General features: G+C 48.4%; 1 protein-coding gene across 2 annotated transcripts; it reads right to left on the bottom strand.

Annotated features, from left to right (window-relative positions):
• Positions 1-54,875: 54,875 nt before the first annotated feature.
• LCLAT1 (lysocardiolipin acyltransferase 1) lies at positions 54,876-110,945 on the bottom strand. Of its 2 annotated transcripts, none has more exons than XM_072139979.1 (6): positions 110,728-110,945; positions 103,539-103,707; positions 101,238-101,436; positions 96,305-96,451; positions 83,552-83,668; positions 54,876-61,126 (listed from the first exon to the last, which is right to left on the bottom strand). In XM_072139979.1, the coding sequence occupies exons 2-6, from the start codon at positions 103,701-103,703 to the stop codon at positions 60,627-60,629; spliced, it is 1,128 nt and encodes a 375-aa protein (XP_071996080.1). In that variant the 5' UTR covers positions 103,704-103,707; positions 110,728-110,945; the 3' UTR covers positions 54,876-60,626. The 2 variants fall into 2 exon arrangements, with proteins under 2 accessions (XP_071996080.1, XP_071996079.1); XM_072139978.1 differs by having other exon boundaries at positions 110,759-110,945.
• Positions 110,946-144,179: the final 33,234 nt, after the last annotated feature.

Raw genomic sequence — 144,179 nt, 5'->3', positions numbered from 1 at the left:
AGGCTGGTGGTGGTGGTGTCATGGATCCATCCTGCCTTGTATCAGCGGCTCAGGCTGGTGGTGGTGGTGTCATGGATCCATCCTGCCTTGTATCAGCGGCTCAGGCTGGTGGTGGTGGTGTCATGGATCCATCCTGCCTTGTATCAGCGGGTCAGGCTGGTGGTGGTGGTGTCATGGATCCATCCTGCCTTGTATCAGCGGGTCAGGCTGGTGGTGGTGGTGTCATGGATCCATCCTGCCTTGTATCAGCGGGTCAGGCTGGTGGTGGTGGTGTCATGGATCCATCCTGCCTTGTATCAGCGGGTCAGGCTGGTGGTGGTGGTGTCATGGATCCATCCTGCCTTGTATCAGCGGGTCAGGCTGGTGGTGCTGGTGTCATGGATCCATCCTGCCTTGTATCAGCGGCTCAGGCTGGTGGTGGTGGTGTCATGGATCCATCCTGCCTTGTATCAGCGGCTCAGGCTGGTGCTGGTGGTGTCATGGATCCATCCTGCCTTGTATCAGCGGCTCAGGCTGGTGGTGGTGGTGTCATGGATCCATCCTGCCTTGTATCAGCGGCTCAGGCTGGTGGTGGTGGTGTCATGGATCCATCCTGCCTTGTATCAGCGGCTCAGGCTGGTGGTGCTGGTGTCATGGATCCATCCTGCCTTGTATCAGCGGCTCAGGCTGGTGGTGGTGGTGTCATGGATCCATCCTGCCTTGTATCAGCGGGTCAGGCTGGTGGTGGTGGTGTCATGGATCCATCCTGCCTTGTATCAGCGGCTCAGGCTGGTGGTGGTGGTGTCATGGATCCATCCTGCCTTGTATCAGCGACTCAGGCTGGTGGTGCTGGTGTCATGGATCCATCCTGCCTTGTATCAGCGGCTCAGGCTGGTGGTGGTGGTGTCATGGATCCATCCTGCCTTGTATCAGCGGGTCAGGCTGGTGGTGGTGGTGTCATGGATCCATCCTGCCTTGTATCAGCGGCTCAGGCTGGTGGTGGTGGTGTCATGGATCCATCCTGCCTTGTATCAGCGGGTCAGGCTGGTGGTGGTTGTGTCATGGATCCATCCTGCCTTGTATCAGCGGGTCAGGCTGGTGGTGGTGGTGTCATGGATCCATCCTGCCTTGTATCAGCGGGTCAGGCTGGTGGTGGTGGTGTCATGGATCCATCCTGCCTTGTATCAGCGGGTCAGGCTGGTGGTGGTGGTGTCATGGATCCATCCTGCCTTGTATCAGCGGCTCAGGCTGGTGGTGGTGGTGTCATGGATCCATCCTGCCTTGTATCAGCAGCTCAGGCTGGTGGTGCTGGTGTCATGGATCCATCCTGCCTTGTATCAGCGGGTCAGGCTGGTGGTGGTGGTGTCATGGATCCATCCTGCCTTGTATCAGCGGGTCAGGCTGGTGGTGCTGGTGTCATGGATCCATCCTGCCTTGTATCAGCGGGTCAGGCTGGTGGTGGTGGTGTCATGGATCCATCCTGCCTTGTATCAGCGGCTCAGGCTGGTGGTGGTGGTGTCATGGATCCATCCTGCCTTGTATCAGCGGTTCAGGCTGGTGGTGGTGGTGTCATGGATCCATCCTGCCTTGTATCAGCGGGTCAGGCTGGTGGTGGTGGTGTCATGGATCCATCCTGCCTTGTATCAGCGGGTCAGGCTGGTGGTGGTGGTGTCATGGATCCATCCTGCCTTGTATCAGCGGGTCAGGCTGGTGGTGCTGGTGTCATGGATCCATCCTGCCTTGTATCAGCGGCTCAGGCTGGTGGTGCTGGTGTCATGGATCCATCCTGCCTTGTATCAGCGGGTCAGGCTGGTGGTGGTGGTGTCATGGATCCATCCTGCCTTGTATCAGCGGCTCAGGCTGGTGGTGGTGGTGTCATGGATCCATCCTGCCTTGTATCAGCGGCTCAGGCAGGTGGTGGTGGGGTCATGGATCCATCCTGCCTTGTATCAGCGGGTCAGGCTGGTGGTGGTGGTGTCATGGATCCATCCTGCCTTGTATCAGCGGCTCAGGCTGGTGGTGGTGGTGTCATGGATCCATCCTGCCTTGTATCAGCGGGTCAGGCTGGTGGTGGTGGTGTCATGGATCCATCCTGCCTTGTATCAGCGGCTCAGGCTGGTGGTGGTGGTGTCATGGATCCATCCTGCCTTGTATCAGCGGGTCAGGCTGGTGGTGGTGGTGTCATGGATCCATCCTGTATCAGCGGGTCAGGCTGGTGCTGGTGGTGTCATGGTGTCTTTGGGCCCCTTGGTACAATGCCACAGCCTACCTGAGTATTGTTGCTGACCATGTCCATCCCTTTATGAGCACAATGTACCCTGTAACATCTGATGGCTACTTTCAGCAGGATAATGCGCCATGTCATAAAGCTGGAAGCATCTCAGACTGGTTTCTTGAACATGACAATGAGGTCACTGGACACAAATGGCCTCCACAGTCACCAGATCTCAATCCAATAGAGCATCTTTGGGATGTGGTGGAACGGGAGATTCGCATCATGGATGTGCAGCCGACAAATCTGCGGCAACTGTGTGATGCCATCATGTCACTATGGAGCAAAATCTCTGAGGAGCTTCCAGCACCTTGTTGTATCTATGCCACGAAGAATTGAGGCAGTTCTGAAGGCAAAAGGGGGTCCAACCCGTTACTAGCATGGTGGACCTAATAAAGTGGCTGGTGAGTGTATACTACATTAGAATAACAGATTAACCCTTAGGCTGCCGCCACATTTCCTCCCTCAGATAACAATCTGCAGATGATACCTCCTAAGGGTTGGTGTGTTATCCCTGTGGTTGGGGGATGTGACGGCTCGTGTGATCCCCTCCTGTCACCTCTGATACTGCGTCGGCACGAGACATCATTATGCAGATTCCTTTGTATTTCGGGTGACACTTAGCGGAGTTGGCAGATCCCAGGAACATTGTGACCCCCCTGTAATAAGAAGCCACAACACAACGAGATGAGAGATGATTAATCGCCAGACAGTAACACAAATGGAATATATTAGGACAGAGCTGACAGGAGCGACAGCGCAGAACGGGCCCTGACGTCTGGCGGGGCCCCCAGGAATACACAATCACAAGATGAGGGACGTCTATGGGAGCAGCACGGAGGGGATACAATGTGATACAAATCATATACAGCTCTGCTACATCTACCATCACACTACAAGGATGATGATAGAGCCCAGGGAACCTGTCAGCAGATGTGACCATGAAATTGCAGCAGGTGTTATGTATTATCCCTGGAGAGATGTGTAATCAGACCTTTGTGTATGTTGTTAGTAACAGCAGAACTGTGATGTATGGATTTATATTCCAGTATTGTACAGGTGATGTGTCCTCGCACTGCTGTGCTCTGTGCTCTCTGTATCCACTATTAGGTATTGTCCCTGGATATATTTGTATTCAGACACTTGTGTATGTTGTTAGTAGCAGCAGGACTGTCATTTATATTCTGGGATTGAAGTGTATCTTCACACTGCTGTGTTCTGTGCTCTCTGCATTATACTGTCTGTGTCACAGTATCTCCCCTCAACTGCTGTGTGACTCACCCAGAATCGTGCTACAGTTTTTATTTAATGCAGAGGGTCACAGATAAGCTCAATGCACAAGTCACAGCAGTGTGAGGACAACCCCCACCCCATGTATTAGGAGAAGCTACAATCCTGAAATATAAATCCTTATTTCACAGAGCACAGCAGTGTGAGGTCTGATTACACATCTCTCCAGGGACAATACATAACACTGGCTGCAGGGAGCACAGAGCACAGCAGTGTGAGGTCTGATTACACATCTCTCCAGGAACAATACATAACACTGGCTGCAGAGAGCACAGAGCACAGCAGTGTGAGGTCTGATTACACATCTCTCCAGGGACAATACATAACACTGGCTGCAGGGAGCACAGAGCACAGCAGTGTGAGGTCTGATTACACATCTCTCCAGGAACAATACATAACACTGGCTGCAGAGAGCACAGAGCACAGCAGTGTGAGGTCTGATTACACATCTCTCCAGGGACAATACATAACACTGGCTGCAGGGAGCACAGAGCACAGCAGTGTGAGGTCTGATTACACATCTCTCGATGGACAATACATAACACTGGCTGCAGAGAGCACAGAGCACAGCAGTGTGAGGTCTGATTACACATCTCTCCAGGGACAATACATAACACTGGCTGCAGAGAGCACAGAGCACAGCAGTGTGAGGTCTGATTACACATCTCTCTAGGGACAATACATAACACTGGCTGCAGAGAGCACAGAGCACAGCAGTGTGAGGTCTGATTACACATCTCTCGATGGACAATACATAACACTGGCTGCAGAGAGCACAGAGCACAAGAGTGTGAGGTCTGATTACACATCTCTTCAGGGACAATACATAACACTGGCTGCAGAGAGCACAGAGCACAGCAGTGTGAGGTCTGATTACACATCTCTCCAGGGACAATACATAACACTGGCTGCAAAGAGCACAGAGCACAGCAGTGTGAGGTCTGATTACACATCTCTCCAGGGACATTACATAACACTGGCTGCAGAGAGCACAGAGCACAGCAGTGTGAGGTCTGATTACACATCTCTCCAGGGACAATACATAACACTGGCTGCAGAGAGCACAGAGCACAGCAGTGTGAGGTCTGATTACACATCTCTCCAGGGACAATACATAACACTGGCTGCAGAGAGCACAGAGCACAGCAGTGTGAGGTCTGATTACACATCTCTCCAGGGACAATACATAACACTGGCTGCAGAGAGCACAGAGCACAGCAGTGTGAGGTCTGATTACACATCTCTCCAGGGACAATACATAACACTGGCTGCAGAGAGCACAGAGCACAGCAGTGTGAGGTCTGATTACAGATCTCTCCAGGGACAATGCATAACACTGGCTGCAGAGAGCACAGAGCACAGCAGTGTGAGGTCTGATTACACATCTCTCCAGGGACAATACATAACACTGGCTGCAGAGAGCACAGAGCACAGCAGTGTGAGGACTGATTACACATCTCTCCAAGGACAATACATAACACTGGGTGCAGAGAGCACAGAGCACAGTAGTGTGAGGTCTGATTACACATCTCTCCAGGGACAATACATAACACTGGCTGCAGAGAGCACAGAACACAGCAGTGTGAGGTCTGATTACACATCTCTCCAGGGACAATACATAACACTGGCTGCAGAGAGCACAGAGCACAGCAGTGTGAGGAAACATCAGCACCCTTTACTCATGCCAATGCTATAAAGATACCAGCTAAATCTACATACTATTACACTGTACGGCGCCACACAATGCCTAATACTGACATACAGTGCTCATATAATGCCAGTCATTGTATTATCATACATAATGGCTACTTCTGCTGCCCGGGTGTCAGTGTCCACTGTCCGTCTTCCATTCTATTCCTGATCCCCGAGTCTCAGTGTGCAGAGCTCCATGATGCTGTAGGGGGGGATAATCCGAGGGCTGGGGGGGGGGGGGGTCCTAATGATAGGATGGGGGTAAATAGATGATGACAGATACATTCATTGTGACTCCCGGGGCCCTGATTACCGGCTGATGGCGGATTATGTTGATAAATGGGGTTTAATAGATTAAGCAGCTCCTGACAGTAATCCCATTATAGCGGGGGGTCCGCGGCCGGATCGGGAGATGTCATCACATCCATGAATAAGACATAAGGAAGATAAAAAGCAGCAGCTAGATACAACGAGAGGAAACGGCAATAACCAGAAGTGTCAGATTCTATAGGGGCCAAAGGTCATGTGGAAGGGAAGAGCCGCAGGTCACTGACCCTATAACCCGCATTATATGTGTAGGGGAGGAGCTGCAGGTCACTGACCCTATAACCCGCATTATATGTGGAAGGGAAGAGCCGCAGGTCACTGACCCTATAACCTGCATTATATGTGTAGGGGAGGAGCTGCAGGTCACTGACCCTATAACCCGCATTATATGTGGAGGGGAGGAGCTGCAGGTCACTGACCTTACAACCCGCATTATATGTGGAAGGGAAGAGCCGCAGATCACTGACCCTATAACCCGCATTATATGTGTAGGGGAAGAGCTGCAGGTCGCTGACCCTATAACCTGCATTATATGTGTAGGGGAGGAGCTGCAGGTCACTGACCCTATAACCCGCATTATATGTGTAGGGGAGGAGCTGCAGGTCACTGACCCTATAACCTGCATTATATGTGGAGGGAAGAGCCGCAGGTCACTGACCCTATAACCTGCATTATATGTGTAGGGGAGGAGCTGCAGGTCACTGACCCTATAACCCGCATTATATGTGTAGGGGAGGAGCTGCAGGTCACTGACCCTATAACCCGCATTATATGTGGAGGGAAGAGCCGCAGGTCACTGACCCTATAACCTGCATTATATGTGGAGGGGAAGAGCCGCAGGTCACTGACCCTATAACCTGCATTATATGTGTAGGGGAGGAGCTGCAGGTCACTGACCCTATGACCCGCATTATATGTGGAAGGTAAGAGCCGCAGGTCACTGACCCTATAACCCGCATAATATGTGGAGGGAAGAGCCGCAGGTCACTGACCCTATAACCCGCATTATATGTGTAGGGGAGGAGCTGCAGGTCACTGACCCTATAACCCGCATTATATGTGGAGGTAAGAGCCGCAGGTCACTGACCCTATAACCTGCATTATATGTGGAGGGAAGAGCCGCAGGTCACTGACCCTATAACCCGCATTATATGTGGAAGGGAAGAGCCGCAGGTCACTGACCCTATAACCTGCATTATATGTGGAGGGAAGAGCCGCAGGTCACTGACCCTATAACCCGCATTATATGTGTAGGGGAGGAGCTGCAGGTCACTGACCCTATAACCCGCATTATATGTGTAGGGGAGGAGCTGCAGGTCACTGACCCTATAACCCGCATTATATGTGGAAGGGAAGAGCCGCAGGTCACTGACCCTATAACCCGCATTATATGTGTAGGGGAGGAGCTGCAGGTCACTGACCCTATAACCCGCATTATATGTGGAGAGGAAGAGCCGCAGGTCACTGACCCTATAACCTGCATTATATGTGGAGAGGAAGAGCCGCAGGTCACTGACCCTATAACCTGCATTATATGTGGAAGGGAAGAGCTGCAGGTCACTGACCCTATAACCCGCATTATATGTGGAAGGGAAGAGCCGCAGGTCACTGACCCTATAACCCGCATTATATGTGTAAGGGAAGAGCCGCAGGTCACTGACCCTATAACCTGCATTATATGTGTAAGGGAAGAGCCGCAGGTCACTGACCCTATAACCTGCATTATATGTGTAAGGGAAGAGCCGCAGGTCACTGACCCTATAACCTGCATTATATGTGGAAGGGAAGAGCCGCAGGTCACTGACCCTATAACCTGCATTATATGTGTAAGGGAAGAGCTGCAGGTCACTGACCCTATAACCCGCATTATATGTGGAGGGAAGAGCCGCAGGTCGCTGACCCTATAACCCGCATTATATGTGGAGGGGAAGAGCCGCAGGTCACTGACCCTATAACCCGCATTATATGTGGAGGGAAGAGCCGCAGGTCACTGACCTTACAACCCGCATTATATGTGGAGGGGAAGAGCCGCAGGTCACTGACCCTATAACCCGCATTATATGTGGAGGGAAGAGCCGCAGGTCACTGACCCTATAACCCGCATTATATGTGGAGGGGAAGAGCCGCAGGTCACTGACCCTATAACCCGCATTATATGTGGAGGGGAAGAGCCGCAGGTCACTGACCCTATAACCCGCATTATATGTGGAGGGGAAGAGCCGCAGGTCACTGACCCTATAACCCGCATTATATGTGGAGGGAAGAGCCGCAGGTCACTGACCCTATAACCCGCATTATATGTGTAAGGGAAGAGTCGCAGGTCACCGACCCTATAACCCACATTATATGTGGAGGGAAGAGCCGCAGGTCACTGACCCTATAACCCACATTATATGTGGAAGGGAAGAGCTGCAGGTCGCTGACCCTGTAACCCGCATTATATGTGTAAGGGAAGAGCCGGAGGTCACTGACCCTATAACCTGCATTATATGTGGAGGGAAGAGCCGCAGGTCACTGACCCTATAACCCCCATTATATGTGTAGGGGAGGAGCTGCAGGTCACTGACCCTATAACCCGCATTATATGTGTAGGGGAAGAGCCGCAGGTCACTGACCCTATAACCCACATTATATGTGGAGGGGAAGAGCCGCAGGTCACTGACCCTATAACCCGCATTATATGTGGAGGGAAGAGCCGCAGGTCACTGACCTTACAACCCGCATTATATGTGGAGGGGAAGAGCCGCAGGTCACTGACCCTATAACCCGCATTATATGTGGAGGGAAGAGCCGCAGGTCACTGACCCTATAACCCGCATTATATGTGGAGGGGAAGAGCCGCAGGTCACTGACCCTATAACCCGCATTATATGTGGAGGGGAAGAGCCGCAGGTCACTGACCCTATAACCCGCATTATATGTGGAGGGGAAGAGCCGCAGGTCACTGACCCTATAACCCGCATTATATGTGGAGGGAAGAGCCGCAGGTCACTGACCCTATAACCCGCATTATATGTGTAAGGGAAGAGTCGCAGGTCACCGACCCTATAACCCACATTATATGTGGAGGGAAGAGCCGCAAGTCACTGACCCTATAACCCACATTATATGTGGAAGGGAAGAGCTGCAGGTCGCTGACCCTGTAACCCGCATTATATGTGTAAGGGAAGAGCCGGAGGTCACTGACCCTATAACCTGCATTATATGTGGAGGGAAGAGCCGCAGGTCACTGACCCTATAACCTGCATTATATGTGGAGGGAAGAGCCGCAGGTCACTGACCCTATAACCTGCATTATATGTGGAGAGGAAGAGCCGCAGGTCACTGACCCTATAACCTGCATTATATGTGGAGGGAAGAGCCGCAGGTCACTGACCCTATAACCCCCATTATATGTGTAGGGGAGGAGCTGCAGGTCACTGACCCTATAACCCGCATTATATGTGTAGGGGAAGAGCCGCAGGTCACTGACCCTATAACCCACATTATATGTGGAGGGGAAGAGCCGCAGGTCACTGACCCTATAACCTGCATTATATGTGGAGGGGAAGAGCCGCAGGTCACTGACCCTATAACCCGCATTATATGTGGAAGGGAAGAGCCGCAGGTCACTGACCCTATAACCTGCATTATATGTGGAAGGGAAGAGCCGCAGGTCACTGACCCTATAACCTGCATTATATGTGGAGGGAAGAGCCGCAGGTCACTGACCCTATAACCCGCATTATATGTGGAAGGGAAGAGCCGCAGGTCACTGACCCTATAACCTGCATTATATGTGGAAGGGAAGAGCCGCAGGTCACTGACCCTATAACCCGCATTATATGTGGAAGGGAAGAGCCGCAGGTCACTGACCCTATAACCTGCATTATATGTGGAAGGGAAGAGCCGCAGGTCACTGACCCTATAACCTGCATTATATGTGGAGGGGAAGAGCCGCAGGTCACTGACCCTATAACCCGCATTATATGTGGAGGGAAGAGCCGCAGGTCACTGACCCTATAACCTGCATTATATGTGGAAGGGAAGAGCCGCAGGTCACTGACCCTATAACCTGCATTATATGTGGAGGGAAGAGCCGCAGGTCACTGACCCTATAACCCGCATTATATGTGGAAGGGAAGAGCCGCAGGTCACTGACCCTATAACCCGCATTATATGTGGAGGGAAGAGCCGCAGGTCACTGACACTATAACCTGCATTATATGTGGAAGGGAAGAGCTGCAGGTCACTGACCCTATAACCTGCATTATATGTGGAAGGGAAGAGCCGCAGGTCACTGACCCTATAACCCGCATTATATGTGTAAGGGAAGAGCCGCAGGTCACTGACCCTATAACCCACATTATATGTGAAGGGAAGAGCCGCAGGTCACTGACCCTATAACCCGCATTATATGTGGAGGGAAGAGCCGCAGGTCACTGACCCTATAACCCGCATTATATGTGTAGGGGAGGAGCCGCAGGTCACTGACCCTATAACCCGCATTATATGTGTAAGGGAAGAGCCGCAGGTCACTGACCCTATAACCCGCATTATATGTGGAGGGAAGAGCCGCAGGTCACTGACCCTATAACCCGCATTATATGTGGAGGGAAGAGCCGCAGGTCACTGACCCTATAACCTGCATTATATGTGTAAGGGAAGAGCCGCAGGTCACTGACCCTATAACCCGCATTATATGTGGAGGGAAGAGCCGCAGGTCACTGACCCTATAACCTGCATTATATGTGTAAGGGAAGAGCCGCAGGTCGCTGACCCTATAACCCGCATTATATGTGGAGGGAAGAGCCGCAGGTCACTGACCCTATAAGTAGCGACGAGAGGACCTGACATTCGGGTTCCCATAGCCCAGTGATGGCAAACCTTTTAGACACCGAGTGCCCAAACTACAACCAAAACCCACGTATTTTTCACAAAGTGCAAATGCAACAATTTAAGCAGTTTTAAGCGGGTTTAAATTGTATAGGCACCTGAGGTCACCAATACAGTAGAAAGAAGGAGATCAAGTTTGGATTATCCTTGTAGCTTCCTTCTGGGGTCCTGGGACTGCAAGAGGCCTTGAGTCCTGTCTGGCAAACTCTACCCTGGGGTGATGGCAAGGGTGCCCATATAGAGGGCTCTGAGTGTCACCTCTGGCACCCGTGCCATAGGTTCGCCACCACTGCCATAGCCAAATGTGGGGTCCACTCAGAAGCTGCACAGCAGGAGCATCACAGGTGGAGCAGAAGAGATGACAGCTTGGCATCAGATGGTCTGTGAATGATACTCAGTATTTGTATGCAGGGTCCTGTACTCTCTGCAGCATAGGCGTCTCCGGGTATCTATAATGCAGGGAGTTAGAGCACAGCTGCTTTCCCATACAGTGACCATGCTTCCAGTGAAGGACACCAGGCCTGCGGGGAGGTAGTGACTAGCAGCACCAGAGGTGACTATGCTGCTGTAAGACCAGCTATGCTGCAAGGGCTGGATTTCAAGGAATGAAGATGCCTGAAGCTAGACTTCATCACAATGCTGCAGATCTCCTGCTGTGAGCTGGTGGCTGGAGACTAGCTGCAATGATGTCTCCCATACACGGCACATGGAACATAAAGAACCTGCTGCAGAACTCACCCCCCCCCCCCCCAAGAATCAGCAGAATGACATAGGATAGTGGAACTGACCTGTTCCAATGGGAAGAAAGCACTTGGGGTGAGACAGAAATTTCCAATTATCTCCAGCAGCCTCTGTCAGTATCGCTCCTCTATAACTCTGAAGCAACAGCAGGATCATATAGGACATTTGAGAGACGTACTGAACTGTAGTGATTACAATAAAGCATTTCGGGTGAAATAGAAGCTTACTATTACACCCCCCGTCCCCACCCTCACACACACACAACCTGTCAGTGTGCCTGGGTTTCTCCGCTATCATTACAAAGCATCATCAGGAACACATAGGACATTACAAAGCAGTGCTGACCTGTACTGATGGGAATAAAGCACTTGGGGTGAGATAGAAACTTTCTTTTATCTCCAGCAGTTTCTGTCTTTAGATGTGTGTCTACTCTATCACTCAGAAGCATCAGCAGGGTCATCAACTTACTGTTATCTCCAGCAGCCTCTGTCTGTGTCTTTCTTCACTCATTCTGAAGAATCAGCAGGATCATATAGGATTATAGAGATGAAGTGGTCTGTCTGGATGGAAATAAAGCACTTGGGGTAAGATAGAAACCTTATTTTTTCTCCAGTAGCCTCAGCATTTACACGTGTCTCTTATCTATCACTATGATCATATTGGACATTATAGAGATGTACTAACTATTACTGATGGGAATAAAGCACTTGGGGTGAGATAGAAACTTTATTTTATCTCCAGCAGCCTCTGTCTTTACATGTGTCTCTTATCTATCACTCAGATCATATAGGACACTATATTGTCTGAGGCTTCCAGTAATTGTGTCAGATATGAAGAATTGGATTAAATCCTTGTGAGAGGAGACAAATGTAGGACACACAATCTGCAAACCCCATCTGGAGACAAGACAATGCGGGTGTCATCTCCCTGCAGCTGGAGGATTAGGGCCGGCGGAGGCGGGGGGCCCGGATTACTAGGGATAGGCTACGCACCGCGCTCTGCTACATATCCAGTATCTGCAGCCACTGCCCCATGTAAGGGCAACATCTGAGAAGGAAGAACTGGGTTATGAGCAGATATCTGCACTGCTGCCCCTTCAGATGACCAGGAAGTGCACTGACAAAGACTACCACTCCCAGCAGGACTTCATACCCTTAGAATGTAAGGGGACACATACAGCAGATTGTAAAGTAGTTATGAGGTTACACAAACTGACAGACTTGAAGGTCACATAAACTTTACCTAAGTCGCTAGTCCAGAGCCGAGGGGTCCTGATAGTACAATATTTTAAGTGCATCTGCAAGTGCCCCAGATTCAGATTAGGTAAGTCATTGGGGGACAGAGTTGAGTGGTGGGACTTTACTTTTACATTTTGAAAGTGTAAGATGAGCGATGAGTAATTTGAGTTGGACAACTCAACTTACAAGAAAGAGTCTTTTTCTTCACATCTGGTTATATTCTGTTTGTGCACTTATAGATGCACTTACATTATGGTGTAATTCTGTCTGGGCACTTATAGATGCACTTACATTATGGTGTAATTCTGTCTGTGCACTTATAGATGCACTTACATTATGGTGTAATTCTGTTTGTGCACTTATAGATGCACTTACATTATGGTGTAATTCTGATTGTGCACGTATAGACGCACTTACATTATGGTGTAATTCTGTTAATGCACTTATAGATGCACTTACATTATGGTGTAATTCTGTTAATGCACTTTTAGATACACTTACATTATGGTGTAATTCTGATTGTGTACTTATAGATGCACTTACATTCTGGTGTAATTCTGTCTGTGCACTTATAGATGCACTTACATTATGGTGTAATTCTGATTGTGCACGTATAGACGCACTTACATTATGGTGTAATTCTGTTTGTGCACTTACATTCTGGTGTAATTCTGTTTGTGCAGTTAGAATTACACCATAATGTATGTGCATCTATACGTGCACAATCAGAATTACACCATAATGTATGTGCATCTATACGTGCACAATCAGAATTACACCATAATGTAAGTGCATCTATGTTTGTGCACTTATAGATGCAGTTACATTATGGTGTAATTCTGTTTGTGCACTTATAGATGCACTTACATTCTGGTGTAATTCTGTTTGTGCACTTATAGATGCACTTACATTCTGGTGTAATTCTGTTTGTGCACTATAGATGCACTTACATTCTGGTGTAATTCTGTTTGTGCACTATAGATGCACTTACATTCTGGTGTAATTCTGTTTGTGCACTTATAGATGCACTTACATTCTGGTGTAATTCTGTTTGTGCACTATAGATGCACTTACATTCTGGTGTAATTCTGTTTGTGCACTTATAGATGCACTTACATTCTGGTGTAATTCTGATTGTGCACTTATAGATGCACTTAAAAAGATGCACTGCCAGACCTTCAGCTGGTTTTAGGTGCAGTCTAACAGGTGAAAGACATGAACTGAAAACAGCAATTATTTAGATATACATTCACACATACCAAAACACAAAAAAGATGCAGATAAATCACCGCTTGAGATATCAAATGGGGTTCACTTCACAGGGGTCACCATCACATATCACCCCCCTCCCCCCAATCATATATCACATGGGGTTCACATTGCGTCCAGGGCTGAAATCCCCTCACATATAGTGACACACCTGGTGGTGACTGGTATTGCAGATTAGTGAAACAATATGCTGCAGTACTGCACACATCCTGAGGACAGGGGTGGCGCTGTGTCTTGGCAGATTGCACCAGATGACAGCTCCAGCTCTGCTCCATGTATATGGTGTGTGCCTGTATTGTCCTGCACGATCGCTGGATCGCTCGGCCGCACTGAGCAGCAGGAGGTGTAATCATTGCTCCGGGGCTTGGAGACACTCAGCGGGGCTCCCATCACATAATATCTCACTGGTCCCCTGATGTGGCTCCTCCAGCAGCGATGGCTGCATCCTCTTCTACTGACAGGTATCAACACTCCACAGTGACACACTGTAACGAAATCCAGTCATCACAAGATGCCCATAAGTCTGCTCCCCCCCCCAGCCACACTTACCAGCGTCTTTGGAAGTCCAGTGAGGAAATGAGTGACATAATGTTAGGATCCCTGGTGGTCTAGTGTGGTGATGGGGTTAATGGGGCAGACTAACTTACCCGGCCCATTCGCAATCCAGCGGCGCGTTCTTTGCGGTGGATTCGGGTCTTCCGGCGATTCACTAAGGCAGTTCCTCCGCCGTCCACCAGGTGTTCGGGCCGGGCCGGCTGCAGGTAAGCGCGTGTCAAGTGAGACTTTTTTTTTCTTTTAAATTCCCCATTTTTTCTGAATCCGTCGGGTTATCGTCCGGCCACTCCCCCCGATTTCTGTCACGTGCATGCCAGCGCCGATGCACCACAATCCAATCGCGTGCGCCAAAATCCCAGGGCAATTCAGGGAAAATCAGCGCAAAGCGGAAAAATTCGGGTAACACGCTGTAAAAACGCGAATCGGGCCCTTAGTAAATGACCCCCATTGTCTCCATCCCTGGTGGTCTAGTGTGATGAGGGGGTGAATGTCAGGATCCCTGATGGTCTAATGAGATGACGGAGTTATTGTCAGGATCCCTGGTGGTCTAGTGTGGTGATGGGGCTATTGTCAGGATCCGTGGTGGTCTAGTGTGGTGATGGGGCTATTGTCAGGATCCCTGGTGGTCTAGTGTGGTGATGGGGCTATTGTCAGGATCCCTGGTGGTCTAGTGTGGTGATGGGGCTATTGTCAGGATCCCTGGTGGTCTAGTGTGGTGATGGGGCTATTGTCAGGATCCCTGGTGGTCTAGTGTGGTGATGGGGCTATTGTCAGGATCCCTGGTGGTCTAGTGTGGTGATGGGGCTATTGTCAGGATCCCTGGTGGTCTAGTGTGGTGATGGGGCTATTGTCAGGATCCCTGGTGGTCTAGTGTAGTGATGGGGCTATTGTCAGGATCCCTGGTGGTCTAGTGTGGTGATGGGGTTAATGTCAGGATCCCTGGTGGTCTAGTGTGGTGATGGGGTTAATGTCAGGATCCCTGGTGGTCTAGTGTGGTGATGGGGTTAATACTTATTTGCTATGATTATTATAAATGACAACCCTAATGTTTGGATAACAATATAATTTATATAACTGTGATAATTATAATCTTGTTGTATATCTGCTATTATTCCTTCTGTAGAGCCTATACTTGTCCTATATTTGTGAGTCTCATCCCCCCCCCCCTGTGCTCCACTGACCTGCCCCATATACCGCCATACGTTACACACATTTATATAACACGGGATGTCTCCTCCTTACGTCCTGTTGTTTCCTGTGGACTGTTATGCGCTGCAGATAACTATCATGTGGTTAGTGGGATATTAGGCCATTGATTATATGATGGGATAATAACAGTTTCCATAACTTACTGTAACTGATGTACGACCTACACTCGTCTATAGGACGAACATAACAGAACATACTGCCCTATAGAGCCCATAAGATAGCGCTATATACAGTGCCAGGACATGGGGCCGTATACCCATCACATACAGAACCACTACAGACAACAAATACTCCATCATCCAATGTCAAATACTGGCTGTATACCACCATCTAGTGATACAGCATACCGCCATATAACACACAATGGGGCTCATTTACTAAGGGTCCACGGACTGTTTTGCGCCGATTTGCCCCGGGTTTTTGGGCCACAAACGATCGGATTGCGGCACATCACCGCCGGCTTTCACGCGACAGAAATAGGGGGACGTGGCCGTCGGACAACCCGATGGATTCGGAAAAAACACGGAATTTAAAAAACGAAAAATGTCGCAAGATCACGCACTCACATGCACCGGGAAGAAGCAGGTGAACTCCGGTGGTCCTCGGCACAGCAGCGTCACATGCAGGAACTTGAATGCACGACTTTATTGAATCGCGCCGGACCTGAATCCTCGTCGGACAACGCACCGCGGGATCGCGACTGGACCGGGTAAGTAAATGTGCCCCAATGTCCAGACATGCTGCCATATACAGACCATATAAAATCATTACAGGGTGTAAATAATACTAAACACAGCCCATAACCACTACACAGCGACAAAACATACTGCCTTATAAAATACCGCCGATCTCCTCTACAGCAGGGATGTTTTGGGGCAACACGGACTTTCACCTCCCTCCAAAGGTTTTCTGTGGGGTCTGGAGCCTCCCAGGACCTTGAAATCCTTCTCATGAAGTGGCTCCTTGGTTGTCCTGGTGGTGCGTGGGATCACGGCCCGGATACGTTTCATCTTCACCGCTGATGGAAGGAGGTTTGCACTTAAGATACCCCCTCCCCGTGTGCCGGGGGCTTAGGTCCTTCTTGCATCCCTGAGCTCATACACAATACTTGCCCCATATTTTTAGCGGAACCCAATTTTGGTTCAGCAGCTTTTATGTACAAGGACCTTGATTCTCCCATTATATTCATATAACAGGCGCTCGCTGGTCGGGTCAGGTGCCCCCTTCTATCTAATACACAAACGCTACATGTTTTCTGCAGGATTCCATAGTTCCGGTTCTGTAAATGTGGAATTCAGAATGAAGGACGTGAACTGAACCTGGGTCAGAACTGTCCGTGATTTTCAGTTTCTCTGCTGCATTATACAAACACCTTCCAGTGACTCATTTGTTTTCTTGTAGAGGTGAAAATGTATGTATATAATGCCACCACTAGATGGAGCTGCAGAGTCTGATAACACATTGATTTACTTTCCATGGAACGAACTTTGTGTGGTCTGGGGGATGCGGCAAATAAATCCGATCTATTGTAACTATTCTAGATTTCTATGCTGGCAGCTAGGGTCATAGGTGACTGGAGCTTTTACCTACAACAGGTTGCATATAAGTGAAAGCCTAAGACTTCATTCTCTCCGACACCGTCACCCGAACCTCATCCTCTCTTACACTGTCACCCAGACCTCCTCCTCTCCGTCACCCGGACCTCATCCTCTGCACCTACACTATCATCTGGACCTCGTCCTCTGCACCTACACTGTCATCTGGACCTCGTGCTCTGCACCTACACTATCATCTGGACCTCGTCCTCTGCACCTACACTGTCATCTGGACCTCGTCCTCTGCACCTACACTGTCACCCGGACCTCGTCCTCTGCACCTACACTATCATCTGGACCTCATCCTCTGCACCTACACTGTCATCTGGACCTCGTGCTCTGCACCTACACTATCATCTGGACCTCGTCCTCTGCACCTACACTGTCATCTGGACCTCGTCCTCTGCACCTACACTGTCATCTGGACCTCGTCCTCTGCACCTACACTGTCATCTGGACCTCGTGCTCTGCACCTACACTATCATCTGGACCTCGTCCTCTGCACCTACACTATCATCTGGACCTCGTCCTCTGCACCTACACTGTCATCTGGACCTCGTCCTCTGCACCTACACTGTCATCTGGACCTCGTGCTCTGCACCTACACTATCATCTGGACCTCGTCCTCTGCACCTACACTGTCATCTGGACCTCGTCCTCTGCACCTACACTGTCATCTGGACCTCGTGCTCTGCACCTACACTGTCATCTGGACCTCGTCCTCTGCACCTACACTGTCACCCGGACCTCATCCTCTGCACCTACACTGTCATCTGGACCTCATCCTCTGCACCTACACTATCATCTGGACCTCATCCTCTGCACCTACACTGTCATCTGGACCTCGTCCTCTGCACCTACACTATCATCTGGACCTCGTCCTCTGCATCTACACTATCATCTGGACCTCGTCCTCTGCACCTACACTGTCATCTGGACCTCGTGCTCTGCACCTACACTATCATCTGGACCTCGTCCTCTGCACCTACACTGTCATCTGGACCTCGTCCTCTGCACCTACACTGTCATCTGGACCTCGTCCTCTGCACCTACACTGTCACCCGGACCTCGTCCTCTGCACCTACACTGTCATCTGGACCTCGTCCTCTGCACCTACACTGTCATCTGGACCTCGTCCTCTGCACCTACACTGTCATCTGGACCTCGTCAGCTGCACCTACACTGTCATCTGGACCTCGTCCTCTGCACCTACACTGTCATCTGGACCTCGTCCTCTGCACCTACACTGTCATCTGGACCTCATCCTCTGCACCTAGACTGCCCAAATAAAATTAAAACCATAAACCACCGGGAGCTCAGGCCCCTTTAACCTTAAACCAATATTCGCCGATAAATAAACACACAGAGACTTGTATTAACGTTAAACATATGTGGGTTGACATGAGGGTCGGCCACAGCTTTATATATTATTATTATAATAAACATCTTGTATTTTTTTTATATTATTTTTTTGTATTATTTAAAACATAACTTAACAGGTAACAAATTTAAACAAACAAAGAGCAACCAAACCCCTCCCACCTGTATGCCTGCCAGCCAATGGGCATGTAGGCCAAATAACCCAACCAACCGCCAGCTGTGACAAAAGCAACGCCGTAAATACCTTAAACAAAGGGAGGGTGGGTGGGAAACGCAATCCAGAAAGAGGGTGAGTGACGTCTGCAGCCCCTATTTATGCTATGCTCACTTCCTGTACCACCCACGACACAGGCCCGCCCCTAGTCACGTAGCCCCCACCTCCCTGGCATACGCAGGGAGACAGAAAGGAAAGGAAAAACCACCTCAGTCAAAGAGGGCCTATTCCTGTACTTAGAACCCCGCTAACTAAGACCCCTTTGTGCAGTCATTAGCCCAACGGCTATACGCCTCCGGGCTTGCAAGTCATCTGGACCTCATCCTCTGCACCTACACTGTCATCTGGACCTCGTCCTCTGCACCTACACTGTCATCTGGACCTCGTCCTCTGCACCTACACTGTCATCTGGACCTCGTCCTCTGCACCTACACTGTGACCCGGACCTCGTCCTCTGCACCTACACTGTCATCTGGACCTCGTCCTCTGCACCTACACTGTGACCCGGACCTCGTCCTCTGCACCTACACTGTCATCTGGACCTCGTCCTCTGCACCTACACTGTCATCTGGACCTCGTCCTCTGCACCTACACTGTCATCTGGACCTCATCCTCTGCACCTACACTGTCATCTGGACCTCATCCTCTGCACCTACACTATCATCTGGACCTCGTCCTCTGCACCTACACTGTCATCTGGACCTCATCCTCTGCACCTACACTATCATCTGGACCTCATCCTCTGCACCTACACTGTCATCTGGACCTCATCATCTGCACCTACACTGTCATCTGGACCTCGTCCTCTGCATCTACACTGTCATCTGGACCTCGTCCTCTGCACCTACACTGTCATCTGGACCTCATCCTCTGCACCTACACTATCATCTGGACCTCGTCCTCTGCACCTACACTGTCACCCGGACCTCATCATCTGCACCTACACTGTCATCTGGACCTCGTCCTCTGCATCTACACCGTCATCTGGACCTCGTCCTCTGCACCTACACTATCATCTGGACCTCATCCTCTGCACCTACACTATCATCTGGACCTCGTCCTCTGCACCTACACTGTCATCTGGACCTCGTCCTCTGCATCTACACTGTCATCTGGACCTCATCCTCTGCACCTACACTATCATCTGGACCTCGTCCTCTGCACCTACACTGTCATCTGGACCTCGTCCTCTGCACCTACACTGTCACCCGGACCTCGTCCTCTGCACCTACACTGTCATCTGGACCTCGTCCTCTGCACCTACACTGTCACCCGGACCTCATCCTCTGCACCTACACTGTCATCTGGACCTCGTGCTCTGCACCTACACTGTCATCCGGACCTCGTCCTCTGCACCTACACTGTCATCTGGACCTCGTGCTCTGCACCTACACTGTCATCCGGACCTCGTCCTCTGCACCTACACTGTCATCTGGACCTCGTCCTCTGCACCTACACTGTCATCTGGACCTCGTCCTCTGCACCTACACTATCATCTGGACCTCGTGCTCTGCACCTACACTATCATCTGGACCTCATCCTCTGCACCTACACTATCATCTGGACCTCATCCTCTGCACCTACACTGTCACCCGGACCTCGTCCTCTGCACCTACACTATCATCTGGACCTCATCCTCTGCAACTACACTGTCATCTGGACCTCGTCCTCTGCACCTACACTGTCACCCGGACCTCGTCCTCTGCACCTACACTATCATCTGGACCTCATCCTCTGCACCTACACTGTCATCTGGACCTCGTCCTCTGCACCTACACTGTCACCCGGACCTCATCCTCTGCACCTACACTATCATCTGGACCTCGTGCTCTGCACCTACACTGTCATCTGGACCTCGTCCTCTGCACCTACACTATCATCTGGACCTCGTGCTCTGCACCTACACTATCATCTGGACCTCATCCTCTGCACCTACACTATCATCTGGACCTCATCCTCTGCACCTACACTGTCACCCGGACCTCGTCCTCTGCACCTACACTATCATCTGGACCTCATCCTCTGCACATACACTATCATCTGGACCTCATCCTCTGCACCTACACTGTCATCTGGACCTCGTCCTCTGCACCTACACTGTCACCCGGACCTCATCCTCTGCACCTACACTGTCATCTGGACCTCGTCCTCCGCACCTACACTATCATCTGGACCTCGTCCTCTGCACCTACACTGTCACCCGGACCTCGTCCTCTGCACCTACACTGTCATCTGGACCTCGTCCTCTGCACCTACACTGTCACCCGGACCTCATCATCTGCACCTACACTGTCATCTGGACCTCATCCTCTGCACCTACACCGTCATCTGGACCTCATCCTCTGTACCTACACCGTCATCTGGACCTCGTCCTCTGCACCTACACTGTCATCTGGACCTCATCCTCTGCACCTACACCGTCATCTGGACCTCGTCCTCTGCACCTACACTGTGACCCGGACCTCATCCTCTGCACCTACACTGTCATCTGGACCTCGTCCTCTGCACCTACACTGTCATCTGGACCTCGTCCTCCGCACCTACACTATCATCTGGACCTCGTCCTCTGCACCTACACTGTGACCCGGACCTCATCCTCTGCACCTACACTATCATCTGGACCTCGTCCTCTGCACCTACACTGTCACCCGGACCTCGTCCTCTGCACCTACACTGTCATCTGGACCTCGTCCTCTGCACCTACACTGTCATCCGGACCTCGTCCTCTGCACCTACACTATCATCTGGACCTCGTGCTCTGCACCTACACTGTCATCCGGACCTCGTCCTCTGCACCTACACTATCATCTGGACCTCGTGCTCTGCACCTACACTGTCACCCGGACCTCATTCCCTGCACCTACACTATCATCTGGACCTCATCCTCTGCACCTACACTGTCACCCGGACCTCGTCCTCTGCACCTACACTGTCATCTGGACCTCGTCCTCTGCACCTACACTATCATCTGGACCTCATCCTCTGCACCTACACTGTCACCCGGACCTCGTCCTCTGCACCTACACTGTCATCTGGACCTCGTCCTCTGCACCTACACTGTCATCTGGACCTCGTCCTCTGCACCTACACTGTGACCCGGACCTCATCCCCTGCACCTACACTGTCATCTGGACCTCGTCCTCTGCACCTACACTGTCATCTGGACCTCGTCCTCTGCACCTACACTGTGACCCGGACCTCGTCCTCTGCACCTACACTGTCATCTGGACCTCGTCCTCTGCACCTACACTGTCATCTGGACCTCGTCCTCTGCACCTACACTGTCACCCGGACCTCATCATCTGCACCTACACTGTCATCCGGACCTCGTCCTCTGCATCTACACCGTCATCTGGACCTCGTCCTCTGCACCTACACTGTCATCTGGACCTCATCCTCTGCACCTACACTATCATCTGGACCTCGTCCTCTGCACCTACACTGTCATCTGGACCTCGTCCTCTGCACCTACACTGTCACCCGGACCTCGTCCTCTGCACCTACACTGTCATCTGGACCTCGTCCTCTGCACCTACACTGTCACCCGGACCTCATCCTCTGCACCTACACTGTCATCTGGACCTCGTGCTCTGCACCTACACTGTCATCCGGACCTCGTCCTCTGCACCTACACTGTCATCTGGACCTCGTGCTCTGCACCTACACTGTCATCCGGACCTCGTCCTCTGCACCTACACTGTCATCTGGACCTCGTCCTCTGCACCTACACTGTCATCTGGACCTCGTCCTCTGCACCTACACTATCATCTGGACCTCGTGCTCTGCACCTACACTATCATCTGGACCTCATCCTCTGCACCTACACTATCATCTGGACCTCATCCTCTGCACCTACACTGTCACCCGGACCTCGTCCTCTGCACCTACACTATCATCTGGACCTCATCCTCTGCACCTACACTGTCATCTGGACCTCGTCCTCTGCACCTACACTGTCATCTGGACCTCGTCCTCTGCACCTACACTGTCACCCGGACCTCATCCTCTGCACCTACACTATCATCTGGACCTCGTGCTCTGCACCTACACTGTCATCTGGACCTCGTCCTCTGCACCTACACTATCATCTGGACCTCGTGCTCTGCACCTACACTATCATCTGGACCTCGTCCTCTGCACCTACACTGTCACCCGGACCTCATCCTCTGCACCTACACTATCATCTGGACCTCGTGCTCTGCACCTACACTGTCATCTGGACCTCGTCCTCTGCACCTACACTATCATCTGGACCTCGTGCTCTGCACCTACACTATCATCTGGACCTCATCCTCTGCACCTACACTATCATCTGGACCTCATCCTCTGCACCTACACTGTCACCCGGACCTCGTCCTCTGCACCTACACTATCATCTGGACCTCATCCTCTGCACATCCACTATCATCTGGACCTCATCCTCTGCACCTACACTGTCATCTGGACCTCGTCCTCTGCACCTACACTGTCACCCGGACCTCATCCTCTGCACCTACACTGTCATCTGGACCTCGTCCTCCGCACCTACACTATCATCTGGACCTCGTCCTCTGCACCTACACTGTCACCCGGACCTCGTCCTCTGCACCTACACTGTCATCTGGACCTCGTCCTCTGCACCTACACTGTCACCCGGACCTCATCATCTGCACCTACACTGTCATCTGGACCTCATCCTCTGCACCTACACCGTCATCTGGACCTCATCCTCTGTACCTACACCGTCATCTGGACCTCGTCCTCTGCACCTACACTGTCATCTGGACCTCATCCTCTGCACCTACACCGTCATCTGGACCTCGTCCTCTGCACCTACACTGTGACCCGGACCTCATCCTCTGCACCTACACTGTCATCTGGACCTCGTCCTCTGCACCTACACTGTCATCTGGACCTCGTCCTCCGCACCTACACTATCATCTGGACCTCGTCCTCTGCACCTACACTGTGACCCGGACCTCATCCTCTGCACCTACACTATCATCTGGACCTCGTCCTCTGCACCTACACTGTCACCCGGACCTCGTCCTCTGCACCTACACTGTCATCTGGACCTCGTCCTCTGCACCTACACTGTCATCCGGACCTCGTCCTCTGCACCTACACTATCATCTGGACCTCGTGCTCTGCACCTACACTGTCATCCGGACCTCGTCCTCTGCACCTACACTATCATCTGGACCTCGTGCTCTGCACCTACACTGTCACCCGGACCTCATTCCCTGCACCTACACTATCATCTGGACCTCATCCTCTGCACCTACACTGTCACCCGGACCTCGTCCTCTGCACCTACACTGTCACCCGGACCTCGTCCTCTGCACCTACACTGTCATCTGGACCTCGTCCTCTGCACCTACACTATCATCTGGACCTCATCCTCTGCACCTACACTGTCACCCGGACCTCGTCCTCTGCACCTACACTGTCATCTGGACCTCGTCCTCTGCACCTACACTGTCATCTGGACCTCGTCCTCTGCACCTACACTGTGACCCGGACCTCATCCCCTGCACCTACACTGTCATCTGGACCTCGTCCTCTGCACCTACACTGTCATCTGGACCTCGTCCTCTGCACCTACACTGTCATCTGGACCTCGTGCTCTGCACCTACACTGTCATCTGGACCTCGTCCTCTGCACCTACACTGTCATCTGGACCTCATCCTCTGCACCTACACTGTCATCTGGACCTCGTCCTCTGCACCTACACTATCATCTGGACCTCGTCCTCTGCACCTACACTGTCACCCGGACCTCATCCTCTGCACCTACACTGTCACCCGGACCTCGTCCTCTGCACCTACACTGTCACCTGGACCTCGTCCTCTGCACCTACACTGTCATCCGGACCTCGTCCTCTGCACCTACACTGTCATCTGGACCTCGTCCTCTGCACCTACACTGTCATCCGGACCTCGTCCTCTGCACCTACACTGTCACCCGGACCTCATCCTCTGCACCTACACTGTCATCTGGACCTCGTCCTCTGCACCTACACTGTCACCCGGACCTCATCCTCTGCACCTACACTGTCATCCGGACCTCGTCCTCTGCACCTACACTGTCATCTGGACCTCGTCCTCTGCACCTACACTATCATCTGGACCTCGTCCTCTGCACCTACACTGTCACCCGGACCTCGTCCTCTGCACCTACACTATCATCTGGACCTCGTGCTCTACACCTACACTGTCATCTGGACCTCGTCCTCTGCACCTACACTATCATCTGGACCTCGTGCTCTGCACCTACACTATCATCTGGACCTCATCCTCTGCACCTACACTATCATCTGGACCTCGTCCTCTGCACCTACACTGTCACCCGGACCTCGTCCTCTGCACCTACACTGTCATCTGGACCTCGTGCTCTGCACCTACACTGTCATCTGGACCTCGTCCTCTGCACCTACACTGTCATCTGGACCTCATCCTCTGCACCTACACTGTCATCTGGACCTCGTCCTCTGCACCTACACTATCATCTGGACCTCGTCCTCTGCACCTACACTGTCACCCGGACCTCATCCTCTGCACCTACACTGTCACCCGGACCTCGTCCTCTGCACCTACACTGTCACCTGGACCTCGTCCTCTGCACCTACACTGTCACCTGGACCTCGTCCTCTGCACCTACACTGTCATCCGGACCTCGTCCTCTGCACCTACACTGTCATCTGGACCTCGTCCTCTGCACCTACACTGTCATCCGGACCTCGTCCTCTGCACCTACACTGTCACCCGGACCTCATCCTCTGCACCTACACTGTCATCTGGACCTCGTCCTCTGCACCTACACTGTCACCCGGACCTCATCCTCTGCACCTACACTGTCATCCGGACCTCGTCCTCTGCACCTACACTGTCATCTGGACCTCGTCCTCTGCACCTACACTATCATCTGGACCTCGTCCTCTGCACCTACACTGTCACCCGGACCTCGTCCTCTGCACCTACACTATCATCTGGACCTCGTGCTCTACACCTACACTGTCATCTGGACCTCGTCCTCTGCACCTACACTATCATCTGGACCTCGTGCTCTGCACCTACACTGTCACCCGGACCTCATCCTCTGCACCTACACTGTCATCTGGACCTCGTGCTCTGCACCTACACTGTCACCCGGACCTCATCCTCTGCACCTACACTGTCATCTGGACCTCGTCCTCCGCACCTACACTATCATCTGGACCTCGTCCTCTGCACCTACACTGTGACCCGGACCTCATCCTCTGCACCTACACTATCATCTGGACCTCGTCCTCTGCACCTACACTGTCACCCGGACCTCGTCCTCTGCACCTACACTGTCATCTGGACCTCGTCCTCTGCACCTACACTGTCACCCGGACCTCATCATCTGCACCTACACTGTCATCTGGACCTCATCCTCTGCACCTACACTATCATCTGGACCTCGTCCTCTGCACCTACACTGTCATCTGGACCTCGTCCTCTGCACCTACACTGTCATCTGGACCTCGTCCTCTGCACCTACACTGTCATCTGGACCTCGTCCTCTGCACCTACACTGTCACCCGGACCTCGTCCTCTGCACCTACACTATCATCTGGACCTCATCCTCTGCACCTACACTGTCATCTGGACCTCGTCCTCTGCACCTACACTGTCATCTGGACCTCATCCTCTGCACCTACACCGTCATCTGGACCTCGTCCTCTGCACCTACACTGTGACCCGGACCTCATCCTCTGCACCTACACTGTCATCTGGACCTCGTCCTCTGCACCTACACTGTCACCCGGACCTCATCCTCTGCACCTACACTGTCATCTGGACCTCGTCCTCCGCACCTACACTATCATCTGGACCTCGTCCTCTGCACCTACACTGTCATCTGGACCTCGTCCTCTGCACCTACACTGTCATCTGGACCTCGTGCTCTGCACCTACACTATCATCTGGACCTCGTCCTCTGCACCTACACTGTCATCTGGACCTCGTCCTCTGCACCTACACTGTCATCTGGACCTCGTGCTCTGCACCTACACTATCATCTGGACCTCGTCCTCTGCACCTACACTGTCATCTGGACCTCGTCCTCTGCACCTACACTGTCATCTGGACCTCGTCCTCTGCACCTACACTGTCATCTGGACCTCGTGCTCTGCACCTACACTATCATCTGGACCTCGTCCTCTGCACCTACACTGTCATCTGGACCTCGTCCTCTGCACCTACACTGTCATCTGGACCTCGTCCTCTGCACCTACACTGTCATCTGGACCTCGTCCTCTGCACCTACACTGTCATCTGGACCTCATCCTCTGCACCTAGACTGCCCAAATAAAATTAAAACCATAAACCACCGGGAGCTCAGGCCCCTTTAACCTTAAACCAATATTCGCCGATAAATAAACACACAGAGACTTGTATTAACGTTAAACATATGTGGGTTGACATGAGGGTCGGCCACAGCTTTATATATTATTATTATAATAAACATCTTGTATTTTTTTTATATTATTTTTTTGTATTATTTAAAACATAACTTAACAGGTAACAAATTTAAACAAACAAAGAGCAACCAAACCCCTCCCACCTGTATGCCTGCCAGCCAATGGGCATGTAGGCCAAATAACCCAACCAACCGCCAGCTGTGACAAAAGCAACGCCGTAAATACCTTAAACAAAGGGAGGGTGGGTGGGAAACGCAATCCAGAAAGAGGGTGAGTGACGTCTGCAGCCCCTATTTATGCTATGCTCACTTCCTGTACCACCCACGACACAGGCCCGCCCCTAGTCACGTAGCCCCACCTCCCTGGCATACGCAGGGAGACAGAAAGGAAAGGAAAAACCACCTCAGTCAAAGAGGGCCTATTCCTGTACTTAGAACCCCGCTAACTAAGACCCCTTTGTGCAGTCATTAGCCCAACGGCTATACGCCTCCGGGCTTGCAAGTCATCTGGACCTCATCCTCTGCACCTACACTGTCATCTGGACCTCGTCCTCTGCACCTACACTGTCATCTGGACCTCGTCCTCTGCACCTACACTGTCATCTGGACCTCGTCCTCTGCACCTACACTGTCATCTGGACCTCGTCCTCTGCACCTACACTGTGACCCGGACCTCGTCCTCTGCACCTACACTGTCATCTGGACCTCATCCTCTGCACCTACACTGTCATCTGGACCTCGTCCTCTGCACCTACACTGTCATCTGGACCTCGTCCTCTGCACCTACACTGTCATCTGGACCTCATCCTCTGCACCTACACTGTCATCTGGACCTCGTCCTCTGCACCTACACTGTCATCTGGACCTCATCCTCTGCACCTACACTGTCATCTGGACCTCGTCCTCTGCACCTACACTGTCACCCGGACCTCATCATCTGCACCTACACTGTCATCTGGACCTCGTCCTCTGCATCTACACCGTCATCTGGACCTCGTCCTCTGCACCTACACTGTCATCTGGACCTCATCCTCTGCACCTACACTATCATCTGGACCTCATCCTCTGCACCTACACTGTCATCTGGACCTCATCATCTGCACCTACACTGTCATCTGGACCTCGTCCTCTGCACCTACACTGTCATCTGGACCTCATCCTCTGCACCTACACTATCATCTGGACCTCGTCCTCTGCACCTACACTGTCACCCGGACCTCATCATCTGCACCTACACTGTCATCTGGACCTCGTCCTCTGCATCTACACCGTCATCTGGACCTCGTCCTCTGCACCTACACTATCATCTGGACCTCATCCTCTGCACCTACACTATCATCTGGACCTCGTCCTCTGCACCTACACTGTCATCTGGACCTCGTCCTCTGCATCTACACTGTCATCTGGACCTCATCCTCTGCACCTACACTGTCACCCGGACCTCATCATCTGCACCTACACTGTCATCTGGACCTCGTCCTCTGCATCTACACCGTCATCTGGACCTCGTCCTCTGCACCTACACTATCATCTGGACCTCATCCTCTGCACCTACACTATCATCTGGACCTCGTCCTCTGCACCTACACTGTCATCTGGACCTCGTCCTCTGCACCTACACTGTCACCCGGACCTCATCCTCTGCACCTACACTGTCATCTGGACCTCGTGCTCTGCACCTACACTGTCATCCGGACCTCGTCCTCTGCACCTACACTGTCATCTGGACCTCGTGCTCTGCACCTACACTGTCATCCGGACCTCGTCCTCTGCACCTACACTGTCATCTGGACCTCGTCCTCTGCACCTACACTGTCATCTGGACCTCGTCCTCTGCACCTACACTATCATCTGTACCTCGTGCTCTGCACCTACACTATCATCTGGACCTCATCCTCTGCACCTACACTATCATCTGGACCTCATCCTCTGCACCTACACTGTCACCCGGACCTCGTCCTCTGCACCTACACTATCATCTGGACCTCATCCTCTGCACCTACACTGTCATCTGGACCTCGTCCTCTGCACCTACACTGTCACCCGGACCTCGTCCTCTGCACCTACACTATCATCTGGACCTCATCCTCTGCACCTACACTGTCATCTGGACCTCGTCCTCTGCACCTACACTGTCACCCGGACCTCATCCTCTGCACCTACACTATCATCTGGACCTCGTGCTCTGCACCTACACTGTCATCTGGACCTCGTCCTCTGCACCTACACTATCATCTGGACCTCGTGCTCTGCACCTACACTATCATCTGGACCTCATCCTCTGCACCTACACTATCATCTGGACCTCATCCTCTGCACCTACACTGTCACCCGGACCTCATCCTCTGCACCTACACTATCATCTGGACCTCATCCTCTGCACATACACTATCATCTGGACCTCATCCTCTGCACCTACACTGTCATCTGGACCTCGTCCTCTGCACCTACACTGTCACCCGGACCTCATCCTCTGCACCTACACTGTCATCTGGACCTCGTCCTCCGCACCTACACTATCATCTGGACCTCGTCCTCTGCACCTACACTGTCACCCGGACCTCGTCCTCTGCACCTACACTGTCATCTGGACCTCGTCCTCTGCACCTACACTGTCACCCGGACCTCATCATCTGCACCTACACTGTCATCTGGACCTCATCCTCTGCACCTACACCGTCATCTGGACCTCATCCTCTGTACCTACACCGTCATCTGGACCTCGTCCTCTGCACCTACACTGTCATCTGGACCTCATCCTCTGCACCTACACCGTCATCTGGACCTCGTCCTCTGCACCTACACTGTGACCCGGACCTCATCCTCTGCACCTACACTGTCATCTGGACCTCGTCCTCTGCACCTACACTGTCATCTGGACCTCGTCCTCCGCACCTACACTATCATCTGGACCTCGTCCTCTGCACCTACACTGTGACCCGGACCTCATCCTCTGCACCTACACTATCATCTGGACCTCGTCCTCTGCACCTACACTGTCACCCGGACCTCGTCCTCTGCACCTACACTGTCATCTGGACCTCGTCCTCTGCACCTACACTGTCATCCGGACCTCGTCCTCTGCACCTACACTATCATCTGGACCTCGTGCTCTGCACCTACACTGTCATCCGGACCTCGTCCTCTGCACCTACACTATCATCTGGACCTCGTGCTCTGCACCTACACTGTCACCCGGACCTCATTCCCTGCACCTACACTATCATCTGGACCTCATCCTCTGCACCTACACTGTCACCCGGACCTCGTCCTCTGCACCTACACTGTCATCTGGACCTCGTCCTCTGCACCTACACTATCATCTGGACCTCATCCTCTGCACCTACACTGTCACCCGGACCTCGTCCTCTGCACCTACACTGTCATCTGGACCTCGTCCTCTGCACCTACACTGTCATCTGGACCTCGTCCTCTGCACCTACACTGTGACCCGGACCTCATCCCCTGCACCTACACTGTCATCTGGACCTCGTCCTCTGCACCTACACTGTCATCTGGACCTCGTCCTCTGCACCTACACTGTGACCCGGACCTCGTCCTCTGCACCTACACTGTCATCTGGACCTCGTCCTCTGCACCTACACTGTCATCTGGACCTCGTCCTCTGCACCTACACTGTCACCCGGACCTCATCATCTGCACCTACACTGTCATCTGGACCTCGTCCTCTGCATCTACACCGTCATCTGGACCTCGTCCTCTGCACCTACACTGTCATCTGGACCTCATCCTCTGCACCTACACTATCATCTGGACCTCGTCCTCTGCACCTACACTGTCATCTGGACCTCGTCCTCTGCACCTACACTGTCACCCGGACCTCGTCCTCTGCACCTACACTGTCATCTGGACCTCGTCCTCTGCACCTACACTGTCACCCGGACCTCATCCTCTGCACCTACACTGTCATCTGGACCTCGTGCTCTGCACCTACACTGTCATCCGGACCTCGTCCTCTGCACCTACACTGTCATCTGGACCTCGTGCTTTGCACCTACACTGTCATCCGGACCTCGTCCTCTGCACCTACACTGTCATCTGGACCTCGTCCTCTGCACCTACACTGTCATCTGGACCTCGTCCTCTGCACCTACACTATCATCTGGACCTCGTGCTCTGCACCTACACTATCATCTGGACCTCATCCTCTGCACCTACACTATCATCTGGACCTCATCCTCTGCACCTACACTGTCACCCGGACCTCGTCCTCTGCACCTACACTATCATCTGGACCTCATCCTCTGCACCTACACTGTCATCTGGACCTCGTCCTCTGCACCTACACTGTCATCTGGACCTCGTCCTCTGCACCTACACTGTCACCCAGACCTCATCCTCTGCACCTACACTATCATCTGGACCTCGTGCTCTGCACCTACACTGTCATCTGGACCTCGTCCTCTGCACCTACACTATCATCTGGACCTCGTGCTCTGCACCTACACTATCATCTGGACCTCGTCCTCTGCACCTACACTGTCACCCGGACCTCATCCTCTGCACCTACACTATCATCTGGACCTCGTGCTCTGCACCTACACTGTCATCTGGACCTCGTCCTCTGCACCTACACTATCATCTGGACCTCGTGCTCTGCACCTACACTATCATCTGGACCTCATCCTCTGCACCTACACTATCATCTGGACCTCATCCTCTGCACCTACACTGTCACCCGGACCTCGTCCTCTGCACCTACACTATCATCTGGACCTCATCCTCTGCACATCCACTATCATCTGGACCTCATCCTCTGCACCTACACTGTCATCTGGACCTCGTCCTCTGCACCTACACTGTCACCCGGACCTCATCCTCTGCACCTACACTGTCATCTGGACCTCGTCCTCCGCACCTACACTATCATCTGGACCTCGTCCTCTGCACCTACACTGTCACCCGGACCTCGTCCTCTGCACCTACACTGTCATCTGGACCTCGTCCTCTGCACCTACACTGTCACCCGGACCTCATCATCTGCACCTACACTGTCATCTGGACCTCATCCTCTGCACCTACACCGTCATCTGGACCTCATCCTCTGTACCTACACCGTCATCTGGACCTCGTCCTCTGCACCTACACTGTCATCTGGACCTCATCCTCTGCACCTACACCGTCATCTGGACCTCGTCCTCTGCACCTACACTGTGACCCGGACCTCATCCTCTGCACCTACACTGTCATCTGGACCTCGTCCTCTGCACCTACACTGTCATCTGGACCTCGTCCTCCGCACCTACACTATCATCTGGACCTCGTCCTCTGCACCTACACTGTGACCCGGACCTCATCCTCTGCACCTACACTATCATCTGGACCTCGTCCTCTGCACCTACACTGTCACCCGGACCTCGTCCTCTGCACCTACACTGTCATCTGGACCTCGTCCTCTGCACCTACACTGTCATCCGGACCTCGTCCTCTGCACCTACACTATCATCTGGACCTCGTGCTCTGCACCTACACTGTCATCCGGACCTCGTCCTCTGCACCTACACTATCATCTGGACCTCGTGCTCTGCACCTACACTGTCACCCGGACCTCATTCCCTGCACCTACACTATCATCTGGACCTCATCCTCTGCACCTACACTGTCACCCGGACCTCGTCCTCTGCACCTACACTGTCACCCGGACCTCGTCCTCTGCACCTACACTGTCATCTGGACCTCGTCCTCTGCACCTACACTATCATCTGGACCTCATCCTCTGCACCTACACTGTCACCCGGACCTCGTCCTCTGCACCTACACTGTCATCTGGACCTCGTCCTCTGCACCTACACTGTCATCTGGACCTCGTCCTCTGCACCTACACTGTGACCCGGACCTCATCCCCTGCACCTACACTGTCATCTGGACCTCGTCCTCTGCACCTACACTGTCATCTGGACCTCGTCCTCTGCACCTACACTGTCATCTGGACCTCGTGCTCTGCACCTACACTGTCATCTGGACCTCGTCCTCTGCACCTACACTGTCATCTGGACCTCATCCTCTGCACCTACACTGTCATCTGGACCTCGTCCTCTGCACCTACACTATCATCTGGACCTCGTCCTCTGCACCTACACTGTCACCCGGACCTCATCCTCTGCACCTACACTGTCACCCGGACCTCGTCCTCTGCACCTACACTGTCACCTGGACCTCGTCCTCTGCACCTACACTGTCATCCGGACCTCGTCCTCTGCACCTACACTGTCATCTGGACCTCGTCCTCTGCACCTACACTGTCATCCGGACCTCGTCCTCTGCACCTACACTGTCACCCGGACCTCATCCTCTGCACCTACACTGTCATCTGGACCTCGTCCTCTGCACCTACACTGTCACCCGGACCTCATCCTCTGCACCTACACTGTCATCCGGACCTCGTCCTCTGCACCTACACTGTCATCTGGACCTCGTCCTCTGCACCTACACTATCATCTGGACCTCGTCCTCTGCACCTACACTGTCACCCGGACCTCGTCCTCTGCACCTACACTATCATCTGGACCTCGTGCTCTACACCTACACTGTCATCTGGACCTCGTCCTCTGCACCTACACTATCATCTGGACCTCGTGCTCTGCACCTACACTATCATCTGGACCTCATCCTCTGCACCTACACTATCATCTGGACCTCGTCCTCTGCACCTACACTGTCACCCGGACCTCGTCCTCTGCACCTACACTGTCATCTGGACCTCGTGCTCTGCACCTACACTGTCATCTGGACCTCGTCCTCTGCACCTACACTGTCATCTGGACCTCATCCTCTGCACCTACACTGTCATCTGGACCTCGTCCTCTGCACCTACACTATCATCTGGACCTCGTCCTCTGCACCTACACTGTCACCCGGACCTCATCCTCTGCACCTACACTGTCACCCGGACCTCGTCCTCTGCACCTACACTGTCACCTGGACCTCGTCCTCTGCACCTACACTGTCACCTGGACCTCGTCCTCTGCACCTACACTGTCATCCGGACCTCGTCCTCTGCACCTACACTGTCATCTGGACCTCGTCCTCTGCACCTACACTGTCATCCGGACCTCGTCCTCTGCACCTACACTGTCACCCGGACCTCATCCTCTGCACCTACACTGTCATCTGGACCTCGTCCTCTGCACCTACACTGTCACCCGGACCTCATCCTCTGCACCTACACTGTCATCCGGACCTCGTCCTCTGCACCTACACTGTCATCTGGACCTCGTCCTCTGCACCTACACTATCATCTGGACCTCGTCCTCTGCACCTACACTGTCACCCGGACCTCGTCCTCTGCACCTACACTATCATCTGGACCTCGTGCTCTACACCTACACTGTCATCTGGACCTCGTGCTCTGCACCTACACTGTCACCCGGACCTCATCCTCTGCACCTACACTGTCATCTGGACCTCGTCCTCCGCACCTACACTATCATCTGGACCTCGTCCTCTGCACCTACACTGTGACCCGGACCTCATCCTCTGCACCTACACTATCATCTGGACCTCGTCCTCTGCACCTACACTGTCACCCGGACCTCGTCCTCTGCACCTACACTGTCATCTGGACCTCGTCCTCTGCACCTACACTGTCACCCGGACCTCATCATCTGCACCTACACTGTCATCTGGACCTCATCCTCTGCACCTACACTATCATCTGGACCTCGTCCTCTGCACCTACACTGTCATCTGGACCTCGTCCTCTGCACCTACACTGTCATCTGGACCTCGTCCTCTGCACCTACACTGTCATCTGGACCTCGTCCTCTGCACCTACACTGTCACCCGGACCTCGTCCTCTGCACCTACACTATCATCTGGACCTCATCCTCTGCACCTACACTGTCATCTGGACCTCGTCCTCTGCACCTACACTGTCATCTGGACCTCATCCTCTGCACCTACACCGTCATCTGGACCTCGTCCTCTGCACCTACACTGTGACCCGGACCTCATCCTCTGCACCTACACTGTCATCTGGACCTCGTCCTCTGCACCTACACTGTCACCCGGACCTCATCCTCTGCACCTACACTGTCATCTGGACCTCGTCCTCCGCACCTACACTATCATCTGGACCTCGTCCTCTGCACCTACACTGTCATCTGGACCTCGTCCTCTGCACCTACACCGTCATCTGGACCTCGTCCTCTGCACCTACACCGTCATCTGGACCTCGTCCTCTGCACCTACACTGTGACCCGGACCTCGTCCTCTGCACCTACACTGTCATCTGGACCTCGTCCTCTGCACCTACACTGTCACCCGGACCTCATCCTCTGCACCTACACTGTCACCCGGACCTCGTCCTCTGCACCTACACTGTGACCCGGACCTCATCCTCTGCACCTACACTATCATCTGGACCTCGTCCTCTGCACCTACACTGTCACCCGGACCTCGTCCTCTGCACCTACACTGTCATCTGGACCTCGTCCTCTGCACCTACACTGTCATCTGGACCTCATCCTCTGCACCTACACTGTCATCTGGACCTCATCCTCTGCACCTACACCGTCATCTGGACCTCGTCCTCTGCACCTACACTATCATCTGGACCTCGTGCTCTGCACCTACACTGTTATCTGGACCTCGTCCTCTGCACCTACACTATCATCTGGACCTCATCCTCTGCACCTACACTGTCACCCGGACCTCGTCCTCTGCACCTACACTGTCATCTGGACCTCGTCCTCTGCACCTACACTATCATCTGGACCTCATCCTCTGCACCTACACTGTCACCCGGACCTCGTCCTCTGCACCTACACTGTCATCTGGACCTCGTCCTCTGCACCTACACTGTCATCTGGACCTCGTCCTCTGCACCTACACTGTGACCCGGACCTCATCCCCTGCACCTACACTGTCATCTGGACCTCGTCCTCTGCACCTACACTGTCATCTGGACCTCGTCCTCTGCACCTACACTGTGACCCGGACCTCGTCCTCTGCACCTACACTGTCATCTGGACCTCGTCCTCTGCACCTACACTGTCATCTGGACCTCGTCCTCTGCACCTACACTGTCACCCGGACCTCATCATCTGCACCTACACTGTCATCTGGACCTCGTCCTCTGCATCTACACCGTCATCTGGACCTCGTCCTCTGCACCTACACTGTCATCTGGACCTCATCCTCTGCACCTACACTATCATCTGGACCTCGTCCTCTGCACCTACACTGTCATCTGGACCTCGTCCTCTGCACCTACACTGTCACCCGGACCTCGTCCTCTGCACCTACACTGTCATCTGGACCTCGTCCTCTGCACCTACACTGTCACCCGGACCTCATCCTCTGCACCTACACTGTCATCTGGACCTCGTGCTCTGCACCTACACTGTCATCCGGACCTCGTCCTCTGCACCTACACTGTCATCTGGACCTCGTGCTCTGCACCTACACTGTCATCCGGACCTCGTCCTCTGCACCTACACTGTCATCTGGACCTCGTCCTCTGCACCTACACTGTCATCTGGACCTCGTCCTCTGCACCTACACTATCATCTGGACCTCGTGCTCTGCACCTACACTATCATCTGGACCTCATCCTCTGCACCTACACTATCATCTGGACCTCATCCTCTGCACCTACACTGTCACCCGGACCTCGTCCTCTGCACCTACACTATCATCTGGACCTCATCCTCTGCACCTACACTGTCATCTGGACCTCGTCCTCTGCACCTACACTGTCATCTGGACCTCGTCCTCTGCACCTACACTGTCATCTGGACCTCATCCTCTGCACCTACACTATCATCTGGACCTCGTGCTCTGCACCTACACTGTCATCTGGACCTCGTCCTCTGCACCTACACTATCATCTGGACCTCGTGCTCTGCACCTACACTATCATCTGGACCTCGTCCTCTGCACCTACACTGTCACCCGGACCTCATCCTCTGCACCTACACTATCATCTGGACCTCGTGCTCTGCACCTACACTGTCATCTGGACCTCGTCCTCTGCACCTACACTATCATCTGGACCTCGTGCTCTGCACCTACACTATCATCTGGACCTCATCCTCTGCACCTACACTATCATCTGGACCTCATCCTCTGCACCTACACTGTCACCCGGACCTCGTCCTCTGCACCTACACTATCATCTGGACCTCATCCTCTGCACATCCACTATCATCTGGACCTCATCCTCTGCACCTACACTGTCATCTGGACCTCGTCCTCTGCACCTACACTGTCACCCGGACCTCATCCTCTGCACCTACACTGTCATCTGGACCTCGTCCTCCGCACCTACACTATCATCTGGACCTCGTCCTCTGCACCTACACTGTCACCCGGACCTCGTCCTCTGCACCTACACTGTCATCTGGACCTCGTCCTCTGCACCTACACTGTCACCCGGACCTCATCATCTGCACCTACACTGTCATCTGGACCTCATCCTCTGCACCTACACCGTCATCTGGACCTCATCCTCTGTACCTACACCGTCATCTGGACCTCGTCCTCTGCACCTACACTGTCATCTGGACCTCATCCTCTGCACCTACACCGTCATCTGGACCTCGTCCTCTGCACCTACACTGTGACCCGGACCTCATCCTCTGCACCTACACTGTCATCTGGACCTCGTCCTCTGCACCTACACTGTCATCTGGACCTCGTCCTCCGCACCTACACTATCATCTGGACCTCGTCCTCTGCACCTACACTGTGACCCGGACCTCATCCTCTGCACCTACACTATCATCTGGACCTCGTCCTCTGCACCTACACTGTCACCCGGACCTCGTCCTCTGCACCTACACTGTCATCTGGACCTCGTCCTCTGCACCTACACTGTCATCCGGACCTCGTCCTCTGCACCTACACTATCATCTGGACCTCGTGCTCTGCACCTACACTGTCATCCGGACCTCGTCCTCTGCACCTACACTATCATCTGGACCTCGTGCTCTGCACCTACACTGTCACCCGGACCTCATTCCCTGCACCTACACTATCATCTGGACCTCATCCTCTGCACCTACACTGTCACCCGGACCTCGTCCTCTGCACCTACACTGTCACCCGGACCTCGTCCTCTGCACCTACACTGTCACCTGGACCTCGTCCTCTGCACCTACACTATCATCTGGACCTCATCCTCTGCACCTACACTGTCACCCGGACCTCGTCCTCTGCACCTACACTGTCATCTGGACCTCGTCCTCTGCACCTACACTGTCATCTGGACCTCGTCCTCTGCACCTACACTGTGACCCGGACCTCATCCCCTGCACCTACACTGTCATCTGGACCTCGTCCTCTGCACCTACACTGTCATCTGGACCTCGTCCTCTGCACCTACACTGTCATCTGGACCTCGTGCTCTGCACCTACACTGTCATCTGGACCTCGTCCTCTGCACCTACACTGTCATCTGGACCTCATCCTCTGCACCTACACTGTCATCTGGACCTCGTCCTCTGCACCTACACTATCATCTGGACCTCGTCCTCTGCACCTACACTGTCACCCGGACCTCATCCTCTGCACCTACACTGTCACCCGGACCTCGTCCTCTGCACCTACACTGTCACCTGGACCTCGCCCTCTGCACCTACACTGTCATCCGGACCTCGTCCTCTGCACCTACACTGTCATCTGGACCTCGTCCTCTGCACCTACACTGTCATCCGGACCTCGTCCTCTGCACCTACACTGTCACCCGGACCTCATCCTCTGCACCTACACTGTCATCTGGACCTCGTCCTCTGCACCTACACTGTCACCCGGACCTCATCCTCTGCACCTACACTGTCATCCGGACCTCGTCCTCTGCACCTACACTGTCATCTGGACCTCGTCCTCTGCACCTACACTATCATCTGGACCTCGTCCTCTGCACCTACACTGTCACCCGGACCTCGTCCTCTGCACCTACACTATCATCTGGACCTCGTGCTCTACACCTACACTGTCATCTGGACCTCGTCCTCTGCACCTACACTATCATCTGGACCTCGTGCTCTGCACCTACACTATCATCTGGACCTCGTCCTCTGCACCTACACTGTCATCTGGACCTCGTGCTCTGCACCTACACTGTCATCTGGACCTCGTCCTCTGCACCTACACTGTCATCTGGACCTCATCCTCTGCACCTACACTGTCATCTGGACCTCGTCCTCTGCACCTACACTATCATCTGGACCTCGTCCTCTGCACCTACACTGTCACCCGGACCTCATCCTCTGCACCTACACTGTCACCCGGACCTCGTCCTCTGCACCTACACTGTCACCCGGACCTCGTCCTCTGCACCTACACTGGCACCTACACTGCACCTACACTGTCACCTGGACCTCGTCCTCTGCACCTACACTGTCATCCGGACCTCGTCCTCTGCACCTACACTGTCATCTGGACCTCGTCCTCTGCACCTACACTGTCATCCGGACCTCGTCCTCTGCACCTACACTGTCACCCGGACCTCATCCTCTGCACCTACACTGTCATCTGGACCTCGTCCTCTGCACCTACACTGTCACCCGGACCTCATCCTCTGCACCTACACTGTCATCCGGACCTCGTCCTCTGCACCTACACTGTCATCTGGACCTCGTCCTCTGCACCTACACTATCATCTGGACCTCGTCCTCTGCACCTACACTGTCACCCGGACCTCGTCCTCTGCACCTACACTATCATCTGGACCTCGTGCTCTACACCTACACTGTCATCTGGACCTCGTGCTCTGCACCTACACTGTCACCCGGACCTCATCCTCTGCACCTACACTGTCATCTGGACCTCGTCCTCCGCACCTACACTATCATCTGGACCTCGTCCTCTGCACCTACACTGTGACCCGGACCTCATCCTCTGCACCTACACTATCATCTGGACCTCGTCCTCTGCACCTACACTGTCACCCGGACCTCGTCCTCTGCACCTACACTGTCATCTGGACCTCGTCCTCTGCACCTACACTGTCATCTGGACCTCGTCCTCTGCACCTACACTGTCATCTGGACCTCGTCCTCTGCACCTACACTGTCACCCGGACCTCGTCCTCTGCACCTACACTATCATCTGGACCTCATCCTCTGCACCTACACTGTCATCTGGACCTCGTCCTCTGCACCTACACTGTCATCTGGACCTCATCCTCTGCACCTACACCGTCATCTGGACCTCGTCCTCTGCACCTACACTGTGACCCGGACCTCATCCTCTGCACCTACACTGTCATCTGGACCTCGTCCTCTGCACCTACACTGTCACCCGGACCTCATCCTCTGCACCTACACTGTCATCTGGACCTCGTCCTCCGCACCTACACTATCATCTGGACCTCGTCCTCTGCACCTACACTGTCATCTGGACCTCGTCCTCTGCACCTACACCGTCATCTGGACCTCGTCCTCTGCACCTACACCGTCATCTGGACCTCGTCCTCTGCACCTACACTGTGACCCGGACCTCGTCCTCTGCACCTACACTGTCATCTGGACCTCGTCCTCTGCACCTACACTGTCACCCGGACCTCATCCTCTGCACCTACACTGTCATCTGGACCTCGTCCTCTGCACCTACACTGTGACCCGGACCTCATCCTCTGCACCTACACTATCATCTGGACCTCGTCCTCTGCACCTACACTGTCACCCGGACCTCGTCCTCTGCACCTACACTGTCATCTGGACCTCGTCCTCTGCACCTACACTGTCATCTGGACCTCATCCTCTGCACCTACACTGTCATCTGGACCTCATCCTCTGCACCTACACCGTCATCTGGACCTCGTCCTCTGCACCTACACTATCATCTGGACCTCGTGCTCTGCACCTACACTGTCATCTGGACCTCGTCCTCTGCACCTACACTGTCATCTGGACCTCATCCTCTGCACCTACACTGTCATCTGGACCTCATCCTCTGCACCTACACCGTCATCTGGACCTCGTCCTCTGCACCTACACTGTCATCTGGACCTCGTCCTCTGCACCTACACCGTCATCTGGACCTCGTCCTCTGCACCTACACTGTGACCCGGACCTCATCCTCTGCACCTACACTATCAACTGACCCGCATCCTCAGCACCCTCACCCAGACCTCGTGCTCTGCACCTACACTATTATCTGGACCTTGTCCTCTGCACCTACACTGTCACCCGGACCTCGTCCTCTGCACCTACACTATTATCTGGACCTTGTCCTCTGCACCTACGCCGTCACTCAGACCTCGTCCTCTGCACTTACACCATCATCTGGACCTCATCCTCTGCACCCACACCATCTACTGCACCTCATCTTCTCCTACACCATCAGTTATACCTTATCCACTCCTTCGCTGTCACTCATAGCTCATCCTCTCCTACACCGTCACCCAGACCTCATGGCAGTGTCAAATGAGATTCTAAGCTGACGCAAAAGTGGAGTTAGGACAGGTCTGTCTAGAATATGACCCTAATAGTAACTACTAATCAGCAAAAACTTACAATTATTGGTGCAGGAGAAATAGCTTTCAGTTCTAACTCCTCCCTGGTTGCATTAATTATTTTTTTCTCCTCCTGGCCACCAAGGGATGTTACAACCTTCTTCACGATCATGCTTAGTGATTCATCAACAGCTTCCACTAAAAGTACATCCTTGGAAGGTCCTCCAGCTATGGCCCCAGAGAAGTGAGCATTTCCCTGAAATGGGATCAGATACTCTCCTGTGGGTGGGCATCACAGCCAGTCCTGCCATCAGTAGTAGACCAAGAACATTTAGAGTGCCCCATAGCTAGAACATTAAGTACCCTTCAATGGACCAAGATCTTTAAAGACACTTGAATGGAGCACAGCAAGAACATTGAGGCCTCCTTGATGGACCATTGCAAAACATTGAGGAATCTTTAAGGGAACTTGAAAAGAAATTTGAGGACTCTTCAGGGGACCTTAGCGCTCTCTTCATCGTACCATGAATGGACCATAGCAAGAAAATGGAGGATCTGTTAATGACCATTGGAAGAACGTTGAATACACTTCAAGGGACTATAAAAGGGAACATTGATCGGCCACTGGAAATCACTGAGGACTATTGGTGAGTGATGGCAATCTTCACGCTGTGGAGCTACAATGCTTTATGGTGCCAGAGCAAGGGATAAAAAACTTCTGAACACAGAGCTGGAACAAAACCAGAAGAAGCAAGGGTTTTATTGAATTGAACATTCCTGCAAACTCAAGGCTCAAGTATTTCATTGATTTGTAATTGAAGAGGATTAACAAGTTTATTACATTACAGGACAAGTGAAAGTCAAGGAGTCTTGAAGGACACATCTAGTCTGTGATGAGTTGGAACACAACAGCAAATCACCAACATGGAATCACATCACGGAACAAGGACTTAAACCCCTCACTACGCACCACAAACAACAGCCAAGAGATAGCATGAGAGGAAGTGCTACCAACCATGTAACTTGGGTGACAACATAGATTTACACAGAAAATGGTGCCAATAGAGCCCATCAAAGTTCTTGCTATGCTCCATTAAAGAGTCCGCAAAGAGCTTCTTATGGTCTACTGAAGAGTCCTCAAAGAGATACCTGGAGTCCATTGAAGATTCCTCAAAGAGCTTCCTAGGGTCCACCGAAGAGTCCTCAAAGATCAAAGTTCTTGCTATTCTCTATTGATTCTTGCTAGGATGTAAGATTCCTCAAAGTTCTTATATTCTTATAAGTTCGTATATTTGATGCAACATATTTGGACGAAAATGGTTTTCCCAAGGGAAATCCTTTTGAGAAAGCAACATAAAAAAAAATTAGAGAGGTTATAGTTACGGATATCGAGAAGAACTTTTGGGAAAACCAAAATATTTTAGTCTGTTCCAGATTTTTGGCATCCAATCTGTTCGGATTCTCTAGGCACTAGTGATCCTGCAGACAGTAAAAGCTGAAAGTTTTTGGAAGTAGATAATATGTCGAAAAGATACAAAGGAACAAAATTAGAATCTCATGTAACAATCTCCGCTTCTTTCATGTGTGGCTGAAGAAAGAAATTTTAATTTCGCAAAAAATGTAATTTCATTTAACATTTTAGGTCAAAAAAGAAATAAAATTAATGTAAATTTTAGCCATTTTCAACCCTAATGTAAACTAGAACTAGAGATTCTGGAGAGTTATGGAGATTGAGAAGAACTTTTAGGCACATACAACACATTGGGGCTGATTTACCTACCCGGTCCATTCGCGATCCAGCGGCGCGTTCTCTGCACTGGATTCGGGTCCGGCCGGGATTTATTAAGGTAGTTCCTCCAACGTCCACCAGGTGGCGCTGCTGCGCTGAAGTTCCCCGGAATGCACTCAAGTTCACCGGCCTATTCCTAGTGAAGGTAAGTGCAAGTCTTGCGAAACTTTTTTTTTTTTTCAATGCGGCGGTTTTTCCGAATCAGTCGGGTTTTCGTTCGGCCACGCCCCCCGATTTCCGTCGCGTGCATGCCAGCGCCGATGCGCCACAATACGATCGCGTGCGCCAAAATCCCGGGGCAATTCAGGTATAATCGGCGCAAATCAGAAATATTCGGATAACACGTCGGGAAAGTAAAGTAAATAAAATCTATTGAAAGTTGTTCTCACGGTAGGAGGGGGGTGGGAGAGGGGTTTGGGGTGTTTTTGGTGTACTGTATATGTTGTTTAAATGCAAAAAAAGGAAAACTATTGTTTGGTTTTCAATAAAAATTTATTTGATAAAAAATTAAAAAAAAAAAAATTTGTCCTACTGACAGTAGAGGAGGTGGATGAACTCTACCAAGAAATATCAAGTTACAATAAAAATGAGTCTTAGAATTTTATGTAACAACCTCGGATTTCTTCATGTTTGTCTTAACAAATCTTGACATCACAAGTATTTTTGTGAACGTTCCGATAAAACATAGTTAATCCAAAAAATGGACTTTGGCAGCCATAGATAGAAAGTTCTCTTTCCTAAAAAAAAGTTGTGGAAATCACTACAAACATACAACAATATATTTACCGTATATACTCGAGTATAAGCCGACCCGAGTATAAGCCGAGGCCCCTAATTTTACCACAAAATACTGAGAAAACCTATTGACTCGAGTATAAGCCGAGGGTGGGAAATGCATTGGTCACAGCCCCCCCCCCCCAGTATATAGCCTGCCAGACCCTGCCCCAGTGTATATAGCCTGCCGCTGCTGACGGACAGATCGCACAGAAGATATACAGGGGTCGCCGGAAAGGTGAGTTTAGATATATTTATTTTTTTGACTCGAGTATAAGCCGAGTTTGGGTTTTTCAGCAAATTTTTTGTGCTGAAAAACTAGGCTTATACTCGAGTATATAAGGTAGTTAAATATATTAAAAAACGTTTAAAAAAAAAATCCTTTCCAGGTAAGCAATTAATTTAAAATGTTTGCCATTCCCAACATGGAAGAAGCCGATTACGGATAGTTATGGATGCAGTCAGTCCCCTACTTGAGGACACCTGACTTACAGACGACCCCTAGTTAAAGACGGACCCCCCTGACCTCTGGTGACCTCTCTGGATGTTACTATAGTCCCAGGCTCCAATAATCAGCTGTAAGGTGTCTGTAATGAAGCTTTATTGATAATTATTGGTCCATTACAGCAAAAAATTTTGAAACAACAAATGTCACTGGGGCGAATTTTTTTTTTTTTCCCCCAACTACAATTATAAAATATACAGTTTCGACTTACATACAAATGCAACTTAAGAACAAACCTTTGGAACCGATCTTGTACCTAACCCGGGGACTGCCTGTAATTAGCAATGTATGTAATGCAAGATTAGGAATTAGGAATGTCAAGAAAAACTTTTTGGCTTGTCCAACAGTGCAAATGTGTCCAATGTGTTTGGATTATCTCTAAAACATTTTTCAAAAAATTCTCCTACTGACAGTAGAAGTCAAAAATCTTCCAAGAAAACGTCAAAAAAAAGATACAAAAGAGTGGAATCAGACTTAGAATCTCATGTAACAATCTCGGCTTCCTTCATGGTTTGCTGGGAAGAAAAGTCTTGAAGACAAGGTAAGAGTATTTGCAAATGTTCCATTTGATTATCCGAACGTTACACGGTAAATTGGATTATCCAGGCATGTTATTTGGACCCGGAACAAGGAGTCATGTCTGTGATTTTGTTTTACTATTTTTGGAGCATGAACTATTTCCGTAATCTAAGCAAAGTGCCAAAAAAAAGTCATCCACGGGATCGTATTTCTCACCCGCCATTAATTAGACCTGCGGGAGACCAGGGCTTTATGGGCAGATGCCAAATTCCTCCGGATTATGATAAACAGATTACCCGGGTTATGAAAATTCTTCATTAGTCATCAGGAAGGGATTATCGGGATGTGAAGAAGAGAAAACAGACTTTACAGGAAGCTAAAATGTGACTAGTACATTACCTGCCAGAGCTGGAGCTCGGGGGATCCCACTACTGGAGCAAGACATGACCCTAAAAGGAAGACAAGCACAAAGGAGGGCAATGAGGTCTTCACACAACCAACCACGGGTTGTCAATCCAGTGTTGAGTTCCCACTTTGGAACCATCCCCAGGATACCCTTTGTTTGCTGTCCAAGATTTGCATCTAAAAATAATCTTCACGTAGACATAAGCAGAAACCTAAAAGTCTTGTGTTAACCTCTAACAGGCCAAAGCTCAGATATCTAAATGCATCCACTCTGCAGAACAGGAGACCAGCTGCTATGATGTCTCCCATACACTGCACATAGAAAATAGAGGAGAATCTGCTGCATGATTATCACTCATTAGCAGGATCATATAGGACAGTGGTGGCGAACCTATGGCACGGGTGCCAGAGGTGGCACTCAGAGCCCTCTCAGTGGGCACTCAGGCTGTTGCCCCATGGCAGAGTTTGCAGGAGGAGAGAGGAGGTGTGGACAGGGTCAAGTTACCATTGGAGCTCCTTCTGTGTGACCCCTGAATCTTCCTGTTCAAGGGGCTGTCAAGGCAATCCAAATTTCTTCTCCTTTAGACAAAGATATTGGTGCCCTCAGGCCCATTGAAAGCTGTGGTATAGCACAAAGCAAGAAGATTGTAATAAGTTACTGCTTGAATTGCTGTGTTGGCACTTCGCAAAAAATCTACAGGTTTTGGGGGGCAGTTTGGGCACTCGACCTCTAAAAGGTTTGCCATCACTGATATAGGACATAAGACAGTACTGACCGGTATTGAAATAGATATAAAGCACTAGAAACTTACTATTATCTGCAGCAACATCCGTGCCCAGACAATATAAAGTAGTTTTGACCCGTACTGATGGAAATAAAGCACTTGGAGTGAGATAGAAACTCACTATTATCTCCAGCAGCCTCTGTCTACCGGTGTTTCTCTCACTCAGGAGGATTATAAATGAAATTAGAAATAGTGAGTGCAGCTCTGGAGTATAATACAGGATGTAACTCAGGATCAGTACAGGATAAGTAATGTCATGTATGTACACAGTGACTGCACCAGCAGCAGAATAGTGAGTGCAGCTCTGGAGTATAATGCAGGATGTAACTCAGGATCAGTACAGGATAAGTAATGTCATGTATGTACACAGTGACTGCACCAGCAGCAGAATAGTGAGTGCAGCTCTGGAGAATAATACAGGATGTAACTCAGGATCAGTACAGGATAAGTAATGTCATGTATGTACACAGTGACTGCACCAGCAGCAGAATAGTGAGTGCAGCTCTGGGGTATAATACAGGATGTAACTCAGGATCAGTACAGGATAAGTAATGTCATGTATGTACACAGTGACTGCACCAGCAGCAGAATAGTGAGTGCAGCTCTGGAGTATAATACAGGATGTAACTCAGGATCAGTACAGGATAAGTAATGTCATGTATGTACACAGTGACTGCACCAGCAGCAGATAGTGAGTGCATCTCTGGAGCTCGTTACATCGTTAGCTGTCTGTTGCTGTGTGAGGCTGTGTGCTGCTGCTGCTCTGAGCTCCAGGAATAATCCATCTCCACCTGGGGCCTGCTCTCTCCCTTCCCAGGGAGGGGGTGGGTTTCCAGGCATGAGCCAGAGTGGCAAGCCCCAGGCTCCTGCTTCCCGGGCCAGGCCGGCGGGAGGCAGGGGTAGCCAGGAACCGGCCAGCGCTATGGAGGACTCAGGGGTGAGACGTTCCACCAGGAGTCGTAGTAATACGGCTCCTGCTCCCCCTGGGTCCAGTGTAAAGAGGCAAACCCAGAAGCCGGACGTCCATGATGGTGCGGGTGAGAGCGGTCCTTCCGGGGCTGGAGCCATGAAGCGGAGTGCTCACAGAGGTAAGGCTGACCATGCGGGGGGAGGCTGGGCGGTGCAGGGGCCCCGGGAGTCTTTGTCCACCTATGCCTCCCGGGTCTAGAGCCACCTCTGTGAGTACGAAGAGGCGACTAAGACCATCAGGAGGCTCCGGGAGGAGCTGCGTTGTGCCCGCGCCAGGGCGAACACGGCGCCTAAGAAGAGAAAAACTGAGATATGTTGTGAAATTAACAAACTTAAAGCGGATATGGATAAACTGATGAAAAGAAAAAACTTTATTTGCAACAACAGCGGACCATTTAAAGAAAAACTTTTAAATGATGACCGATTTGCTCAGATGGCTGAAAACAGAGAGCAAAGGCTGAAGGGGTTGCAGCCTGCGAGCCAGGTGGAGGAGGAGGATGATGATGATGATGACGAGCAGCAGTTCCCACCTGGCGGCCTGCAGGAAGATCAGCAGGCCTCGTGCAGTGGGCCCCCTGCAGGGCAGCCAGCAGTAACACCTCGCTCGGGGGAGGACAGTGACACCGGCAGCCAGGGAGGGGCGCTCATGGCGGATATCCGGCTGCTCGAGTCCCCAGTGCGCATGGAGAACTTTTCTTTTGGCGATGAACTCCCAGAGGAAGCCGCTGGGGGGAGCAGCCGGAGGAAGAGTAGGAAGACCAGGCCAAAGCAGCAAGAAGAGGTACGTTTCATCTTTACCCCCCTCCCTGTACACCCCCCCGGGCAAAGCGCAGGGTCAGCTCACTGTGCAAGCCCTGCTACCCAAACCCCCCCGAGTTCTGCTGTGGACCCGGTGCAAAGGTGCAGGGAGATTACAGGTGTGACATCTGATGTGGCGATGGGCTCCGTCTCTGTTTGTGGTAACAGTGGGGGAGCAGGGGAGGCATCGACCGCAAGGCCGGACAGTCAGGGCGGCTTGGATGTAGCGATACCATCAAAATCCAGTGCTGTGGTGCGTCCCCCGGTGGGAGGGGGGATAGCCCGGCACTGGTGGCAGCTTCCGGTGCCTCGGTGCCTCTTCATGCTGTCGCTGCTGATCACTTGGTTATGGGGCGGCGTCAGTGTGGAGGGGTCGCTGAGGCTGAGAGCTCCGGACCTCCCAGACAGAAGGTACTCTTTTGTGTCGGTGTTGGGGATAATGATAATTCTATGCAGACCGGAGATCAGCGGCGCCTCACACCGGCAAAGGAGCAGCGGCGAATGTTACCAAGCCCCAGGAGAAGTAAAATAACATCTGCTACCGATGATGCGGAGGGCACAAGTGCGACAAGAGTTGGGGTCCCCTTTGGGCGATGCTCTGCGAGGGGACCCCCGTCCCTTGTGCCCAAAGATGCGGAGGTGGTCATGTCCCCTGATATTGTTGCTGGTCCAGCCAGTGTGAATGGTGTCAATAATGTTGTGGTGGCTAGTGAGAATGGTGTCAGTAATGTTGTGGTGGCTAGTGTGAATGGTGTGAGTGGTGCAGAACCGTTACCAGTTATGGGAGTGAGTGATGGAGGGACTGGTGGTGCGGGTGGCATGGAGGTGGGTAGTGTTAATGTGGTGGGTGCAGGGGTTGGTCCGGTTGCTCCCCCAGTGGCGTCCCCCGTAAAGAGCTATGCCAGTGTCGCTGCTGGGGGAAGTAGGGTTCCATCATCCTCGTCTCTGGGCTCTGGGGACGGCTTTTTGCAACGGCGCCTCCTGCAGGCCTTACAGAAGGGAGAAAGGACGATCAATGTAGCGGGGCAGGAGGTTGATTTGTCGTTTTGGATAGAGAGGCACGGCCTGTCTGCCTTCCGAGAGCAAAGAGGCAGGGAGACATCATGGTCGCTCCCGACAACCGGGCCGGGTGCTAACCGTAGGAATGTGGTGCGTCTTCGGTGGCATGGCAGTGATGTGTGTCCCCCTCGGGCACGGGTAGTTGAGCTGCTGCTGAAGATGGACTTCAAGGCGGCTGACATCTTTGCCTTGATCCATCCCTATGGTACATCTGAGTTTGATATCAGCTTTGTTCGGCCGGAGGGGCTTGAGCTCTTCTGGTCCAACTATGAGCTGAGGTACAACGAGAACGAGTGGCGGGACTTTGCTGTGCAAGCAGTGTCCCGCCAGAGCGAACTCAAGAAAGTGACCGTTCTTACCCGTAACGAATCACTATCTTGCTTTGACATCATGACCTGGATAAATCGTTATGGAGAGGTACTGGAAGTACCCGAGAAAAATCGTGATGAGTATGGTATCTGGTCAGGGGCCTGGACCTTCATGGTGAAGTTGAGGCGTTCAGGTAATTCAGTCGCCCACATCCCTTCATCAGCCTTCCTGGGGTGGGATCGGATCCTGGTCTTCTACCGGGGGCAGCCTAAGCTGTGTCACAGGTGCGGTGACCCCACACATTTCAGCGCAAACTGCACCGTGCAGAAGTGTGCGTTGTGTGGGGGTGTCGGCCATCTCGCTGCATCCTGTACAGGGCAGATTAGGTGTAACCTGTGTGGTGATCTCGGTCACCCGTACAGTCGTTGTCCTCTTTCCTTCGCTAATGCAGGCTCAGCCTCAGCGGATGAAAGCCATGAGGCTGAATCTGCTGGGGAGGGGACTAGCAGAGGCGGAGGAATGGAGGGGCCAGGGAAGAAAGACAGGAAAAAGACGCCTGCCCAGCTAAGGCGTCTAGAGAAGCGTCAACAGGAGAGAGAGCGGGGGGAGTCTCGGACTACTGGGACAACCTCTGGCGCTATCCTGGAGACCACACCTGTCGCTGAGGCCCCAGGGGATGATGTACTGGATGAGGAGGTCAGGAGGATCGAGAGAGAGGAAGGTGCCACGTCCTCAGACTCCTCCCATTATGAGAGTATGGACGAGGATAATAGGGCGTGGCTAGAGGAAAAGCGTAAGCGTGGCGCCAAAAAGAAGAAAAAGGGTAAAAAGAAGGGAGGTGTAAGATCTTCTCCCACCCTGACTAAGGTACCCAAGGAAGGTGCAACCAACCCCCCGCTGGTCGAACTTTCAAATCGATTCCTGGCCCTGGATGGAGCCTCTCCTGCCGATGGAGGGGCTGAGGGCGAAGGGCCAGAGGTGGCGGAGCCTGCAGGGGGTGCCGAGTCTCCCCCTGGGGAGTCAGGGTCCTCAGGAGGGGAGACTGGCCCAGAGTCTGGAGACGAGGATGAGGGGGCAGGTCCTGGATCTGCCCCTGAAGCATCAGAGGTGCGGGAGATGGACACCACAATATGTCTAAAAAGGGGGTGTTCATTTCCCGAGGGTGGTGGTAAGATGGGTAAAAAGAAAGCCGTCTAACTCAATCACTCATGATGGCGGCACCCACTCCGTTGACGCTGGCGTCCATTAATGTCGCCAGCATTAAGTCTGATGCGGCTAGATTTGCGGCCTTTGATTTTCTCGGCCGTGTTGAAGCCGACATTTTATTTTTGCAGGAGACCAGGCTGCCAGATTTGGCGGCCGTGTTTAAAGCTAAGAGGGAATGGAGACACGGGCCTTCCTATTGGTCTCTTGCGGCGGAGCCGTATAGCGGAGTGGCGGTCCTTTTTACCGCACCAGTAGAATGCAGACGAGTTATTGAGTTAGAAATGGGGAGGTGCCTGATCCTGGATGTCCTCATGAAGGGACAAGAACTTCGCCTAATTAACATCTATGGTCCCCAGTCCAAGTGGGACAGGAAGTGTCTCTTTATGAGGATCAAGCCCTACCTTTTTACAAGTCGGCAGGTGGTCTTTGGAGGGGACTTCAATGCTGTCACGAGGTCCCAGGATAGGGGAGGTTCCAGAGACAAGCTGACTTATGATAGCGTCGCTCTTAATAGCATAGCTAGTGAGGCTCGCCTGGTGGATGTCCACATCCGGCACACCCCAGGCCACGCGGGGTTCACCTATTATAGGGGTAGCTGCAGGTCTAGAATAGACAGGTTTTATTTAAAGGAGGAAGCCATTTCTTCAGCAGTGTCCGTTGTTGAGGTGGAGTTCTCCGATCACTGTTTAATTTTGTTTTCTCTGAATGTTACAGAGACCCCCCGGATGGGAAGAGGCTACTGGAAGCTCAATTCGTCTCTCCTGGAAGAAGCGGAGATCAGACAATCCTTTGAGGACTTTCTTCAGAGCCAGGTACCATTGCTGCTCTGTTCCAGGCCGCAGTACATTTAGTGCTGTGCTTTGTGTCCGGGAGGCAGTGGAGCAGGGCAGGGCTGGTAACTGGAAGGGGTACTTGCTGTCCTTGGATCAGGCAAAAGCGTTTGACCGGGTTAACCACGAGTACCTCTGGTCTGTCCTTCTGAGGTATGGCCTGCCGGGGGAGTTTGTCAATTGGCTGAAAGTTTTGTACGCAGGGGCAGAGAGTTTCCCGCTTGTGAACGGTTGGATTGGCCGCTCTTTTGAGGTCGGGTCTGGTGTTCGCCAGGGTTGTCCTCTGAGCCCACTACTGTACGTGTTCGCGATCGACCCATTCCTTAGGAGGATTGATCGTGGGCCGTTGGTGGGAGTCGGGATGGATCGGGCAGCACCGGAAGCCACTCTAAGGGTGGTAGCGTATGCCGATGATGTCACCGTTTTCGTGTCCTCGGGAGGGGAGGCGCAATGGGTGATGTCAGAGGTTGACCGCTACTCAGAGGCTTCTGGGTCCAAGATCAACCAGGATAAGTGTGAGAGTCTCTGGCTGGGAGAGGGAGGTCCAGGCTTTGATCTCCCGGACACTCTTCCAGGGCCCCAGGACTCTGCCAAAGTTCTCGGCATCGAATTTGGCCAGGGGGATTACCCCATGCAAAACTGGGACGGCAGGCTTAAGATCGCCGCTCAGAGGGTGGACCAGTGGAAGGGTTGGTCTTTGACCCTCAGAGAAAGGGTTAATCTGATCAAAACCTACCTGCTCCCGTTACTGATTTATCTGGGCAGTGTGTGCATGTTGCCAGAACCCCTCTGGACTCGGGTCTACAGTCTGTTCTTCCAGCTGTTATGGGGGAATAGGCTGAACCTAATCAAGAGGGAGGTTACTTACCGCACGAGGAGACAAGGAGGGTTGTGTATGGTCAACCCTGTGGTATTCCTAGTGAATACCTTTCTTAAGATCAATGTAGCAAACCTCTGGAAAGAGAGGGCTCCTCCGTGGGTATACTCCTGCAGGGGATGGTTTCGGCCTTTCTTCCAGGAATGGGAGACAGGAGGGCAAGTGAAGGATCTTCGCACACCGCATGGGCATCTTCCGGCTTACGCTACCCCGGTTCTGAAGGTGATTCGCCGGTGGGGTCTGGGAATGTGGGAGATCAGGACCATGTCGAGGAAACTCCTTGACAAGAGGGTTCTGTTGACCCATTTCCAGAAGCCTCTGGCCCTCAGGGATTGCCCAAGTCGGGATCTTGGGGTGGGTTTAGGTCTTTTGAATTCCATCAGGATCCCCTTGAAGTTTTGGGACTTGACTTGGCGCTGCTTCCATGGAAAGCTGTGTGTGAGGGACAATCTGAAGTGTAGGAGCTCTGAGGAAAGGGGTTGTCCCCGGGAGGAGTGCGGTGGCCTGCTGGAGAGCATGGACCACTTCCTGCTTCAGTGCCCCTTTAACACAGAGGTGTACAACCGGGTGGGCGCTTCCATCCATTGGCCCGGGTTGGCCGGTCTCTCCTATGCGGAGTGGGCCTATGGAGCATTCAGAGGCCTGGGTGGCCGGGACCGCTGCACGTTATTCTTAGTCAGTCTAGTGGTCAGGTACCACACGTGGAACGCACGGTGCTTAGTATCGACGCAGCGTAAAATCCTCCCGGTGGATGAGGTGGTTAGGAACATTCTGGGTGACCTGGTGAAGGTGCGCTCTCTGGAGTATGAGAGGCTGGGCACGGGGAGGGCCTCTCTCCTTTGGAGGGGGTTCTCCTTTAGTGTCCCTTAGTCTGTCATCTCCTCTCCTGGTGTTGGGCTGATGCTGAACTGTAGATTTTTGTTTTGTGTTCTGGGCATGTAGTGATGTTGGGCTTGCACCTGGGCTTTATGTGGTTTGGATTGATGTTGTTGAGATTTTATTTGTATTCTGTTTTCTTTATGTTGTGTTGTAAATACTGTATATATTGTATATAGTGGGGTTTGGGACATAGTGTTAGGTTGGGAGGGGGGTGATGGTGATGGGATTTACGAACTGTTGGACTCTATGACCCTGGGCACTGGTCTGGACTACTTAACGCAAACTTTGGACGTTAGACCAGTGTCTGGGGGGAAGGGGAGGGTGCGGGCGAGGGATTTAGTTTAGTGTAGTGTTATGTGTATTTGTTATTATATATTTAAAAAAAAAAAAAAATGTGTGGGGTGGTTTGTTATTAGAGGGTGTGGGGTGGGTTTATGTATATTTATAGTCATTTATGTTTATTTGTGGGTGTGGCTTGTCTTTGTTTATTGGTTTGGTTTAGGTTGTGATAATCGGTTGCGTGGGGGTTGTGGTATTTGGTGTTTAATCATTTCGGTGTATTGTAAGGTATGAATGGGGCTGGACCAGCAGGTAAGATATTGTATATATTGTATATTAGGTTTTGTTTGTATTGTTATGTTTTTTTACTTTTATATAAAATAAAAGATCTACAGGATGTAACTCAGGATCAGTACAGGATAAGTAATGTCATGTATGTACACAGTGACTGCACCAGCAGCAGAATAGTGAGTGCAGCTCTGGGGTATAATACAGGATGTAACTCAGGATCAGTACAGGATAAGTAATGTCATGTATGTACACAGTGACTGCACCAGCAGCAGAATAGTGAGTGCAGCTCTGGGGTATAATACAGGATGTAACTCAGGATCAGTACAGGATAAGTAATGTCCTGTATGTACACAGTGACTGCACCAGCAGCAGAACAGTGAGTGCAGCTCTGGGGTATAATACAGGATGTAACTCAGGATCAGTACAGGATAAGTAATGTCATGTATGTACACAGTGACTGCACCAGCAGCAGAATAGTGAGTGCAGCTCTGGAGTATAATACAGGATGTAACTCAGGATCAGTACAGGATAAGTAATGTCATGTATGTACACAGTGACTGCACCAGCAGCAGAATAGTGAGTGCAGCTCTGGGGTATAATACAGGATGTAACTCAGGATCAGTACAGGATAAGTAATGTCATGTATGTACACAGTGACTGCACCAGCAGCAGAATAGTGAGTGCAGCTCTGGGGTATAATACAGGATGTAACTCAGGATCAGTACAGGATAAGTAATGTCATGTATGTACACAGTGACTGCACCAGCAGCAGAATAGTGAGTGCAGCTCTGGGGTATAATACAGGATGTAACTCAGGATCAGTACAGGATAAGTAATGTCATGTATGTACACAGTGACTGCACCAGCAGCAGAATAGTGAGTGCAGCTCTGGAGTATAATACAGGATGTAACTCAGGATCAGTACAGGATAAGTAATGTCATGTATGTACACAGTGACTGCACCAGCAGCAGATAGTGAGTGCAGCTCTGGAGTATAATACAGGATGTAACTCCAGGGTTCGGGTGCGTTATAGATGATGTATTAGACCCTCTTGAGAATGGATTTATTTTACTGATATTCTATGCAAATTATTAACCACACAGATGAGAAAAAAAAATAGTTTTCATCTCTTTTATTCATACACAGTAACAATGCACTTTTCAAAGGGTCTACAACACATTTGATCCCTTCACAAATGATTACAAAGTGAAATGAGAGAACACATCAGAGGAAGTGACTGCGCCGGATGATAAAGGGATGAAACAAGGATTATGGGAGGAGGAAAGAGGATCAGAATATCAAACAGAAAACAGTGATTAAAAGCAGAACCATAAAAATAAAACCCATAAAAAATTCCCCTGACAGATGCGCGCTCGTATACGTGTCATATATGTGTCATATAGCGCTATACGGTGTCACCATGGACGCTGCTCACCAGAGCTGGAGGTGTGTACATATCTATCGGCAGGGTTTGGCTTGGATTATTTGCGGAATATAAAGTGCAATTACACATAAACCTGGATACAGACAGAAGGGTAAGATATCGGAGCGGAAACTTCGAAGGCAACAAGTATCCGAGTTCCCCCATCATCTTGCAGAGAACCCGATAAACATTGGGACCAGAAGCTTTGACACTTCGGTGAAGCCACAAAGATTGACTCTTACAGAGGACCTTTCACCATCTTCCACCGATTCTTGCTTAGCTGGAATTATCCCAACAATTTTCCAGCAATCAGCGCCATTACCCTTGGCTCGCTCTACGGTCAGCCTGGCTCCACCCATCTGCCAGTAAATATTGACATTAATTAATCCAAAAACGTGGGGCTAGAGAAAATCCTGACTCAACAAATTGGTGAAGGACCTAAGAAGCAAAAATGGTGCTGAAGACGGTGAAATGTCCTCTTCAACCACCTCCACAAACCACAACACTTGGTAACCTGTATTAGGCTCCATCCTTGAGGAAGGGCAATAAGCCCTCAGTGTAATCTTCGGTATTACGCAAAAGTTGACCTCTTACATGATATAATAGGTCACACTCCACTGGTTCCAACACAGTTAATAAAGTTTCTCCAGCTCCCCCCATTCACTCCTGAAAATCTTGCCACCCAATATCTTACTAAGGGTGTGTACCGTCAGGTGGGTTGAGCCAGGCTGTCTGGTCTAGTCCAGACCACCGGACAGCTGGTACTATAGGGTAACCGTCAAGGCCAAAAAGCTAATATTTGGTGAATGATGGTGTCCAACGTAACAGTGATTCATGGCTAACAACTTGCTTGACTCGCTTTGTCTGAAGACCACCATTTGCTTCTTCGTTTAGCGGTGGGGCCAACCATGACACACATGGCGCTGAGGCACTGGTTGGGTTGTGAGGATTCATCGAGTGTCACACAGTGTTTGCCGATTGTTTTTGCTGTCCACTTTTTCACGAGTCTGGTCAAAGAAAAGACCTCATGGACAATTCACTCTTTACTATATCCAAGATGGTTGGACTGTGATATAGATTACATGATCTACCAGACAACGGTCTAGAGAATCAAATCTTGGTTGACTTTGGATTGTCCTGCATGTAGTCGTAGAAAGTCTTAAGGTCTTCTTATACAAAGTGATAAACCTTCAAGTTCCACTAAACCATTAAAAACATCTGTGTTTACCATAAATTTGATTGTTCTAAGAATAAAACCATAAACCATCTCCAGACCATGAAAATTTCACCCTGCCATAGCTCAGTGCACAATCAATGATTTCTCATTTCTATACAGGTAATCTTCGATAGGTCGATGGTGCTCAAAACAGACAGAAACCATATATTTTCCTCAGTGGCTTAAGACCCCACAGGCCACAAATAAAAAAAGCTTCATTCATGAGTGGTCTGGATCGACTTGTGTGTATGTTCTAGGGTTCTAGACGATGAGCAGCTGTCGATAACCTCCTCACCGCTTATCACAAGAGTCATCAGAGGTCATGTGAGGATCTCGCTGTCTTGTGTATGTATCTTATTTATAGAGTCTAGTTAACTCTGTCACAATCAATGAAATGTCCAAGAAAAGCTCTGGATGGCCATGAAGCCAACCACTTTCTACATACCATACAATTAGAGATATTATTTGGATGGTCTGACACTCATTTAGAGATGGATTCCAATTTGGGAGTTCTATTTACTTGGAGAGAATGCATGTATGTATCCAATAGGACACTTTATTGTATCCTTATTACAATCAAGAACTGGTTAGTTCCTTTGGGCAAACATGGTGGACACCAAAATTGGTCTACATAATATCTGCACAAAAACTGCCTCAAGTTGGGGATTGGTACAAATACTGGGTGTTGTCCAATAGATTCAGAATCTCAAATGACTCATGTTGTCTTTTCCTAAAATATAATGCTACCTTTTAGACAAAGGCAGTGATGGATGGTCAAGCACTTAGGACTTTATAGTTAACTTTCCTGGTCAGGGTCCAAAACAGAACTTCTATTCCTTCCTATGGACCTGAGAGATGGTCATTTACAAAAACAATGAAGTCTCACGAGTAAAAGAAACTGTAATAACAAGGAAGGGGAATCGTAAATATCACATCCTCATCCAAGATCATTTTCCACCTCAACTTTCTTTTTGTGGAGTGGACCTCAAGAGGATGGAAGGAAGTCTGCTGGAAACTGAAGGTTTTTATATACGAGGAGGTTCTCCTGAATTCCTACAGAGAAGAAGATCCAAACGAGGCCAAAATAGGACAAGTGTTAAAGAACCAGATATCACTAGTAGGAGAGAAGTTCACACTACATCATCTACTAATGTGTCAAATTGTTATTGTCGTGGTGCAGACAAATCTTCAACAATGTAATTGGACAAACCACTTTGGTAATATAGATCTGTGGGATGGAAATCTTGATCTCCAGTCAAGGTATCTTTATCAAGGAAGGACGTCAAGGAAGCGAACACACAAGTGCCCACGTCAATTTGGAAATTTCAAAAGGTAGTGGACAACTAGGAACATGAAAGAGCATGTAGTGTGGATTTATCCCATTAGACTGTCTTTTACAGGGAAACATTATGGGTCTCTCACACGTGAGGACCTGAAAATCTGACGAGTCCTTGTCTCAAAGATAGATTTGAGGGGTTGTGCCAGTAAAGTTGGGACATCTCAAGAATTGGGCCTAAAGGTCTTATAAAGTGTTTCAAAGGACCACATTGCAAGTAAACGAGCTAAACCTCCTTAGTAAATGGAGTGGACATCAAGAACAAGCACCTGCAGTCAATTCTGTACACATGCCTTTCCATTGTTTTGATTATCGGTTGTTAGATCTTTGGACCCCAAAAGATCATCCAGATCTAGGGAATTATTGTCCATCGTGTCATAAACCCTTTAAAATGGACCTTGCAACATCAAGGAGACATTTACATAGCCCCTGAATGCACTGAAAGACTTCACAGATATCAGGTCCATTAATGGCTCCTCTCTGCGGAGTCTTCTGGTTCTGGTCTTGATACCTTGCAAGATAAAGATCCTGTATTAAGTCCTGCACCTTCAGAATTTCTGGATTATCACAAAAGATTGAAGTAATTTAATTCCACAGGCAATAGAAAAACCCAAAAGAAATGACTCCAGAGCCATAAATTGGACGGTAAAGAGTTACGAATTCCCAGACAACTGAAGGTGCCAGGTCTAAGAGAAGACCTGTAGCTCCAAAATCAAAAATTTCCATTTATCCTCGGTAAATGATTAAAATGTATTTAGGAAACAACAGTCTGGATGGTTCAAAAACCAAAAATTGCATGATCCTATGTATTTATACGACTATGTTCCTTGTCAGCAGAATGAGCAGAGTGGTGGGTCTCCATTGTTTCATTGAAGATTAGAGCTTGAAAGGTTCATTCATGATGATGATGATGATGGCCCATTTCTCCAGGTCATCACCACTACCTTGGTTTCAGCCAGTCTACAAAAAAACTGGGCCCCTTAAGGTCGTGTTCTCCTTTCTCCATTAGATGATAAGCCATCGGCTGGTCTACCACAGAAGGTTTCTCAAAAAGGCATCAGTCCTAGGTTCTGGTTCCTAGGTTGGCAGCACCACATTATGGACTGTGAAGAGGAACTCATTGTAAAATCCTCTAAGGGGTAAGGTATATTTTTTCTGAATCGAAGAGCATTCCTCACTATATAGGACCTACTGACAGGAAGGTATGCACCAAGGAATATAAAAAGGGCAGACCCGAAAACCTGAGGCTTTTACAATGGCGCACCAGTACGTGAATCGGTAAGTTGTAGGCCCTGCTAGGATTATGGATATAACAGGGAAGGTGGTCCCCCACTTGGAGCTAAAACAGAGACGCAGAGTGGTCAGAGGATCTCGTGATGACGTGGTCAACCCCAAGGGATTGTCACTCTTGGCGTATCTTTTACAACGGGGATGACTGGGGACAAGAAAAAAATTCAAAATTTTTGCTCAAAATGTGATTGACAAATCTCTGCTGAACATCCAAAAGAAACAGAAATATAAACGTCTATGCGCACAATGGTGGATATTCCTTCAAGCACGATTTTAAGAAAAACAAAAAAAAAAAAAAAAAGAGCACATAAAAATAAAACACACGCACACACACACACAGATACAGTATAAGGAAATCATCCGATTGTCTACTCAACAGATAATATAATATCTTGGGTATTTTGTGGGACAACAGATCAACCCTCGAATACATTCAGTGATACAGTATGGCTGACTTGTCATAATAGACTTGTGTTTTCCTATAAATATCGGTAAAATGTTTTCTTTTTCCAAAGACGATAGTTTAGATATCTGGAAATATGAGTAAAGGAATTCCATCTTCCATCATCTTCCATCATAGGTTCCTATTTGTGGACCCCAGACCATATCCGGAAAGAAGTGGCCTTGATGTTCCCTAAGAGAGCCCAAATCGCTTTGACACTGGTCAAACATTTGAGAAGTCTGGAAGATCCTCAATAGATTGGATCTTTCAAGGATTAGTACTTAATTTCAATGCCCAGGTCCAAACTCACTGAACCCGCCTACCCCAGACTGTTGTCGGTAAGTAGTGGCCTAGGGACTCGTTAATAAATCCTCAAAGATGTGTCTTTCATTGGATAGATCCAAACTAATGGACCCTGTACTATTCCCAGAAAGATAGAAAGATATGGCCTTAGGGCTTCCACAAGTGCCAAGTTACTTTGAGATGATTAGAGAGAACCTGTCATCAGAAATTGACGTTATAAACCACTACCAGAATATTGTCGAGTAACACCATCTAGTTTTTGTTTCTTCCATGATCCATGGGAGGACATTGGGGGACCTCTGAACTCCTCCTCTACCATAGTAATCACAGAGATCTGCTAGTAAAGGGAACTTTCTGAGGAAGAGAGAGCTTGACTTCAGTGTAAAAATCTCCGCCTCCTTGACTTTATACAACCGATTCACATCTCAATTCAAAAGTAGATTTTTTTTGGATGAAGCCACCACACTGGGTCATGAAAGAGACGTGATCTGGAAGGAGTGTCAGCTGCTTGACAACATACTGCTAGTGTTTTGTTAGGTCAATGTCTGTGAGAGTTTCCCTTTAAGAACCTTCTATGACTAGTTCTTTCTAGAACAACTGTTTCCATAAAGCATCTAGAAATCCTCAGGGATGTCAAAGTTTCCTACGTTTTTGACCACTTCTGAAGAAGACTTGCTCTCACTCATGTTTGGTGGGCACTTGAAGTATTGGTAACTGCAGGTTATCCCAGGTCCTTATGAAGTGTGGGCAATCGGGTGCTGTCCAAGAGCTGGCAAAGTACGGATGCCAAACTTTGAGACCCTTGGGTAAGCTTCCTCACAAGCACAACATGGCGGATACAAAATTGGAGGCCCTGTATTAATTCACTTTGCCCGCTGTGGCTTGCCGGTTGGTGTGATATCGGTGGCATGACAGCTCGATGAGCTCAAGTCCCCCGAAATACTTTTCCTGAAGGACAAAGATGACTATCATGATCAGGGTGTACCACCGTACGATGCTGTACAGGTAGATGAGGTAAAAGCACACAACGATAAGGGTTGTCCAGTACAACAACGAAGCAAACTTTATCAAGTGCACCCTGAGTTCTGATTTGCAAGGAGGGATACGGCTTCGCCTTGTGACGTCAAAGTATCTCTCTCCTTCGTAGAAGGTGCGCAGCCGCTCCTCCTTCTCCTTCCAGCGTTCCTGGCACCACAGCTGGAGGTCCTCCTTCGAGGTGGGCAGGCTACTGACCGGATACCTACGGACATGGAAGTGGATCTCCTTGGGGAAGTTGCCCATGAGGATGTGTTTCTCGGTTTGAGGAATGTTGTGAGGGTAGGCCACGGTTATATCATGGATGGCATCAAGGTTGTTGCCTGAAGGAGAGGAGAAAAATGTAAAGTTAAATGGACAACCCAATAGAAGATCAAAAGCCCTGAACCCATCCAAGTCTCCTCGTCCCGTGACTATGGGCTATGGCTATGTTAGACTAGGCTAGCCTACTGATATGGAGGAACGGTTACACCCAATTTATTCCTTTAACTCCTCTGGTAGAGTACACGATTGTTGTGAAGAATTATTTTTACTTGTTTCCAAGTGTTGGACTCTACAACCACCGTACATCCAATCCTAGAGCAGGATATTCGGGAAATGGTCTGTGTACCTTAAGGAATTCGGAGAGAGGAACCATGAGATCCCTGGAGATGGGGGAAGATGCTCCTAAGTATTTGTGGTTGTAAGAAAAGGGCCAATGGGTTTATTCTTTACCTTCCTCACTGTAGGATTACAAGTTGGATTGGACCTGCATGGACTGGTAACCGGTGGCCCGCTCCATCTCTCTGCTTAGAGTAGGATGGATTTTGTGTCATGTAGTCATTATTTCTCTGTGGCGTGTGCCAGCTGTGCCCGCTGTGCTGGCAGGGACATTACTCCTACCCGCCGTTCTGCTTGGATGGACAGATTCATTGAATGAGGGAGCAGATACGACGGGCTCCAGCATCTGCAGGATGGAGGAGGCTCCGACCCTCGGACCGGATGATGGACGGGGAACAATTTATCCTGCGGCATCTCCGAGCTTTATAATGAGCGGAGTCACCCAGGATTGGTGATGCCATACATCATACAGGACCGCTGCTCATACAGGACTATGGGAAAGGCTACACGCGCTAGGCTTAGATACAAAGCACAACAGACAGTATCGCATGTCAGATGAGAAGATGCTAGATATTATATACACAGCTCTGCAGACTTAGTTGATCATATAGCCTGCAGTATGAACAGGCTTAAAGGGGTTAGCCGAGTCTAAGAAATAATTTAGGGTTGGGGCAGGCTATTTAAAAAAAATAAATGTGTACTTACCTCCTCCCACGCTGCCAATGTCCTGCGCTGTGGTCCGTCTGATCTGTTCCCCGGTTTGTCTACAGGGGAGCACAAGGAGCTTCCGGACGTCCAATGCCATCTCCCAGCGCCCTACAATGGTGAAAGATAGGGCCGGCCTGAAGCTCCCTGTGCGCGGGACATCAGCAGCGCCGGAGCAGGTAAGTACACATTTATATTTTTGCCCGGCCCCAAGTTGTTTCTTAAACTCGGATAAGCCCTTTAGCGGACAGTATCACCCAGGATATCCCTGGATACAGTGTTTTGGAATCCAGTATTACTCTTGGATAGTATCACACACAACTAGTTTAGATACATGACCCATCAGACAGTATCCCCAATAGCTTGGATACACCGCTGTAGTGGCTATAATAAGGCTCTAGGCGCTGTGGAGCGGCTGTGCTGTCGTTACAGTGTGATATAAGGACGTTACGTCTTGGCTGGCACAATCTGCTGCTGCCTTTGTCTGTCTCCGGTTTCGGGGCTATTTATAGCAGGTGCGCGCCCGCCGCCCCCCCCCACCACTTATACATTGCATTTACTTCAATCGTTGAACAATTTCACAAAAAAAAAAAAAAGACAAATTTTTTTCTCCGCGGATCCGCTGAGCCGTCGCTTTGAAGATTCGCCTGCAATTTTCTCAGAGGTGTCGAGGGCAGGAGGTCCGCGGAGCTGCGGCGGGTGCGGGGCTCTTATAAAATTCCATTACTCGCCTGCGGCCCCCTCCCCCGGTCTCTGCGGGAAGAACTCTAGACCCTCCGTTATGACTGACGTCAGAATGGAGATGAGACCCTTGATTAATGGCTGCCTCGTCTTCAATGTGCTGAGGCAGCGGATACAATGTGACAAACAGAAACCTTCATACAAGTGTCAATGTGCGGCTGAGCCCCCGCGCACCGCCTCACCCCACTCATGAATATGGACAAGACACACAAAATCTAACTAAGTCTTAGTAAAAGGATAACACCAGGACAGTGATAGATGGGACGCGCCAAAAATGTACAGATGAGACACGAGTACGGGGTCTGCTGATAACAAGGGGCGTCAGAGACGGATGAGGCGAGGGAAAGGCAAATACACGACATGGAGGATGTGCAAGAAGCCATAAGACAACTACAGCGTGTGCGGAAGACGTATGGGGGGAGGTATATATGGAGGGGGGTATGTAGGGAGGGGATGCTAGACGTCCCAATAGGTTTAAGGAAGGAGAACAGATGATATCTATATCATCTCTATATCTATATGACTATAAGATGTGGAAAACATGTACAGGATGTGTAGATGATATGTATAGGAAATGTACGGATTGTATATAGTGGCTCCTTCGTTGTCCTGGTGGTGCCGGGGATCGCTGTCCTGGTGGTGCCGGGGATCGCTGTCCTGGTGGTGCCGGGGATCGCTGTCCTGGTGGTGCCGGGGATCGCTGTCCTGGGGGTGCCGGGGATCGCTGTCCTGGGGGTGCCGGGGATCGCTGTCCTGGGGGTGCCGGGGATCGCTGTCCTGGGGGTGCCGGGGATCGCTGTCCTGGGGGTGCCGGGGATCGCTGTCCTGGTGGTGCCGGGGATCGCTGTCCTGGTGGTGCCGGGGATCGCTGTCCTGGTGGTGCCGGGGATCGCTGTCCTGGTGGTGCCGGGGATCGCTGTCCTGGTGGTGCCGGGGATCGCTGTGCTGGTGGTGCCGGGGATCGCTGTGCTGGTGGTGCCGGGGATCGCTGTGCTGGTGGTGCCGGGGATCGCTGTGCTGGTGGTGCCGGGGATCGCTGTCCTGGTGGTGCCGGGGATCGCTGTCCTGGTGGTGCCGGGGATCGCTGTCCTGGTGGTGCCGGGGATCGCTGTCCTGGTGGTGCCGGGGATCGCTGTCCTGGTGGTGCCGGGGATCGCTGTCCTGGTGGTGCCGGGGATCGCTGTCCTGGTGGTGCCGGGGATCATTGTCCTGCTGGAAGACCCGACCACGTTTCATCTTCCTTGCCCTCGCTGATGGAAGGAGGATTGCAGGATACACGGCCCCATCCATTCTCTCATGTTCACTGATCAGTGGTCCTGGTCCCTTGGCAGAGAATCAGCCCCTCGTCATGATGTTGCCCCCCCCATGATGTACAGGAGGTAGGTGATCTCTGGATGCAGTCACTCTCCTCCAAACACCACGAGCTGTGTTTCTACCAAACACTTCTACTTAGGTCTCATCTGACCACATGACCTTCTCCCAATTCTCTTCTGGACCATCCAAATGCTCTCTAGCAAACCCCAGACAGAGCCGGATATGTACTGGCTTAAGCAGCACAGGAGATATATAGATAGGTATGGGATATGTACTGGCTGTACAGGATATATAGAAAGGTATAGGATGTGTACTGGCTTAAGCAGCACAGGATATATATAGATAGGTATAGGATATGTACTGGCTGTACAGGATATATATAGATAGGTATAGGATATGTACTGGCTGTACAGGATATATATAGATAGGTATAGGATGTGTACTGGCTGTACAGGATATATAGATAGGTATAGGATGTGTACTGGCTGTACAGGATATATAGATAGGTATAGGATGTGTACTGGCTGTACAGGATATATAGATAGGTATAGGATGTGTACTGGCTGTACAGGATATATAGATAGGTATAGGATGTGTACTGGCTGTACAGGATATATAGATAGGTATAGGATGTGTACTGGCTGTACAGGATATACAGATAGGTATGGGATATGTACTGGCTGTACAGGATATATAGATAGGTATGGGATGTGTACTGGCTGTACAGGATATATAGATAGGTATGGGATATGTACTGGCTGTACAGGATATATAGATAGGTATAGGATGTGTACTGGCTGTACAGGATATATAGATAGGTATGGGATATGTACTGGCTGTACAGGATATATAGATAGGTATGGGATGTGTAGATGATATATGGGACGGAGATGCCTATAGTTTGGCATCAGGACAATCGCTATACTGAGCGTCCCGTTACCCGTATAATATTATTTGGGGATGTGACAGCTCGGTAGGAGATGGAGGGACACGTATTTGCTCCTCTGCAGACGAGTTCTGTGATTGATAAATAAATTGATAATTACCATTAGCAGCCTCACTCCCGGAGGAGCCGGGGACTCGTTAAATCTTCGCTCCATAAAGCCAATATTAACTCAGCGACGCTCACGAAAAACGTCTCAAATACCACAAAACCTTATTTATTGTTCAAGAAAACTAAATTGAGCTAAATAGGGAGTAGGATGACGAGGCGCTATAGGGGAGCGGAGGAGCTACAGGGGAGCGGAGGATGAGGAGGAGGATGAGGAGGAGCTACAGGGGAGCGGAGGATGAGGAGGCGCTACAGGGGAGCGGAGGATGAGGAGGAGGATGAGGAGGAGCTACAGGGGAGCGGAGGATGAGGAGGAGGATGAGGAGGAGCTACAGGGGAGCGGAGGATGAGGAGGCGCTACAGGGGAGCGGAGGATGAGGAGGCGCTACAGGGGAGCGGAGGATGGGTTATAGGGGAGCGGAGGATGGGTTATAGGGGAGCGGAGGATGGGTTATAGGGGAGCGGAGGATGAGCTGGTGTTATAGGGGAGCGGAGGATGAGGAGGAGCTATAGGGGAGCAGAGGATGATGTAACATTATAGGGGAGCGGAGGATGATGTAACATTATAGGGGAGCGGAGGATGAGGAGGAGCTATAGGGGAGCAGAGGATGATGTAGCATTATAGGGGAGCGGAGGATGATGTGTTATACAGGACCAGAAGATGATAAGGGGGTGATAGAAGAGCGCAGAACTACATACCGTATGACATCCTACAGAATACCCCATAGCCCTGTAAATATATAGCAGCCCCACCCATCACTTCCCATAATTAATCATCCTACAAGTATCCCCAATATATTTTTTTGGCAGTGAGCAGACGGCTGTGCCCTGGCTCCAGGTCTCGGGTGCACAATCCCGCTGCCAGCCCGGACATGTCCGCACACAGCAGCATCTTCTCATTAAGACTCAATCACAGGCAGAAAACAAGCCGGGCTTAAAGCCGCCGAGGGTATAAACTTCATTTTCATTTCATTAGGCCACCTGGAGGCCGCAATCAATGAGCGAGCCTGACGTCAGCCGCTCTCCCGCTTCATTAAAATGTTCATTTCATGCCTTTAATTCCCTTCTTATGATGTGCTGCTACCGGACGCCACGTGCCGGGGGTTACTCCGAGGCAACGCGGACACACAACATGCTTACACTCCAGCAGCTGTGCAACTACAACTCCCAGCATCTAACTAGTGCCTCTAACGTGCAACTGCTGATACAATGTTACACTGCAATGGTTCGTGTTGCAGTGCCCCATGTGGACAAAGAAGAGAACTGTACGTGGTATCAATGGTAATTTAATTGGTTCCCCCTACACAACTGCGGACCTATCCATAGGGTGAGGGTGTCCCTTGTGGAGTTTTTTCTAATTCTTACAAAACCCCTTTTACAGTCACTTTACATCTTCCAAGACTGTGGGTCTAAAAGTAGTTTATGGACGTGGTTTATGGACAGACCATAAAACACATTTCCTAATATGTTGTCCCTCTCCGGGTCCTTGGCTCGGAGGCTCCACATCGGCGGATTGGAACAATTCTTGGCCCGCAGATGGTCCACCCCTGACCCCGGCTCTCGAGGACGTGTAAATCTCCCTCTCCGGTAACATCTCTGGTATTTTCCAGGTGAGAGCGTTGGCTCGGTGAACACATATCTATTGTGCTGGGTGCCAGGCGCATGACGGGCGGCCCGCTGAGTGCGCTGGGGCTGATTAGCCGCTCATTATGCTCCTCGTTAAGCTTCTCCCGGGGGAACGCTGCTGCCAGTCATCATTACTGGAAATCGCTGGAGAACAGGACCATAGTCATCTCTAAGAAGAGCTCTTATAGGATAGGAATCACTATCCTGGGCACTGGCCGCTCCTCCTGGCACTGGAACCAATGTAATGGCACCGCAACGTCGCCTTAGGACATTATCAGTGGTGCAAGTCTCACTCATCATATGGAGAGCCAAGGGAAGGCTTTCGGAAGAGCCGCAAGTTACAAAATGCGTCACGATAAGGGTTCAACCCAGGAGCTTGCGAAATATTCTATCCCTTATCACTAGGCGTCAATGGAGCCTGACCTAAGTGGTCTAACCAGGAGCCACACAAACCTCCGTATAGCATTACCTGTTTGGTATACAAAGTGTAAGATAGTAGGAGGGAGAAGATCTTTATCAATTTACAGGCGAGATGTAACCATCCCAGCATTGCTCTCTCCATTACACAGACTGGGATCTAATAATCCAGCAGAACCTTGAATACAGCTCTGGATGTGATAGCAGGGGCGTGAAGACTGGGATCTAATAATCTAGCAGAACCTTGAATGCTGCTCTGGATGTGATAGCAGGGGCATAGAGCCTGGGATCTAATAATCCAGCAGGACCTTGAATGCAGCTCTGGATGTGATAGCAGGGGCGTAAAGACTGGGATCTAATAATCCAGCAGAACCTTGAATACAGCTCTGGATGTGATAGCAGGGGCGTGAAGACTGGGATCTAATAATCCAGCAGAACCTTGAATGCTGCTCTGGATGTGATAGCAGGGGCGTAAAGACTGGGATCTAATAATCTAGCAGGACCTTGAATGCAGCTCTGGATGTGATAGCAGGGACGAAGAGCCTGGGATCTAATAATCTAGCAGGACCTTGAATGTAGCTCTGGATGTGATAGCAGGGGCATAGAGCCTGGGATCTAATAATCCAGCAGGACCTTGAATGCAGCTCTGGATGTGATAGCAGGGGCATAGAGCCGGGGATCTAATAATCTAGCAGGACCTTGAATGCATCTCTGGATGTGATAGCAGGGGCATAGAAACTGGGATCTAATAATCCAGCAGAACCTTGAATGCTGCTCTGGATGTGATAGCAGGGGCGTAAAGAGTGGGATCTAATAATCCAGCAGGACCTTGAATGCAGCTCTGGATGTGATAGCAGGGGCATAGAGCCTGGGATCTAATAATCCAGCAGAACCTTGAATGCATCTCTGGATGTGATAGCAGGGGCGTAAAGACTGGGATATAATAATCTAGCAGGACCTTGAATGCAGCTCTGGATGTGATAGCAGGGGCGTAAAGACTGGGATCTAATAATCCAGCAGGACCTTGAATGCATCTCTGGATGTGATAGCAGGGGCGTACAGCCTGGGATCTAATAATCCAGCAGGACCTTGAATGCAGCTCTGGATGTGATAGCAGGGGCGTAAAGACTGGGATCTAATAATCCAGCAGAACCTTGAATGCAGCTCTGGATGTGATAGCAGGGGCGTAAAGAGTGGGATCTAATAATCCAGCAGAACCTTGAATGCTGCTCTGGATGTGATAGCAGGGGCATAGAGCCTGGGATCTAATAATCCAGCAGAACCTTGAATGCATCTCTGGATGTGATAGCAGGGGCGTAGTGCCTGGGATCTAATAATCCAGCAGGACCTTGAATGCTGCTCTGGATGTGATAGCAGGGGCGTACAGCCTGGGATCTAATAATCCAGCAGAACCTTGAATGCTGCTCTAGATGTGATAGTAGAGGAGTAGAGCATGGGATCTAATAATCTAGCAGAACCTTGAATGCAGCTCTGGATGTGATAGCAGGGACGAAGAGCCTGGGATCTAATAATCCAGCAGGACCTTGAATGCAGCTCTGGATGTGATAGCAGGGGCGTAAAGACTGGGATCTAATAATCCAGCAGAATCTTGAATGCATCTCTGGATGTGATAGCAGGGGCATAGAAACTGGGATCTAATAATCCAGCAGAACCTTGAATGCAGCTCTGGATGTGATAGCAGGGGTGTAGAGCCTGGGATCTAATAACCTAGCAGAGCCTTGAATGCTGCTCTGGATGTGATAGCAGGGGCGTAAAGACTGGGATCTAATAATCTAGCAGAACCTTGAATGCTGCTCTGGATGTGATAGCAGGGGCGTAAAGACTGGAATCTAATAATCCAGCAGGACCTTGAATGCAGCTCTGGATGTGATAGCAGGGGCGTAAAGACTGGGATCTAATAATCTAGCAGAACCTTGAATGCTGCTCTGGATGTGATAGCAGGGGCGTAAAGACTGGGATCTAATAATCCAGCAGGACCTTGAATGCAGCTCTGGATGTGATAGCAGGGGCGTAGAGCCTGGGATCTAATAATCTAGCAGAGCCTTGAATGCAGCTCTGGATGTGATAGGGACGTAGAGCCATCAGAGTTGTAAATTCTGCTCTGGCTGTGACATGATGAAAGGCGACTCCACACGCAGTTTATAATATCTCTCTCTGTGCGATTTCCCATCCCCCATAATCATTGTGGGAGTACAGATAATAAATAATTATATATAAATAACGTTGGCAGTGAAATCTGCCGTCCTGTGCACTGGATCAGCTGCGGGGTCACCTCTCCACATAAGGGGGTACTCGAGCCCCACACCCGCTGTTCGATAATTGCGTCCTCTCCAACCGGCGGCTGCGTCTCCCTCATTACCCGTGGAGCTCGGCCATCATGAAAATTCATGTGCTATACCTCAGCCATTACAATAATGTGACTAATCTGACATACGCTGTGTCCGTGGATAGATTAGCCGCCTGGCCGCTGAGGAGGGGGGTGCCGGGGGTAATTACTTACACTCAATGGGAAGCAAATGTAGCACAAACACGAAATGGCCCCGAAATATCGGAACGCAAAATGAAAAAAGGCGCCTTCTGCCGCGTTCTAGCTGATGGAACAAAACATGGCTGAGAGCCACTTCACAGCGCGGCGCCGATAATGGAGGCATCACAGCGCCAGGTGCCGGGAAAGTGGAGAGTCATCCGGGAAATTACATGCCAACGTGTCCCGAACATGGCACACATCACACAGGAGCGGGAAGGGGGAAGATAATGTACTGCCCCTTTAAGAGGTAACACAAGCATGGACTGACTTTTAGCTGTTGTTTTACATAGGACTGCAGGTAATATGGCCTGAATCTGTCCTCAGGGAACTATAGTAATGAGTTATTTATGGGCTCGCATAGGACTGCAGATGATATGGCCACATTATCTGCCCTCGAAGAAACACCATGCGGCTCATTTACAAAGGGTCCGTCGGATGCATTTTCGTTGTGTTTCCCGTCGATTTCCATTTAGCACGGAATTTCCCCGGGATTTTGGCACACGTGATTGGATTTGCCGGCTTGCACGTGGGGGGGGGGGGGGGGGGGGTATGGGGGGCATCGGACAAACCGCGCAATTTAAAAAAAGATATGTGTCGCAAGATCAGCACTCACGTGCACCGGGAAGAAGGTGAACTCCGGCGGACCTCAGCGCGGAAGCAACGGATGCAGGAACAGGGGCACACGAGCTTTGTGAATCGTGCAGGACCCGATCCTCGTCGGACAACGCACCGCGGGAACGCAACAGGACCAGGTAAGTGAATGTGCTCCCATAGATGTAATATACGGTCTGTAATTATAACATGTTATCTGTTGTTTACATGGGACTGCAGGTAAAGCTACCTCATGGTCGGTCGTCTGAGTGGTATCATCATGTATTGTGTAGTTTTATGTGGAGCTGTGGGTTAACTTGACTGGAAGCAAATCCACTTAAAGTGACTCACCTGTTATTCTCCACAGCACTGCGAGCAAATCTACTTTACGGCTTATTCTCGGGTAAGTACAAGAAATGACGTGACATAGGACTGCAGGTAAATCTATTACATTACATTATGTGTTTTCTTACATAGGACTGCAGGTAACTCTACCTGCACTTATCTGCATGTTATCCCATATTCTGTGGAAAGGTGACAACACAAAGCAAAATACCAGAGAAGTTCAAGGACTGCACCTTGTTGGTCAATCCCTCTGGGGCCCGCACCCATCCCTGGTCCGGCCCAGACACTTTGAGTAGTGTACCAGGTTAGTTGATCCCTCTGGGCCCCTGCACCCATCCCCGGTCCGGCTCAGACACTTGAGTAGTGCACCAGGTTAGTTGATCCCTCTGGGCCCCGCACCCAGCACTGCTCCAGCCAGGACACTGAGGAGTGCACCAGGTTAGTTGATCCCTCTGGGCCCCGCACCCAGCACTGCTCCAGCCAGGACACTGAGTAGTGGACCAGGTTAGTGGATCCCTCTGGGCTCCGCACCCAGCCCCGTTCCGGCCAGGACACTGAGTAGTGGACCAGGTTAGTGGATCCCTCTGGGCTCCGCACCCAGCCCGGTCAGGACACTTTGAGCAGAGGACCAGGTTAGTGTATTCCCCTGGGCCCCACATCGGCCTCTCTCCACTGTGTAGCTGCTGACCTGTGAGGTGCTACAATGTGGTCAGGATGGGAATCTTACCCGGAGTATCCAGCGACTATTCCCCCCTCTCCAGCGCTCGACCTTTACACTTTGATAGAATTTTGCAATCCAAGCAGAAGCGCCGGTATTGCACCAAGCATTGTGCAGATCGCATGGAGCCGAGCTATTCCCGGCCGCCCCGATACCCGGAGTGTGGATTTAATGAGCGGTTACTAAGCGGCTTACGGCTTCACTAAGCCATTATTAAATATTACCAGGAAGAAATGTTACCAAATGTTCCAGGTCCCCCACCCCAAGAGAGGACAATGGCACACGTGCTAAAGGGAAAGGGCACCCTCCGGCGAGCAGGACAGGACTAGCAGGACACCTCTATAAATATGGGGAGGGAGCAGGACAGGACTCGCAGGCCACCTCCATGACTGAAGGAAGCTGGCCCCCCCCTTCCTTCTCTCATGGAGGTGGCCTGCGAGTCCTGTCCTGCTCCCTCCCCATGAATAGGGGGGGGGGGGGACATCTCCATGAATGGGGAGGGAGCAGGATTTTCAGACTTAATTATATGTCAATATTTATCTTCTCTTAATTACTCCTTGATTGATTTACAGATGTGTTTATTGCTCAAGTTACAAGTGTCGGCGCAGCGGCCGTACAACAGATTGACAATAGCGCTCTGGATGTCGTGACCTTTGCATCTTATCGTCACCGCTGCACGGCGCGGAGAAACCTCACAGCCTGACCGGCATCATGTGCCTCCTGCCTCTCACACAATGGACCCCTGTGAGCCGCTCGCCACAGCCGGCAGCACAATAGCGCTGTCCTGTGCTACATTAACTATTTATAGCCGCTGCATGATGTATTTTTAATCTATTTCCATGTTGCGTTGCGTTGGTGGCTAATTACTTCCCCGAACCCTTACTGTGTTTCACTGGATGAAATGTAAGAAGAGACTATCAGGAGAAGTTTCCACTGGGTGCTACATAAGCAAAGCTCCCATCTAGGCTCCATTACAGACGATGGAGGAGAGATTGTGCACAGCAGCTCGGGACCCGTCCCCTGAGATGGGTGCTAGCAAGCCAGGAGGCGGATAACACCTGTCACCCAGAACACAGAGTATTTTATATATAACCTTGTAACCACATTGAACAGAACAATCTAATATAGTGCCCTGCAGCAGTAGCGGGAGGAGAGAGCTGGATGCCGCCATGCTGCATGTACCACTCACCACTGCTGCGCCATCCTGCATGTACCCCTCACCACTGCTGCGCCATCCTGCATGTACCCCTCACCACTGCTGCGCCATCCTGCGTGTACCCCTCACCACTGCTGCGCCATCCTGCGTGTACCCCTCACCACTGCTGCGCCATCCTGCGTGTACCCCTCACCACTGCTGCGCCATCCTGCGTGTACCCCTCACCACTGCTGCGCCATCCTGCGTGTACCCCTCACCACTGCTGCGCCATCCTGCGTGTACCCCTCACCACTGCTGCGCCATCCTGCGTGTACCCCTCACCACTGCTGCGCCATCCTGCGTGTACCCCTCACCACTGCTGCGCCATCCTGCGTGTACCCCTCACCACTGCTGCGCCATCCTGCGTGTACCCCTCACCACTGCTGCGCCATCCTGCGTGTACCGCTCACCACTGTTGCGCCATCCTGCGTGTACCGCTCACCACTGCTGCGCCATCCTGCGTGTACCGCTCACCACTGCTGCGCCATCCTGCGTGTACCGCTCACCACTGCTGCGCCATCCTGCATGTACCACTCACTACTGCTGCGCCATCCTGCGTGTACCGCTCACCACTGCTGCGCCATCCTGCGTGTACCGCTCACCACTGCTGCGCCATCCTGCGTGTACCGCTCACCACTGCTGCGCCATCCTGCGTGTACCGCTCACCACTGCTGCGCCATCCTGCATGTACCCCTCACCACTGCTGCGCCTGCGCCGCCCACCTCAGCTTCACTTCAAATCAAAGCGGAGTGAAGAGGTGAGAGGGGAGCGCCAGGAGCACCTCCTCTTTACAGGGACTATGGAGGTTATTTGGAAGTTGTGCTTTGTTGAGGGCGCCCTTTCAGGATGACAGGTTCTCTTTAGGTTGTGTAGTTCAATGATTTCTGACCACTGCTCCACTGATCTCCCAAGAGGCTCCTGTGGCATTCAGATTATACAGCGTGCAGGAGGCTGGGTCATCCTGCCAAACTGCATTGGTGTCACTGACCTCCCCCTGCTGTGCTGACCTCCCCCTGCTGTGCTGACCTCCCCCTGCTGTGCTGACCTCCCCCTGCTGTGCTGACCTCCCCCTGCTGTGCTGACCTCCCCCTGCTGTGCTGACCTCCCCCTGCTGTGCTGACCTCCCCCTGCTGTGCTGACCTCCTCCTGCTGTACTGACCTCCCCCTGCTGTACTGACCTCCCCCTGCTGTACTGACCTCCCCCTGCTGTACTGACCTCCCCCTGCTGTACTGACCTCCCCCTGCTGTACTGACCTCCCCCTGCTGTACTGACCTCCCCCTGCTGTACTGACCTCCCCCTGCTGTACTGACCTCCCCCTGCTGTACTGACCTCCCCCTGCTGTACTGACCTCCCCCTGCTGTACTGACCTCCCCCTGCTGTACTGACCTCCCCCTGCTGTACTGACCTCCCCCTGCTGTACTGACCTCCCCCTGCTGTACTGACCTCCCCCTGCTGTACTGACCTCCCCCTGCTGTACTGACCTCCCCCTGCTGTACTGACCTCCCCCTGCTGTACTGACCTCCCCCTGCTGTACTGACCTCCCCCTGCTGTACTGACCTCCTCCTGCTGTACTGACCTCCTCCTGCTGTACTGACCTCCCCCTGCTGTACTGACCTCCCCCTGCTGTATTGACCTCCTCCTGCTGTATTGACCTCCTCCTGCTGTACTGACCTGCACTGTGACTGATCTCCTCCTGCTGTACTGACCTCCCCCTGCTGTACTGACCTCCCCCTGCTGTACTGACCTCCTCCTGCTGTACTGACCTCCTCCTGCTGTACTGACCTCCTCCTGCTGTACTGACCTCCTCCTGCTGTACTGACCTCCCCCTGCTGTACTGACCTCCCCCTGCTGTACTGACCTCCCCCTGCTGTACTGACCTCCCCCTGCTGTACTGACCTCCCCCTGCTGTACTGACCTCCTCCTGCTGTACTGACCTCCTCCTGCTGTACTGACCTCCCCCTGCTGTACTGACCTCCCCCTGCTGTACTGACCTCCCCCTGCTGTACTGACCTCCCCCTGCTGTACTGACCTCCCCCTGCTGTACTGACCTCCCCCTGCTGTACTGACCTCCCCCTGCTGTACTGACCTCCCCCTGCTGTACTGACCTCCTCCTGCTGTACTGACCTCCTCCTGCTGTACTGACCTCCCCCTGCTGTACTGACCTCCCCCTGCTGTACTGACCTCCTCCTGCTGTACTGACCTGCACTGTGACTGACCTCCTCCTGCTGTACTGACCTGCACTGTGACTGACCTCCTCCTGCTGTACTGACCTGCACTGTGACTGACCTCCTCCTGCTGAATGTGGAAGACATTTTTGTTAATGAAATCTGAACATGTCTATAAAAATTGTGTTTAACAATATTTGCTGATTTTTGCGCTTGTGGCACATTATTCTGCCCTTGTCCGGAACAAACGCAGCGGAAAATGAGAAATAAGGGATGAGCACAGTCACTTGGAAGAGCGAATTCTACAAGGAGAACTGCACAATTGTTTCCTGTAATTGGCAGTCTGGTTCCTGGATCTCACAGACGGCTTTCCAGTGCCAACATGATAAGTGATGGCAGTCAGCGGGCACAGCTGCCCCTGGCACAGCACTGCATCCAACACAGCTGGGGACAAGGGGAGATAACAGCACAACACCGAGTATACAGGATCATATACAGCAACGCGTCATACACCTGCCTCCACATCATTATATACAGGAGATCCCCAGGTTATACCGGCTGTACATATATCATTATATACAGGAGATCCCCAGGTTATACCGGCTGTACATATATCATTATATACAGGAGATCCCCAGGTTATACCGGCTGTACATATATCATTATATACAGGAGATCCCCAGGTTATAGCGGCTGTACATATATCATTATATACAGGAGATCCCCAGGTTATAGCGGCTGTACATATATCATTATATACAGGAGATCCCCAGGTTATAGCGGCTGTACATATATCATTATATACAGGAGATCCCCAGGTTATAGCGGCTGTACATATATCATTATATACAGGAGATCCCCAGGTTATAGCGGCTGTACATATATCATTATATACAGGAGATCCCCAGGTTATAGCGGCTGTACATATATCATTATATACAGGAGATCCCCAGGTTATAGCGGCTGTACATATATCATTATATACAGGAGATCCCCAGGTTATAGCGGCTGTACATATATCATTATATACAGGAGATCCCCAGGTTATACCAGCTGTACATATATCATTATATACAGGAGATCCCCAGGTTATACCAGCTGTACATATATCACTATATACAGGAGATCCCCAGGTTATACCGGCTGTACATATATCACTATATACAGGAGATCCCCAGGTTATACCGGCTGTACATATATCATTATATACAGGAGATCCCCAGGTTATACCGGCTGTACATATATCATTATATACAGGAGATCCCCAGGTTATACCGGCTGTACATATATCATTATATACAGGAGATCCCCAGGTTATACCAGCTGTACATATATCATTATATACAGGAGATCCCCAGGTTATACCAGCTGTACATATATCATTATATACAGGAGATCCCCAGGTTATACCGGCTGTACATATATCATTATATACAGGAGATCCCCAGGTTATACCGGCTGTACATATATCATTATATACAGGAGATCCCCAGGTTATACCGGCTGTACATATATCATTATATACAGGAGATCCCCAGGTTATACCGGCTATACATATATCATTATATACAGGAGATCCCCAGGTTATACCGGCTGTACATATATCATTATATACAGGAGATCCCCAGGTTATACCGGCTGTACATATATCATTATATACAGGAACTCCCCAGGTTATACCGGCTGTACATATATCATTATATACAGGAGATCCCCAGGTTATACCTGCTGTACATATATCACTATATACAGGAGATCCCCAGGTTATACCGGCTGTACATATATCACTATATACAGGAGATCCCCAGGTTATACCGGCTGTACATATATCACTATATACAGGAGATCCCCAGGTTATACCGGCTGTACATATATCATTATATACAGGAGATCCCCAGGTTATACCGGCTGTACATATATCATTATATACAGGAGATCCCCAGGTTATACCGGCTGTACATATATCATTATATACAGGAGATCCCCAGGTTATACCAGCTGTACATATATCACTATGTACAGGAGATCCCCATGTTATACCGGCTGTACATATATCATTATATACAGGAGATCCCCAGGTTATACCAGCTGTACATATATTATTATATACAGGAGATCCCCAGGTTATACCGGCTGTACATATATCATTATATACAGAAGATCCCCAGGTTATACCGGCTGTACATATATCATTATATACAGAAGATCCCCAGGTTATACCGGCTGTACATATATCATTATATACAGGAGATCCCCAGGTTATACCGGCTGTACATATATCATTATATACAGGAGATCCCCAGGTTATACCAGCTGTACATATATCATTATATACAGGAGATCCCCAGGTTATACCGGCTGTACATATATCATTATATACAGGAGATCCCCAGGTTATACCGGCTGTACATATATCATTATATACAGGAGATCCCCAGGTTATACCGGCTGTACATATATCATTATATACAGGAGATCCCCAGGTTATACCGGCTGTACATATATCATTATATACAGGAGATCCCCAGGTTATACCGGCTATACATATATCATTATATACAGGAGATCCCCAGGTTATACCGGCTGTACATATATCATTATATACAGGAGATCCCCAGGTTATACCGGCTGTACATATATCATTATATACAGGAACTCCCCAGGTTATACCGGCTGTACATATATCATTATATACAGGAGATCCCCAGGTTATACCTGCTGTACATATATCACTATATACAGGAGATCCCCAGGTTATACCGGCTGTACATATATCACTATATACAGGAGATCCCCAGGTTATACCGGCTGTACATATATCACTATATACAGGAGATCCCCAGGTTATACCGGCTGTACATATATCATTATATACAGGAGATCCCCAGGTTATACCGGCTGTACATATATCATTATATACAGGAGATCCCCAGGTTATACCGGCTGTACATATATCATTATATACAGGAGATCCCCAGGTTATACCAGCTGTACATATATCACTATGTACAGGAGATCCCCATGTTATACCGGCTGTACATATATCATTATATACAGGAGATCCCCAGGTTATACCAGCTGTACATATATTATTATATACAGGAGATCCCCAGGTTATACCGGCTGTACATATATCATTATATACAGAAGATCCCCAGGTTATACCGGCTGTACATATATCATTATATACAGAAGATCCCCAGGTTATACCGGCTGTACATATATCATTATATACAGGAGATCCCCAGGTTATACCGGCTGTACATATATCATTATATACAGGAGATCCCCAGGTTATACCAGCTGTACATATATCATTATATACAGGAGATCCCCAGGTTATACCGGCTGTACATATATCATTATATACAGGAGATCCCCAGGTTATACCGGCTGTACATATATCATTATATACAGGAGATCCCCAGGTTATACCGGCTGTACATATATCATTATATACAGGAGATACCCAGGTTATACCGGCTGTACATATATCATTATATACAGGAGATCCCCAGGTTATACCGGCTGTACATATATCATTATATACAGGAGATCCCCAGGTTATACCAGCTGTACATATATCACTATGTACAGGAGATCCCCATGTTATACCGGCTGTACATATATCATTATATACAGGAGATCCCCAGGTTATACCAGCTGTACATATATCATTATATACAGGAGATCCCCAGGTTATACCGGCTGTACATATATCATTATATACAGAAGATCCCCAGGTTATACCGGCTGTACATATATCATTATATACAGGAGATCCCCAGGTTATACCGGCTGTACACATATCAAAGCACCCATGCTGACCCCTGACCACTGCTGGCTATGATAGAAAGGTGTCAGGACACACAGGACATGGCAGCTCGCTGTGTATTGAGGGTGTAGTCACAGAGGGGTCAGAGCGCCCATGCTGACCCCTGACCACTGCTGGCTATGATAGAAAGATGTCAGGACACACAGGACATGGCAGCTCGCTGTGTATGGGGGGTGTAGTCACAGAGGGGTCAGAGCGCCCATGCTGACCCCTGACCACTGCTGGCTATGATAGAAAGGTGTCAGGACACACAGGACATGGCAGCTCGCTGTGTATGGGGGGTGTAGTCACAGAGGGGTCAGAGCGCCCATGCTGACCCCTGACCACTGCTGGCTATGATAGAAAGGTGTCAGGACACACAGGACATGGCAGCTCGCTGTGTATGGGGGTGTAGTCACAGAGGGGTCAGAGCACCCATGCTGACCCCTGACCACTGCTGGCTATGATAGAAAGGTGTCAGGGCACACAGGACATGGCAGCTCGCTGTGTATGGGGGGTGTAGTCACAGAGGGGTCAGAGCGCCCATGCTGACCCCTGACCACTGCTGGCTATGATAGAAAGGTGTCAGGACACAGGACATGGCAGCTCGCTGTGTATGGGGGGTGTAGTCACAGAGGGATCAGAGCGCCCATGCTGACACCTGACCACTGCTGGCTATGATAGAAAGGTGTCAGGACACAGGACATGGCAGCTCGCTGTGTATGGGGGGGTGTAGTCACAGAGGGGTCAGAGCACCCATGCTGACCCCTGACCACTGCTGGCTATGATAGAAAGGTGTCAGGATACACAGGACATGGCAGCTCGCTGTGTATGGGGGGTGTAGTCACAGAGAGGTCAGAGCGCCCATGCTGACCCCTGACCACTGATGGCTATGATAGAAAGGTGTCAGGACACACAGGACATGGCAGATCGCTGTGTATGGGGGGTGTAGTCACAGAGGGGTCAGAGCTCCCATGCTGACCCCTGACCACTGCTGGCTATGATAGAAAGGTGTCAGGACACACAGGACATGGCAGCTCGCTGTGTATGGGGGTGTAGTCACAGAGGGGTCAGAGCGCCCATGCTGACCCCTGACCACTGCTGGCTATGATAGAAAGGTGTCAGGACACACAGGACATGGCAGCTCGCTGTGTATGGGGGTGTAGTCACAGAGCGGTCAGAGCACCCATGCTGACCCCTGACCACTGCTGGCTATGATAGAAAGGTGTCAGGACACACAGGACATGGCAGCTCGCTGTGTAAGGGGGGTGTAGTCACAGAGCGGTCAGAGCGCCCATGCTGACCCCTGACCACTGCTGGCTATGATAGAAAGGTGTCAGGACACACAGGACATGGCAGCTCGCTGTGTAAGGGGGGTGTAGTCACAGAGGGGTCAGAGCACCCATGCTGACACCTGACCACTGCTGGCTATGATAGAAAGGTGTCAGGACACACAGGACATGGCAGCTCGCTGTGTATGGGGGGTGTAGTCACAGAGAGGTCAGAGCACCCATGCTGACCCCTGACCACTGCTGGCTATGATAGAAAGGTGTCAGGACACACAGGACATGGCAGCTCGCTGTGTATGGGGGTGTAGTCACAGAGGGGTCAGAGCTCCCATGCTGACCCCTGACCACTGCTAGCTATGATAGAAAGGTGTCAGGACACAGGACATGGCAGCTCGCTGTGTATGGGGGGGTGTAGTCACAGAGGGGTCACAGCGCCCATGCTGACCCCTGACCACTGCTGGCTATGATAGAAAGGTGTCAGGACACAGGACATGGCAGCTCGCTGTGTATGGGGGTGTAGTCACAGAGGGGTCAGAGCGCCCATGCTGACCCCTGACCACTGCTGGCTATGATAGAAAGGTGTCATGACACACAGGACATGGCAGCTCGCTGTGTATGGGGGGTGTAGTCACAGAGGGGTCAGAGCGCCCATGCTGACCCCTGACCACTGCTGGCTATGATAGAAAGGTGTCAGGATACACAGGACATGGCAGCTCGCTGTGTATGGGGGGGGGGGGATGTAGTCACATAGATAGATAGATAGATAGATAGATAGATAGATAGATAGATAGATAGATAGATAGATAGATAGATAGGAGATAGATAGATAGATAGATAGTACTGCATGCAATGGGAATAAGATGGTACCCAGGGCATCTTGTGGATACTGCAGAAACCAAAGTGAAAAAATAATAAATTAAAAGGGATGCTCCACCCAAGAGAGGGAGAGTCCATGTCAGAATATCTATCCCCTTCATGATCCTGAGCAGCGGTGTTACAGGATAGTCCAGTCACTTGTTCTATCAGGGACCAACAACACACAGGTCGCAGGGAGAAGTCTCAGTGCCCCCTGTGAACACTAGAGGGCAGTGTGGAATAGAATAAAGACACTACGCGGACTAATCCTCCTGATCACAGGAGATATAAGGGGACAGGGACGGCCGTGGTGCTGGGGCGTATACTGCTACATGTATACTGTGTGATGAGGGGTGGACTCTGCACCAGGTCCTAATTATTTGCTATATAGGGAGACCTTGTTTTAAAGGGAATCATTAGCAGGTGTGACTATACAGACTGCAACCAGTGGTGGGCATTGTCCCTGGAGAGATGTGTAATCAGACTGTGTCCTCACACTGCTGATTTCTGTCCTCACACTGCTGATTTCTGTCCTCACACTGCTGATTTCTGTCCTCACACTGCTGTGCAAGTGTTCCCTTCACCTACACCTCTGCTCTGAGTGACTTCTGAAGTAGTTAACCAAAAGCAGGTTATAGCAGAGGGGAGGAGCTGTGCAACAGTTTAATGGCCATAGCACAGCGGTGTTAGGAGATGTCCCCAGAAGCCGTAATCCTGGAATATAATTCAATATTTCACAGTCCTGCTGCTACTAATAGCATACACAAAGGTCTGATTACACATCTCTCCAGGTACAACACATAACACTGGCTGCAGAGAGCACAGAGCACAGCAGTGTGAGGTCTGATTACACATCTCTCCAGGTACAACACATAACACTGGCTGCAGAGATCACAGAGCACAGCAGTGTGAGGAAAACACCCCATACTCTTGGAGAAGCTACAGTCCTGCTGCTACTAATACAGAGGTCTGATTACACATCTGGCTGCAGTGTGGTCACAGCTGTAGACATACCCTTTAAGGAGACGTGTCGGTGTAGAGGAGGGATTCTCTGTGACACACATGGGATATAAGTAAGCGGCTCCTATCCTCCTCCCTCTATACAACAATGCAGATACGTGACCCAGAAAAGCAGTAGGTGTGACGTGTGCGGGTGACGGGGCGAGAGGCTGAGTGCTGTAATCAGCGGTGATTAATTATCCTACCTGCTGCCAGGAGGCTCAGCACCGCAGCACTAATGCCACCCTATATGGGCAGGGACTGGCATCTTACCTGCACCTATCTAACCTCTAACCCCTGCACCTATCTAACCTCTAACCCCTGCACCTATCTAACCTCTAACCCCTGCACCTATCTAACCTCTAACCCCCGCACCTATATAACCTCTAACCCCCGCACCTATATAACCTCTAACCCCCGCACCTATATAACCTCTAACCCCCCTGATGTGTCCGGAGTGGAAAGTGCTTTAAAAAATGGGTGTGACTGTTCCCCCATATGGTCTGACATAGTCTGCATGTACTGGACAGTATATGCAGCTGCCCAAGGTGCGACACGTGAGGCTGCAGCAGCACGAACCACGGAACGCGAGGCCGCAGCAGCAGCGACACGTGAAGCCATAGCAGTCCGAGTAGCGACACGCGATGTGGCAGAAACCAAAGCAGTGACAAGTGAGGCTGCAGCAGCCGAAGCCATGACAAGTGAGATGGGCGCAAACCATGCCGTGATACGCGACGCAGCAGCAGCAGCCCGAGCGACAACATGTGAAGCTCCGGAAAACTACGCTGTAAAAAAACGACAAACCCACAGGCTGCGATAAGCAAAGTTTCAGCAGATGGAAGTGCGGCCTTTACCTACAAGCATAAACCTTGTGCCATGCATGAGGTCTCCGGGACAACGCTGCAGCCATCAGAACTTCCCTGCCGCAGTTCTGGTGCCGTCCTGGGAGATTTATGGTCCCATTCTGCAGCTATCGGGCCGCTGTGACCCATCCCTGGCCGCCCGCTTTTATTCCTGCAGACTCGGGGAGCAGATCTCATTCCTGAGACTCTATTTTCCCTTCCTATTTTTAGAGTAGAATGAAGTTTGGCGCTTCGCTTTTTTCCCCCTTCCTTCTCCCTCGAGGATCCGGCGACTGCCAAGAACTGAAATTAATTCACACGGAATCCATCGAGAGGCCGGGAGATGTCATTGAAACTAAGATTTTCTGCTGAAGCATGTAAACACGATCCCGGAGCTGACGGCGGGGAAGCAGACGGCCCCCGACTCCACATTTTTAGTTTCCTCTCTGTTTTCGGAAGGAGACGAGAACTCGGAGACGTCTTTGGTTTTCAGTCTTCTGTTTAGGTGACCTCTAACCTCATGACACAACGACTTGTCCCTTTCCTAGATGGAAATTTACCGTTCTTCAACTTGACCCCACGATACCCCGCGCCTCCTCCCGTCCCCCGGGTACATCCAGTACAATGATACAATGTAACAAACAAAACAAGTGAGAGGTCGTAGTATCGCTTTCTAAACTTTCCAAAACAATACCACTGTAACAAACCCTCAGCTGGGAGATGAATGAGGTTATGGCCAAGCAATAATCTCCTCCCATACCACTGCTGAAACACTCTGCACTGCTGCCATCATTCCCACAATCCCTCATGTCCGCTCACTTCAGGTCAGGGATAAATAATGATCTTCAGTCACTAATGATTCCTGCTACAAAGTGACAAACCCACAGACCGGAGCCCCTCCCCCTCCCAATATATGCAAATCAGATAAATACCTTCTCTAAGGCGATGCACAATGAAGGTAAAACCCGTAGTACGAGGGTGCAGGACGTATTCATACTTCTCCAGTGCATTCTGCTCAGCAAACTCATGGCTGCGGGCTCTGGTGTTCTCTAAGGAAAAAGAACAACATGGTTTTATAGTTTTGCAATTAAGCGAACAATACTCCACTCACTATTCTGCTGCTGGTGCAGTCACTGTGTACATACATGACATTACTTATCCTGTACTGATCCTGAGTTACATCCTGTATTATACCCCAGAGCTGCACTCACTATTCTGCTGCTGGTGCAGTCACTGTGTACATACATGACATTACTTATCCTGTACTGATCCTGAGTTACATCCTGTATTATACTCCAGAGCTGCACTCACTATTCTGCTGCTGGTGCAGTCACTGTGTACATACATGACATTACTTATCCTGTACTGATCCTGAGTTACATCCTGTATTATACTCCAGAGCTGCACTCACTATTCTGCTGCTGGTGCAGTCACTGTGTACATACATGACATTACTTATCCTGTACTGATCCTGAGTTACATCCTGTATTATACCCCAGAGCTGCACTCACTATTCTGCTGCTGGTGCAGTCACTGTGTACATACATGACATTACTTATCCTGTACTGATCCTGAGTTACATCCTGTATTATACCCCAGAGCTGCACTCACTATTCTGCTGCTGGTGCAGTCACTGTGTACATACATGACATTACTTATCCTGTACTGATCCTGAGTTACATCCTGTATTATACCCCAGAGCTGCACTCACTATTCTGCTGCTGGTGCAGTCACTGTGTACATACATGACATTACTTATCCTGTACTGATCCTGAGTTACATCCTGTATTATACCCCAGAGCTGCACTCACTATTCTGCTGCTGGTGCAGTCACTGTGTACATACATGACATTACTTATCCTGTACTGATCCTGAGTTACATCCTGTATTATACTCCATAGCTGCAATCACTATTCTGCTGCTGGTGCAGTCACTGTGTACATACATGACATTACTTATCCTGTACTGATCCTGAGTTACATCCTGTATTATACCCCAGAGCTGCACTCACTATTCTGCTGCTGGTGCAGTCACTGTGTACATACATGACATTACTTATCCTGTACTGATCCTGAGTTACATCCTGTATTATACCCCAGAGCTGCACTCACTATTCTGCTGCTGGTGCAGTCACTGTGTACATACATGACATTTCTTATCCTGTACTGATCCTGAGTTACATCCTGTATTATACCCCAGAGCTGCACTCACTATTCTGCTGCTGGTGCAGTCACTGTGTACATACATGACATTACTTATCCTGTACTGATCCTGAGTTACATCCTGTATTATACCCCAGAGCTGCACTCACTATTCTGCTGCTGGTGCAGTCACTGTGTACATACATGACATTACTTATCCTGTACTGATCCTGAGTTACATCCTGTATTATACCCCAGAGCTGCACTCACTATTCTGCTGCTGGTGCAGTCACTGTGTACATACATGACATTACTTATCCTGTACTGATCCTGAGTTACATCCTGTATTATACCCCAGAGCTGCACTCACTATTCTGCTGCTGGTGCAGTCACTGTGTACATACATGACATTACTTATCCTGTACTGATCCTGAGTTACATCCTGTATTATACCCCAGAGCTGCACTCACTATTCTGCTGCTGGTGCAGTCACTGTGTACATACATGACATTACTTATCCTGTACTGATCCTGAGTTACATCCTGTATTATACCCCAGAGCTGCACTCACTATTCTGCTGCTGGTGCAGTCACTGTGTACATACATGACATTACTTATCCTGTACTGATCCTGAGTTACATCCTGTATTATACCCCAGAGCTGCACTCACTATTCTGCTGCTGGTGCAGTCACTGTGTACATACATGACATTACTTATCCTGTACTGATCCTGAGTTACATCCTGTATTATACCCCAGAGCTGCACTCACTATTCTGCTGCTGGTGCAGTCACTGTGTACATACATGACATTACTTATCCTGTACTGATCCTGAGTTACATCCTGTATTATACCCCAGAGCTGCACTCACTATTCTGCTGCTGGTGCAGTCACTGTGTACATACATGACATTACTTATCCTGTACTGATCCTGAGTTACATCCTGTATTATACCCCAGAGCTGCACTCACTATTCTACTAGTGAAGTCTAAACCATCTTAAGTACCATTTTAAATTTTAAAACGTTTTTGCTGCAGATTTCATAATTTATGTATTCAGGGCTGATCTATGTCTCTTCCTTATACTCCAGCAGTCTCACACATATCATTACTTAATGCGTCTTAGTTCACCTTTCATTATGCGGATGTCGGATGTATAAGCTCGGTGTGGCGGGATACACAATGTCCCTGTCCTAACGTCGAAAATCCATTCTACTCACAATAACCCGTCTGTAAATAGATAAGTGGCCCCCACATTGCAAGATACGACTACATTTTAATGGATCTGTGCCTCAAGTATTCCAGGAAAAAGCTGCATTCTGGTGAAGCCGCCACAATAGAAGCGACCGAGAGTTTCACAAGAAAAATCTTCAAACAAAAAAATATCAATAAACCAAAAGGAGAAAAAAAAACACTGGGTACCGGAGGAGCAGCGAGAGAGTCAATTATGAGCAGGGTGACAAAAATGTGTTTCGTGGAAGGGGCTGGCGCGAGAACTGCTGTATACAGAGCAATCATCAATAGGAAGAACAGAAGATCTGATCCACTTATGGCGTGTAGATCTATAACATCAAAACACAGGAAGACCCCAGAACCTAATCATATATACATACATATAGAGACATCAACTTACTACACTCTACCTCCATATACAGGAATATAACTACTATAATACTGCCCCCTATGTACAGGAATATAACTACTATAATACTGCCCCCTATGTACAGGAATATAACTACTATAATACTGCCCCCTATGTACAGGAATATAACTACTATAATACTGCCCCCTATGTACAGGAATATAACTACTATAATACTGCCCCCTATGTACAGGAATATAACTACTATAATACTGCCCCCTATGTACAGGAATATAACTACTATAATACTGCCCCCTATGTACAGGAATATAACTACTATAATACTGCCCTCTATGTACAAGAATATAACTACTATAATACTGCCCCCTATGTACAAGAATATAACTACTATAATACTGCCCCCTATGTACAGGAATATAACTACTAGAATACTCCCCTATGTACAAGAATATAACTACTATAATACTGCCCCCTATGTACAAGAATATAACTACTATAATACTGCCCCCTATGTACAAGAATATAACTACTATAATACTGCCCCCTATGTACAAGAATATAACTACTATAATACTGCCCCCTATGTACAGGGATATAACTACTATAATACTGCCCCCTATATACAAGAATATAACTACTATAAAACTGTTCCCTATGTACAAGAATATAACTACTATAATACTGCCCCCTATGTACAGGAATATAACTACTAGAATACTCCCCTATGTACAAGAATTTAACTACTATAATACTGCCCCTATGTACAAGAAAATAACTACTATAATACTGCCCCCTATGTACAAGAATATAACTACTATAATACTGCCCCCTATGTACAGGAATATAACTACTATAATACTGCCCCCTATGTACAAGAATATAACTACTATAATACTTCCCCCTATGTACAGGAATATAACTACTATAATACTGTCCCCTATGTACAAGAATATAACTACTATAATACTGCCCCCTATGTACAAGAATATAACTACTATAATACTGCCCCCTATGTACAAGAATATAACTACTATAATACTGCCCCCTATGTACAAGAATATAACTACTATAATACTGCCCCCTATGTACAAGAATATAACTACTATAATACTGCCCCCTATGTACAAGAATATAACTACTATAATACTACCCCCTATGTACAAGAATATAACTACTATAATACTGCCCCCTATGTACAAGAATATAACTACTATAATACTGCCCCCTATGTACAAGAATATAACTACTATAATACTGCCCCCTATGTACAGGAATATAACTACTACAATACTGCCTCCTATGTACAAGAATATAACTACTATAATACTGCCCCCTATGTACAGGAATATAACTACTATAATACTGCCCCCTATGTACAGGAATATAACTACTATAATACTGCCCCCTATGTACAAGAATATAACTACTATAATACTGCCCCCTATGTACAAGAATATAACTACTATAATACTGCCCCCTATGTACAAGAGTATAACTACTATAATACTGCCCCGTGTGTACAGGAATATAACTACTATAATACTGCCCCCTATGTACAAGAATATAACTACTATAATACTGCCCCCTATGTACAGGAATATAACTACTATAATACTGCCCCCTATGTACAAGAATATAACTACTATAATACTGCCCCTACGTACAGGAATATAACTACTATAATACTGCCCCCTATGTACAAGAATATAACTACTATAATACTGCCCCCTATGTACAGGAATATAACTACTATAATACTGCCCCTATGTACAAGAATATAACTACTATAATACTGCCCCCTATGTACAAGAATATAACTACTATAATACTGCCCCTATGTACAGGAATATAACTACTATAATACTGCCCCCTATGTACAGGAATATAACTACTATAATACTGCCCCCTATGTACAGGAATATAACTACTATAATACTGCCCCCTATGTACAGGAATATAACTACTATAATACTGCCCCCCTAGGTACAAGAATATAACTACTATAATACTGCCCCCTATGTACAAGAATATAACTACTATAATACTGCCCCCTATGTACAAGAATATAACTACTATAATACTGACCCCCTATGTACAAGAATATAACTACTATAATACTGACCCCCTATGTACAAGAATATAACTACTATAATACTGACCCCCTATGTACAAGAATATAACTACTATAATACTGCCCCCTATGTACAAGAATATAACTACTATTATACTGCCCCCTATGTACAAGAATATAACTATTATAATACTGCCCCCTATGTACAAGAATATAACTACTATAATACTGACCCCCTATGTACAAGAATATAACTACTATAATACTGCCCCTATGTACAAGAATATAACTACTATAATACCGCCCCCTATGTACAAGAATATAAATACTATAATACTGCCCTCTATGTACAAGAATATAACTACTATAATACTGCCCTCTATGTACAAGAATATAACTACTATAATACTGCCCCCTATGTACAAGAATATAACTACTATAATACTGCCCCCTATGTACAAGAATATAACTACTATAATACTGCCCCCTATGTACAGGAATATAACTACTATAATACTGCCCCCTATGTACAAGAATATAACTACTATAATACTGCCCCCTATGTACAGGAATATAACTACTATAATACTGCCCCCTATGTACAAGAATATAACTACTATAATACTGCCCCCTATGTACAGGAATATAACTACTATAATACTGCCCCCTATGTACAAGAATATAACTACTATAATACTGCCCCCTATGTACAAGAATATAACTACTATAATACTGCCCCCCGTGTACAAGAATATAACTACTATAATACTGCCCCCTATGTACAGGAATATAACTACTATAATACTGCCCCCTATGTACAGGAATATAACTACTATAATACTGCCCCCTATGTACAGGAATATAACTACTATAATACTGCCCTCTATGTACAGGAATATAACTACTATAATACTGCTCCCTATGTACAAGAATATAACTACTATAATACTGCCCCCTATGTACAGGAATATAACTACTATAATACTGCTGTAGGATCTGTCTTCCACCACACATTATTAATAACTTGTCCACTCTCCCTCAGTGCAGACATTTCCATGATGACGACTTTCGGATGTTTCTTCTCCCCCTGATAATCTCGGATTCCATCTCTCTCAGTCACAGACAATCTTTTAAACGTTCATCAGCCTGGGTTTGTCATCGGCGTATATCATTCTCCTCTTCCTCCTCTCCTGCTCATTTGGGGACATGATGTACATGGAGGAGCGGTGTGAGCGGGCGCCAGCTGGCGAGGTACCACATGACCGCTGAGAGGTCTCTCCTCATCTCCTGAAATCTTTGTGTGTGTAAGAAATCAGGAAGTCTTGTTGGAAGGAGGACGTCTCGGCAGAAGCCTTCAACAAACACACATATCATCCTCCCAAGTCTGTGTTGGAAGGAGATGAGAGATGTGGGAAGATACGGAGACGTAGAAAAACTTCCCTCCTTTGAAGTGAATGATAAATACACGAGACAAGATGCTCCCCAGCCCGAGATCCTAGACCAGTGATGGCTAACCTATGGCACTGGTGCCAGAGGTGGCACTCAGAGCCCTTTCTGTGGGCACTCAGACCATCACCAGAGATGACTCCAGGTCTCTTCCTGCAGTCCCAGACAGCCCAGGACTTTCTGTGCACAGAGCTATTTTAAAGTGACAGTGCTACCTGGGACTATTTTCTGCTTTATTGGTGTCCTCAGGTGCTGGTATCAATGGAAACTGCGACAGAGAAGGGAGTATAAATCACAAATAAAACTTTTGTGTTGGCACTTTGCGATAAATAAGTGGGTCTTTGTTGTAGTTTGGGCACTCGGTCTTTAAAAGGTTTGCCATCACTGTCCTAGACACTGGACCTGAAGAGAAGCATCTGTGCTCCAGGACCAAACATCACAGAAATAAGGAGAGGAGGGAACATTATATTTATACATAAAGATTGGGGGCGCTCTGACCCCTCTGTGACTACACCCCCCATACACAGCGAGCTGCCAAGTCCTGTGTATCCTGACACCTTTCTATCATAGCCAGCAGTGGTCAGGGGTCAGCATGGGCGCTCTGACCCCTCTGTGACTACACCCCCCATACACAGCGAGCTGCCAAGTCCTGTGTCCTGACACCTTTCTATCATAGCCAGCAGTGGTCAGGGGTCAGCATGGGCGCTCTGACCTCTCTGTGACTACACCCCCATACACAGCGAGCTGCCATGTCCTGTGTCCTGACACCTTTCTATCATAGCCAGCAGTGGTCAGGGGTCAGCATGGGCGCTCTGACCCCTCTGTGACTACACCCCCCATACACAGCGAGCTGCCATGTCCTGTGTGTCCTGACACCTTTCTATCATAGCCAGCAGTGGTCAGGGGTCAGCATGGGTGCTCTGACCCCTCTGTGACTACACCCCCCATACACAGCGAGCTGCCATGTCCTGTGTGTCCTGACACCTTTCTATCATAGCCAGCAGTGGTCAGGGGTCAGCATGGGTGCTCTGACCCCTCTGTGACTACACCCCCCATACACAGCGAGCTGCCATGTCCTGTGTGTCCTGACACCTTTCTATCATAGCCAGCAGTGGTCAGGTGTCAGCATGAGCGCTCTGACCCCTCTGTGACTACATCCCCCATACACAGCGAGCTGCCATGTCCTGTGTGTCCTGACACCTTTCTATCATAGCCAGCAGTGGTCAGGGGTCAGCATGGGTGCTCTGACCCCTCTGTGACTACACCCCCCATACACAGCGAGCTGCCATGTCCTGTGTGTCCTGACACCTTTCTATCATAGCCAGCAGTGGTCAGGTGTCAGCATGAGCGCTCTGACCCCTCTGTGACTACATCCCCCATACACAGCGAGCTGCCATGTCCTGTGTGTCCTGACACCTTTCTATCATAGCCAGCAGTGGTCAGGGGTCAGCATGGGCGCTCTGACCTCCCTGTGACTACACCCCCATACACAGCGAGCTGCCAAGTCCTGTGTGTCCTGACACCTTTCTATCATAGCCAGCAGTGGTCAGGGGTCAGCATGGGCGCTCTGACCTCCCTGTGACTACACCCCCATACACAGCGAGCTGCCATGTCCTGTGTGTCCTGACACCTTTCTATCATAGCCAGCAGTGGTCAGCATGGGCGCTCTGACCCCTCTGTGACTACACCCCCTATACACAGCGAGCTGCCATGTCCTGTGTCCTGACACCATTCTATCATAGCCAGCAGTGGTCAGGGGTCAGCATGGGTGCTCTGACCCCTCTGTGACTACACCCCCCATACACAGCGAGCTGCCATGTCCTGTGTGTCCTGACACCTTTCTATCATAGCCAGCAGTGGTCAGCATGGGCGCTCTGACCCCTCTGTGACTACACCCCCTATACACAGCGAGCTGCCATGTCCTGTGTCCTGACACCATTCTATCATAGCCAGCAGTGGTCAGGGGTCAGCATGGGCGCTCTGACCCCTCTGTGACTACACCCCCCATACACAGCGAGCTGCCATGTCCTGTGTCCTGACACCTTTCTATCATAGCCAGCAGTGGTCAGGGGTCAGCATGGGCGCTCTGACCCCTCTGTGACTACACCCCCCATACACAGCGAGCTGCCATGTCCTGTGTGTCCTGACACCTTTCTATCATAGCCAGCAGTGGTCAGGGGTCAGTATGAGCACCCCTGATCCCTCTGTGACTACACCCCCCATACACAGCGAGCTGCCATGTCCTGTGTGTCCTGACACCTTTCTATTATAGCCAGCAGTGGTCAGGGGTCAGCATGGGTGCTCTGACCCCTCTGTGACAACACCCATACACAGCGAGCTGCCATGTCCTGTGTGTCCTGACACCTTTCTATCATAGCCAGCAGTGGTCAGGGGTCAGCATGGGTGCTCTAACCCCTCTGTGACTACACCCCCCATACACAGCGAGCTGCCATGTCCTGTGTGTCCTGACACCTTTCTATCATAGCCAGCAGTGGTCAGTGGTCAGCATGGGGGCTCTGACCTCTCTGTGACTACACCACCCATACACAGCGAGCTGCCATGTCCTGTGTGTCCTGACACCTTTCTATCATAGCCAGCAGTGGTCAGTGGTCAGCATGGGGGCTCTGACCTCTCTGTGACTACACCCCCATGCACAGCGAGCTGCCATGTCCTGTGTGTCCTGACACCTTTCTATCATAGCCAGCAGTGGTCAGGGGTCAGCATGGGTGCTTTGACCCCTCTGTGACTACACCCCCCCATACACAGCGAGCTGCCATGTCCTGTGTGTCCTCACACCTTTCTATCATAGCCAGCAGTGGTCAGGGGTCAGCATGGGTGCTCTGACCTCTCTGAGACTACACCCCCCATACACAGCGAGCTGCCATGTCCTGTGTCCTGACACCTTTCTATCATAGCCAGCAGTTATCAGGGGTCAGCATGGGTGCTCTGACCCCTCTGTGACTACACCCCCCATACACAGCGAGCTGCCATGTCCTGTGTGTCCTGACACCTTTCTATCATAGCCAGCAGTGGTCAGGGGTCAGCATGGGTGCTCTGACCTCTCTGTGACAACACCCCCCATACAGAGTGAGTTGCCATGTCCTGTGTGTCCTGATACCTTTCTATCATAGCCAGCAGTGGTCAGGGGTCAGCATGGGCGCTCTGACCTCCCTGTGACTACACCCCCATACACAGCGAGCTGCCATGTCCTGTGTGTCCTGACACCTTTCTATCATAGCCAGCAGTGGTCAGGGGTCAGCATGGGCGCTCTGACCTCTCTGTGACTACTCCCCCCATACACAGCGAGCTGCCATGTCCTGTGTGTCCTGACACCTTTCTATCATAGCCAGCAGTGGTCAGCATGGGCGCTCTTACCCCTCTGTGACTACACCCCCTATACACAGCGAGCTGCCATGTCCTGTGTCCTGACACCATTCTATCATAGCCAGCAGTGGTCAGGGGTCAGCATGGGCGCTCTGACCCCTCTGTGACTACACCCCCCATACACAGCGAGCTGCCATGTCCTGTGTCCTGACACCTTTCTATCATAGCCAGCAGTGGTCAGGGGTCAGCATGGGAGCTCTGACCCCTCTGTGACTACACCCCCCATACACAGCGAGCTGCCATGTCCTGTGTGTCCTGACACCTTTCTATCATAGCCAGCAGTGGTCAGGGGTCTGCATGGGCGCTCTGACCCCTCTGTGACTACACCCCCCATACACAGCGAGCTGCCATGTCCTGTGTGTCCTGACACCTTTCTATCATAGCCAGCAGTGGTCAGGGGTCAGCATGGGTGCTCTGACCCCTCTGTGACAACACCCCCCCATACACAGCGAGCTGCCATGTCCTGTGTGTCCTGACACCTTTCTATCATAGCCAGCAGTGGTCAGGGGTCAGCATGGGTGCTCTAACCCCTCTGTGACTACACCCCCCATACACAGCGAGCTGCCATGTCCTGTGTGTCCTGACACCTTTCTACCATAGCCAGCAGTGGTCAGTGGTCAGCATGGGGGCTCTGACCTCTCTGTGACTACACCCCCATGCACAGCGAGCTGCCATGTCCTGTGTGTCCTGACACCTTTCTATCATAGCCAGCAGTGGTCAGGGGTCAGCATGGGTGCTTTGACCCCTCTGTGACTACACCCCCCCATACACAGCGAGCTGCCATGTCCTGTGTGTCCTGACACCTTTCTATCATAGCCAGCAGGGGTCAGGGGTCAGCAGGGGTGCTCTGACCTCTCTGTGACTACACCCCCCATACACAGCGAGCTGCCATGTCCTGTGTGTCCTGACACCTTTCTATCATAGCCAGCAGTGGTCAGGGGTCAGCATGGGTGCTCTGACCTCTCTGTGACAACACCCCCCATACAGAGTGAGTTGCCATGTACTGTGTGTCCTGATCCCTATCTATCATAGCCAGAAGTGGTCAGGTGTCAGCATGGGCGCTCTGACCTCTCTGTGATTACACCCCCTATACACAGCGAGCTGCCATGTCCTGTGTCCTGACACCTTTCTATCATAGCCAGCAGTGGTCAGGGGTCAGCATGGGTGCTCTGACCCCTCTGTGACTACACCCCCATACACAGTGAGCTGCCATGTCCTGTGTGTCCTGACAACTTTCTATCATAGCCAGCAGTGGTCAGGGGTCAGCATGGACGCTCTGACACCTCTGTGACTACACCCCCATACACAGCGAGCTGCCATGTCCTGTGTGTCCTGACACCTTTCTATCATAGCCAGCAGTGGTCAGGGGTCAGCATGTCTGCTCTGACCTCTCTGTGACTACACCCCCATACACAGCGAGCTGCCATGTCCTGTTTGTCCTGACACCTTTCTATCATAGTCAGCAGTGGTCAGGGGTCAGCATGGGTGATCTGACCCCTCTGTGACTACACCCCCCATACACAGCGAGCTGCCATGTCCTGTGTGTCCTGACACCTTTCTATCATAGCCAGCAGTGGTCAGGGGTCAGCATGGGCGCTCTGACCCCTCTGTGACTACACCCCCCATACACAGCGAGCTGCCATGTCCTGTGTGTCCTGACACCTTTCTATCATAGCCAGCAGTGGTCAGGGGTCAGCATGGGCGCTCTGACCTCTCTGTGACTACACCCCCCCATACACAGCGAGCTGCCATGTCCTGTGTGTCCTGACACCTTTCTATCATAGCCAGCAGTGGTCAGGGCTGCACTAGGTGCATTGTGAATGCATCAAAGGGATAAAGTGAAACCACCAAGGCGGTTCCCTCATCCTCACCCTGTGTTACCTATAGATTTGGGCAACTGGCAATGAGATGAGATGAGATGAATTGTTGGGACCCTCCATCCGAGATATGTCAGAAGTCCCAAATAACGTGATAACATTATGGCTGATGGGTTTTGTAAAGACGCAGAGATGGTAACACTTAGGCTTAGTCCTCTGTATTAGCCATCTATAAATGGCACAGGGGACAGGTGGTAGAATCCTCTTAGCCCCCGATGTGCTGCAGCAGCACTAGACCAGGCGTCATGGGTACAGTAACACCCGTAGAGAGGACAATAATGCTTCTATTAATAACCCGCTGCTTGCGTTGGCGGCTGCTCTTCTTCTAATTTGGGGAGACAGGTAGAGGCTTGATCTGGTCAGATAATCCCCCGTCCTGCTTCCTCCCTCTCTATGAGGAGTATTATAGATTACCCGTCTCCTGCGTACATGGACCTGGAGGTGTGATGGGAGAATCCTGGCTCCTCCTCTGCTCTATCAGCGCCATGATCCGAGGTGCTAGGTACTGGAAAAATACATCCACCTAGTACTTATACCTAACCTTGTAGCATAACCTCCCATAACCCAGAATCCTCAGCAGCTCTCCCCGGCTATGCTGCAGGACTTAGTACATGGGAGAGATACAGCGCTGTAATAACATCACTTGTGCCCGAGAGGCGACTAAATGAGACGGCAGAGGTATAGAGGGTCATACAGGAGATACCGTGCAGAATAATGTGATTGTGTAATACACGTGATACATCATACTGTGCGATGCACGTGGTACCGCACGATTCGATGTGATAGAGAACGATGCATGTGATACAGTACGACACAATGTGATAGTACAATATGATGTGATACAGTATGATATATGAATACGATACTGTATCACGTGTATGACACTAAGGTATGATGTGATACAGTACAATACAAGCTATACAGCACGCTATATGAAAACGATACTGTATCACTTGTATCGCATTGTATGACACTAAGGATCGATGTGATACTGTCATATAACGCAATACAGATTATAACCAGGGATCACCAGGCTCCTGTTTCCAACCTGAAATGGACATTTCACCAACATCTCCCCCCATAACGGAGATCAGAAGTAAAGGGAAGCGGGTAAGAACAGAACAGATCCCCACCTCAGGTCAGTGACATTTACACATCTACTCACCTGTCAGGTCAGTGCCCTCAGGAAAGATCAGAAGCTGGAGGGGCTCCTTAATGTCACAGAAATAATCCAGCATGGCCTCAAAGTGACTCTTGTCTTCTTCCCATTTCCTGCGGATAAAGATGAAGGCGGCGACCTGCATGGCCCAACCTAAAAGATGGTGAAGAGGGACAAGATCAGGGACAGCCTGGACCCCAAACCTGCAGAACATGTCGTCTGTATGTACAATACAACAGTATAAATACTACTAAGGCTAAATTCACACTGCCGTTGCCCGCCCGTACCGTACCGTAGCGGGCAACGGCAGTGTACGGGGAGAGGAGGAGGAGGTGAGCGCAGCTCACCCCCGCCCCTCTCCATAGCGATACATGGCGCACGGCGCCGTATTACGGGAAAAGATAGGACAGGTCCTATCTTTCTCCCGGGTACGGTGCCGCACATGTGCGGCGCCGTACCGCTCCCGTAGGGTGCCATGCGCCCATAGGAGTGTATGGGGGACGTATATCGGCCGTATATACGTCGGCCGTATATACGTCCCCCATACGTTCGTGTGAATGTAGCCTAAGACAGCAAGAGGATAACACCACCGCCATATACTCCTACAAAGAGAGAGTAGGTATATTCCTGTACATAGGGGGCAGTATTATAGTAGTTATATTCCTGTACATAGGGGGCAGTATTATAGTAGTTATATTCTTGTACATAGAGGGCAGTATTATAGTAGTTATATTCCTGTACATAGGGGGCAGTATTATAGTAGTTATATTCCTGTACATAGGGGGCAGTATTATAGTAGTTATATTCCTGTACATAGGGGGCAGTATTATAGTAGTTATATTCCTGTACATAGGGGGCAGTATTATAGTAGTTATATTCCTGTACATAGAGGGCAGTATTATAGTAGTTATATTCCTGTACATAGAGGGCAGTATTATAGTAGTTATATTCTTGTACATAGGGGGCAGTATTATAGTAGTTATATTCCTGTACATAGGGGGCAGTATTATAGTAGTTATATTCCTGTACATAGGGGGCAGTATTATAGTAGTTATATTCTTGTACATAGGGGGCAGTATTATAGTAGTTATATTCCTGTACATAGGGGGCAGTATTATAGTAGTAATATTCCTGTACATAGGGGGCAGTATTATAGTAGTAATATTCCTGTACATAGGGGCAGTATTATAGTAGTTATATTCCTGTACATAGGAGGCAGTATTATAGTAGTTATATTCTTGTACATAGGGGGCAGTATTATAGTAGTTATATTCTTGTACATAGGGGGCAGTATTAAAGTAGTTATATTCCTGTACATAGGGGGCAGTATTATAGTAGTTATATTCTTGTACATAGGGGGCAGTATTATAGTAGTTATATTCTTGTACATAGGGGGCAGTATTATAGTAGTAATATTCCTGTACATAGGGGGCAGTATTATAGTAGTAATATTACTGTACATAGGGGGCAGTATTATAGTAGTAATATTCCTGTACATAGGGGGCAGTATTATAGTAGTAATATTCCTGTACATAGGGGGCAGTATTATAGTAGTTATATTCCTGTACATAGGGGGCAGTATTATAGTAGTTATATTCCTGTACATAGGGGGCAGTATTATAGTAGTTATATTCTTGTACATAGGGGGCAGTATTATAGTAGTTATATTCCTGTACATAGGGGGCAGTATTATAGTAGTTATATTCCTGTACATAGGGGGCAGTATTATAGTAGTTATATTCCTGTACATAGAGGGCAGTATTATAGTAGTTATATTCCTGTACATAGGGGGCAGTATTATAGTAGTTACATTCCTGTACATAGGGGGCAGTATTATAGTAGTTACATTCCTGTACATAGGGGGCAGTATTATAGTAGTTACATTCCTGTACATAGGGGGCAGTATTATAGTAGTTACATTCCTGTACATAGGGGGCAGTATTATAGTAGTTATATTCTTGTACATAGGGGGCAGTATTATAGTAGTTATATTCCTGTACATAGGGAGCAGTATTATAGTAGTTATATTCCTGTACATAGGGGGCAGTATTATAGTAGTTATATTCTTGTACATAGGGGGCAGTATTATAGTAGTTATATTCCTGTACATAGGGGGCAGTGTTATAGTAGTTATATTCTTGTACATAAGGGGCAGTATTATAGTAGTTATATTCTTGTACATAGGGGGCAGTATTATAGTAGTTATATTCTTGTACATAGGGGGCAGTATTATAGTAGTTACATTCCTGTACATAGGGGGCAGTATTATAGTAGTTACATTCCTGTACATAGGGGGCAGTATTATAGTAGTTATATTCTTGTACATAGGGGGCAGTATTATAGTAGTTATATTCTTGTACATAGGGGGCAGTATTATAGTAGTTATATTCTTGTACATAGGAGGCAGTATTATAGTAGTTATATTCTTGTATATAGATAGCAGTATTATAGTAGTTATATTCTTGTACATAGGGGGCAGTATTATAGCAGTTATATTCTTGTACATAGGGGGCAGTATTATAGTAGTTATATTCTTGTACATAGGAGGCAGTATTATAGTAGTTATATTCTTGTACATAGGGGGCAGTATTATAGCAGTTATATTCTTGTACATAGGGGGCAGTATTATAGTAGTTATATTCCTGTACATAGGGGGCAGTATTATAGTAGTTATATTCTTGTACATAGAGGGCAGTATTATAGTAGTTATATTCTTGTACATAGGGGGCAGTATTATAGCAGTTATATTCTTGTACATAGGAGGCAGTATTATAGTAGTTATATTCCTGTACATAGGGGGCAGTATTATAGTAGTTATATTCCTGTACATAGGGGGCAGTATTATAGTAGTTATATTCTTGTACATAGGGGGCAGTATTATAGTAGTTATATTCTTGTACATAGGGAGCAGTATTATAGTAGTTATATTCTTGTACATAGGGGGCAGTATTATAGTAGTTATATTCCTGTACATAGGGGGCAGTATTATAGTAGTTATATTCCTGTACATAGGGGGCAGTATTATAGTAGTTATATTCTTGTACATAGGGGGCAGTATTATAGTAGTTATATTCTTGTACATAGAGGGCAGTATTATAGTAGTTATATTCTTGTACATACGGGGCAGTATTATAGTAGTTATATTCTTGTACATAGGGGGCAGTATTATAGTAGTTATATTCCTGTACATAGGGGGCAGGATTATAGTAGTTATATTCTTGTACATAGGGGGCAGTATTATAGTAGTTATATTCCTGTACACAGGGGGCAGTATTATAGTAGTTATATTCTTGTACATAGGGGGCAGTATTATAGTAGTTATATTCTTGTACATAGGGGCAGTATAATAGTAGTTATATTCTTGTACATAGAGGGCAGTATTATAGTAGTTATATTCTTGTACATAGGGGGCAGTATTATAGTAGTTATATTCCTGTACACAGGGGGCAGTATTATACTACTTCTTTGGATTTTATGGGTTAGTCGAGGATTTAGCAGCTGATAGCAGAAGGTATAATTGCAGGAGGAATGTAATGACCAGAACACGCAGGGCGGCCTCTACCTTATATAGTAACTTTCTGGGATTTCATGAATTCTTCAATTGACCATTAAAGGTAAAATACGTTCCAGCTGTAATCTGGCAGAACCAGCTGCCGGAGTGAAGATTGGGAAGGAAAGGGGAAAATCTGCTGGAATTTTGGCATAAGGAAAACAAACACAACAACGAAAAAAAACAAAAAAACAAAAAGACAAAGAGGAAAACAAGGGAGCGGAGAAGAAGAGGAAAGTGAATGTCTCTTAAAGGGATAAAGCCCTTAGTATCTTCGCTCTCTGCTTTACGACTGCTGTCAGGTTTCTGTACTTGGACACTGTTTGGACACTTCTTTTAAGGCAATGAGGTGCAGCTATATCTCAGCTATACAATATAAAAGTGCACTCAATCAAAGAGAAAATGGTCCCGACTGCTGGATAAAAGTTAACTTAAAGGGATTTTCCAGGGTCATAGTAAAGTGAAGGTCTGCAATATTATAAAATAAAGAGTCCAAGGTATTTAGTACCCCCAGGTTCAGCCCCAGAAGCCAAAAGAACCACAGAAAACAGACCTGGAAGTTCAGTGCTGCCGTTGGCATAGTGGTCAAGCTGTGTTACTGCAGCTTAATAACTTCAACAGGAGCTGAGCTGCAATCCACAGGTGCTACCACTACACAGAGAGCGGAGCTGGACTGATACTGATCAGTTTCTGATGGAAAGGTTATCAATATTGCATTATAAATGATCAATCTTTCTCGTATATTTGTCTTCTGCATAGTAATCCCAAGATCTCCGCTTGCTCTCAGCGAATAGAAACTTCGTGAGCGATCAAAAATTGCTCTGATACAATGTAACAAAGCATAATCCTACATCAGCCGGACTCGAGTGTCTGCAAAGTACATTGTAGTGATCATTCACTGACAGCAAGTAGAGGTGCAGGAGTCTAGTGAGGACAGTGAAAGTTCTGAGCTGTCCTCATAATGAATGGTAATTGTCTTCAGGCGTTGCGGCTCTCGGCCCGTGTCCCCGGAGCGCGGGATCGGAAGCAGAGCCCCGGCTCCTTGCATCCTGTGTTTTCCACATCTGTCACCTGAGTAGAGAATGGATGACAGACCTCGCTGGGCTCCCGGAGCCTGGAGAGGAGCGGATGAGAAAGTCCTGGGATGTCATCAATCTCTGCTCTACACAAGAAGAGACAGCGATGGAGGGGCCAGAGAGCCCCCCGGACTGGTCATACAGGAGGGACCCCGATCCCTATGGCACTGCAGGACATAGCAATGTCTCGTATTCTCCAGATACAATGAAAGGAGCGGCCTGGGGGGCTCACATGGAATAGGGGTCCCGTATATTTACAAGTGTCCCTCACATACACAAATACAAGGATGGAAACAATAACACTGACACCTACCAAACCCCGGGACGGCTTTAAGGCTGGACTTCAGGCAGATTTTTTCCAGCCGGAGGTAACTGTATCTTAATAAGCAATTCCATAAGAACATCCAATCCAGCCGGGTCCGATGGTTCATGATGATAACACTTCTTTCTCCAGGAATGAACCCATCTCCTGTTATGACCACTTTGGCGCCAAATACCAGCTCCAGCAAAGCCTGAAACACAGAGGATAACATGTCATACTCCAGAGCTGCACTCACTATTCTGCTGCTGGTGCAGTCACTGTGTACATACATGACATTACTTATCCTATACTGATCCTGAGTTACATCCTGTATTATACCCCAGAGCTGCACTCACTATTCTGCTGCTGGTGCAGTCACTGTACATACATGACATTACTTATCCTGTACTGATCCTGAGTTACATCCTGTATTATACCCCAGAGCTGCACTCACTATTCTGCTGCTGGTGCAGTCACTGTGTACATACATGACATTACTTATCCTGTACTGATCCTGAGTTACATCCTGTATTATACTCCAGAGCTGCACTCACTATTCTGCTGCTGGTGCAGTTACTGTGTACATACATGACATTACTTATCCTGTACTGATCCTGAGTTACATCCTGTATTATACCCCAGAGCTGCACTCACTATTCTACTGCTGGTGCAGTCACTGTGTACATACATGACATTACTTATCCTGTACTGATCCTGAGTTACATCCTGTATTATACTCCAGAGCTGCACTCACTATTCTGCTGCTGGTGTAGTCACTGTGTACATACATGACATTACTTATCCTGTACTGATCCTGAGTTACATCCTGTATTATACCCCAGAGCTGCACTCACTATTCTGCTGCTGGTGTAGTCACTGTGTACATACATGACATTACTTATCCTGTACTGATCCTGAGTTACATCCTGTATTATACTCCAGAGCTGCACTCACTATTCTGCTGCTGGTGCAGTCACTGTGTACATACATGACATTACTTATCCTGTACTGATCCTGAGTTACATCCTGTATTATACCCCAGAGCTGCACTCACTATTCTGCTGCTGGTGCAGTCACTGTACATACATGACATTACTTATCCTGTACTGATCCTGAGTTACATCCTGTATTATACCCCAGAGCTGCACTCACTATTCTACTGCTGGTGCAGTCACTGTGTACATACATGACATTACTTATCCTGTACTGATCCTGAGTTACATCCTGTATTATACCCCTGAGATGCACTCACTATTCTGCAGCTGGTGCAGTCACTGTGTACATACATGACATTACTTATCCTGTACTGATCCTGAGTTACATCCTGTATTATACCCCAGAGCTGCACTCACTATTCTGCTGCTGGTGCAGTCACTGTGTACATACATGACATTACTTATCCTGTACTGATCCTGAGTTACATCCTGTATTATACCCCAGAGCTGCACTCACTATTCTACTGCTGGTGCAGTCACTGTGTACATACATGACATTACTTATCCTGTACTGATCCTGAGTTACATCCTGTATTATACCCCAGAGCTGCACTCACTATTCTGCTGCTGGTGTAGTCACTGTGTACATACATGACATTACTTATCCTGTACTGATCCTGAGTTACATCCTGTATTATACTCCAGAGCTGCACTCACTATTCTGCTGCTGGTGCAGTCACTGTGTACATACATGACATTACTTATCCTGTACTGATCCTGAGTTACATCCTGTATTATACCCCAGAGCTGCACTCACTATTCTGCTGCTGGTGCAGTCACTGTACATACATGACATTACTTATCCTGTACTGATCCTGAGTTACATCCTGTATTATACCCCAGAGCTGCACTCACTATTCTACTGCTGGTGCAGTCACTGTGTACATACATGACATTACTTATCCTGTACTGATCCTGAGTTACATCCTGTATTATACCCCAGAGCTGCACTCACTATTCTGCTGCTGGTGCAGTCACTGTGTACATACATGACATTACTTATCCTGTACTGATCCTGAGTTACATCCTGTATTATACTCCAGAGCTGCACTCACTATTCTGCTGCTGGTGCAGTCACTGTGTACATACATGACATTACTTATCCTGTACTGATCCTGAGTTTCATCCTGTATTATACCCCAGAGCTGCACTCACTATCTGCTGCTGGTGCAGTCACTGTGTACATACATGACATTACTTATCCTGTACTGATCCTGAGTTACATCCTGTATTATACCCCAGAGCTGCACTCACTATTCTGCTGCTGGTGCAGTCACTGTGTACATACATGACATTCTATGCAGGGTAGAAGACTTACCACTGGGAGGGTCAGCCACGTTGCCACAATACGATCAGTCAGCCACCGATACCAGCTCGGAGACACAAACATCAGAGGCAGGAATGGACCGAGCATGAAAATGCTCCCAAAGAAACTTCCCAGAAACAAAGAGCAGACAAAGTAAACCCCTCTCCATGACACCATGGCTCTGAAAAATAAAAGAAGAGTGAAGTGTTAGGGTAAAGATCCAACAAACTTGACAGGTCACAGCCGCACTCCCCGTCCCCCCCTCCCAGTAGTCACAGTCGCACCCCCCCCCCCAGTAGTCATAGTCGCACTCCCCACCCCCCCAGTAGTCACAGCCGCCCAACACCCCCCCCCCTCAGTAGTCACAGTCGCACTCCCCCCCCCCAGTAGTCACAGCCGCACTCCCCCCCCCCAGTAGTCACAGCCACACCCACCCACCACTGTAGCCCTGTAGCCTCAGCGAGGCCACTGTTTTTAACGGAAGGCAGATCCACAAAACTATCACAGTAAGTCATGTATAAAAGCTATAACACATTGTGCACTTTAAAAGATGATAGGAGATGAAATTCCATTCAAAGATTCCAGCAAATCATCCAAACCTCCTAAGCAGAAACATGTGGTACCAACTCTGAGCTGCTCCCACCCCCCAGTAGTCCAGCAGCTTCCCTTACCTATCCCATATAGTCTGCTGTCATCCTCACTAACCAGAACCATGAGACCCGGGTCACAGGCCCATTTCCCATTCTAGTAAACATTGCCCCTCAGATCCTGGATAGTGAATGTTCTGCAGTCGTCTTTCCCTTCAAGTGCTGCCAGTAACATGCACCAATCAGGCGAGCGTCCAAACCTCAGAAAGCTGGATCCAGAGGCGTATGGAAGCAGATCCAACTACCGCTCCTCCACCCAAAATTACACAATTACATGGATGAGGATGGAAACTGTATTTATTATAGTACTGCTAATTACGGAGTATAACTATAGCCTGAAAAAGGCGGAGAATAGATGGAGAGCGCTCAGTGCAGCCTCCACCCAGCGGTGTCACCTGTGGTCCGCCATGAATCCAGCCGCGTGGCCCGTGGTGCGTCCTTCACCCAGGTGACGTGGCCCACCGTGGGGCCTTCACCCAAGTCAGGCCACATATTCATTTTGATGTTGAGATTCACAAGTTATCCCCAAACTACAGGTTGGAGCACAAAGCTCTGATCATTTGGGGTCCCAGTGGTGGGATATTCTTGGATTATGACAATGGGGTCCATCTTAAAGGAAACCTACCACTACGGATCAACCTATTAAGGTAGATCGAGTGGTAGGTGCATCTAACGTATGTAAGGTTAGATTATGCAAGGTTATTTAAGGTATGCACAGAACTCCGGCTTCACGGACAAGTGCACGCAGCTCCTTGTAGCTGAAGATATCTGGGTAGGAGGATCAAAGAGGCTACTGGGGCATGGAGTAGCTGCACCGTGTAGTCTCAGCTCAGGCTACTCCATGTCCCAGTAGCCTCTTTAGAAAATTTGCATATTACCCTGATTAAAGATTAGGGGAGGAAATCATTAGCCCTAAAAAGGGCTATCCTTACATTCGTTAGATGCACCTACCACCGGATCCATCTTAATAGGTATTGTAGATCCATAGTGGTAGGTTTCCGTTGCTTGAACATGCATTGTGCTCCTCTATGGCACTGACGATAGTGGAGCGCAGTACCCTGCTACTCCCCCAGTGCCACATGCTCTTCCTGCCACTCCATTCATTTGGGGGTACAAGTAGCCTGGTTCTCTTCAGATATAGGGGTCCCACCACTGGGCCGTCTCCAATCAGCAAGTTATCTGTTTATCTCTTGTATCGGAGATAACATTCTGTGACACTGTAACAAACACTTACAAAAACAATGCACTGCAACAATGTATCTGTAAGGAGTCCGGTACTGATTACCCCCTCGCACTATAAAGAATGTTATGCTGGGAGTGGTAGATCTTCAAAAATCATCCCCTAACAACCAGGTTGGAGTTGTAGTACCACAATGCAAAACTAAAGCCCTAACAACTAGGCGGTAAGGGAATGCTGTGAGTTGTAGTCCTGCAATGCAAAACCATGCCCATACATCCAGGCTGTCAGGGCATGCTGAGAGTTATAGTCCAGCAATCACACTCCAACCCACATCAGTCTTTCGTAATCCTTCACCGTCGTCCGCACTTTATAAGATAATAATTATAACGATGGTTATAATGAGCGGAGGATGAATCACCCGCTGCACGTCGCCCGCTCCTATTAGGTAATTACACAGCGACATATAGAATAATGAGATACACAAAGTACAATCACTATAATCTCTGATATGTATAATAACCCCGAGAGATCGTGTCATCGCGTCTAATCTCGCAGCCTCGGGACGTCTTGGCAGAGCTGGAGATTCTGCGCTTTGTACCTGCTGACACTTTTCCAAGTTATCATCTGGGGTGAACAACGAAGATCTCATCATGGGAATCGTGTCCAAGGGATGGTCAGAGGATGGACCCGACGCACCGGATATTACATAACAGTAATGGGTGTAACACACGCCAGGGCTCAACGCCTTACACATGCTGGGAGTTGTAGTCGCAGTAACTGGAATGCAATGGAGAGGAGAGGGGGGGGGGGAATTGTTATATAAAAAACCTGGACAGGTCACGGCTGTGCTAGAAGCTTAACAGGGTGAAAGAATGACGTCTCTTCCCTCAGAACAGTACTTCAGAGCACCAGGTCCAAAGGGGCATGTTCTCACACTGCTGTGCTCTGTGCATTGAGCTGCTCTACAACCTCTGTTCCCCTGCTCTGAGTGACTGTGGTAGTATTTAAAGGACATCTACCACCAGGATTAAGGATTGTAAACCAAGCACACACACACATGCTGGCGTGCGCCTCTCTTCTTTTAGCTTCTCATGCCAAATAAGGTTCTTATAAAAAAAAGGGGATTTAAAAATTATGCAAATGAGCCAGAGGGGCTCCAGGCTACATTGCTTTTAAAGGACATGTACCACCAGGATGATGATTGTAAGCTAAGCACATTGACATACTGGTGTGCGCCCCCTCTGGGAGGATCTTCTCATCTTTTGCCCTTGTTTTTTAAGAAATAAAGGTTTTAATAAATATGCAAATGAGTCTGATCGGCTCCAGGCTCCATAGATGTCAATGGAACATGGAGCCCCTTTATTTCTTAAAAACAAGGGCATAAGAATCTAAAAGAAGAGTGAATCCTGCCAGTGTGAATACACACCAGTATGTCAGTGTGCTTGGCTTACAATCCTAATCCTGGTGGTAGATGTCCTTTAAAAGCAATGTAGCCTGGAGCCCCTCAGTCTCATTTGCATAATTTTAAAGACCTTTATTCTTAAAAACAAATGACAAACCCCCTGGTACACTGAGAGAAGCTACAACCCAGGAATATAAATCCATATATCACAGTCCTGCTGCTACTAACAACATGCACAAAGGTCTGAATACACATCTCTCCAGGGACAATATGTAACACTGGCTGCATTGTCACCCCTGCTGACGAGTTCCCTTTAAGAGTCCTTGCCCTTTTCATTAAGAAATAGTCCCCACTTTGTACCTATATGTCCTACCACATGGAACTGGAAAACGTCCCACCCAGAGTACTCACTGCACGTGTGACCTAGGAGCAGACGTCCTGCCCTGTGACATCTCGTCCTGGCTGCATAAAGCCCCATCAATCATTAACCTGCGTTGCATCCCGTCACTAGGCGCAGAAAATATGGTCCGAGTCCCCAGGACACGACCTCAGTGCAAAGTCTCTTCTGATTATGTTCTATACATAAATGGATCTACAGTAACCTGCTCTGACCACTACACAGAGAAGGGAGCCGTTCCCTGCCCCACTCTCTGTACAGCACAGACCCCATGAATCGGACAAACATGCCCCCCCCGCCCCCCATTCCTCCAGGGAGCTTACAGGGGGTCCTCTTCAGGGCAGCTCTGGGGTCTCCTGAGTGCCCGGTGCTGCCTGCAGCTTCAGACATTGAAAACATTTTTAAATAACTATATAAAACCCCTAAAAGCCTCTAAAATAACCTACCGAAACAACATCTATAACACACACAAATAAACACCCCCTACACACACATTTGGTATTGCCGCCTCTGTGCAGTAAAACAGAACCATTATTGGACCCGCACGGTGAACGCAGTAAAAATTATTAAAAAAAAAATTCCCAAAAAAGGTGGTTTTTCATCAATACCCTTCACACAAAAAAAATGTTCTAAAAAGTGAGCAAGAATGTTCCTTGCCCCCAAATATGACCGGTGAAAAGAACAACTCTTCAAAAATGCCGTCTTTTTTTAAAACTTTAGTCTTTAAATGGCATCTACTATGAGGATGAAAGACTCTATGCAAATGAGCCTGAGGGGCTCCAGGCTCCATTAACACCTATGGAGCCCAGAGCCCCTCAGCCTCATTTGCATACAGTCCGTCATCCTGGTGGTAGATGCCCTTTATAATCAAAACTGGCTGCAGAGGCGAGGGGTTAATAGAAAAGGGGACCCTGGTGGGTCCAGCAGCAGCGCCGTTCACTACCCTGGGACTGGGTCACACAGGTCATACAGCACCCACATGTAACCGGAGGTCACAGATCAGCCCCCCCCCTCCCCCCCTCTTGTGAAAAGGAGAGGGTTTGTCTATATAAAAGCCACTGACCAGTATTACAATAAAGACTAAGGTGCTGTTCACACTGTGAATATTGACACATTTTCTGCTACAAATTCTGCATAAAAAATCCACCTCCTATTCACAAAGTGCAGAGCAGAAGGTTCTATTACCAAGAGAAATCTGCTATGACACAGGAGCCGAAGCTACAGATTCCACTACCGCAACACAGAGCCGCTGCTACCACATCTGTGCCCTGTGCTTACTGGCCAGCCGAGAAGACGCCATCCCCCACAATTAACTTCTTATGGCCCATCCTAAGGATAGCACATCCAGGGACAAACCCTCCTAGCAAATCTATCATCAAAATCCATCACAAAAAAACAGGGACATTACTTATAGATCCAGGCACCGGGACTGTGGTATCTTTTTATATTTGATATCCTTGGTCTCCTTCCTTCTAAAATCAACTTTTACAATTATGCTAATGAGCCACTGGGGTTCTGGGGCATTTTATCAGAGACCCTCCATGCTGTAGCATCACAGGTTGTGACACTGTGTCCCCTACAAAATGTCCCCCTTCACACTGTGGAGGGGAGAAGTGCTCAGTGTAACAGCCTGTGAAGCTTCAGCAAAGAGGGGCTGTGGTAAAACCCACAGGAGCCCTTTTGGTCCATTCCTATAAGTTTTAAAGTTGATTTTAGAGGAAAGAGGCCATGGATAAGAAATATAAGAAGATACCACAGTCCCGGTGCCTGGATCTATGAGTAATGTCCCTGGTTTATCAGGATGGAAAGTTTCCTATAGACACATATTACATACATTGTTTCAGTATGTGAATTGCTTCTCTTCTGGCTCTGAAGAAAAGAAAAACTTTTGCAACTTTCTTAACACATAGTTCAGTAAACACAAGAACTGCGCAAAGACGGACATATTCTTACAGGAGGAACCATAACAGTAACACAATGTATCACCTGACACCAGGAAACAAACATACAACTACTCAAGATTTATCCACCGCATCAATGTCTTACTCATCCTGGCTGCACATACATGACATTACTTACCCCAGAGCTGCACTCACTATTCTGCTGCTGGTGCAGTCACTGTGTACATACCTGACATTACTTATCCTGTACTGATCCTGAGTTACATCCTGTATTATACCCCAGAGCTGCACTCACTATTCTGCTGGTGCAGTCACTGTGTACATACATGACATTACTTATCCTGTACTGATCCTGAGTTACATCCTGTATTATACCCCAGAGCTGCACTCACTATTCTGCTGCTGGTGCAGTCACTGTGTACATACATGACATTACTTATCCTGTACTGATCCTGAGTTACATCCTGTATTATACCCCAGAGCTGCACTCACTATTCTGCTGCTGGTGCAGTCACTGTGTACATACATGACATTACTTATCTTGAATTATAGAGCAAACATGGAGACCCCAACACATCACTGTAGTAGTATACCACCCTTCAATGATGCCTGCAGGGGAGGTTGTATGACGTCACTGTGCGTATACCTGTATATAGGGGCGGTTCTATGACGTCACTGTGCGTATACCTGTATATAGGGGCGGTTCTATGACGTCACTGTGCGTATACCTGTATATAGGGGCGGTTCTATGACGTCACTGTGCGTATACCTGTATATAGGGGCGGTTCTATGACGTCACTGTGCGTATACCTGTATATAGGGGCGGTTCTATGACGTCACTGTGCGTATACCTGTATATAGGGGCGGTTCTATGACGTCACTGTGCGTATACCTGTATATAGGGGCGGTTCTGTGACGTCACTGTGCGTATACCTGTATATAGGGGCGGTTCTGTGACGTCACTGTGCGTATACCTGTATATAGGGGCGGTTCTGTGACGTCACTGTGCGTATACCTGTATATAGGGGCGGTTCTGTGACGTCACTGTGCGTATACCTGTATATAGGGGCGGTTCTGTGACGTCACTGTGCGTATACCTGTATATAGGGGCGGTTATGTGACGTCACTGTGCGTATACCTGTATATAGGGGCGGTTATATGACGTCACTGTGCGTATACCTGTATATAGGGGCGGTTATATGACGTCACTGTGTGCATACCTGTATATAGGGGCGGTTATATGACGTCACTGTGTGTATACCAGTATATAGGGGCAGTTATATGACGTCACTGTGTGTATACCTGTATATAGGGGCGGTTCTATGACATCACTGTGTGTATACCTGTATATAGGGGCGGTTCTATGACATCACTGTGTGTATACCTGTATATAGGGGCAGTTATATGACGTCACTGTGTGTAGTGTATACCTGTATATAGGGGCAGTTATATGACGTCACTGTGTGTATACCTGTATATAGGGGCAGTTATATGACGTCACTGTGTGTAGTGTAAACCTGTATATAGGGGCGGTTATATACTATGTGTAAACCTCTATATTAGGGCAGTTCTCTTCTCTCTGTATACAGACATTCATTATGACACATGTACACATATATATATATACAGTATATACATCTCTGGCGGCAGATACAGATGGATACACAATCTCACATCACAGGAGGTAATGAAGGATCTGGGTCACCTGCCGCTGCTGCCGGTGCGCCCGGGTCGGTATCACTCGGGTGTGCCCCCGCCCTGCCTCCTCCCGCAGCCCGCGGGTGACCCCATCAAGCGCCGCGCTCCGGATAGGAAAGCGTTAACCAGCAGCGCCTCCCTCCTTGCTCCTCCCCCTCAGGCTGGGTGACGTCACCACGGCGCAGGGAATAATACGTCTTGTAGGCCCAAGAAGAGGCAATTGGGGGCGGGGCGTTCGGAGGCGGGAAAACCGTGAGGCGATTGGTCAGGAGGAGGCGGGGCCTGTCACCTCACAGCGAGCGCGCGGCTGGTTACGTCACCGCACACGGTGTGACTAACGGCAACCATGACGTCATGTCGCAAGTTGTGGGCTCGTAGTCGGGTGACGTGTGACGCTATGAATAATAATAATAATAATAACACGGCAGAGTCAGCTGTGGGGTGATAAGAGGTAAATGAAGGAATTTTAATAAAGGGTCAAATAGAATTGGGAATTTTTTTTGGTTTTCCAATCCGAATTTGATTTTGACCTTTGTATCGTAAGTATCATGGACTCCGTATGACCCCCTCCGACCAATTGGGGTTAACTGTGAGTGCCAGGACGTATTCACATGTGCTGTTGCATGTTAAAGGGAACCTATCATCACACAAATCCACTAGTGACAGGTTCCCATACACTCTAGTAACCACCTGACCCCCTTCTATTGGTTATAAATTGTTTCCCAAACATCCCCAGAAAATCATCTTTGTTACCCTGCCTGCCCTACAGTCCAATCCAGCGGAGATTGAGCCGAGCAGGACACGCCCCCTCTGACTCGCTGCTGGATTGGGCTCTGTGCCAGGTAAGATCACAAAGTTGATTTTATGGGGATGTGAGGGAAACTTGGTTGAACTTGATGGACATGTGTCTTTTTTTTCAACCGTGTACACCATGATACATGTGAACACATCCTTAGACTGCATGCACAGTCAGATGTTCAGTTCCACTAAAGTGCAATACCAAGCTCAGCCACTACATGTTGTATGGCGCTGTGAGCAGTGATGGAATGTGAACTGTAGGATTACATGGCATCCATTGATACAAAAGTTTGCCGGCTCTACATGGAGGGTTGTTTTATACAGATATGGGGAGGGCTTGTCTAGCTCATCAGTGGAGGTCGGACCACCCACAACTTTCTCAGGTCATATGACAATTGCAGTCTCTTGATTGCTGGTCAGGAACAGCACCATTCATAATGTGGTGGCTGTGCTGGGTATTGCAGCTCCACACAATTAACTTGAATGAGAATGAGCTGCACCCAGGCTGTGATGTGACCGATGAGCATAACCGAGGTGTCTGCTGAGGTGACGCCTCCAGGTGCAAGGGCATCAGACTGATACCAATCTAATGTTGACTATCCTAAAGATGGGCCATAAGTATTTAAATACTTAAAACATGTGTTCATAAAGGGCCGAAATGCTGCAGAATTGACTCTCCGAAAGCGGAGAATTCTGTGAAATTTTTCACTAGCTGCAGAATGGATGCCCTGGTGAGTGGAGACCTAGCAGCAGAATGGATGCCCTGGTGAGTGGAGACCTAGCAGCAGAATGGATGCCCTGGTGAGTGGAGACCTAGCGGCAGAATGTATGCCCTGGTGAGTGGAGACCTAGCAGCAGAATGGATGCCCTGGTGAGTGGAGACCTAGCGGCAGAATGTATGCCCTGGTGAGTGGAGACCTAGCGGCAGAATGGATGCCCTGGTGAGTGGAGACCTAGCTGCAGAATGGATGCACTGGTGAGTGGAGACCTAGCTGCAGAATGGATGCACTGGTGAGTGGAGACCTAGCAGCAGAATGGATGCCCTGGTGAGTGGAGACCTAGCGGCAGAATGGATGCACTGGTGAGTGGAGACCTAGCGGCAGAATGGATGCACTGGTGAGTGGAGACCTAGCGGCAGAATGGATGCCCTGGTGAGTGGAGACCTAGCTGCAGAATGGATGCAAGGGTGAGTGGAGACCTAGCTGCAGAATGGATGCACTGGTGAGTGGAGACCTAGCGGCAGAATGGATGCCCTGGTGAGTGGAGACCTAGCGGCAGAATGGATGCCCTGGTGAGTGGAGACCTAGCGGCAGAATGGATGCACTGGTGAGTGGAGACCTAGCTGCAGAATGGATGCAAGGGTGAGTGGAGACCTAGCTGCAGAATGGATGCAAGGGTGAGTGGAGACCTAGCTGCAGAATGGATGCACTGGTGAGTGGAGACCTAGCAGCAGAATGGATGCACGGGTGAGTGGAGACCTAGCAGCAGAATGGATGCACTGGTGAGTGGAGACCTAGCTGCAGAATGGATGCACTGGTGAGTGGAGACCTAGCTGCAGAATGGATGCACTGGTGAGTGGAGTCCTAGCTGCAGAATGGATGCACTGGTGAGTGGAGACCTAGCTGCAGAATGGATGCACTGGTGAGTGGAGACCTAGCTGCAGAATGGATGCACTGGTGAGTGGAGACCTAGCTGCAGAATGGATGCACTGGTGAGTGGAGACCTAGCTGCAAAATGGATGCACTGGTGAGTGGAGACCTAGCTGCAGAATGGATGCACTGGTGAGTGGAGACCTAGCTGCAGAGTGGATGCACTGGTAAGTGGAGACTTAGCTGCAGAGTGGATGCACTGGTGAGTGGAGACCTAGCTGCAGAATGGATGCACTGGTGAGTGGAGACCTAGCTGCAGAATGGATGCACTGGTGAGTGGAGACCTAGCAGCAGAATGGATGCACTGGTGAGTGGAGACCTAGCAGCAGAATGGATGCACGGGTGAGTGGAGACCTAGCTGCAGAATGGATGCACTGGTGAGTGGAGACCTAGCTGTAGAATGGATGCACTGGTGAGTGGAGACCTAGCTGTAGAATGGATGCACGGGTGAGTGGAGACCTAGCAGCAGAATGGATGCACGGGTGAGTGGAGACCTAGCAGCAGAATGGATGCACGGGTGAGTGGAGACCTAGCAGCAGAATGGATGCACTGGTGAGTGGAGACCTAGCAGCAGAATGGATGCACTGGTGAGTGGAGACCTAGCAGCAGAATGGATGCACTGGTGAGTGGAGACCTAGCTGCAGAATGGATGCACTGGTGAGTGGAGACCTAGCTGCAGAATGGATGCACTGGTGAGTGGAGACCTAGCAGCAGAATGGATGCACTGGTGAGTGGAGACCTAGCAGCAGAATGGATGCACTGGTGAGTGGAGACCTAGCTGCAGAATGGATGCACTGGTGAGTGGAGACCTAGCTGCAGAATGGATGCACTGGTGAGTGGAGACCTAGCTGCAGAATGGATGCACTGGTGAGTGGAGACCTAGCTGCAGAATGGATGCAGTGGTGAGTGGAGACCTAGCTGCAGAATGGATGCACTGGTGAGTGGAGTCCTAGCTGCAGAATGGATGCACTGGTGAGTGGAGACCTAGCTGCAGAATGGATGCACTGGTGAGTGGAGACCTAGCTGCAGAATGGATGCACTGGTGAGTGGAGTCCTAGCTGCAGAATGGATGCACTGGTAAGTGGAGTCCTAGCTGCAGAATGGATGCACTGGTGAGTGGAGACCTAGCTGCAGAGTGGATGCACTGGTAAGTGGAGACTTAGCTGCAGAGTGGATGCACTGGTGAGTGGAGACCTAGCTGCAGAATGGATGCACTGGTAAGTGGAGTCCTAGCTGCAGAATGGATGCACAGGTGAGTGGAGACCTAGCTGCTGTGACTCCCTTCTCCATAGACCTCAGTTCTCTTCTAGGACAGAGTTCCGTCGAGATTTCAGAAGGAAGGTTGGAGGGTGATAGGAGACAAGGTGAGCGGCTGTGGAAGTGCTGCGCTCTGATTAGACGTGTTACATAGTTTTTATATTTTTTTTACTATTCTTCATGTTTGTTGTAAAGTTGCCGACCCTTTATGCATCAGACAGACAAGTGGTTAAGTAAATCACTCGCACGGTCGATTCACGTTAAGGTACCAGATTCTTTTTTTTGTGTGCACGTATAAGAAGAAAACAATTTTGGCTGGAGGAGAACGCTCTGTTCCGGTAAAATAGAAGAACGTGATGAAAAAAGCCGCTAAATACTTCAAGGAACCGCTTACCAGGGGACCCTCAGGACAAACGCAAAGCAAGGACAAATGTAACTGCCTGAATGCAGTGGCCCTCGGTGACCCCGGGTGACACGAGCGCTCGCTCGCCTTCCCTTTTAGCTTTGCTCTTTTCTTCTGCGCCCTGAAGACCCTCTAGCAAAGCTCTTTTCATGAGCGGCTTCACGAATAACCATAGTGTCCATTATAGAGCGGCACAAAGGATGTGCACGGAGGGTCCGGGGTTATTTATGCTGCACATTGTTTACAAGATCTTGATCTGATTCTTTTCAATCTTTATTTGGTAAAAGCAGAAACGTGCTCATTGATGCAGCCTGACCCTGTGTACATTGGGTTCTGGTGACCTCTTTATTAGGCTACATTCACATGAACGTAGGGGGGACGTATATATGGGCGATATACACTCACCGGCCACTTTATTAGGTACACCATGCTAGTAACGGGTTGAACCCCCTTTTGCCTTCAGAACTGCCTCAATTCTTCGTGGCATAGATACAACAAGGTGCTGGAAGCTCCTCAGAGATTTTGTTCCATATTGACATGATGGCATCACACAGTTGCCGCAGATTTGTCGGCTGCACATCCATGATGCGAATCTCCCGTTCCACCACATCCCAAAGATGCTCTATTGGATTGAGATCTGGTGACTGTGGAGGCCATTTGTGTCCAGTGACCTCATTGTCATGTTCAAGAAACCAGTCTGAGATGATTCCAGCTTTAGGACCTGGCGCATTATCCTGCTGAAAGTAGCCATCAGATGTTACAGGGTACATTGTGCTCATAAAGGGATGGACATGGTCAGCAACAATACTCAGGTAGGCTGTGGCGTTGTACCAAGGGGCCCAAAGACACCATGACACCACCACCACCACCAGCCTGAGCCGCTGATACAAGGCAGGATGGATCCATGACACCACCACCAGCCTGACCCGCTGATACAAGGCAGGATGGATCCATGACACCACCACCACCAGCCTGAGCCGCTGATACAAGGCAGGATGGATCCATGACACCACCACCACCAGCCTGACCCGCTGATACAAGGCAGGATGGATCCATGACACCAGCACCACCAGCCTGAGCCGCTGATACAAGGCAGGATGGATCCATGACACCAGCACCACCAGCCTGAGCCGCTGATACAAGGCAGGATGGATCCATGACACCACCACCACCAGCCTGAGCCGCTGATACAAGGCAGGATGGATCCGCGCTTTCATGTTGTTGACGCCAAATTCTGACCCTACCATCCGAATGTCGCAGCAGAAATCGAGACTCATCAGACCAGGCAACGTTTTTCCAATCTTCTACTGTCCAATTTCCATGAGCTTGTGCAAATTGTAGCCTCAGTTTCCTGTTCTTAGCTGAAAGCAGTGGCACCCGGTGTGGTCTTCTGCTGCTGTAGCCCATCTGCCTCAAAGTTGGACGTACTGTGCGTTCAGAGATGCTCTTCTGCCTACCTTGGGTGTAACGGGTGGCGATTTGAGTCACTGTTGCCTTTCTATCAGCTCGAACCAGTCTGCCCATTGTCCTCTGACCTCTGGCATCAACAAGGCATTTCCGCCCTCAGAACTGCCGCTCACTGGATGTTTTTTCTTTTTCGGACCATTCTCTGTAAACCCTAGAGATGGTTGTGCGTGAAAATCCCAGTAGATCAGCAGTTTCTGAAATACTCAGACCAGCCCTTCTGGCACCAACAACCATGCCACGTTCAAAGGCCACAAATCACCTTTCTTCCCCATACTGATGCTCGGGAGAACTGCAGGAGATTGCCTTGACCATGTCTACATGCCTAATTGCACTGCCGCCATGTGATTGGCTGATTACAAATTAAGTGTTAACGAGCAGTTGGACAGGTGTACCTAATAAAGTGGCCGGTAGATTCCTTATGGTAGGTTTCCTTTCATGTGAGAACATGGCCATAGTTGAAAAGTTTACAATTTAAATAGAAATAAACAATTTTCCTGGTGGAGAACTTTGTACCAGTAAAATTAAAGAGTTGAATAAGTGAATCCTTGATGGAACAGCTTCCGAGTAAGATCTCAGGAACGTTGTAAATTGAGGACATTGTAATTGCCTGGAAGCGGTGGTGCCGGGTGACCTCGGATGACGGGAGCTCTCGCTCTTTCCCTTTTAGGTTTGCTCTTCTCTTGCTCTGCCTTATTGACCCTTTAGCAAGTTCTATCCTTACCACGGGTCAGATGAAGAGAAGTCAGGACAAAGCTTAAATCAGGACACATTCAAGGAAAAGGGTCCCAGAGGCCGGTGCACATTCATAGTCAGTAGGAATGAGACATAGAATAAACCAAGGTCAACTGCAAGTTACAGAGCCAAGAATCTGGATCTCTCCAAACCCAGGCAAACTCTAGAGGGGAAAAGTGCCTTCCATAACCAGGGTTCGTTCTGGATTGGGGTGTAAGCAATGCTACGTGATGGTGCTGCCCCTCTAAGAGGCTGACACGTGTCTTACTAAGCAGGAGACCAGAGACGGGTGTAGTCTACCTCAACAGCTTGCTGCCACCAGGACTGTTTTGGTGTTTGGGGACTTCATCTATCCTACTTTAGAGGTTGGACACATACTCCATCACACTAAGAAAGGTCAATGTTACCAGGTTCCCTTTAAAGGGAAACTGTTAACAGGTTTTACCCCAATAAAACATGAGCACCATTAGGTTGGGGATGAAATGTCCTTTTCTAGAATTCTCTCTTTTATGTGAAATCTCACCCGTTTACTCCCCCACTGGCAAATATGACTCTTCTCATCCCATTTTTCACATGACATGAGTCAAATTTAGTGGAGTTTTATTTCAGAAGTCCCTATGCTCTATTCCATAGCACCTAGAAACAGGCTTGTGTCATATTAAAGATAAGAACCTCATCTTTCAAATCCCAGAACTGGACATACAGGCATGTTAAATAATAAGTGGGAACTGGATCCACTCCTGTAAGCTCACAAAGCCATAAGCCTTATGGGTAATGAAAGACGAGATCTGTATCTTTAATATGACACCAGCAGCATGCTTCTAGGTGCTATAGGGGTTTGCAAAATGACATTACCCCTGCAACCATGAAACTTGAATCATGTAATAATGAGGTAGGAAGAGTCATATTTGCCTGATGCTTGATAATGACTCTATGGATGAGCTGAAACGTTGCACCTTACATTGCCATGGGTGAATAAACATCACCTTTATACTTACTGGAGTGCTGGCGCATTGCATTTTTTTGGATATCTGCCTGATTTGGGGGATATTTTGTATAGGTATTTGTAATAGTACTGTAGTTCAGTGGGGTAAAATCTTTTGACGGATCCTCTTTAAGCTTCTCTCTGAGACTGATTCCATAATCAGAGACATGGCTATGTTTACATCTTGACCAGTAGGGCAGCGCAGGCTTGTTGGTACAGCATCCTGGTCAGGGACTATTCTGTTTTGGACTAATACCTGCCTCCTGTCTCATGATGAGTACATTTGTGTGCGCTGTGTGACTAATGCCGATTGTTTATAAAGCATTTTCCAAAAAAAAAAAAAAAAAAAAAAAAGCCTTTTCTCTAGATTGCCCATATTAATCAGATTTTTATAACATCAGACAGAGAACGCAGTGAATTGTAGCAGATCATCCATTCACAAGCTCTATATTTATCAGGTGTCACTGTCAGATACGTGGAGGTCATAAAACGTAACCTAAAGGAGGAAAGTTCACCAGAATCTCATCGATCCTGGAGAATGAATGACTATAGAAGGAGATCAGAGTCCTGCATTCTTCTACTGCACTGGATGTGGGGGCAGTGAGGGGTCATGTATATTTCTGGCAGAAGGAAGCCCTAAAAATAGACACATTCTTACACTTCTTTCAGGGTTTTATTAACAAGAATGGGATACAAAGATGTCGCGTGAATCTCGTTCCAGAAGCTTCTTTATCTGTTCAACGTGAAGACGATGTTTTCTGAGAATCAGATTTTCAGCCTCAGCACCGAAACTACACAGCAAAGGATGCTAAAAGCAGACAGCGCCACCCTTTATGTGTGGCCGTGCTGAGGTACTGCAGCTCAGCTTCAATTACTTTCAATGAGAGTAGCCACGGGTCATGTTAACTGGTGGCAGCCGCTTTTGAAGCTCACGTGGCATCCCGTGTCCTGCAGATCAGGGGGGCAGTGCACTTGTTACTGAACAGCATTGCCGTGTCACTGGTTGGGACAACCACACGACCCTCCAATCTGTGGCATTACTGTGGATTACGTGACCCACGGCTCCCCCCGAGCTGCAGGTTAAGTAGGTTATGCGTGACTCTTTTTAGATATTTGTTAACATCTTAAATGTGACTAACCACATTTAAGCTGCAGTTCCTCTGCATGGCCACTATGCAATGGGTATCCCTCTTGACCTGCACACACAATTTTTGCCCTACAGGTGTTAAAGCGTCTCTTATCTACTGTACTGGGTTCTCTTTTTTTTGTGTGCCACGAGTTGTACTTTTGTTTGCTTCTTGGCACCGTCCTCAGCTGTTCATGGTCACAACTTCTAAGAGAGCCCCTTTAAAGGAAAGTCACTGTACAGCTTCAACCTCAAGTCATCTGATTCAATCGATCTTCGGTCTGATGAGTAGAAGTGTGATGGATGATGAGACGACCTGGTCCCTGGGACGAGGTTACCTGTTCTTGTATTGTGCTATTGATCATTGTTTGGTGCTGTGGGTAGCTGGTTCCTAGTCCCTATTTCAGCTGAAAGCTTCACGGCTGCAGTTTTAGTGGCCACCTGTCACAGGAACACAGAGCCCGCTTCTTTTGGCGCATGACTTGATGGATGTCGGCTACACAGCTGGAGAAGAGCGGATAAGTTCAGCTGTCTGTCTAATGTGTATGGGCAGCAAGACTGTAAAAACAAAGAATTATATTCTAGGTTGTAGCTGGACTCCGCTGGGTGTGTGTCCTCACACTGCTGTGCTATTAGCTCTCTGTGTTGAGCTTCTTCACTGCCCCATATTTCTTTCAATGCTTTTGGTTGAATACTATATACCGTAAGAGAAAAGCACAGAGCGCAGCATTGTGAGAAGTCTTAGAAAAGCTACAATCCTGGAATATAAATCCATATATCACTGTCCTGCTGCTACTAACAACCTACACAAAGGTCTGATTCCACTTCTCTGGAGGGAAAACAATCTAAAACTGGTTTCGCAGAGCACAGCAGTGTGAGGACACGCACGCAATTCACTTGGAGAAGCTACAATCCAAAAGTAATACCTAACACTGGCTGCAATCTACACGGCCACAATTGCTGACAGATCCCTTTATCTAGTCATATCTTACTATCTAAGGCCCCTTGCATACAACTGTATGAAGGCAACTGCCATAGAAGTGCCTTGTGCACAGCACGCTTAGGGTGGGCGCATACACGCTGTCACCGGACTAGAAGAACAGTAAGAACGTCCCGGCAGCACACAGAGGGGTGAGCAGTGCTCTCCATCTGAACGTATGCTACACCTGGGTATAGTGGCTGAATTACAGTAAAATCCCTAGATGACGCCATGAACCCTCTTGCAGCTTTGCATGACTGACCCGACAGATCCAAGTTTGTTCACAATGTTATTCCTGGCAGAGAAGCACAAAGTTAGAGTCATTCTAGGGCAGCACGGTGGCTGAGTGGGTAGCACTTCTGCCTTGCAGCGCTGGGGTCCTGGGTTCAAATCCCACCCAGGTCAACATCTGCAAAGGGTTTGTATGCTCTCTCTGTGTTTGTGTGGGTTTCCTCCGGGTCCTCTGGTTTCCTCCCACACTCCAAAACATACTGTTAGATTGTGGGCCCCATGGGGACAGGGACCAGTTTGGCAAGCTTTGTGCAGCGCTGTGTAATCTGAGTGTACTATATAAATAAAGAATTATTATTCTGAAATTGTAGCGCAAAATCTATGTATTAAAGGGGTTTAATAAGTCAGCGCGGCGCTCAGCAATTTCCGCCAACTCCACTGAAACGAATCATGTGCAGCATCTGCTCCATTACTCTCCGGGAGCGATGAGGGGTCCAATTGAGTCAACAGGGACCCCTCGGACTCCTCATTTTTGTGATCTGTGGGGGTCTCCTCACTATCCTGTGGATAGGGCCTAACTTGATTCGTGAGAAAACTCCTTTAAGATTGCACTGACCGGGGTCATCCACTAACAATTCATATGTTCCATCTTATTACAGATGTTGCCGTTTTCTCATCCGTCTTATGGCGCCGCTCCAGCTCCGGGGATCCAGCGTTGGGATCACTACTGTGCGTTGTCATAGCTCAGCAACAACATTTTCCCTGTTCCCAGGTAACCAAATCTCCCAGTTCTAAAATTTCCCTCTTTTTAGTTAATTTTACTCAATCCATGCTGACTTAGGGTAGAAATAACTTTCCAAAACAGTTGCATTTTTGGAGTGAGTTATCATTTGTATTTTTTTCTATCCTCCGGACAATGTTTTAGCCAAGCAGCGAGGGTCTGTTACTAATCCATCCCAGATGTCATGCTCTGTGTGCTGCTAGATGGCTTATACGGGAAACTATTACTTTTTTGGGCTACGTAATGTTAAGGCATTGTTATTACAAAAATAATACAATGACTTTTCTTAAAGGAACAGGAATTCTAAAGATTAAGGAGGACCTGTCACCGGAATTTGACCACCCTACCTAACAATGTCTAATGATAAAGGGTTACAAGTCCTCCCCATATCACCTAAAATTAGCTGCCAGAGGGGCACTGTACCTTAATTACAGCCATTTTTCAAATATGCAAATTAGCTTTCCTGACTCATGTGTCCTGGCTGTGACTCTTCTCTCTCAGGCTGGCAGTGAGCCACGCCCCATTATTGTGACTGACAGCCCAATGTCTCTTCAAATCCCTGCTCTGCCTCCTTGTACTTAGGGACTGTCTGTTAATATACAACTACAGACATATAAAGCTCATATATAGGAAGTATTGGGGGTCATTTACTAAGGGCCCGAATCACGTTTTTTCGCCGGGTTTCCCGAAAATTACCTATTTGCGCCGAATTGGCCTGGATTTTTGGCGCACACGATCGGATTGTGTCGCATCGGCGACGGCATGCATACGACGGAAATCGGGGGCGTGGCCGTCGTAAAACCCGACGGATTCGGAAAAACCGCGGAATTTAAAAAAAAATAATGTGTCGCTTGACACGCACTTACCTGCACCCAGCAACGGATAGTGAACTCCGACGGACTTCAGAGCAGCAGCGACACCTGGTGGACATCGGGCGCACTACCTTAGTGAAACACCGGAGGACCCGAATCCCCGACGGAGAACGCGCCGCTGGATCGCGAATGGACCGGGTAAGTAAATCTGCCCCAGTGTGTCAATTTTTTTACACAGTGCCTTGTGTTACATTTATGACATGTGACCAGAGTGACATCATCACAGGTCCTTTAGCCTTCTAACAATAGCAAACTGTACACCATGTATGTGATCACATAAAATCACAGCAGCCTCCATGGAGGATGGTGAGGAGTAGAAGTCCATGGAGGCTGCTGTGACTTCATGTGATCAGATACATGCATGGGGTAAAGAGGCTAAAGGACCTGAGAGGACCTGTCACTTTGGTCACATGACCTGTGACCAGTAAGGAGGCATACGGAGGAATAGATGGGAGGGACCAGCCAAGCAGGGCATGTCCCCCCCCCCTCCTCTGATACCATGCGTCTCTTACTATGGAGAGCCGACGTGGGCTACGCTCGTCTGAATGTAGCCTAAGGGCAATGGTACCAAATACTAATGAAATGTATGGAAACTTTTGACTTGTGGGGCTCAGGCAGGGAAAATCTGCAGGATTGCAAATTTGTTTTAAATTTTGGAGCTAAAGCTATAGGACTATAGGACTTTCTGTAGGGAGTTCAGGAGAACTGGGGTCCTTTTCTCACTAACTCAGTGGATGTGACGAGCTTGGGTCCTGCTGCTCCATTTAGTCCTATGAGAGTGGTTGGAAATGACTGTCCCCTGTGCTCCCACCAGAGTGTCGGATATACCCAGCACTGTGCTCTGTATGCAATCTCTCCCGTATTATAGAATGGAGCGGCAGGGCGCAAGCTCAACCTTCAGTCAGTTAGTGAGGACGGGATCCTCATTCTTGTGATTGGTGGGAATGGAGCCGCCACCCATTAGACAATTATCGTCAACATTGGTACGACCCCTTTAAAAGAGACCCTCTCTTTGACGCCAAGTGAATCCAGCGTAGTGCTTCACCGCACAATCGCCATAGGTACAACGCATGTGCATTATCCCAGATCCACTCACCACATCGCCAGAGGAAACGCCATTCCGGGATTTAAAAAATTTGGCGATGAGGCAAATCAGACTCACATCTAAGTAAGGATAAAAATTTGTTTTCCTTTATTTTTCTCCACCATCATACATGTTAATTTAGGACCCTAACCTAAGTGATCAGAGCGTGGACCCTACACCGCAGGTCTGTAATGATCAGAGCGGTGACCCTAAACTGAAAGTCCTTAATGATCAGAGCGTGGTCAGAACACCAGAGGTAGAGGGAAATCGGCTATTTCTGCTACATTCATTAGTGTTCACACTGCATGTGCAATACACAGGTGCAAGAGCTGCAGCCTCATACGGGTCCATACACAGTTACATAGGGCCCCTATCCATACACAGTTACATAGGGCCCCTATCCATACACAGGTACATAGGGCCCCTATCCGTACACGGCTACATAGGGCCCCTATCCGTACACAGCTTCATAGGGCCCCTATCCATACACGGTTACATAGGGCCCCTATCCGTACACAGTTACGTAGGGCCCCTATCCGTACACAGTTACGTAGGGTCCCTATCCGTACACAGCTACATAGGGCCCCTATCCGTACACGGTTACATAGGGCCCCTATCCGTACACAGTTACGTAGGGCCCCTATCCGTACACGGTTACGTAGGGTCCCTATCCGTACACGGTTACATAGGGCCCCTATCCGTACACAGCTACATAGGGCCCCTATCCGTACACAGCTACATAGGGCCCCTATCCGTACACAGCTACATAGGGCCCCTATCCGTACACAGCTACATAGGGCCCCTATCCGTACACGGTTACATAGGGCCCCTATCCGTACACGGTTACATAGGGCCCCTATCCGTACAAGGTTACATAGGGCCCCTATCCGTACATGGTTACATAGGGCCCCTATCCGTACACGGTTACATAGGGCCCCTATCCGTACACGGTTACATAGGGCCCCTATCCGTACACGGCTACATAGGGCCCCTATCCGTACACGGCTACATAGGGCCCCTATCCGTACACGGTTACATAGGGCCCCTATCCGTACACGGCTACATAGGGCCCCTATCCGTACACGGCTTCATAGGGCCCCTATCCGTACACGGCTTCATAGGGCCCCTATCCGTACACGGCTACATAGGGCCCCTTTCCGTACACGGCTACATATGGCCCCTATCCGTACACGGCTACATAGGGCCCCTATCCGTACACGGCTACATAGGGCCCCTATCCGTACACGGCTTCATAGGGCCCCTATCCGTACACGGCTACATAGGGCCCCTATCCGTACACGGCTACATAGGGCCCCTCTCCGTACACGGCTACATAGGGCCCCTATCCGTACACGGCTACATAGGGCCCCTATCCGTACACAGCTACATAGGGCCCCTATCCGTACACGGCTACATAGGGCCCCTATCCGTACACGGCTACATAGGGCCCCTCTCCGTACACGGTTACACAGGGCCCCTATCTGTACAAGGTTACATAGGGCCCCTATCTGTACACAGCTACATAGGGCCCCTTTGAAGAGTCTTTTGGTTTCATTAAATGTCACATTGGAAAACCCCAAAATACAAAGAACCTCGCCTGTCTATGAAGTGATGGGAAGTCAGTAATTCCAGGTAACATTGAGTGCAGGCCCCCCCTGACCACATCTGGAAGGTCCTGTGGAGAAGTTGTGCCCACACAAGGCTCTCAGGACACTTTTTCCCATCAACAGTTTGTGATCTTCAGCTTGAAAATGAAAGCTCCTCATCTTTCCTCCATAACAGACTGAGGTGTTTTCTGGAAACTTCTTCTTATTTTTCCACCGTGAACCCACCACCACCCACCCAACCACACACATATACACATACATACACACACATACATACATACACATACAATCTCATCTTATGTGGTTTCTCTTTTGTCCTATCGCAGCCAGGACACCATTTTTGGTGATATTACTTTTTACTATTTCCTTTTTTCAAGTTTGATTTGAGGCATTATGAACCAAACATACATTGAGAATGCTGTAGCTACACTGATGCAGAAACGTATCTTGTTTTAATCCCTGAACTGAGTTGCTTTGCTGGAATAACAATTATAACATTCAGGATCTTAGGAAAGCTGGATTGCCTTCAGCCTGCATGTTACACAGAGTTTAGTGAACTGTCCAGACAGGACTAGGCCACCTGACTAATCATACACAGCAGCTGGGGAATGGTGCAGCGATTGATTACTTCTGCCTGTCAGGCACAACACAATTATTACATCATCCTCTGGAGCAGTACATAACTAATGTGCTAGGAAAAGCTCCGGGCCCCAGCACAGAAGCAACAGAGCCTCATTATCATCATTGCATGATTGTTTTTTCAGCAAAACCACTCAGCACAGGGATGAAACAAGATATGTTTCTGCATCAGTGTAGCTACAGCATTCTCCAGGTATGTTTGTTCCACAATGCATCGAATGGTAGGTTTCCTTTGTGTATTGATTTTGCTCAACAGCTTCGGTCATGTCAGTACTGCCAGTGTTATGCATTGTCCCTGCATACACAAAGACACCAGCAGGATAGTAAAAATGTAGACCTCCCAGTACAATCCTGGAGTATAAATCCACATATCACAGTTCTGCTGCTACTAACAACATACACAAAGGTCTGATTACACATCACTCCAGGGACAATACATAACACTGGCTGCAGTCTGTTTGATCACACCTGCTGACAGGTTCCCTGTAAACAAGATGGGAATAATCCAAAGGGGGGGAACAAGTATATATAAAACCTCTACAAATTCGGATGCAATGGGGCCGACTTACTTACCCGGTCCATTCGCTATCCAGCGGCGCGTTCTCTGCGGTGGATTCGGGTCCGGCCGGGATTCACTAAGGCAGTTCCTCCAACGTCCACTAGGTGGCGTTGCTGCGCTGAAGTCCGCCGAGGCCCGCTGGTCTGCACTAAAGTACACCGGCCTATTCCTGGTAAAGGTAAGCGCGAGCCCCGCGACACTTTTTTTTTTTAATGCGGTGGTTTTTCCGAATCCGTCGGATTTTCGTTCGGCCACGCCCCCCGATTTCCGTCGTGTGCATGCCGGTGCCGATGCACCACAATCCGATCACGCGCACCAAGATTCCCGGGGCAATTCAGGGGAAATCGGTGCAAATCGGGAAAACGCGAATTGGGTCCTTAGTAAATGACCCACATTGTTTCCCAAGGTCTCTCTGCTTTAGTTCCTCCATAGAGCCATTTTTAGGTGTTGAATTTCACTTGCTTCTTGGCTGCTTCTTTTTAGGATCCATGACTGAAAGCAAGCAGAGATAGTGAAAATGAAAGGAAACTGAAATTATGTTACATTGTTATCATACAATAATTAAGGTTTATTCAACGATTTCTTGCCAGACCTTCATTTCCATGGGGGATGTCATTAGCTGCCCCTGTGTTTATAATGCGCCCCCTTCGTGTTTTAGGAATCATTTCGTGTCCGTGCGTTCCCTGACTTCATACTGTGAGATTTAACAACATTTCCCGCACTGTTATTGCTGCGTCCGGATTCAGCCGGTCCAGACAAATGTAATAGTCACAGCGAGAATTATTTTATTTGTTTGAAAAACTGCTGGAAAATTGAAGCTTTCACCTCAAACATATTTCATGTCTAAGGAAGGGAAAGTTTCCATAGTCCATTATTTTGGATGAACAGGCAAAATCTCATTTCCTCCCATAATTCACCTCATTCACATTACATAAACAGATATCAGCAAATTAAGACCCGTCCTGTTATACAAAGGAAGGAGAACAAGCTGGATGAGACATAGAGCATTATATACAGGAGATCCCCAGGTTATACCGGCTGTACATATATCATTATATACAGGAGATCCCCAGGTTATACCGGCTGTACATATATCATTATATACAGGAGATCCCCAGGTTATACCGGCTGTACATATATCATTATATACAGGAGATCCCCAGGTTATACCTGCTGTACATATATCATTATATACAGGAGATCCCCAGGTTATACCAGCTGTACATATATCACTATATACAGGAGATCCCCAGGTTATACCAGCTGTACATGTATCATTATATACAGGAGATCCCCAGGTTATACCGGCTGTACATATATCATTATATACAGGAGATCTCCAGGTTATACCGGCTGTACATATATCATTATATACAGGAGATCCCCAGGTTATACCGGCTGTACATATATCACTATGTACAGGAGATCCCTAGGTTATAGCGGCTGTACATATATCATTATATACAGGAGATCTCCAGGTTATACCGGCTGTACATATATCATTATATATAGGAGATCCCCAGGTTATAGCGGCTGTACATATATCATTATATACAGGAGATCCCCAGGTTATACCGGCTGTACATATATCATTATATACAGGAGATCCCCAGGTTATACCGGCTGCACATATATCATTATATACAGGAGATCCCCAGGTTATACCGGCTGTACACATATCATTATATACAGGAGATCCCCAGGTTATACCAGCTGTACATATATCACTATATACAGGAGATCCCCAGGTTATACCAGCTGTACATGTATCATTATATAGAGGAGATCCCCAGGTTATACCAGCTGTACATATATCATTATATACAGGAGATCCCCAGGTTATACCGGCTGTACACATATCATTATATACAGGAGATCCCCAGGTTATACCAGCTGTACATATATCATTATATACAGGAGATCCCCAGGTTATACCGGCTGTACATATATCATTATATACAGGAGATCCCCAGGTTATACCAGCTGTACATATATCATTATATACAGGAGATCCCCAGGTTATACCGGCTGTACATATATCATTATATAGAGGAGATCCCCAGGTTATACCGGCTGTACATATATCATTATATACAGGAGATCCCCAGGTTATACCGGCTGTACATATATCATTATATACAGGAGATCCCCAGGTTATACCGGCTGTACATATATCATTATATACAGGAGATCCCCAGGTTATACCGGCTGTACATATATCATTATATACAGGAGATCCCCAGGTTATAGCAGTATAGTCTAGTATATTATACTGGGGGGCTGTGTAATCACAGTGTGGATGTTTCATGGCTCGCTCTGTGGTTCGTTGTGTTATGGGCAATGGTTGGAAGCCTCATATTTTAGGGTTCCCCGTCCTGAACTTCCTGTTATTGTGCAGAGACCTCCCTGCCTGAGCCTTTGTCATTCTGATACTGAGAAGTGAGAAGCAGGAGGTGTCTGAGAAACAGAAGCCCAGAGGACGTCATAACAATTAGTCACTTACCTTTGATTTAAAAAGTAATCTATGATTTCCATCAACAAGGATGAAAGTAATTGTGTTCTTACAGTGTGATACATTGTAACCTTCTGCTGTAAGGAAGAAACAAGATACGAGCATAGGGCGCAATTTATCACAGGTTTAGGCTGCTTGATGTGTCCTTCGAGCTACAGAACTGGTCTTAACTACACCAGGTTTTGAATCAAATTTGCAGGTTTTTAAAAGTCCACATGCACGGGACAGGAGAGCCGTCCTCACCCTCCATGTTTATAGGGCATGGAGGGGCGTGGATGCAATAGTAATAGATGTGCGCATGAGTTTACCATTATTTCCGTGCCTCTACACCAGGACATAGAAGTGCTGATACATCACAGTGAGCGACTTTGGTCTAAGAAACTCCCTCCGTGAACTTTCGTGGACCCGTCCTCTGATCACTGGACTGAAGCCACTGGGGCTTATTTACTAAGGGTCCCGCGGACTCATTTCCATTGCGTTTTCCGACGTTTTCGAGGATCGCGCCGCTGGGACAGCTATTAAGAAGGACATTGGATTTTGGCAGAGCTAAGCTGCTTTCATGCACCAGAAATTGGGGGGGGGGGGCGTCGGACGATCCGACGGATTCGGTCTGAGCGAGGGATTTATCGAGCACACGATCTTTGTGAATCGCCGCAGAGTTCCTCATCGTCGGACATTCCGGATCTGGAATCGTGCAGGAATTGGGTACGTAAATGTGCCCCATTATGTCCATGGATTACAGTCTAGCAAATGCTGCAAAAGAGCAGAACGAGTTTCTCGGAACTTACTTGTTCATAGACATCTGGCCATGATCTGATGGAGTAGGGTAGGGCATTCCAGAGAATTGGTGCATCTCGGGAGAAGTTGAAAATGCTAAATTAGATTGGGAGTGTTCACCATATTAAAGGGGTTTTCTGGGAGCCCAGATAGGAAAAAAAGAATATATATTTACTCCACATTGGCTCCTAACCTAAATGTCTCTCCAATACTTCTGGTTTTGGACCCTGCACCCAACGAGAAGTCTTAGGAGAGTCCCTAATTCCACTTTATCCAATGACTAGCCTCATCTGACATAGAATATAACTTCCGTTTTCCAGGGGACTTGTAAAAGTAGAGAAAATCTCAGAACAGTCTGAAAAAAATCATCAAATGTATCAATGTTTAATGTATGTAACTCAATGAAGTCTGTAGCAAAACTTACTTCCGAAAGTAACAGGAGGATAAATGCCTAATTTGATCCGAAACTGAGGATTTCTGGCCAAAAGTATTGATGATCTACCCTTAGGTATCACCACTGATCAGATAATCAGCAGCTGATAGAATAGAAGCAGACAGCGCCGTTCTCCTTGTAGTGGCCTCACCAGATTACTGCAGATCACCTTCCAATAGGAGCTAAGCTGTAATGTCTTGGTCTGGCCACTACAAAGACACCGACCCCTTAACTGGATGTGTAAACCTTTGGTTTTAGGGTCACCATAAAAGTATAACATACTGTAGTAACATACCAGGTGTCAATGCGGGTCACTGCTGCACTTCCATCTGTACGTGCACATACAGTGACTCCTGATGCCAGGGGGTCGGCTATCTTCCGGCCGTTCCAGGTCAGACTTTATATGGCCGGGCCGGCAATCACCCTACAACTGTCTCCCAGCTGGAGAATCTCATCACCTCTCTGAAGAGCGCAGTGAGTTATGTTGTGGGACTGGTCCTGTCTGCAGTCCAAGGCTCCAAACAGCGAATGATATTGATTGCGGTTCCATTCTCCGCATTGTTGACGCCTGACATCATTTTCTCCACTTGGTTTATTATTATCTGGTTGCTATGTGCGGTATATTACACAATGTATAATACATCTTATCAATACCTTCCTGTCACATCCTTACATCTCCACCTTCATTGTTTCATCTTAGTCTAATGATGTGTCCTAATATCAGGAAAATGTGTCCGTTATGTGACAGGATATAATAGAGGTGTACATATATATACATGGCGTAATATACTGTACTATGGTCATTCCTCCATCATGTATACACATTACACATGTATGTATATACTTATCCATAAGAATGTTATAGTAGGTGGGGGCAGTATTATAGTAGTTATATTCTTGTACATAGGGGGCAGTATTATAGTAGTTATATTCTTGTACATAGGGGGCAGTATTATAGTAGTTATATTCTTGTACATAGGAGGCAGTATTATAGTAGTTATATTCTTGTACATAGGGGGCAGTATTATAGTAGTTATATTCTTGTACATAGGAGGCAGTATTATAGTAGTTATATTCTTGTACATAGGGGGCAGTATTATAGTAGTTATATTCTTGTACATAGGGGGCAGTATTATAGTAGTTATATTCTTGTACGTAGGGGGCAGTATTATAGTAGTTATATTCTAGTACATAGGAGGCAGTATTATAGTAGTTATATTCTTGCACATAGGAGGCAGTATTATAGTAGTTATATTCTTGTACATAGGGGGCAGTATTATAGTAGTTATATTCCTGTACATAGGGGGCAGTATTATAGTAGTTATATTCTTGTACATAGGGGGCAGTATTATAGTAGTTATATTCTTGTACACAGGGGGCAGTATTATAGTAGTTATATTCCTGTACATAGGGAGCAGTATTATAGTAGTTATATTCTTGTACATAGGAGGCAGTATTATAGTAGTTATATTCTTGTACATAGGGGGCAGTATTATAGTAGTTATATTCTAGTACATAGGAGGCAGTATTATAGTAGTTATATTCTAGTACATAGGAGGCAGTATTATAGTAGTTATATTCTTGTACATAGGGGGCAGTATTATAGTAGTAATATTCTTGTACATAGGAGGCAGTATTATAGTAGTTATATTCTTGTACATAGGGGGGCAGTATTATAGTAGTTATATTCTAGTACATAGGGGGCAGTATTATAGTAGTTATATTCTTGTACATAGGGGGCAGTATTATAGTAGTTATATTCCTGTACAAAGGGGGCAGTATTATAGTAGTTATATTCCTGTATATAGGGGGTAGTATTATAGTAGTTATATTCCTGTACATAGGGGGCAGTATTATAGTAGTTATATTCCTGTACATAGGAAGCAGTATTATAGTAGTTATATTCTTGTACATAGGGGGCAGTATTATAGTAGTTATATTCCTGTACATAGGGGGCAGTATTATAGTAGTTATATTCTTGTACATAGGGGGCAGTATTATAGTAGTTATATTCCTGTACACAGGGGGCAGTATTATAGTAGTTATATTCTTGTACGTAGGGGGCAGTATTATAGTAGTTATATTCCTTTACATAGGGGGCAGTATTATAGTAGTTATATTCCTGTATATAGGGGGTAGTATTATAGTAGTTATATTCCTGTACATAGGGGGCAGTATTATAGTAGTTATATTCCTGTACATAGGAGCAGTATTATAGTAGTTATATTCCTGTACATAGGGGGCAGTATTATAGTAATTATATTCCTGTACATAGGGAGCAGTATTATAGTAGTTATATTCCTGTACATAGGGGGCAGTATTATAGTAGTTATATTCTTGTACATAGGAGCAGTATTATAGTAGTTATTTTCTTGTACATAGGGGGCAGTATTATAGTAGTTATATTCTAGTACATAGGAGGCAGTATTATAGTAGTTATATTCTTGCACATAGGAGGCAGTATTATAGTAGTTATATTCTTGTACATAGGGGGCAGTATTATAGTAGTTATATTCTTGTACACAGGGGGCAGTATTATAGTAGTTATATTCCTGTACATAGGGAGCAGTATTATAGTAGTTATATTCTTGTACATAGGAGGCAGTATTATAGTAGTTATATTCTTGTACATAGGGGGCAGTATTATAGTAGTTATATTCTAGTACATAGGAGGCAGTATTATAGTAGTTATATTCTAGTACATAGGAGGCAGTATTATAGTAGTTATATTCTTGTACATAGGGGGCAGTATTATAGTAGTAATATTCTTGTACATAGGAGGCAGTATTATAGTAGTTATATTCTTGTACATAGGGGGGCAGTATTATAGTAGTTATATTCTAGTACATAGGGGGCAGTATTATAGTAGTTATATTCTTGTACATAGGGGGCAGTATTATAGTAGTTATATTCCTGTATATAGGGGGTAGTATTATAGTAGTTATATTCCTGTACATAGGGGGCAGTATTATAGTAGTTATATTCCTGTACATAGGAGCAGTATTATAGTAGTTATATTCCTGTACATAGGGGGCAGTATTATAGTAATTATATTCCTGTACATAGGGAGCAGTATTATAGTAGTTATATTCCTGTACATAGGGGGCAGTATTATAGTAGTTATATTCTTGTACATAGGAGCAGTATTATAGTAGTTATTTTCTTGTACATAGGGGGCAGTATTATAGTAGTTATATTCTTGTACATAGGGAGCAGTATTATAGTAGTTATATTCTTGTACATAGGGAGCAGTATTATAGTAGTTATATTCCTGTACATAGGGGGCAGTATTATAGTAGTTATATTCTTGTACATAGGGGGCAGTATTATAGTAGTTATATTCTTGTACATAGGGGGCAGTATTATAGTAGTTATTTTCTTGTACATAGGGGGCAGTATTATAGTAGTTATAGTCTTGTACATAGGGGGCAGTATTATAGTAGTTATATTCTTGTACATAGGGGGCAGTATTATAGTAGTTATTTTCTTGTACATAGGGGGCAGTATTATAGTAGTTATAGTCTTGTACATAGGGGGCAGTATTATAGTAGTTATATTCTTGTACAGAGGGGGCAGTATTATAGTAGTTATTTTCTTGTACATAGGGGGCAGTATTATAGTAGTTATAGTCTTGTACATAGGGGGCAGTATTATAGTAGTTATATCCCTGTACATAGGGGGCAGTATTATAGTAGTTATATTCTTGTACATAGGGGGCAGTATTATAGTAGTTATATTCTTGTACATAGGGGGCAGTATTAGAGCAGTTATATTCTTGTACATAGGGGGCAGTATTATAGTAGTTATATTCTTGTACATAGGAGGCAGTATTATAGTAGTTATATTCCTGTACATAGGGGGCAGTATTATAGTAGTTATATTCTTGTACATAGGGGGCAGTATTATAGTAGTTATATTCTTGTACATAGGGGCAGTATTATAGTAGTTATATTCCTGTACATAGGGGGCAGTATTATAGTAGTTATATTCTTGTACATAGGAGCAGTATTATAGTAGTTATATTCCTGTACATAGGGGGCAGTATTATAGTAGTTATATTCTTGTACATAGGGGGCAGTATTATAGTAGTTATATTCTTGTACATAGGGGGCAGTATTATAGTAGTTATATTCTTGTACATAGGGGGAAGTATTATAGTAGTTATATTCTTGTACATAGGGGGCAGTATTATAGTAGTTATATTCTTGTACATAGGGGGCAGTATTATAGTAGTTATATTCTTGTACATAGGGGGCAGTATTATAGTAGTTATATTCTTGTACATAGGGGGCAGTATTATAGTAGTTATATTCTTGTACATAGGAGGCAGTATTATAGTAGTTATAGTCTTGTACATAGGGGGCAGTATTATAGTAGTTATATTCTTGTACATAGGGGGCAGTATTATAGTAGTTATATTCTTGTACATAGGGGGCAGTATTATAGTAGTTATATTCTTGTACATAGGGGGCAGTATTATAGTAGTTATATTCTTGTACATAGGGAGCAGTATTATAGTAGTTATATTCTTGTACATAGGGGGCAGTATTATAGTAGTTATATTCTTGTACATAGGGGGCAGTATTATAGTAGTTATATTCTTGTACATAGGGGGCAGTATTATAGTAGTTATATTCTTGTACATAGGGGGCAGTATTATAGTAGTTATATTCTTGTACATAGGGGGCAATTTTTATTGTAAAAACCAACAAAATACAATTAAACAAAATCATAAATACATTCTTCTGTATACACAATTAGGAATCAAACAAATATAAACTCAGAGTAAATGTAACTTAGAGTCCATAGCTGCTGCTGGAAAGGAAAAAGAAGAAAACTAAATCAATAAATATAGAAATTAAACACCAGATATATTCCTCCATAATTTCCTATTTCTCTGGTCTTTTCTGATTTCCAGTGATTTTATCCACCTTAGCTCAGACAATATTTGGGATACCACAGCCGTGTAGTTATAGTCCTCACTATGCAGGGACACCCGGGTTCTGGCATGCCATTGGTAATACTTTATCACTGCTATTATGAGATACATGGTTCCCGGATCTATAATACCATCTGGAGATGGGACGCCATAGATGATGTCCGGGTACTGGAGGAATTGCAGCCTCGGGATGTTCAGCAGGTCAGATACTTCCTTCCAGATCTTCCTCCCTCCCCAGCACTCAGAGATGAAATGCTCCATCGTCTCCTCCTGCTGACACCCCAGGGGACACTTCCTATCTGCCACACTCACAAACTTTAGGTTCCCTCTCACAAATAACTTCCCATGTAGTGACAACCAAGAAATATCAAACAACTTGGGGGGAAGTCGCTTCCCATTGAGGAACCTGAGACTCTTCTGTAAGGTGGTGGTCACACAGTCTCTAAGAGCGAGTGGGGAGTGGTAGGAAGCCCGACATATCCTAGTATAGAGGTCTCTCCTGGTGTTACTGACAATGTAGGACTTCTCCAGCTTCCACATCCTGACACACTTCAGACCATATACCAGATACTGGGGGAGGAAGCCAGGAGTCCATCGGCCCCTCTTGAGACTGCCGCCTCGCACCCAAGACTCTGCAAAAGGCAATATCCAGTCCCTGACACTACTTACCCACAGGAGACCATTATTTGAGTCCAGGCAACCAAAATTAACTTTCAGAAACATGGAGTCAAAGAACACCCTCGGATTTAACATATCCAGTCCACCCTCTCTCCTCTGCAGGTAGGTGATCCCTCTTTTTACTGGGTTCAACCTGTTCCCCCATAAAAGCTGGAAGAACAGGCTAAAGAGCCTAGCGGAGAAAGATTCTGGCAAAGGAAAGACGACAGAGACGTAGAGGAAGACAGGGACCAGGTAAGTCTTCAGCAGAGTAACCCTTTCTCTATAGGTCAGCCTCCAGTTCTTCCATCGCTGAACCTTTACATTTCCGGTATCCAACTTCTCTTCCCAATTTAGTTTGGCATTATCTTCCCTCCCGAATTTAACCCCAAGGATCTTAATATGGGTGGAGGCCTTGGCGAATTGTGGCAGATCAAAGCCAGGAGCAGCATCCAATGTCCAGAAAGCTTGACTCTTCTCAAGGTTGACCAGAGACCCGGAGGCCTCTGAGTAACTTCTGATGGCTGCAGACAACATCTCCACCTCACGAGGTTCAGATATCACCACAGTCACATCATCCGCGTAGGCGACTACCTTCAAAGGCAAGCAATGGGGGACAGGCACCCCCTGAAAATCACACCGCTGCAGTGATCTCAGGAACGGGTCGATAGCAAACACATACAGCAGTGGACTCAGAGGACAACCTTGTCGCACCCCTGCCTCTACCCTGAAAGTGTCCCCCTGCCAACCATTGATCAGAGGAAAGCTCTTCGCCTCTCTGTACAAAGTTCTCAGCCAATCTATAAATTGTCCCGGAATACCGTACTTTGACAAAGTGGCCCATAGATAATCGTGATCAACCCTGTCAAAGGCTTTAGCCTGGTCCAGACCTACAACATATCTCCCACACCTCAGAGCTTTACATCTCTCAAACATCTCTCTAATCGAGATGACTGCTCCAGAGATGTTCCGCCCTCTTACTGTGCCGTACTGAGAGCCTGCCAACAGTGCCGGGGACAAACAGACTAATCTAGAAAAGAGGATTTTTGCCAGAATTTTCCTATCAACATTCAAGAGGGCGATCGGCCTCCAGTTCTTGATGTCACTAGGCTCCTTACCTTTAGACAGCAGAATAAGGGAGGACACTCTCATGGATGGAGGCATCAGGTGATTTTTTAGACAATTGGTAAACACATCCACAAGGATCGGGGCTAAGAGGTCCCTGAACTTCTTATAGAATTCTGCTGTAATACCGTCAGGACCTGGTGCCTTCTTCAGATGTAACTTATCAATGGCCTCTTTAACCTCCTCCTCTGTTATTTCTGCTGTCAAAGGAGAAAAGTCCAAATCTCTAGTGTCAGGGCCTGGAGTTGCCTCCAAGAATTGAGCCATTTTGTCTTTATCCAAAACCTTCTTCTGAAATAATTCAGCATAGTAGGATCTCACCACCCCCAGGATACCCTCCCGAGATTCCTGCAAAACTCCCTGGGAGTCAGTGAGACCTGTGATCGATTTCTTAGCCACACGTTCCCGGCAACTCTCATATGGATCTGGCGTGACTAAGTTTCCATAGTCACGCTCCACAACCAGGGACGTGTAGCGGCTGTACTGATACTGCTTTATTTCAGATTTCAGTCGGTCAATCTTTTGTTTGTCATCCCCACCCGCCGAATACAGTGACTCCAATTCTTTCCGCAGCTTGAGATACTGGCTGTACTTACTCTTCCCCTTCTTTACTGACAGTCTCTTCAAGAGGGACCGGATCTCCTCCTTGACGTCCTCCCACCAGTCGGATATGTGGTTATAGAAATACACTCTCTCCGATTCACCCTGTATAAGAGAGTGGACTTGCTCCTGGACAAACACATCTTCTAATAGGGTAGAATTTAGTCTCCACAAGCCTCTTCCTATATCTGGCCGTTCTGTATTACCTAAGTAGAAGTATAGGGCCAGGTGATCCGAGTATGGGACAGACTTCTCACTTCTATCCCCAATGACCTCCGAGGAAGTCACCAGCGCTAGGTCTATTCTGCTATGCCTCCCAGCACAGGAGTAGGTAAATTTGGGTTTCCTACCACCCTGCACAAAGACATCAGACAAACCTGACTGTGCTATAATATCATTTAAGACCTTAGAGTCCCTAGCAAGAGGCCTACCAGTGGGTCTGTCACTCACTGTCCTAGTGGCGTTGAAATCACCCGCCATGATGACTGGGAGAGATGTAAATAAATATGGCTTCACATCATTAAATAGATTGACTCTGTCAGTCACTGTCTGTGGACCATAGATATTGATAAGCCGGAGCCTTCTACCTCGGATAGTAACCTCCAGCACCAAACATCTTCCCATCGACACCTCGGTTAGTCTGTGAATGGTGACATCGTGGGTATTAAACAGTATGGAGACCCCGGCACACGGCTCCACAGACAGTGACCAGATGGACGGCCCGGAGCGCCATTCTCTCTCTGCTTCTTTTAACAAACTAAGACTATTAAGATGAGTCTCCTGTAGGAAAAAGACATCGGCATCGAGATAATGTAGATGTTCATACACCGCATGTCTTGTCCTTCTTGCCCTAATGCTGTTGACATTGCTAGATATTATTTTCAGATTAAAGTTCGCCATTAGAGCCATAACAAGAAGCAGAGAGAGTGTCCCCATCATCATAAATCTGGATCAGATCCCTCCTCTTCACCACCCGTCTCCATGTCTGATTCAGACTCTGGTCCCACCCTATGGGGTCTCCGTTTTGAGGGGGGGTCACCATCGGGATCCTCATCATACTCTGCCACCATCCTCTGCAGTTCCTTCTCTAGCTCCTCCTCTGCGTCTGACTCTGAGAGGACACTGAATCTATTGACTGTCATGGTCATGTCTGTTCCACTGTCCACTCTGATCTTTGATGACTTGTGAACTGTGGTCCACTCACCCTCAGGCTTCCGGGTGGACCTATCTTTTTTCCTCCTCTTATTGGCAGATGTTGTGGCTGAAGAGGGAATGAGCACTGAGGGTGGTGCAACCTGCTGGACAACTTCCATATCTCCCTCTGTGGTTTGGGTCTGAGGCTGGTCTGGTGATGGCATAGCATCACTTGATTCTAGAACCTGCTGAGGTTCTGGCGTAGCCTGATCTGACCCTAATAACAAAGCCTCCTCCTCCCCCAGGTCATCTGCCCCTGCCAATAGGTCTTCATCAGGGAAGGTCTTACATATGTTGTGCCAGGCATTGGGACAATCCCTGTGGGCATGCCCGATCTCACCGCACAGGTTACACCTGATGTTTTGGCAGTCCGCACTCACATGGCCGATATCCCCACACAGGCTGCACTTGACCACAGAGCAATTACTGGCGATGTGACCGACTCTACCACATTTGAAGCATCTACGGGGCTGACCTGGATAGAAACATACCCCCTTCTCCCGGCCAATGAAGAAGGAGTTGGGCAGATGCTGGGTTATGTTGTTATATTGTCTTAATTTCACCAGGACCTTCCACCCTCCTGTCCAGATCCCGTCCTCATCCCGGGTCTTGGTGAGCTCTGACATGAGGTCACAGTGCCTCTTGAGCCAGATGACAATATCCTGCTGGGGGACAGACTCATTCCAGAAGATGACTGTGACAGTGACTGTACCAAGTTTAGAGATGGGGATGAAGCTGAAATTATTCCACCCTTCTGCATCTCTAAACCTGGGGAAGATGGCCCAAAAGCGGTCCAGGTTGCCCATCAGCTTAAAGCTCACATCATATCCCTGGCGATCGGGGAGGTTAATTACTGCCAAAATGTCACTTGGCGAGAAACCCATTTGTTCACACAATAGCGACCTGACCACAAACCGCCTGTCAGGTAGGTCCTCCTTGGCCCCTTTGTGCCTAAATCTCACCACATTCCTCCTCTTAAATGCCTGACCGGTGTAATGAGAGCCGGATGAAAAAGATGGTGCACCCCGGCTCCAGGCGTTGCCAGAAGAAGACTGGTGAGGGCCCGTACCCTGCTGTGTCTGGGGGCGCTGCGGGGGCTGCTGGGCTCCTGCACTCTGAGGGTCTGATACCTCAGCAACTAGAGGAGGGAAGTCCTGAGCATCAGACTGTACTACCCCCTCCCCACCATCAGCCTCCATACACTGCTCTGCCTGCTCTATGGCAACATCCCACACAGACTGCGCTTCCCCTGCTGGAACATTATCACACACAATGGTATTATCAGGAGGAGATACAGATGCATCAGCATTATCACCAACATTGGGGGCAGCAGTGTCACAGACAATAGGGGCAGCAGTATCACAGATATTAGAAACAGCATTAGGCACTGATGTATGAGCAGTATCACCCACTGAAGTCCCATCAATGTCAGTACAATCAGTCCCAGCAGAGTCCTGATGATCCTGCTCAGATGCCACAGTGTTACCTTCAGGATCAGGTGCACAGTCCTGCTGCAGTGAGCCGTCAACTGGGACTTGTGGTGCTTGTTCTCCACCGCTACCATCAGGCAGATGTCCACGTTGCACGCTGAATGCTGGGACATGTGGTGTTTGCTCTGCTCTGGTAACATCAGAGGGACGGCTGTGATCCTTCTGCTGATTGCAGGCTGCTGGGACTTGTGGTGCTTCTGCTGTGGGTGGTTGCTGTTTCATGGCTTTATCTTTCTTGTAGAGATCCCCTTGCTGGTATGGGAAAGTCGCAGGCTGGAGTATAGGTTTCCCCTTGGTCTCAGTTGCCGGATTAGATGCCCCTCCATGATGTCTCTGGGCCTGGAAGCGCTCCTGGTTCCTGTATGTCTCTGCCAGGGGACCCATCTGCTCCAGGACAGCCTCAGTCTGGGCGACATTGTCAGCGAGCTGCTTGGCCAGGGTGGTCAGCTTCTTGTCTAACAGCTCATGTCTCTCCGGGTTTGCTGCCTTGAGCTTGTAGGCACAGTCAATGTTTTTTTGTAGCAGCAGTTTTTGTTCCTTCAGGTTTCCCAGTCTCTTTACCAGTGTTGGGATCTGATCAGCCATGAGGAGCTCAGGTGCACGCTCAGCCGCTGCATAGGGAGTTGCTGCAGGTGCACGCTCAGCCGCTGTACATGGAGTTGCTGCAGGTTTCTTACAGGTGGTAGGTGATGGCACTCTGTTGGGTCCGGGTCTCTGCGCCACTGTTGGGTTCTGACGCGCTGCGGCTCTTACTGCTGGGGGATGACACTGTCCAGTAGCAGCACTTGTGGCAGCCTGAGGCCTCCCTGCTAGTTTGGTCTCGGCCTTGCTGCCTCCACTCCCATACCTTGTGTGCTCAGAGCGGATCAGTACAGGCTGCTGCAGGTTCTCCAGCAAGGTCTGCTTCTCCAGAGATGTCCTCCTCTGCCTGGATGATGGAGGTGTACACGGCACAGCTGAGGCCGGGGCTGGAGACTTCCTCTGCTCCTGCACAACCTGCTCGCTCCTCTGTCTTGGATGACCCGACATTGTGTTCCCACTCACTGGCTTCTGCTGCACATTCACACTGGTAGGTGACTTCACCAAACTGGAACTTACTGCTGCTTCTTTCTTCACAAACTCTTCATTCTTTACTTCACTGCTTCTGGCAGAACTGGAGCCGCTGACATGACTTACTGTACCGGAGATTTTAGGATTCTCATCCATTAGTTTTGGTGTCTGGGAGTTATTTCCCAGAGAAGGCCTTGGAGCCTGGGCCTTGCATGGGGAAGTTCCCCACCCAGGGTGGCCCCGCCCTGGGCTAGCTCCAGACATGAGGAGACCTCAGGAGCTCACACTGCACACAACCTCTCAGCAAGGGGGCAGTATTATAATAGTTATATTCCTGTACATAGGGGGCAGTATTATAGTAGTTATATTCCTGTACATAGGGGGCAGTATTATAGTAGTTATATTCCTGTACATAGGGGGCAGTATTATAGTAGTTATATTCCTGTACATAGGGGACAGTATTATAGTAGTTATATTCTTGTACATAGGAGGCAGTATTATAGTAGTTATAGTCTTGTACATAGGGGGCAGTATTATAGTAGTTATATTCCTGTACATAGGGGGTAGTATTATAGTAGTTATATTCCTGTACATAGGGGGCAGTATTATAGTAGTTATATTCCTGTACATAGGGGGCTGTATTATAGTAGTTATATTCTTGTACATAGGGGGCAGTATTATAGTAGTTATATTCTTGTACATAGGGGGCAGTATTATAGTAGTTATATTCTTGTAGATAGGGGGCAGTATTATAGTAGTTATATTCTTGTACATAGGGGCAGTATTATAGTAGTTATATTCCTGTACACCTGTACATAGGGGGCAGTATTATAGTACTTATATTCCTGTACATAGGGGGCAGTATTATAGTAGTTATATTCCTGTACATAGGGGGCAGTATTATAGTAGTTATATTCTTGTACATAGGGGGCAGTATTATAGTAGTTATATTCCTGTACATAGGGGGCAGTATTATAGTAGTTATATTCTTGTACATAGGGGGCAGTATTATAGTAGTTATATTCCTGTACATAGGGGGCAGTATTATAGTAGTTATATTCCTGTACATAGGGGGCAGTATTATAGTAGTTATATTCCTGTACATAGGGGGCAGTATTATTGTAGTTATATCCATGTACACAGGGGGCAGTATTATAGTAGTTATATCCCTGTACATAGGGGGCAGTATTATAGTAGTTATATTCTTGTACATAGGAGGCAGTATTATAGTAGTTATATTCCTGTACATAGGGGGCAGTATTATAGTAGTTATATTCCTGTACATAGGGGGCAGTATTATAGTAGTTATATTCCTGTACATAGGGGGCAGTATTATAGTAGTTATATTCTTGTACATAGGGGGCAGTATTATAGTAGTTATATTCCTGTACATAGGGGGCAGTATTATAGTAGTTATATTCCTGTACATAGGGGGCAGTATTATAGTAGTTATATTCCTGTACATAGGGGGCAGTATTATTGTAGTTATATCCATGTACACAGGGGGCAGTATTATAGTAGTTATATCCCTGTACATAGGGGGCAGTATTATAGTAGTTATATTCTTGTACATAGGAGGCAGTATTATAGTAGTTATATTCCTGTACATAGGGGGCAGTATTATAGTAGTTATATTCTTGTACATAGGGGGCAGTATTATAGTAGTTATATTCCTGTACATAGGGGGCAGTATTATAGTAGTTATATTCTTGTACATAGGGGGCAGTATTATAGTAGTTATATTCTTGTACATAGGGGGCAGTATTATAGTAGTTATATTCTTGTACATAGGGGGCAGTATTATAGTAGTTATATTCCTGTACATAGGGGGCAGTATTATAGTAGTTATATTCCTGTACACAGGGGGCAGTATTATAGTAGTTATATTCTTGTACATAGGGGGCAGTATTATAGTAGTTATATTCTTGTACATAGGGGGCAGTATTATAGTAGTTATATTCTTGTACATAGGGGCAGTATTATAGTAGTTATATTCTTGTACATAGGGGCAGTATTATAGTAGTTATATTCTTGTACATAGGGGGCAGTATTATAGTAGTTATATTCTTGTACATAGGGGGCAGTATTATAGTAGTTATATTCCTGTACATAGGGGGCAGTATTATAGTAGTTATATTCCTGTACATAGGGGGCAGTATTATAGTAGTTATATTCCTGTACACAGGGGGCAGTATTATAGTAGTTATATTCTTGTACATAGGGGGCAGTATTATAGTAGTTATATTCTTGTACATAGGGGGCAGTATTATAGTAGTTATATTCCTGTACATAGGGGGCAGTATTATAGTAGTTATATTCTTGTACATAGGGGACAGTATTATAGTAGTTATATTCCTGTACATAGGGGGCAGTATTATAGTAGTTATATTCTTGTACATAGGGGACAGTATTATAGTAGTTATATTCCTGTACATAGGGGGCAGTATTATAGTAGATATATTCTTGTACATAGGGGGCAGTATTATAGTAGTTATATTCCTGTACATAGGGGGCAGTATTATAGTAGTTATATTCCTGTACACAGGGGGCAGTATTATAGTAGTTATATTCTTGTACATAGGGGGCAGTATTATAGTAGTTATATTCTTGTACATAGGGGGCAGTATTATAGTAGTTATATTCCTGTACATAGGGGGCAGTATTATAGTAGTTATATTCTTGTACATAGGGGGCAGTATTATAGTAGTTATATTCCTGTACATAGGGGGCAGTATTATAGTAGTTATATTCTTGTACATAGGGGACAGTATTATAGTAGTTATATTCCTGTACATAGGGGGCAGTATTATAGTAGTTATATTCTTGTACATAGGGGGCAGTATTATAGTAGTTATATTCTTGTACATAGGGGGCAGTATTATAGTAGTTATATTCCTGTACATAGGGGGCAGTATTATAGTAGTTATATTCCTGTACATAGGGAGCAGTATTATAGTAGTTATATTCCTGTACATAGGGGGTAGTATTATAGTAATTATATTCTTATACTTAGGGCGCAGTATTGTAGAAAGGGAAAGAACGGTCCGGCACTCCAACATCAGTATAAAATTATTCATATTTTTTATTTATATCCATTAAAACAGGGCAATGATACAAAGCCGCACACGACCAACACGATTCGACAGTTCCTGATGTCATTTTGAGCCTTATACACTTGAATATATCTGTTCTCTCATTTGGCATATTTTGCATATACCAAAAAAACTTTTGCGTTATGTGGAAAGTTTTTGATTAGTAACAGGGAAGCCTAATTTGTCCTCTCCACGTGAGGTTAATGCTGCGTTGTCTTGGGTAAGGAAAGTCCCCGGCCAGATCCTTCTCCTCCCTATTGTTCCCCCAGGAAATGACTATTTTCTGCCAAAGGAAATTATTTCTTTCCTACAATTCAAAATCCTTTAAATTCATAAAATTAGCCTGAAAGTTGTTTATTCTCCAGTAAACTTCACCTCATGAAGTCTTCC

The sequence above is a fragment of the Engystomops pustulosus genome, chromosome 3, assembly GCF_040894005.1.
Source record: "Engystomops pustulosus chromosome 3, aEngPut4.maternal, whole genome shotgun sequence".
Classification (NCBI taxonomy): Eukaryota; Metazoa; Chordata; class Amphibia; order Anura; family Leptodactylidae; genus Engystomops; species Engystomops pustulosus.
This window is presented reverse-complemented; position numbering and strand designations above follow the sequence as displayed.

Coding starts and splice junctions, on each gene's coding strand:
- LCLAT1 (XM_072139979.1), bottom strand. CDS start 103,703: ATGGTGTCATGGAGAGGGGTTTACTTTGTCTGCTCTTTGTTTCTGGGA. Junction 96,452..101,237: donor TAAAGCCGTCCCGGGGTTTG/GTAGGTGTCAGT, acceptor ACCATCTTTTAG/GTTGGGCCATGCAGGTCGCC. Junction 83,669..96,304: donor TGAGGGCACTGACCTGACAG/GTGAGTAGATGT, acceptor CTTTTTCCTTAG/AGAACACCAGAGCCCGCAGC.